General features: G+C 37.9%; 2 protein-coding genes, 1 long non-coding RNA gene and 2 pseudogenes across 3 annotated transcripts in view; 1 reads left to right on the forward strand and 4 right to left on the reverse strand.

Moving 5' to 3' along the window:
• LOC114298932 (uncharacterized) overlaps positions 1-3,227 on the reverse strand; it is a 4,458-nt gene extending 1,231 nt beyond the window's left edge. The window contains exons 1-3 of the mRNA XM_028243586.2: positions 3,007-3,227; positions 2,700-2,899; positions 1-199 (exon numbers count right to left, since the gene is read on the reverse strand). The exon at positions 1-199 is cut by the window's left edge and continues 31 nt beyond it. Coding sequence (XP_028099387.1) covers positions 1-199; positions 2,700-2,899; positions 3,007-3,098 — 491 coding nt within the window. The 5' untranslated portion in view covers positions 3,099-3,227. The remainder of the gene's footprint in view (positions 200-2,699; positions 2,900-3,006) is intronic.
• A 14,907-nt stretch (positions 3,228-18,134) lies between these two features.
• Positions 18,135-18,860, reverse strand: LOC145824465 (protein FAR1-RELATED SEQUENCE 8 pseudogene; annotated as a pseudogene).
• A 14,932-nt stretch (positions 18,861-33,792) lies between these two features.
• On the forward strand, positions 33,793-81,541 carry LOC114260011 (uncharacterized). Its single transcript, XR_014328494.1, has 6 exons — positions 33,793-33,889; positions 34,069-34,109; positions 39,780-39,824; positions 58,262-58,306; positions 80,634-81,138; positions 81,316-81,541. It is a non-coding gene; the product is annotated as an uncharacterized LOC114260011 (long non-coding RNA).
• Positions 72,704-78,968, reverse strand: LOC114260009 (protein LAZY 1). Its single transcript, XM_028200041.2, has 5 exons — positions 78,715-78,968; positions 78,569-78,635; positions 77,443-78,161; positions 73,624-73,894; positions 72,704-72,999 (listed from the first exon to the last, which is right to left on the reverse strand). The coding sequence occupies exons 1-5, from the start codon at positions 78,718-78,720 to the stop codon at positions 72,980-72,982; spliced, it is 1,083 nt and encodes a 360-aa protein (XP_028055842.2). The 5' UTR covers positions 78,721-78,968; the 3' UTR covers positions 72,704-72,979.
• Positions 81,542-88,312: 6,771 nt separating the features above from the next.
• Positions 88,313-89,464, reverse strand: LOC114259999 (protein FAR-RED IMPAIRED RESPONSE 1 pseudogene; annotated as a pseudogene).
• Between the last annotated feature and the right edge of the window lie 54,715 nt (positions 89,465-144,179).

The following is a 144,179-nucleotide window of genomic DNA, read 5'->3' on the forward strand; positions in this document are numbered from 1 at the left end:
GAACCATATGCCGCAGCTCCTTGATATATGCCTCTCTCGGCTCCAATTAATGTGGTCAAAAACACAATGGAACCTCCTGATTTGCAATCGCGCATTCTTTTGCCAACAGCCTTCAACAAATACCACGCAGCCATGAAATTTATTTTAACTATCTTTTTGAACTCATCTTCAGCCAACTGCAAAGGGTCTTGCATCTTTCCTGTTTCAAATAAACAAAAGCAACATACCTGCTTACTTCCATCCATACTACATCCTCAGCAAGAATGCAAACAAACATCAAGAAACTAAAAAGTGAACGAGTGAAAGAAACAAATGTTCAAGGGAAATCGTTTGTATTTGTTTTTATCTTCTCTGATTTCACTTCCATGGGCTTTGCAGCAGTATTATTTGTACTGTTATGTTATCCAAGTTTTCATCAACATAGCAACCAATTCTCTCCCTCGGGCCAAATTATTGCCAATTTGTTGTACTTACTTTGTCTTGGTTAAGTTTCAAGGTGCCATAATAAAAATTTCAAAGATCATATAATGGAAAAATAAGGTATTTTTTAGATTTCACGAATCTGATTGCATCTTCACACTCCAGTCTCCAGATCATTTTAAGAAATAAACATTGCTGACATGATCAATAATTGAAATTCAAATACATCAATTTTCCATAGCGACCAGCCAAGAGATGATTCATAACATTCACCACAATTTGGCAGGACAGAAATTCACAAACCAGAGTTAAATGATAAAATAAAAAAAAAAACATACTGTATTGAGATTGCTAGATGGCACAGTATTGACCAACCTCCTTGATAGTGCTCATCTCCTACTTTTAATTGTCATGACATCAATAAGATGTGTGAAATTATATTTACATTTCACTTATTTATTCCTTTTTTTTTTTTTCTTTTTCAATTTCTTCCCCAAATTCAATGAATTAGACCTATACTTCAATAGTTCCTTTGGTTTAAGTTTTTAAAAATTGATTCCAATATCACATTTCAAAACTCATTTCAGATCATGGTTGGAGGGCAGATAATTTTTTGAATTTTGAGTCTACTTGGCCATCCTCCCGGACGTCTGGCAAGTTGACTGGAACAGTACTTCTTTTTATTTTATTTTTACAATTGCAAATCGTCACCTGTTATTTGGAAAAAAAAATTATATTTGTTTTTTATATTTTTTAAATATATAAATTATTTTTTTGAATTGAATTTTAAAAATAGTTTGGTTATAAGTTTTGAATAGAATTTTCAATAGAGTTTTGAATTGTATGTTTGATTATGAATTATAAGTTTTTCAATTGAGTTTTGAAACTCATAACTAAATAAATTTTTTCATTTCATATATCACATCAAAAATTCAAAACTCATAATTAAATAAATTATCTCTTTTCAAATCATAATTTCACAATTCACGAATTCAAAATATATCTCTATTATTAAATTATAATTTTAAAAATCTACCACATATTACCTTTTAAAAAAGGGCACCGAGTAATGGTTAAAAGTCAAATCTAGGACTGACCAATTAGCCATTTGGGCTCTGCATCAAAGAATGATTGTTGATCAGTTTGTGGAGTAACCACTCCAAAAAGTTGGAACTGTCGTTGGATAACAAGCTGACCGCTTTTGTAGCCATAAAGGGAAATTTCAATATGCACACCCCTTCCTCTCAAAAAAAAAAAAAAAAAAAATGCACACCCTTAAAACAAATGTATTATATACCTTTTGAATTATGTCATTATTTTATTTAGTTATAATTAATTTTTTTTAATTATAACTTATGAAATTTTTAATCATACATCATATTATATTTAATTATAATATTTTATTTTATTTATTTTTAATTAACACAAAAAATATAAAATTATATTATTATTTTTTTAATTTAATTATAAGATATACATAAGACAATTTTTGTGTACCACAGTGCCTCCCTTTCCTCGATACAAAAAAAAAAAAAAAAAAAAAAAAAAAAAAAAAAAAAAAAAAACTCAATAGATATTAATATATAATATGAGGGAAAATGTAAACAACAGCTAAAAAAAAAATTTAAAATATCCAAAACAAATCAAAATATTCAAATGGTTGAGCAGATCTAGAAATTTACATACATGTAATTGTTATTATTATTATATTATATTATATTTTGTGAGAATATATACCACAGATTTACCATTCTGAGAGGTTCAAGACCAAGTGATTCATGAAACTCTCATGTAAGTCCTGCTCGTTTGCCAAGACATTTCCAACTACTCTTCCATTCTTGGCAGAAAATTCTCAGCTCTTTCTTTGAAATTTGAATCCAACATTATTTGATAAACTATGGGGTTTTTGGAAAGAAAATAAAAAGTTAATTTTTAACTTTTTATCCATTTTGATCCCATATTTTTTATTCATAAAAAACAAAATAGACTAAAAAAAGTTAAAAAATTAATTTTTTTATGAATTTCCCAAAACACTCTTACGTTTCACTCAACTAATTTTATCATTTTTTTTTTCTTTTTCACGGCCAACGCATATGTGCAAGTAACACTAAAATAATCTGACTTGTCATTATATTATTATTATTATTATTATTATTATTTTAATATGATGAATCTGTAAATTAACGTAGTAATTTTTTTAAAAAACAATCAATAAAATTCATTCGGTACTCGATTGAAAATTCAGATTGGTTGGAAGAAACAGACACTTTAAATGTTACCTTCGTAAGCATAACAATGGACAATAGCGTCCAAATTCCCCAGAATCTGGCGGGCCTTATCCACCGCTTCATCGAACACCGACTCTTTCTCCTCTTCCATATCCAATCCAACTACTTCCACCGCATCCACACCGTTCGAAGAGGCGCTTATCTTCTCAGCAGCACTCCTAAGACTGCACTCATTCCCCATCAGAACCAACCTAATCGCACAGAGCCAGACAGAGAGAGAGAGAGAGAGAGAGAGAGATAATTAGATTGATAGATACATACATATATATATACAGAGAGAGAGAGAGAGAGATGAGACCTGCAACCGCGTTTAGCTAAATGGTGAGCAATGTTGAGAGAAATTTCATCCCCATTGGAAGTGAGCAACACCTTCTTTCCATGATTTTCCATTGTTGAAATTAAATGAAACCGAGACTAACCGCAGCAATCGACAGACAGAGAGAGAGAGAGAGAATATATATAGGCGGATATACGATAAAAAGGAGAGGTGGAAACGTGATGGGAGGGTTTGCACTGTTCCAATTTGGTTAAGATTTTTATTTTTTATTTATAAAAATAAAAGTATATGAAAAATAAATAAAAAATTATGGGCATAGAATCATAGATCTCAAATAATTTATTAAATATTTTTATCAAATTTTTCGCATAATATAAAAACCATACAAAATATGGATCTCACATTCACTATGAGGCGTTTAATAAAAAATTTAATAAATTATTTAAAATTTCAAATATAAGACATACAAAAGAAATTGATTACAAATGGACTCCTGACATGTTTAAAAAAAACTCCGATTTAATATTCCTTTCATCTCAAAATACAAAAATGGGTGGGTGCTCGAATTTCGTGGGTCGAAATTTGGGTCGAATTCGAAGAGAGGGAGAGAAGAGAGGAGAAGGAGAAGAGAGGGAGACGGGGTGCTGGTTCCCTCGCCGTCCTCGTCGCCTCGCCGTCCTCGCCGCAGCTCTACCTCTGCCTTGCCGCCACACCTCCGCCCCTGCCTCAGCCCCGAGTTTGTTGGCCCCCTCCCCTCCCCTCCCCCTCCTTCTCTTCCTCCCCTCCCCTCCTTCCTCCTCCTCCTTCCTCCTCCTCGCGTCTTCTTCTTCCTTCTGCTGAAAAAAAATAAAATAAAAAAATACAAAGATCAAAACGACGTCGTTTTGATCTTTCGACCCATTCGACCCACGAATTTTCGAGTTACCAACCGGGGTTGCTAAAAATATTAGGGGTTGTTTGAGGTGTCCTAAATAAGTGTACTTTTTATTTTTTTAGACTAAAAAATTGAGGAAAAAAATATGGATGTTTGGGTTAACTTTTTAGTTTTTTATGGAAAATTGTGTATTAAAAAATTGTATAAATTAGTGTATAGGAGAAAATTAAAATTGAGAGTTGTGCAGCCGTAATTTTTGATTTTTGGTGAATAGTGATAACTTTTTAATTTTTTGAGTAATTTTTTGACTTTTTAACTTTTTTGCAATATGCCAAACTTGTCCTTAGTCTCTTATATTTTTCATTATCTCAAAATATTAGTCTCTCTTCAAAAATCAAGTTAAAAAATAATATAAATTTTCTATTTTGCCATTCTTTTAAATTAATAAATAATATAAAAAGTACAATTATGACATTAATATTCTCAAAAATTATTATCAAAAGGGTAATTTTGGAAAATCAATTTTTTTTAAAGTGCAATAATTATACTATCAAAAAAAGTTAAATTTCTCAAAAAGACCATTATTTTGGGACAGAGGGAGTAATAAACATTTAAATAAACGAATAGAAGTGATTGGTGAATTTTTGTACAAATAATATTAGGGATCATGAAAAAAATATTATGAAATGCTTCATAAAGATTTTTCATCTCTTGATTAGTGTGTGGTGTTTTCTTTCATGTGTAATCTAACGATAGAAAATCTTTCATGATCAATTTCATGATATTTTTTTCATGATACGTAGCATTACTCTTATAGATTTGTAATTATCTGAAAATAAATATAAAAAAAAAGGAAGAAGAATTATATAAGGTAAAAGGGGACTTACGTGGAGGTCCTAATAAGTGGAGGCTTTACTTATTGTAAAATACAAATATATTATTTGATATTTGTTTAAATTATAGATTTTTTTTTTGTAGATTTAAAAATTACAAATCCCTTTCTTATTAGAAATTTTTATTTAATAGAATTAATATAAAAAAATTTAAATTTCTAACTAATGTTTCATATAACAATAAAATAATTGGAATTATCAATTAAAATATATTTATTATTTCATTAAAAATTATTAATTAACTAACAGTTGACCCATGTAATGTAGGTGTTTTTTTTTTTTCCAAAAAATATGTAATAGTACAATGTGTGTTATACAAGAAAATTTTTAATTTTAATTTAAAATTAAAATTAAAATTAAAATATGGTTTTAATTATTTATTTTGATAATATTGACGCCATCGTTCTATAAAATTATTATATATATTAATTTTTGTTAAATTATTTATGTATTTAATAATTTTAGTTTATCATATTATAAAAGTATAATTATTATATAATAATTTTATATGATATATATTAAATTATAAAATAATAAAACAAAAATTCATTTTGATATTAAAAATAATACTAGTTAAATTAGAATAATAATTAGTAACATAAAATTAAAAGTAATTCTAACTATTTAATTTTTTTTATATTCATTTGGAAAATAAAAATATGTAGAAATAAATTACATAAATTTATTAAAAAAATTAAATATAAATATGTTGTAGTTGAATTATTATATAATGATTTTATATATATATATATATATATATTAAATTATAAGATTGTAAAATAAACCCTCTTAATTAAGTTAAAATATCAATTATGTAAAATAAAAAAAAATTAACAACAACTAACCAAGAAATAATCACATAATAACATCTAAACCCAAAAAGAAAAAATAGTAAAAACATCCAAACGATAAACATATCTCAGTGTGTACAGTGATTAATAATCTATAATATGATATCAAAACATAAAAGAACTTAGTGTTTAACAATTCAAAAAATAACTCAAGTAGTAAATCTAAACTTTAGAAGTTTCTCGAGGGTATCATTATTGTACAGATTTTTCCTCCTGTAAGTTGTGATAATATAAAATAATGTAAGAAATGAAGTATAATTTTATATATAGAATCACTATAAAATTTAAACGACAAATCAATAACATAGAATAACATAGAATTGGTATTGGGTATTGAATAATGCACCAAAAAATAAGAAGAAAAAAAACAAAAAGGCAATTTAGTATTAAAAAAAATCATAATACCCTTGAAAGAATTAAGAAGAAAGACGTGGAACGCAAAATTGGTATTGGGTTTGTGGATTATGAAAAATATATGGAAAATAAACATTTGTCAAATAGAGTCCAGGTAAAGTCAGTATAATTAAATTAGGTCTGTTTTTGTGTAGAACTCTATCTAATTAAGAAAATGTATACTGATGTAGCTCTCTTAGCCTTCATTTGACATAAGCTAAAATGGAGTTTTTTGGCTAAAATAGTCACAAAAAGACAAAATAATTTTTTTAGCCTAATAAGGTAAAATGTCATATTCAAATCATAATCATTTCATTTTTTCTCTCATAAAAGTCAAAAAGTTTATCCCAAATCAAGCTTTTTAACTCCAAATTAAAAAAACTAAAAAATTAAAAAGCCAACTTACATTCCAAACGAATCCTTAGAAAAAAATAAATGGCCACCTAAGTATGAAAAAAAACACTACTTTTAATATACATATATATATGATATAATAATATATGTTATTTGTTAGATTATTAAAAATTTGAAAAAATAAATATAATTTTCAGAAGTATAAAAATTAATTTGTATTTTAAATAAAGGGTATTTACTAATAAATCAAATCTAATAAATAAGTACTCAAATTTAGTTCTAAATTTTCAAAGTTTCATTCCGTGTGATCTTATTTTTTTTTTTATTTTGGTAGATGATTATACCATTTTATTAATATAACATGTATGATGTGACACTCTAATGTGACAGATATGATGTAAGATTTCAAAAAAATTAAAAACTCCTTAGTATATTTTTTTTAAATGTGATATGTGGCACTCTAAAAAAATTAAAAACTCTTTAATGTATTTTTTACAAATGTAACATATAATACTCCAACGTGATAGGTATGATGTGACATTCCAAAAAAACTAAAAAACTCCGTAATGTATTTCGGTAGTGCTAGAGGCCTCGAATTCGCCTTGAAATCTTTTTTTTTTTTTTGGTGGGGCTGTGTTAGTTATTTTTTTTTGGTTTTTTTTAAGGGTGGTTATGTGTAGAGATGTGTCAAAAAATTAGACATCTCATACAAACTCATCGTACAAAATTAAATGAAATTAACAAAATTTAACCAACAACCTAACTGATCAGTCAATTTTATCACTCAATCAGTCCAACCTAATTGATTGATCAATTAGGCTGCTGGTTAAAATTTATTAACTCTATATAATTTTGTACGATGAGTTGGTGTGAGATGTCTAGTTTTTTTAGCATACCCTACACATAACCATCTTTAAAAAAAAAAAAAAAAAAAAAAAAAAAAAAAAAAAAACCAACACAACTCAACAAATAAAATTAAATTAAATTTAAAAAAAAAAACTAACTAACATAGCCCAACAAATAGAAGGAACAAAAAAAAAAAAAAAAACCTCAGCCTATGTGGTTTGCTAAGGTAAGTGAGTTAGGTTGGACTGATTGGGTGATAAAATTGACTGATTAGTTAGGCAACTAGTTAAAATTTGTTAATTCCATATAATTTTGTACGAATTCCTACTATATTTTTATTTCAAATTAGGAATATTCCGAAGAAATTGAAATGACTTTGATCTCAATTTCCTTCTAGTTTTCCTGATTTGAAATAAAAATATAATATAGACTCGTACAAAATTTTATGAAATTAACAAATTTTAACTTGTAGTCTAACTGATCAGTCAATTTTATTACCTAATTAGTCCAACTCAACTCACTCACCTTATCAAACTACACAGACTGAGTTGATGCAGAATGTCTAATTTTTTAGCACACCTTTACACATAACCACCCTTGCAAAAAGAAAAGAAAAGAAAAGAGAGAGAAAAAAAAAACAAAAAAAAAACAAACTAACACAGTCTTGAAAAAAAAAAAAAAATTGGAATTCGAGGACTCAAGCATTATTCATTGTATTTTTTTTCTAAATATGACAACGTGACAGGTATGATGTAACAGCTAAAAATTCCTTAGTATACTTCTTTCAAATGTGACGATGTGATGGGTATGATATGACACTCCAAAAAAAATTAAATTTTTTTTAGTGTATTTTTTCTGAATGTGATGACGTGGCGAGTATGATGTAATAACTAAAAACTTCTTTGTGTATTTTTTTAAAATGTGAAAATGTCGTGGGTATAGTGTGATACTCTAAAAACAATTATAAACATTTTCGTGTATATTTTACAAATATAACATGTGACGCTCCAACGTGGCGGATATGATGTAACATTTAAAAAAATTAATTTGTGATACTCCAAAAAAAGTAAAAGCTCCTTAGTGTATTTTTTTTCTAAATCTGACAACATGGCAGATGTGATGTAACACTAAAAAAAAATTAAAAACTCATTAGTGTATTTTTCCTAAATGCGACATTTCAACGTAACGGATATGATGTGACATTAAAAAAAATTTTAATATATTTTTTTCTAAATGTGACACTCCATAGTAGCGGACAAATGAATCATTATACATCAAACAAGACTAAATAAATCATACAAAAAAATATATAAAATTATATAAATCACAAATTTAAAGTATGAAACTTACTAATCAATCTCTCTTAAATAAATATATTTATCATTTATGTCGTTATAATAGAGGGCCTGAACGCGGCAAAATTTTAGTGGTTCTATTTATAATTTAGGTCGTTATGATAAAGAGTCTGAACGAAGCAAATTTGGAGTGGTTGGCCAAGTGTATCCGTGTCCACACACATGTTGATGGCTATCGTGGACTCAAACAAAACAGGCCACCACCATTACTGGGTGGTGGTGGTGGTGGTGGGGGAGCAATTCACTGCTGCCAGTGTAGCTTTACCTACCTTAGGAGCTGGCGATTTAATATATTCTCATAACTTCTCGCCACGTGTCAGAATCTTAATGGGGAAAATGGTAATGGTATGTACTATATATATATATATATATAAATCAATTGTAATTAAAAATCTCATCTGTATTATAATTGTTTTCAACTTGTCTCACTCGGGTAATGCTAATGGTATGTACTATATATATATATATAAATGTCTTAATTTAATCTTATGAGAATTGTAATTAAAAAATAAATTATAATCAAACACCACATAATGTATAACTAAATTGATGTTATAATCAACATCACAATCACTTATAACTAAAACAATAATTGATTATAACCAAATACTATAAAATTCATAATTGAAAATACATATAACACAAAAAATTTCCCATATATATAATAAGGTTCAACTTTCATTTTACTATTTTTGGGGATAAAATTGTCATATCAAATGGAGTGTTATTTATCACTTTGACGTACTTTTCCAATTTTTATATGAATCCTCAAGTGATACGCTAAATTTTACTATTATTTCTATATAATTATTTTATACAGATATATAGGGTTTATTATTTAAATTTACGTAAAAAGTAAAAATAAATAAAATGAATACTAAATTTTGAATATTATTTAATGTGTTATCAATGTATTGGTTTAGTGCACATCACTTTTAATGTTTTATGTCAATATTAGTGACATATCGGAGACTATTTAAATTTTTAGTTTTATAAATTTGGTTGTTGTAATATTATTGTATTATTTTTTTCGTATGACATATTAAATGTAATTAACTTGTAGTGAGGACAAAAAGTGAGTGGTTTAAAAATAGTTTAGACACTTCTCATGCCAAGTTGTGCTTATTTTTTTTTTCACATTTGGTAGGTATGGAAGGTATTAAAGACCTTGAAGAAGCTCATTTCAAAATCAATTCAAGGCTTGCTTGTTTTGACCAATAAGAAAAGTTGAGGATTTATTTTATTGAAGTTTCTTAGAGCATCACATTAGCCTTACCAAAATAGCAAAGAGGTAAAATATAGTTAGCAAATCATAATTTGTTTATTTCATCAGTCTCAATAAATTATTTCTAAATTAACTTTTGGTTGAATTTAGGTCAAGTTTGGCATGATTGAAAAAAGACAAAAAGTCAAAAAGTCACTATCTTATATAAGTCACATCATCTTATTTAAGTCACATCACCTCTCTAACACATCACTTCAAACCCAACCCAAACACAACCCATATTTCATAAAAAGTCAAAAAGTATACTTATTTAGTCTTCCCAAACTAAGTACAGTATCTCAACAAATTTGTTAAGGTACTATTCATTAGTTAATATTTTATTATTTTTTTAAGACAGGTTAATATATTTTTTATTATATTTCCTCACCCACCGGACGTCCTCCCGGATGTCCACTCGGATGTCCCTGCAAAGAAGGAAGTTTTGCTGAATTTTGGCCTGTCCTGTCGACTGCCCCTCAGTGGGTTTGCCTCCTTCAACTGCTGCTTTCTACTGCTGCTATGGTGCATTGGAAAAAATATATTTAATAAATTGAAAAAGATAAAAGAACAAAAAATAATATTTTAATGAAATAGAATTTTATAATAGAGAGTTTGATGGAGTGTGTATATAAAAAAGAGGTTTGCTAAAATACAAAAGTGGATTTTGAGTTATAATTTGGCTCAAAATTTGCTGAGGTTGATGCTGCTGCTCTTACATATTACTCTGAATTTGCTCAATTGTTCTTTAACTTTTTTTGTTTTAGAGCACTTTCATCCGATATGTCAAATTTAATATAGCAGTTCAATAATTCTATTTTAGCATATCAAATGAACTGCATTTGGTGTGTCAAAAGCTAACATGGCTTTTGGCATTACTTCTTCATGTTAATTTTGACATGAAAACCACTTTATACTTTTTTTTTCCCCCTTTTTCTTTAAATTTTAACTAATTGAACATTATGGGTAAAAGTACCTATTATAAGCATTGTATAATAATAATTGTGCTACAAAAGCAATAGATTCATCTTTAGAGATATACTTTGTTGTAGAGTGAAAGGTGCACATCATGTTAACCAAAAGCATTCATTAAGATGTAATTAATGACATATTTTAAATTAATATTTAGTGAGTGAAGATCTTCTTTTAATGACAATCTTTAAATGAGTAAGGAAAATGCTATACATCCCAAATAAATTACCAAATTTTCTAACAAATCTCTTACATGGATCCCACACTCATGTAAGAGGTTTGGTAGAAAATTTAATAATTTATTTAAAATCTTTAGCATAACTCAGTGAGTAAATTAATACACGAGAGATTTCATACCCACTTATCTTTCTATCACAATTAGAGTTTATAATATCAAATGGAGAAATATTATTTCTCAGTTGTTGTTTATTACCTTTTGGTGTCAAAATTTTTCATTCTTACCCTTAATTAATTTTTACTCTTATAACATTAATAGGCTAAAAAATAAAGAATTGATTCCACTAATTTAAGTTAATAATCTAAACTATAATATTATACACTAGCTATACATATAAAGGGCCAATTTCAAAAGTTTGCCTCGGGTCCCAATAATTGAGTGTTAGCTCGGAAAAGAAAAATGCTTCGCACCCCTAGCTCTTCCGACCCCTAGTGACCCCCAGCTGATGTGACACGTCATGCGATAGTCACGTGACTATAAGACACAAACACATTTCAAAATACATCTCCTCCCTCAAATAGGAATGGCAACGGGGCGGGGCGGGGCGGGGCCGGGGATCACCCCCCGTCCCCGATCCCTGATGGCAGAACTTCCCCCTGTCCCCGACGGGGAACCCACCCCCACCCCCACCCCCGCCCTCTAACGGGGATCGGGTTTCCCCGACCCCGAAAATCCCTGGCTAAAAAACAACATCAACAAATCTCAACATCTCAGTGAGCTCAAAAAGCAACATTAAGAAGATCAAAAAAAAAAAAAAATCTGTCATAGATATATATATATATATATATAACAATCATAAAAAAAAATTATATATATATAACAATCATAAAAAATCATAGATATATATATACACACAACAATCAGATCTATTCTTCTTCTTCAGATCTGTTTCTGTTCTTCTTCATGAATCACGATCTGACGGACGGAGGGCTTCACGGACGGAGCGCTTCACGGACGGAGGGAAATGGAGGGGGTTCACGATCTGATGGACGGAGGGCTTCACCGTGAAGCCTTCACGGACGGAGGGATCTGACGATGGAACGCTTCATGGACGGAGGGAGATGGAGAGGGAGAGGGGGAGAGGGAGAGGAGAGGGAGGGAGAGAGATGAGACTGAGTCTGAGATTTGAGGGAGAGAGAGATGAGGGCCACGGTCGATGAGAGAGAGAGACACAGGAAATGAGAGAGTTGACATCAAAATTAATATAATACAACTAATATTTAATAATACAACTAATCATCAGTGGCAGGGAGGAATCGGGGAAATTTCGGGGCGGGGTCGGGGCTGACGAGCCTATCCCCGTCCCCGGCCCGAAATTAATCGAGGAGTGATTTTTTAATATCATCCCCATCTCCGTGGAGATATTTTTAAAAAAAAAACCACTTATTTCGGGGTCGGGGATCGGTCCAAGTCGGCCCGGATTTAAATTGCCATCGCTACCCTCAAACACATATCCGTCTTCGCCCCAACGGTAACAGCTGCAGCTACAGCTATTGACCCCCACTCCGACGCCGGCGACAAGTCGTTCCCTTCACTCCGACGCCGACAGCTCGTTCCCTTCACTCGCAAATCTCTGTCTCTCTTTCCCTCTCATCCGACGAAGGATGATTAAGAAGTAAATTTCCCGACTCTGTCTGTGTCTCTTTCCTTCTCATCCCTCTCATCCAACAGGTATATCTGCGTATATATATATATATATATATATATATCTATCTGTATATATCTCCCTATATATATCTGCGTATATATATATCTATCTGTATATATCTCCCTATATATATCTGCGTATATATATATAAAAATTGATACACATATCTGCATATCTGCGTAAACCTGATAAAGGAATTGAATGTTTGGATTTAGCAGTTTTGACAATCTGATAAAGGAATTGAAAAATTAAAGATTGGCCTTTTGATTTGGGACTTGAATTTGGCCTTTTCATTTGGGAATTGTGGCCTTTTCATTTGGAGTCTTACCTTGCCATAAACCTGTTCGATGAAATTCCTCAACGAAATGTTGAAATTATGAAGACCTGCAAAAAGCTTCTTATCCAAATTTTGTGTCTGAAGCAAGTGAAACTCTACTATCCTTGATTTCATAAATCTGTTTGATTTCATATGAAGGTAGTCCAATTCATAGTAAATGTTAAACGTGTTAACAAAATTAGCCACATGCACCTTATGTTTGATTAATAGGTTGCTGAGAAGTTGGACCTGTCTATGAACTTCTTTGAGCAATCAATTTATTTGGATTGCACCCCACTGCTGAGATAGTTTTGAATCATATTTAATGTTCTTCACATTCTCTATTTTCAAGCTATATTCAAGCTATTTTTTTTGAAAATAGCTTGTTGAAGACAGTTCTGAATAAACAAGCTATTTTTACATAGTGTCAATCTAAACAAGCTATTTTTCCATAGTGCCAATCTAAACAAGCTATTTTCAAAGAAGCAATTTTTACATAGCAAGCAATCAAGGAGAGTTGAAGACAGATGTATGTTTGCTTGACTGGAATGTAATCAAGCAATCAAGAAGCTATTTTCAAAGAAGCTATTTTTACATAGCAAGCAATCAAGCAATCAAGAAGCTATTTTTACATAGCAAGCAAGGTTCTAAAAAGCGGTTGCGGTCGCCGTAACGGTGGCGGTGACGCGGTTGCGGTTGCGGGGTGTAAAGGCCGTAGTGTAACGGTTGCGGTAACCGGAACCGTGAATTTTTTTATTTTTCGCACAATTTGAAAAAAACTTACCGATATGCATATTTTTTTTCCATGATCATATTTATTGGGTTAAAAATAAATATTGATCAATTTTTGTAAATTTTTAAATATGATTCAATATATTTCATATTTTTAAATCACTATAAACTGAGTTTTTTACATTTTATTTTAATAATTAATGACTTTATATTATACAAAAAATCAATCACTAACTATTATATATAAGATAAACAATAACAAAAGTAAGAGAATAAATAAGAGTCTAAATATATATATACATATTTTTACCAAGCCAAATAGATAATGACCACACTTATTATTATTATTATTTTCAAACAATACATATATAGACACACACAAACAAAATGGTTTAGTGATAGCAGCTGAATAGAATAGCATAGGTCTTACAGTTTCAACAAATCAATAACATGTTCTTCATCTTCCATTTTCTCTCTCTATCTCTTGCTCCACCATTTTCTCTCTTTATCTTCCCTCTTCTCTCCATCCCTTTTCTCCCATTTTCAGCTTTTTTTTTGTGTGTTTTTTTGAAAGAAACCGTTTGGAACCGTTACGTAACGGTGCATAACAGGCCGTTACGGCTGTTACGGCACCGTTACGACCGCTACGGTAGCCGTTACGGCCGACATACCTGTGAATCTCATTCACACTGCAAAAGTGGCCGTAACGGGTGGCGGTAACTGCCAAAACCGTTACGTAACGGTTGCGGCCGCTTTTTAAAACCTTGATAGCAAGGTATTTTTACGACTCTTAGATAATGTTTGCTTGACTGGAATGTAATGTTCATTCTATTAGAACATTCATTCTCACATTTGGTTCACTAAAAGAACTGGTGAAAATTAAGCATTCCATTCCATTTCACTTCCATTCCAGTGAACCAAACATAACATATATCTCCATCTAGCAACTCTGTTCCTGTATATGTTTTTCATTGGCATTTGTTGTCCAACATTCTGAAAATTTAATAGGTATCATGATCGCTTTTTACAGAGGAGAGGGATTTAGAACAAGGAGGCAGAGGAGATTGGAACATTTTTACTCTCCAATGTCACCCTCCACTTTTTTTTTTTTTTTTTTTTTTTTTTTTTTTGCATATTTGGCTGGAAATTTGAGCAATTATTTCAAATGACTACAAAAACTGATTCATTCACAGAATTATGATAGAAAGAGTGAAATGATGTGTGGGCATGGCTTTTCAGATATATACACTTTCTTATGGACTGTCATTAAGATTACAAGTTTGACCTATGACAAAGTATCAGCATAAAATAACCATCCATAGGATATATCCTAATTTCCATACTTTCATTGGTGCCTTAGTAATCTTCTGCTTTCAAAACCCAGTGCAATTGACATTTTATCTTAGAAGAATTCTCAAATTATGTGGGAGAAACTTATCTTTCAAGAACAATTGATGAAATCAGAACGCATCAGCTTTACTAGCCATGAAAGATAATACAACTTGGTATCATTTCATAATAAAGGAAACCATCTAAAATACACTCTTGTTTCATTTCTGTGAGCAAATTCCATGGCATGCACTATGCACCTATATCCACAAGATTTACTCAAAATTCTCCATATGCCTTACTTCAAATATGAAATATACTAATAAAGAACCTAAATCATTTTTCTTAACTTTAAACATGAAATATACTGTTTTCAATTTCGAAAGATGTGAAAACTGGCATCACAGCGTAATGAACCTAAATCATTTTTCTTAACTTTAATAATAGGTTCAAATTTATTTGATATCAACCCTAGCTTCAATAGTAGGAATGCATAACTTGCTATTTGTCTTAACCTTCATAACTTGCTATTGTCTCTTTTTGCAGATGTCAAGTTCAAGTGTCAGTGGCAGTAACTCAGATCGGTTGACATACGTCAACAGAAATTGTCGTACATGTAATAAAAAGGCCACGATTCAAATTTCTGAGACCGATCGAAACAAAAACAAGTTATTCTACTTTTGTAATGATTGTGGTTTTTATCAGATGGTGTTTACCTACGAATCCAGAATATAGAGGTCATCAAATTCCAAGAGACGAAGTGCCAACTGTCGGCGAACAAGTTATGACCGAACAACTTTGAGCTATGACCGAACAACAAATAGAGATGACAGAACAACTTCGAATTCAAAACGCAAAGATGCAAAAGTTGATATATATATTGTCCGTGTTACTTGTAATTGGTGTCTTTAAACTTATGAAGATGTAATAACATATCTATACATATATGTAAGTTAGAAGTAGAAGTAGATGTCAATGTACAAGTTCAAGTAGACTGAATACTTTTGTGATGTTTTCGAGGAAGTTATGTTTTGTTGTGTATTGAAACCTAATTATTGTACCTCTTTTGTGGTGAGCGGAATGGAAAATGACTTGTTCAAACTTGTACACTTTCTTCAATACTCATTGAATCGACATTGTTGAATACAAGAAACTGTTGAATACAAGGTAACTATTGTTGAATACATGTAAACTACTGAATAGACATGGTTGAATACAGCGAAATTATTTAATATACATTGTTGAATACGGGGAAACCATTGAATATACATTGTGAAACACAGGGAAACTATTGAATACACATGGTTGAATACCTTAAAACTGTTCAATAAACATTGTTCAATACAGAGAACTGCTAAATAAACATTGTTTATTACTAAATATTGCAACACCTTCATTACATAACAAATAATAATAATAACATAACTTCATTAATAATTAGTACACCACATGTTTTACAAATCCATATGCTGAATCTCAATAACAAAGTTGTAACATAAGCTACAATCTCAAAAACAAAGTTTGAAACTCATATTAATAGACTACATAATTTCCAATCTAAAAAATAAACAGTTGGAATACATAGAAACTAGTCAAACAAGTTTGTAATATTCAAGCTTCCCGGTGTGCATGCATGAGAAGCTGATGGGGTTAGAGATGCAGAACCATAAATTTGAGTTGGAGCACTCATCGAACTTCCCTGTGTGCCACTTATGAAGTCCGATAGAGTAAGAGGTGTGCCTCCAATACCATGGGTCACCTGTGACAATTCATTGCAAAAAGTACATGTTAGAAGAATACACTTTGTAAAAGTACATGAAGTCCTCTTTCGAATACACTTGGTAAAAGTACAAGAAGGCCTCTTTCGAACACGTACCGGTACATACATACTATTTTGTGTGCCAACCATATAAGGATAATACGGTGTATATACAGTAGCGTTAGCTTGAGCTTCAAATCGAAGCAACTTAGCAGCCTGTATGTTTTGAAGAATAATTAAAGATTGAAATTTATGAATTGCTTTTACATACTTGAATAGAGTTTGTAAAAACAAAATTTGAATACACATTTTACCTTTGCTATTGTTTGTTTTTTTGCCGTTGTCTTGAACCGATTAACAATTTGATCTACTTTGGCAACCTTTCGTTTCGTAATTGGACGACCTCTTCGCCGAGCAACCAAAGGACTAATCACCTTCCTACTAGTACCTCCTTGTGTAGAACCGGTGTGAATCGGACTTTTTGTGGAACATGGTAAATTACTCCTATCACCGGATTCTTCTTTCATGACTCTCTCCTTGATTTCATCCAACCCAAGGTCTATAATTCTAGTTTTGCCTTCACAGTTACCAGCAAGTTGTACAATGACAATCAATTTTTTGTTCATCCTCTCATAGGTACTTACATTGAAATCATTCCCAAAGCCGGTGTATGTGGTTTTGATGCATGCGTATTCTCTATCTACATCTTTTCTCCATCGGGGCAAAATATATTTACTTGGCACCTCATTTATGCATCTTCTGACAAGCACAGCGAGTGAGTGAGCACACATAATGCCTCTAAACTCAAACAACCGACACATGCATTGAACTTCACATTCAGTTGAATTAAAATAGACAACAAAGTCCACATGCTTCATCTTCTCACAAACTACCATCGCTTCTTGGACATTATATGTAGAAATTGATCCCTCCTCTTTCACAATCACCGCCTGATAGTAAACTAATCTCTTCAACTCTCCTTGAACTTCTTTGAATTTCGCATTGGTGTAGGCTTGCTAAAATTGCTTCTCAAAACCATATATAGTTAGACAACCAAACAATTTGTGTCGAGACTTGAAGTCTGCTTTCTTCTCTTTCTCTACCTTATTTCTCAAGGCAATGTCATATTGTTCAACGAATTGCTTCAATGTAGTTTTTGGATTTACATATCCATCAAAAAACGCATTCATACTTTCACTTCGTTGTGTAGTTGACATTCCAGCCCAAAAAATGTCTTTAACAAAAACAGGTACCCATCGGTGCCGCTCATCATATAGTACCCCCAACCACTCATTATCATAAAGATTGAATGTTGCAAGCATCTCTTCTCATTTACTCTCAAATTCAGCTCTTGTCAAACAGTCATAAACTGCATTTTGCATAGCCAACTTTATGGCTTCATACTGAGCATATCCTTTCAGCTTCTCCGGAATTTTCTTCATGATATGCCATAAGCACCACCGATGTCGAGCTTGTGGAAACACAATTTCTATAGCATTTTGCATAGCTTTACACTGATCAGTTATGATAGCTTTTGGCGGATGATTCGACATGCAACCTAACCATGACTTGAATAGCCAAACAAATGTGTTAGTGTCATCACTAGACAACAATCCACAACCAAGAAAAATGGACTGTCCATGGTGATTAACTCCGACAAATGGAGCAAATGGCATGTCATATTTGTTCGTCAAATAAGTTGTGTCAAATGAAACGACATCTCCAAATGCTTCATAAGTCGCCCGACTCCTTGCATCAGCCCAAAACAAGTTTCTAATGCGAAACTCCTCATCAACATCAATCACATAAAAGAATCTCTCACTATGTGCTTGCATCCTCATAAAATAACTTTGAAGTGATTCGGCATCACCTTCCCTAAGCCTCAACCTTCTAGCTCTCTCAATGTAATTTCTTGCATCTCCCTCGTCAAATGTCAATGACTCGTATCCCCCCGCTTCAACAACCATTGAATGAAAGTTCCTAGACACCCCAATCCCTGCTTGATCATTAATTTCTAATCTTCTCTTCATAGGAGTAAGAATTTTCTTATTCATTGCAAAATGACGTGAGTTGGTGGGAATCAAATCATGATTATGCTCAAGGTTAACTGTGGTTAGTTTATATCTCCCATCCTTTTGTACACTACCTCATACCCTTGGTGTGCAACCAATTTTTGTGGACAAACATGGCTTCAGACGGTTGACTTCTGATTTCTTTTTTCTTTGCCCCGCTCAAGAACATTCAATTGCAAAGTTTAGCAATTGCCCATCATCTCCAAAATGTTGTGCTCTATGAGCTATGGAAAATCCAACATGCTTAGCATATATGCCATAAAATGTGTACACCTTTTCCATTGAGCTAAAACACATACCCTTTTTAGGTTCTTCAACGTCTTCGCCCTCATTTATTAAAGGATTCTCACCAACATTTGAATCAACCTCCATTCTTCCACTTTGCGTACTGAAATAACAAGTAAACAAATATCAGTTCCCTAACAATGCCCAAACAAAAATACTGTTTACAGATTATGGAACTAAACTTCATATTTCAGATTTTATATAAACTCCATTCAAAATGATCACTGTGAACCAAATTTCATATTTCACATTACTTATATATATATATATGGAACTAAACTTCACAAAATGACAAATTACTCATCCTTTCAGATTACAGATTATAAATTACAAAATGATAGATTACAGATTATATAACACTGCCCAAACAGCTACAAATTACTCATATTTTAGATTACAGATTATATAACACTGCCCAAATTCCATATTTCATATTATATAACAATTACTCATATATCAGATTACTCATATATATTTCAGATTTCATAGGTCCAAAATGACAAATTTCAGATTAGGGAAGTTCCATATATATACTCATTTACTTATTTTAAACTAAAAGAGAACTCCATATATGAGAATTAGCATATATACAAACTCCAGAGTTCAGATTTCAGATTAGTCATTTCACTATTCAGATTTCAGATTTCAGAATTAGCATAAAACTAAAAGAGAACTCATTTACTCATTTCACTATTTAGATTTCAAAATTAGCATATAACTGAAAGAGAACTCAAGCTGGATTAGTCATATGAAATTGATTTTTTATCTCATAAACCACCGATCCAGATTACATGTGAGACAAAGACACATCGGAAGAGGGAGACAGACAGAGGACAACCAGATTAATGGATAGAGGACAACTAGATTGATGAGAGCGACGAAGATTGATGATAGATGAGAGCGAGCTATGGAGATATTACCATTCAAAAGTATATTGGAGGCACGGTAATCTGATATTGCTCAAAACTTTTGCCGTCGTCGAAATTCCCGGCGAGCTATGGCCATTGTCCAGAATACACTTTTGTAGAAATTCCTGGCGAGCTATGGCCGTCGTCGATGGCAGAGAGCTACGGTGGAGGAGGAGGAGGATGGCGGCGAGAGGTGAGGATAGACAAGGAAAGATGGTGGAGACAGGTTTGGTTCCCGCTTTTTCCTGATTTTGTTTTGTTTTGTTTTTTTTTTTTTTTTTCCAGCTGTGTTTACACATTAGCTGCCAGCTCATTCACCATGTCACTGGGGGTCACTAGGGGTCTATAGCGGGGTTGTAAATAATTCCTACAAAATGAGTATTGTGGGGACATATTACCAGCACATGGCCAAGGTGACGCCGAAGTGTCAGCCGAGGTGCCACGTGTCTTGGTCATGACACCGAGGTGATCTCGGCTAGGCCGAGGTTATCTCTGAAGATATCGGAGTCTGGGATAAGCGGATAAGGGACAAGAGTCCTAAAATGAGAGAAGACTTCAGTTTGGGTAAAGATAAGACTCTTAGAGAGTTTATCCCAATCCTATTGGGAGTCCAAGATTAGCAATAATCCTAAGTCCACTAGAGCTAGGCTTCTATTGGGACTAGGCTTGTATTGGCTATAAAAGGGAGGCGCCCCCATGGGTCTAAAATACGCAATTTATATTCTGAATAGTGAGTTAAGCACTTTTGCTATCTTTGAGAGATAACTGAGTTGATTATCGGAGTGCCCCCAGGTGGACGAACCACCGCCGTAATCTCTTCTTTCTGTTGTAGGTCATTTGGGACTAATTTATTCTGCTAGTGCTCTCCAGGTAAGTACTAATTTGGCAGTGTGGTCGAAAATTGACACACACAATTTGGCGCCGTATGTGGGAAAGAAAGGAGAATAGATGGCCAACAATGGACAGAAAGAGAGGATTGAGGATGACACTCCTAATGGGAGTGGGAAACTTGTTGACCTTAACGTAGAAGAAGACAACTGCAACGAAGAGACTCGTGATCAGAATCACGGAGGAACGGACGTCGGCCAGGAAGGCGACGTACCAAAGAAAACGGACCAAAACAGGTATTACAACGAGGACGACCTTCAGGTATGGAAGGATAGATGCCTACGGATGGACGATGAGGTAAAGGAAATGGCAAACAAATTGGCTGACCTACAAACGGTCGTTAATTTCATGATGCAGAACAACGTCATGCAGCCACCGTTCCCGTTACAAGATACACTGATTCCAGCGGCCAAGAAAGATGCCTGACAAGATGGGCAGAAAATAGTCCCTATAGTCCCCTAGCACACCAGGAGCGAAAAACACTCTCACCGGCCTTCAAGGGAGGTTTGGCGAGGAGAGTCGAGAAGAGAAGAATCTCGAAGGACACATTGCACTAAGGAAGCAGACTCCAAAGAACATCGGCATGTTCAAAGGTAGGAGTTGTGCTTCGACGCAACTAATGGCGAAAGGTCGAAGAGGGCTCACAACGAAGCTGAGAGTAGTGCACCTAAAAGACTGAAGTCAGGAGATAGCCGAGCTCCTGGTCGGACCAAGGAGGACCTAAGGGATTACCTACAGAGGAGGCGACAAGATGCCGAGGTAACCTCCCCGGTCAAGCCGAGAACTCCATTCTCGGTAGAATTGGACAAATTCGAAGCCCCGAAGAGGTTTAGCATGTTGAGATTCCAGATCTACGACGGGAAGTCGGATCTCAACTTTCACGTCGGTTTGTACTTGAACTCGATGGCGTTATACACCAGGAACGATCTGTTGCTTTGCAAGGTGTTCCCCTCATCCTTCGGAGAAATTTCATCAAACTGGTTTCACAAGTTGTCGAAAGGAACTGTGAAAACCTGGAAAGGCCTAGCCGAGATGTTTGTGGCCAGGTTCGTGACGAACAAACTACAACCATTAACGGTGGATGCCCTGATGGCTCTGAAAATTGACAAGGACGAAAGCCTGAAGGCCTATGCCAAAAGATACTATGAGATATTTAACCGACTACCAGAATGCAACCAAGAGGTGGCGGTCATATCATTTAAGAACGGCCTAAAAGATAATTGTCTGCTTCGAAAATCATTGGCAAAAACACTGCCAAAAAGTATAGAGGAATTAATGGCCAGAATAGAGAAGTACGCCAGGGCCGAGGAAGATACGTCGGGAACAAAGGCACCGAAACCAAAGAAGAAAAATGGCTCGCCGAAGCGAGGCCGAGGTGATGGTGGCTACAACAAACCAGAAATCGGATTAAGGGCTGCTCAGGCAGTCACAACCATATTTCGAATTTCGATTTTCAAAGTCTTGGAGAAAATCCGAACCCAGCCCTATTTCAGAGCACCAGCAAGGGTACTAGAAGAGTTTATGGAAAGAAGCCTTGGTAAGCATTGTGCTTACCACAATGAAGATGGACATCTGACTCAGGGTTGCAGAGCCCTGAAAGCACACCTAGAAGATCTGGTAAGGCAAGGCCATTTAAGGGACCTTGTAGATGAAGCCAGGACAAGGAAAGAGCAGACAAGACTGACTCAAGCACCAGTAGCTCCACCTCTCCCAGCACAGCAACCGCAGGCAGGCAGACCTCGGGTAATTAATGTAATTCACTCGAAGGTCAACGGAAACGAAATACGGGGGGAGACCCAGAAGGTAAAGCACTTACAGCATGTGTACCAGATCCGAGAGAAGACCTTGGGTCGAGGAGTGCTAGGGACCAGTAGTGTCCTTTACTGAAGCCGACCTTGAGATAGTGCAGCATCCACACAACGATGCCTTGGTAGTATCCCTCCAGGTTGGGGAGTGCCAAGTGAAGCGCATCTTAATTGACCAAGGCAGCTCTTGTGACATCATGTATGTCAAGTGTTACAAGGGGCTTGGCCTTCACCCAGACGATATGGAGCAGTCCAACAGCCCAATGGTTGGGTTCAATAAAATGCTGACGTGGCCACTGAGAGCAGCAAGCTTGGAGGTACAGGCTGGAACCAAAAATATAATAACAGAGTTCACCATAATCGACACACCCTCCCCTTATAATGCTATCCTGGGGAGGCCATGGCTGCATGCAATGAGGGCTGTTCCCTCAATACTGCATCAGCTATTGTGGTTCCCAATAGAGCATGGGATAAATGAGGTCAAAGGGGATCAGCTGTAGGCAAAGAACTGCTCCATGGCAGCAATGAAATCCATCTGCAGCATACGAGAACCAGAGATAGTAGAGATCGAAGATGAGGATGTGGAGGTCCTAGATGACGTCAGCAAAGAGCCAGCCGAAAAGAGTGAAGAAGCCCTGAAAAAAATCCTTGTCCAGCAAGGAGATGAGGAACGCTTCTTCCTTCTCCGCTCGGGCTTAGCCGAAGAAGAAGAAAAAGAACTGGAGGTTTTCTTGAGAGCAAGCATTAAGGTGTTTGCCTGGACGCCTTACGAAATGCCTGGCATTGACCCTAAGGTCACTTGCCATAAACTGAACGTAGACAGGTTGGCCAAACCTATAATCCAACGGGCAAGAAGACTGATGTTGATGCATGTTGAGGCAGTGGAAGAGGAAGTAGATAGACTTCTGGAGGCCAGAGCTATTCGAGAGGTAAATTACCCGACATGGCTATCGAATATAGTGGCGGTGAAGAAAAAGAATGGTAAATGAAGGGTCTGCGTGGACTATACCAGCCTAAACAAGGCCTGTCCTAAGGACAATTTTTCTTTACCCAAGATTGACCAATTGGTGGATTCCACTTCAGGGCATGGAAGGATGAGTTTCCTAGATGCCTTCAGGGGGTACCATCAGATAACTATGTACCCGTAAGATGAAGAGATGACTGTATTTACCACTCCAAAAGGGCTGTATTGCTATAGAGTAACGCCTTTTGGGTTAAAAAACGCAGGAGCAACTTACCAGAGATTGGTAACCAAGATGTTCAGACATCTAATTGGCAGAACAGTGGAATTTTACATCGATGACATGGTCGTGAAGACCAAAGAACCCGAAGGTCATCTGGTCGACCTAAAAGTAGTCTTTGATATCCTTAAAACATATCGGCTCCGACTCAATGCATCGAAGTGCACATTTGGAGTGGGATCTGGTAAGTTCTTGGGATACTTGGTGACCAGAAAGGGCATTAAGGCCAGCCCAGATCAGATCAAGGCCATCGTAGAACTGAAAAGCCCAACATTGGCGAAGCAAGTACAGATGTTAACTAGAAGGGTTGTAGCCCTGAATAAGTTCATAAGCAGAAGTTCTGGCAAATGCAAACCTTTTTTCAGCTAAGTGAAGAAGGCCACAGACTTTTTATGGACAGAAGAGTGCGAAATCGCCTTGGCCGACTTGAAGAAGTATTTGACCACGGCTCCAGTTCTCTCAAATCTAGAACCTGAAGAGGAGCTATTCATGTACTTAGCAGATTCAGAACATGCAGTAAGTGCAGTGGTAATCCGAGAAGAAAAAAGGGAACAAAAGGCTGTTTATTACGTAAGCAAAACTTTGGCTGATGCAGAAACCATGTATTTACCCTTGGGAAAGTTAACGCTGGCTTTAGTAATGGCTTCAAAGAAGCTGAACCATTACTTTCAAGCCCACAAAATTGTGGTGCTAACTAAACATCCTTTGAAGTCCCTATTGCAGTAGGGAGATCTGATAGGTAGAATATCCAGATGGGCAGTGGCCTTGGGCCAGTATGACCTGGAATATAGGCCTAGAACAACAATCAAAGGCTAAGTTTTGGCCGACTTCGTGGCCGAGTTCACACCAGGAGCCATCATACATCGGGCTTCGTTGAGCTGAGGTGAACGATGCCCAAGCGAACAAAGAGGAGCCCAGCCGAGGGTAACGGAACAAAGAAAGGAAGAAAAACTCAGGCCCTGCAGCATTTACATCGGTGACTCCTTTCGACTATTTGTTGATGGGAGTTCAAACCAACAAGGAGTGGGGGCAAGAGTAGTACTGGTATCTCCAGATGGACAGATACTAGAACAATCCATACGTTTGGGGTTCAAGGCCTCAAACAATGAAGTAGAGTATGAAGCACTAATTTCAGGACTGAAACTGGTAGTAGCAGTAGAAGCAGATGAGGTGATAGTCTTCTGTGACTCTCAGCTTATAGTCAACTAGACAACAAGCGAGTTTGCAGCCCGAGACGAAAGGATGTCGGCCTATGTAAAGGAGGTCAGCAGATTGGTGGACTTGTTTCAGAATTGCTGACTACAGCAAGTTAGCCGAGATGATAATAGTCGCGTTGATGCCCTGGCCAACCTGGCTAGTGCAATACAACCTGAAAAGGCAAGGACGATAATGGTTGATTAGTTGCCCGGTCCAAGCATAAAACCACTGAACACAGAGCACGAAGCAATGTGTGTGGAGATGGGACCAAGTTGGATAGATGCAATAATAGCATTCCTTAAAGACGGGAAGCTGCCCGATGACCGAAAAGAAGCGCACAAGATCAGACTGAAGTCGGCAAGATTCAGTTTGACCCTAGAATGACACCTCTACAGAAGATCATTTACTAGACCCTTTCTGAGGTGTGTGCATCCTGCACAGGTTGAAGATTTTCTGTACGAGATACATGAAGGAATATGTGGAAGCCACGCTGGGGATAGGTCACTTGCCCACAAGGCCATTACTCAGGGGTACTGGTGGCCCTATATGCAGAAAGATGCCGAAGCTTACATGAAGAAGTGTGAGAAGTGCCAAAGGTTTGCACCTTTAATACATCAACCAGCAGCCGACTTGAACCCAGTATCCAGTCCTTGGCCATTTGCCCAATGGGGCATGGAACTTGTCGGAAAACTACCTCAAGCAACTGGACAAAGGAAGTACTTACTAGTGGCAACAGATTATTTCACCAAGTGGGTAGAAGCTGAACCCCTTGCCAAGATTCGAGACATTGATGTGAAAAACTTAATCTGGAAGAACATCATTACCAGGTTTGGGATTCTAAGAGCAATAGTTGCAGACAATGGAACACAATTTGACAGTAAGCTAATCAAAAGCTTCTGTGCAAAGTTCAAAATCAAGAATTATTTTTCGACCCCAAGTTTTCCTCAAAGCAATGGACAAGCAGAAGCGTCCAACAAAGTTATCTTGAATGGGATAAAGAAGAGGCTGCAAGGAGCACAGGGAAAGTGGGTAGATGAATTGCCTAGTGTACTCTGGGCATATCGGACTACGCTGAGAAGATCAATGGGGGAATCCCCGTTTGCCATGGCTTATGGCACAGAAGCAGTCATTCCGCTGGAGGTTGGCATCCCAGGGATCAGAACCCAGGCAGTGGAGAATGGAACTAATGATGTATTTTTAGCCCGAGATCTGGATCTTCTAGAAGAGAGAAGGGAGAAAGCAGCAATTCAGCTGGGGACATACCAGTAGTAGCTTGCCAGGGCTTACAATAAAAAGGTGAACCCACGAGAGTTCCAAGTTGGTGACCTCGTCCTGAGAAAGGTCGTCGGTAATAAGAAGGATCCCAGAGAAGGCAAGTTTCGCCCAAATTGGGAAGGACCCTATAGAATCATCTCGGTCTTGGGCAACGGGGCATATCGACTTGAGGATTGTGAAGGCAAAGAGCTACCAAGACCCTAGAATACTTGCAATTTGAAATTTTTTTATTATTAGACTTTCTTGTTCTTTGTTATTAGCCGAAGTAATAATAAAATTCTAGCTTGATTTTTTACACTTATGACTGATAAGATACTTCACGATGTCTCTGGAATATATGCATAATGAGAACCCAAGTGGAACTTAAGTTCACATTAGGGGGTAGAGAGTTGGGAAATGGTTCCTGGAAAGGTAGAATTTACAAACGAAAATTAGTTTAACGCTTGTTGAAACTGAAGTTTACAAGTTGAAGTTAAACCGAGGTTATGTTTAACGCTTGTTGAAATTTTAAGTTTACAAGTTGAAGTTAAACCGAGGTCATGTTTAACGCTTTTTGAAACTTAAGTTTACAAGTTGAAGTTAAACCGAGGTTATGTTTAATGCTTGTTAAAATTTTAAGTTTACAAGTTGAAGTTAAACTGAGGTCATGTTTAACGCTTGCTGAAATCTTAAGTTTACAAGTTGAAGTTAAACTGAGGTTATGTTTAGCACTTGTTAAAATTTGTGAAAAATTTATAAGTTGAAGTTAAACTGCGATTATATTTAGCACTCGTTGAAATTTGTGAAAAAATTTACAAGTTGAAGTTATAAGTTAAAGTTAAACTGAGGTTATGACTAAAAGAAAATTGGTCTAAACACTTGTTGAAATTTTTTAGAAAAATTTACAAATTAAGACCAAGGTTGTATTAAAAGAAGTACTTATGTACTTGCCAAGGTAAACCATTGGTTTGTATAACCGAGGTGTATCACCTCGAGGAAATTACACAGATAAGGTGTATGCTTGAAAGCATGCAAAATTATTCTAAGTACAGAATCATACAAGAGTCATACAAAGGAAATTGTACTTATATTCAGAAGAATCAGTTCAAAAAGAAGAGGGCACTTCGGTCTACCAAAAGAGTAGTTGTTCAGAAATTACAAAAGTGGCACTTGGGCCAGATCTAAGCTTACATTGATTCAAAAAGTAAGACAAAATACTAAGTACAAAGCAAAAAACTAAGACTCTTTGGCGTCTATGACTGGTTGGGTTTGGAGTTCAGAAGACAGCTGAGAAGACATCTCGGCGGCCCTCTCAGCCGCGAGCTCGGCATCAATTTCTTGAAGAGTTTGGTCGAGGCTCTTGTCGGCAATGGGCACGTCCGATGTTGTCTTCTCAGGAGTGTCATTTGTGAGGACCTCACCCTCCTCGTCTTGAGTCAAGTCTAGGACTTGCTCATGAGCAGTAGGGGACTTGGCCCCAGCAGCATCCTTTTTTTTCCTCACCAAAGCTTCATTCTCAGACTCAGAATCGTCTTCAGATTGGCTTGGAGTAGGGGGGATTGGAAGGGGGAGGACGTCGGCATTCTTGAGGGGGGAGTCCTCGGGGACATCAAGCTTTTTGAGGGCAGCCATCCAACCAAGGGTGAAACCCTTGTTGCATGCCTGCCTCACTTGCTTCTTGTAGTCCTCCTTGACGTCGGCCGCCCCCTCAGCGTATGTCTTTTCATCAGCAGCCTTGATCTCGGCCTCTTTGGTGGCCAAGACAGCTTGAAGCTCCTTTTGGGCCTCGATCATCTTTTCTTCGGCCTCGATCTTTTCGGCTGTAAGGACCTTGGCAATGGCCTCGGCAACATCAACCTTTTCTTCGGCCTGATCCTTAGCTTTAATGGCTGCCACAACCTGGTCAGATAAAGTTTTCATCTTGGCCTCAGTCTTTTTGATGGTCTTTTGCAAACCAGAGACCTCCCTAATCTTGTCGGCCAACTCCTTCCTCATTTTAAAAGATTGCATTGAGGAGTGGGCGTGCTGGATCGCCTAAAACAAAATGGACAAAACAAAAGTTAGTAGAAGATCTAAAAGTATGAAAGAATAGAGAAAGAAAAATACCAAGTGTAAGTGACTTACTTGAACAAAATGCTGGAGCATCAGAGCGAAGTTTTCATACTCGCTTATCTCGGCGTTTTGGTTAAGATCGTTTGGAAGGAGCAAAGCCGTAGAAAGGGCGACGTTGACTTTGAGATCAGTCGCACTGTTGCTAGCTCTGACCGGCTTGTCATCGATGGTGATCGGAGGGGCCCAGGGGGCATCTGGCTTCATTGGCCCCAAGGTTGGGGCCGACTCGGACCTCGGTCTTTTCGACCGAGTAGATTGGGATGGTTCGGCCTCGGCGGCAGAAGGTGTCTTTTCACTCTCAGCCAACTTTGAAATTGGCAAGGTGTCCTCAATATCAATCTGAGTCACCGTTGCCTTTGGTTGAGTCTTCTTCAGCCTTTTTTGTTTCGGCTTTGGTTGAGGCTGAGATGATGCTGGTTGAGCGTTGATGGTGGATGGGATGTCGACCAAGAGGTCATCAGCGACTGCTTTCTTGCGACCCATCTCAGCAGCAAAAACAGTTCAGCCTCGTCGTCGACGTTGAGACGGTGGGATCAGTTACGGAGCTGAGGTAGATGGCTGCTCTGTTGGGCCAGAGGTTGACCCCTGATCTGGCCGAGATGACGAAGTTGCTAGAGGAGTAGTGGTGGACGGAGGAGACTGGCTCTTCTTCTTCTTCTTTGGAACGTCGGGAAGAACCGACTTATAGGTGGGAATGGAGTTGAGTAGCAAAGGAGCTCTCCGCCTCAGAATGGGTAGATCCAATAACTTCTTCAAGCCCTTGCTAGGGAAAAGGACTTGCGGAAGTCTTTTGCTGGTTGGGGAAGAGCTGCAAGAAAAACAGACATTAGAACAAACGAGTATTGAAGACTTTAAAAACAAGTAAGTATAAACACTGGGCTCTTACCATTACCCTCTACAAAAAATGTTCGAGGAAGAGGGTAGATGTGGAGGTCCTCAACTGGAGCGAACTCCCAGTTCCCTGAGATAATGAAGTAATCATCCCCGGCCCCCTTGTTGGAGTTTGGGAGGTCGGTAACAATTTTATACTCTATGGACCTCGATTTGAGATAGTAAATATAGTTTTTCTCTAATTTGAGGCCACACATGGTGTAGTAGTATTGAATGTCGGCTAAGATAACCCTAGCATTGTCTTGTTTGGCTAAGGCTATTATACCATTGATGACTCGGTAGGAATTGATGGCGAGCTGCATTGGGTTCAATTTATAGTAATGGAGTATCTCACGGAAGAGGATGTCGAGTGGGAGCCTAAGTCCACACTCAATAAAAGCTACAACGGGAAAGGGTATAGAATCAGTTGTGGGCATGATGGAGTCATCCTCCCCAACCAACCTCAGATGGACATCGGTGGGGATGGAAAACTTCTGCCTAAAATATCCTAACTTGGTTGGGGTATCTACCCGATGTTTCCACATACCCATGACGTCGGCTTAGGGGGAAGGTGTATAATTTGGAAATAAAGTGTTCTGTAAAGGCTCAGAAGACCTCGGCAAAACCTAAACAAATGTTGGGGTAAAGATTTTTTGCGATGTAAAGTGAAGTTTGTTTCAATTTTTCCCTAAGATTCGGGCGTTCTATGGCAAATCTCAAACCTAAGTCTAGGCAAATCTCAAACCTAAGTCTAAACAAATGGAGATTAAAGGCAAGAATCTCGAGAAAATACAGAAAACACAAAAAAGAGCAATGATTCATAATCAAGAATAGTGGTGAATCATCAAGAACACTGTGACAGAGTGTGTACAAGGGTGCAAGGCCAAGAACAGTGGCATAATGAACAAGTATGTCGGTATTTTGTGTATATTAAAGAACGGTTTGGGCAAAAAGCAAAATCATGAGATAAATATGCTCAGAATACATGGTTGGATTCAAAAACACAAATGTGAATGACGTTGCAATTGCCGTATACAGATGTAACAGTTTGAGGAAAAACAAAAATTGAAACGAAGGAATAGTGACTTACAAGGGAAGATTAGGGTCGCCGAGATCAGACGGTGGCAGCAACCGGAGAAGTGCGGCAAAATCCTCGTCGGAGGGGGAGAGCGAAGTTGGTTGCAGAAAGCCTCGCAAGAGCGACAATGACAGATTTGGGAGAAAAAGTTAGAAAGAGAAAAAGCTTCAGAAGCGATGGTGTAAAGTGAAAGGACGGAGAGAGGAAGGAAGTTTTGTTGAAACACAAAAATGGCGGCAAAAAGGCAATTAATGTGCCTAAAACGACGTATGTGTCAGACGGCGCACGCGAGAGCAATTCGACTTAGTGGCGTGTGTCGGGTATGGCCCAAAGAGAGAGAGACGCGTGGCAAGAACGGTTGAGTAGTCATGCGTGACAGCTCATATGCGTGTTGAAGCTCTTAGAATTCTCAATTTAACGAAGTAGAACCTCGGCTTGGAGGATGATCTCAGCTGAGAAACTTGAACAAACTTGGTTAATGATTTTGAGGCATTAGTGAAAGCAGACTGTAAGTTTTTGGTCATATTGAGCCGGCGTATTATGACCTCGATAATGAACGAATGGAGTGATCTTAGCCGACGTGATAAATAAAAGAAACGATATAGGTTTCATCACCTCAGGATGCCGATGTAATAGAACCTAGGGGGCAGTTGTGGGGACATATTTTCTGAGTACCGACACGTGGCCGAGGTGACGTTGAAGTGTCAACTGAGGTGCCACATGTCCTGGTCATGACACCGAGGTGATCTCGGCTAGGCTGAGGTTATCTCCGAAGATATCGGAGTTCGGGATAAACGGATAAGGGACAAGAGTCCTAAAATGAGAGAAGACTTCAGTTTGGGTAAAGATAAGACACTTAGAGAGTTTATCCCAATCCTATTGATAGTCCAAGATTAGCAATAATCCTAAGTCCACTAGAGTTAGGCTTCTATTGGGACTAGGATTGTATTGGCTATAAAAGGGAGGCGCCCCAATAGGTTTAAGGTACGCAATTTATATTCTGAATAGTTAGTTAAGCACTTTTGCTATCTTTGAAAGATAACTGACTTGATCATCGGAGTGTCCTCGGGTGGACGAACCACCGTCGGAATCTTTTCTTTCTGTTGCAGGTCGTTCGGGACTAATTTATTCTGCCAGTGCTCTCCAGCTAAGTACTAATTTGGCAGTGTGATCGGAAATTGACACACACAAGTATTATAAAAAAAATAAAGAAAATAGTTTTTAGAAATATTTTTTCAAATAGTTTTCCTTGTTTGCTTTTGTTATTACTATTTATGAAAACAAAAATAGAAAATGAAGATGATACTTAAAACAGACAAATCCGGTTAATTATGCAAATTCTGTACTGAACATATAAAATCAATAACATAAAACAAATCAACAATTTGTGTGGGGGGGGGGGGGCGCTAAATCCAATGAGCAATGAATTGTCATTTTTTTTAAAGCATTGGATGGGGTTTAAACCACTATTTTAGTGGTGACTACGACAATAATTTTTTATTTCTTTGTAATAATAAAGAATTTTAGTTGACTTTGTTGATTGAGTCGTCTCTGATGATATAGTTACAAAAATATATCCTCTTAATTAAAGGTTGACGTGCATAGAACAAGATTTTTATTAAATTAAATTAATTATTCAATAATATGCTCTTGTTGAGTGTTTTATTTTATTATTATTATTTTCTTGTTTTTATTTTTAACTATGGTTGCATTATTATCTAATTAAGATTCTATTTAGGACGTTTTCAGGGGGAAAAAAAAAATTGAACAATGAAAAAGATGGCAAATTATGTTACTTTAGCAGGATAAAGTAGGCAAATCCCATTTGCTTTTGTTGAATACATTCTTATGGCCATGAAAATTAGATGAGTACAATCATATAAACAAAACTATTTGATTTGTTGATCGTGAACAAAGTATCTTAGAGTTTTAGTTGTGTTAAGTTGATAAAACTTGTTAACCGAATTATTTCTGAAAACAATTTTTTTTTTCTTTTTTTAAAATCGTAACAAATCCCAACCTCGATGTATACAATTGGGAAGTTAAAGATGTATCATTATTAATTTGATGATTTTAGAACATTCATCGTCATTTTGGTAAATTATGGGTCTAATTGGGGAAGTTAATATAGATTTTTAAAAAATCTAGTAACACATAAAAGGATATGAGAGCTGAATATGTGCTCGATTTTGGGATTTAAATGGTTTGGTTTGTTTAATGTTTAGAAAAAGCTTGACATCGAATTGAACCTTTCAATTTTAGTAATTGAAAAACTGGCAAAGATCATATGATATGATTTAATATTGACAATTTTATTAGAATTTACATGAGTTTGAATTTTTTTTATAAAAGTTTATAGAATTTTACATTAGGTGTCTCTCTCCCTAATTTTATCACCAAAGAATATTATATTATATTATATATTTATTTCTAATATACTAAAAAAAAGTTTAAAAAATGATACTTTGATTAGTTTATCTGATAATTCAAATATGACGTGGCACTCCAACCGTCATATTTTCACTCGATGTGTCAAAAGCTGATGTAAATTTTGACATCATCCCTTCATGCAACAAATTTTGACATGGAAAAACTTTTTTTTTTTTTTTTTGAGTTCAAACTTTGAAAGTAATGTAATAGTAGATTTAACATATTGGGTAGAAAATTTATATGTCTAATTTAGGGCCGCAAATGAATCGAATTGTTCATGAACAAGTTCGGCTTGACTCGTTAAGGGTTCGGCTTAGCTCGGTTTGTTTAGTAAACGAGCCGAGTTCGAGCTCGCATAAGTTCGGCTCATCAAGCTCGACTCATTTATCTTTATTTAAATTATATAATAAATAATATATAAATAATATTAAAAAAATTTAATCGAGCCGGGTCAAGCTAAGCCGAGTTTGAGTTCTATTAATGTTAACGAACCGAGCCGAGCCTATTTTCTTATCGAACTGAGCTTGTTTAAAAAACGAGCTCGATAAGTAAACGAGCCGAGTTCGAGCTCAGCAAAATTCGACTCGGCTCGATTCGTTTGAAACCCTAACCAAATTGATATGTCAATTTGCTATCCAAATTTTCAAAAAAATTAACCTACCGAAATTTAAAAAATTTGAGTGGAGATGCTTTTCATGAATATAAAAATTTTCAAAAATTAAAAATAAAAATTTTGGTGTACTGGGATTTTCGTAGGGACCACGCACCACCACCCCACTGAGTAAGGTCCACAATAGTGACGTGGCAGTAAATGACGAGTTCGTTGGACTTGCACCTACTCACATCCTATTCCTATTCTTCATCGTTTGCATTCAAGTTTGGTTGCAGAAAAATCACGCTCCTAAGTCCCAATGGTGGACCTCTGAGATCAACCACCTTTCAGGCAAGTCTTCCATTTTCATTTTCTTCGTCTCTCTCTCTCTCTCTCGTGTTTCCGTTTTTCTCAATTCAATTTTCTTATTATTTGTGTGTTTTTTCCCCTAAAATTGTTTGACTGAACGAGAACGACTTTGAATCAATTCTCATGCATTCGTTCAATTCTCTGCATTCTTTGAATCTCAGAACTAATCGAGCGCTCCCTCTGCCACCGTTCCTGCTTCCAAGTAATTTCCCTCCCTCTTTCCTTTTCTTTCTTACAAGTTTGGTGGTTGTTTTTAAACTCAAATTTTTGAAAATTTTAAAGTATTTGTTTGGTTATTCCGAAAATTGTGTTCACTTTTCAAAATGATATGTTAAAGATTTTAAGGAGAGACACAATTTTGAAAATGATATGTTGAGAATTTTTCAAATTAAAGTTTCCCTTCAACTTAAAAAGAGAGACAATTTTGAAAAAAAAAAAAATTTGTCACATGAAAAAGTACTCTCATATATATGTACTAGTGCATGCTCGTGCCTGAAGGTACGGTGTAAATAAAATAAGTGAGCAAAAAAAGAAAAAAAATAAAATAAATAGGAAGGAAAATAAGAAAAGGGGAAAAACAAAGAGGAAGGAAGGTGGGCAGGAGAGAGAGAGATTGCATGAGTGAACAAAAAAAGGGGAAAAGAAGGTGGGTGAGTGAGAATTAAAGAAATCGTGACCCTTAATGAATTTGAGAATTAATCTCAACCCTTAAAATAAAATGTATCTGTAAGACATTTTAATATATTTTCAAAAATCCTCATGCTTTATTATATAAATAAAAACAAAATTTGGTATGTAGTCATTTATGGGTATTGTAGAGGATAAAAATTCAAGTCCAAAGCCCAAGCAAGTTAAGACGCGGCCCAATGCATTCTTACTCAGAAAAGGCATAGTCCAGGCCCAAGTCCTTAAAAAGTATAGTTGTAAAGAAAACAAGGTCACGTGATAGGAGATTTAAATAGGATCGCTTCTAGAAAATATATCCTTAAACATGAAGGAAAACCCTTGGATCAGATAGAAATCAACGATGGAGATCAAAACCAATAGAAGAAAGGATATAAAATCAACCAACTCTGACAACCCGAGCATCCGATAAGATAAATCCAACGATCAAGAGTGAATCCTCAAACCCGAACTAAATCTAGGCTATCTATAATACAGTAACTCTGATAATGGCAGATCAAAATCACTTGTCCACTTGCCTTACCAATGCCTGCATGCATAAGACACCATTAGATCGGTACAGCTATCCAATGGTCACGATACCAGGTATCCACACTATAAAAGAAATAAAGAAGATCGTTTTATGGCAAGCAAAAAAAAACAAAAAGAAAAGATATTTTCCTTTAGAAAACCGATATGTTCACACAAGATTCTAATTTGATCGTCGAAGGGTTCTCCTGACCAACCATGGTCGAGAGAGATCACTAATGTTTTAGTGTTTGTCTTTTCTACAAAGTGAAGGAAGGAGTAGCTCATCTCGCTTTCCCTATCGAGAATAAATTTCACCCTTCTACAATTGGCGCCGTCTGTAAGAAACTCGAGAAAAGATGAATGTCTATTTCGCTCTGAACGAAATACCAATTCACTTCACCAAAATTCAACTTGTATGATGGCAAAGGGGACCCGACCAGCCACATTCAACATTATACGCAGGCCATGACATAGTGAAGCAACAATAGCTCGATCATGTGTCGAATGTTTTCCTCATGTTTAGAAGGAATGGTGTTGCGATGGTACTACAAATTAGAAGCCCGATTCATCAGTGATTGGGCACAGCTGCAGCAAGCATTCATCTCACGCTTTATCACCAATAGCTGGCCGCCGAAAGAAGTAGATGTACTCCTCACGATGAAGAAGGAAGATACAGAGAGGCTACGAGAATATTCCAGTAGATATTGGGCAACTTACAACAAAATCGATAACTGTAATGAACAACTGGCAGTAGCCTCATTCAAGTTAGGATTGCTACTCGAGAGCAAGCTTCTGCAGTCTCTAACGAAAAAGCCACTGACCGATGTGGGAAGTCTAATAAGGTGAGTTGAACAATACTATAAGATTGAAGATGACATAAGAGGCACTGAAGAATCAAAACCTGTTCGGATCCCACCTAAGGCTCCACGAAAAGATGAGAAAAAGTCTCCAGACAAAAAAAAAAAAAAAAAAGAGTCCAACGCAATCGCCGATCAGCCAAAAATACGAAAGGAGGCCTTCTAAGTAGTTATCACCACCTTTACTGAGCTGATATATCGCTTGATGTCAAAAATCCAGAACGAACCTTACTTTTCTTGGCCTACCTGGATGCTCGGCGATCTATCACTTCGCAATCGAAGACTATGTTGTTCTTACCATAAGGACCACGAACATCTCACAGAGGACTGCAAAGCGATAAAGAAATTCTTGGAGGAGTTGATGCAAAGCGGACATCTACGATCTTATGTTAACTCATCCACAGATCGAAAGGATAATACCAGGGACAAAGCTGGGGAAACACAACTCACTACAACTATCAATATGATCTATTCAGTTCCAACAAAAAGGTGCATAATTCGGGAAGCAGCGCCAACACTCCGGAGAGAAACTATGTCCCTATCAGAGGTGGCTGCAAAAAAGGTTTGTTCATCAACAAAGATTTCTTTCTCTAATGAGGATCTGACATGGGTTCTTTATCCCCATAATGACACGTTGGTAGTAACACTACAGATTGGGAAATTCGATGTCAAAAGAATATTGATCGACCAAGGCAGTTCGGCCAAAATCATATACTACGGACTCTTCAAAAAACTGGGGTTGTCTCATGAAGCCCTTCTCAATGTGGAATCCACACTCTATGGCTTCAACTTGAGCCTAGTATTCCCTTTAGGACGCATCTTCCTGCCAGTCAAGGTTGGAGAAACAGTCCACCAAGTTGAGTTTCAGGTAGTCAACTTGCCATCTCCTTATATGGCCATAATGGGAAGAACTTGGCTCCACCAAATGGAAGCTGTTCCATCTACCTTCCACTAGGTCCTATGCTTCCCAGAAGCTAACACTGTCAGGACCATTCCAGGGGACTAGACAATGGCAAAAACGATCTATGGCAGTATCTTCAACTCGGCCACCGGAAGTTCGGACATGTGATTCAAGAGAGGAAGCTGAACGTCAGATTGGAGCTAAGAGTGTCGACGAACTCGAAAAAATACTAATCAATCCCCGAAGATGAAGACAGGTTCTTCTTCATAGGTAAAAATCTCGCTCCAGAAGAGAAAAGTCAACTAGTGGATTACCTACTCCAATACAGGGATATATTCGCCTGGACACCTTATGAAATGGAAGGCATCGACCCAAGAGTGACAAGCCACAAATTACACGTGAATTTAAACTCCCGACCGGTAATACAGAAGAATCGGAGGTCCACGCCTCAACACTTCGACGCTGTCAAGGAAGAGGTAGCTAAGTTACTCGAGGCAAATGCTATTCGGAAAGTTCAATATCCGGAATGGTTGTCCAACATTGTGGTTGTTAAGAAAAAGAACGGTAAATGAAGAGGGTGTGCGTAGATTTCATCGATCTTAACAAAGCATGCTCCAAGGATAGCTTTCGTATACTAAAAATTGACCAACTCATGGATGTGACCTCCATACACAAAAGAATGAGTTTTCTGGATGCGTATCGGGGATATCATCAGATTACGATGCATCTGGATGATCAGGAAAAAAAACTCATTCATCACACCTATTGGGTTATTCTGCTACAAAGTGATGCCTTTCGAACTTAAAAATGCTGGAGCAGTATACTAACGGCTGGTTATGAAAATGTTCCGTAGTCAAATCGGATGGAACCTTGAAGTATACATCAACAACATGGTGATCAAGTCAAAGGAAGCTAGACTTCATCCCGATGACCTTTGTGAAACCTTTGAGGTACTCCGCAAGTACAAGATGAAGCTTAATGCAGCAAAATGTGCGTTTGGAGTTGGATCGGGAAAGTTCTTAGGGTATATTGTCACTAATCGAGGAATAGAAGCTAATCCTGATCAAATCCTGGCATTGATCAGCCTAACCCCGCCCTTAATTGTTAAAGGAAGCCAAATGCTCACTGGGATGACAGCAACCCTCCATAGGTTCATCAGCTGATCCTCTAATTGATGCCGATCGTTCTTCCAACTAACCAAGAAAAAGAACTGATTCGAATGGACCCCAAAATGCGACCATGCTCTACAAGAACTAAAGAGTTATCTAGCCAAACCTGTAATGACCCCAAAATGTGTATCATAAATTATCTTTATGTAATTATGGGTTAATGTGTCTTAATTTAATTATATCTGTTTGAATTGAAGAATTATCTGTTGAGTTACGATCTTGGAATTGAAATTGCCGACTTTTAAGAGATTAGAAACCGCAATTGAGTACATGGTTATGCTAATGGGAATTTTTAGAGCTATTTGGGAAAATCAATTGAAAATTTATTTTGTCTGATTTGTTAAGGTATGTTTGGGTGGTTAACTTTGTACTGCAAATTGAAGGCCTTAGAGGCTTCAAAAACCAAAACGGAGTACATTATTTTGATCAGCATGATTTTTAAAGTCATTTGGGAAGTTTAATTGGAATTTGATTTCGTATGATTCGTAACGGTGTGTTTGGCTCCCTAATTGTGATAACCTTATATTTATATATATATATATGATATGAGTTGAACTCATCACTTTGAGTCCAAAAATATCTAAGGGAGAGGGAGAGAACCGAGAGAGAGAGAGAGGGCACAAGAGAGAGAAAGCTTTACTAAGAAAGAGAGCTCAACATTCATGGGATTTGAACACAAATTGAAGATATTTAAGAGAAAGGAAGATGATCAACCATGGACGCTTGGGAAATTGAAGAAAGTTAAGGGAAAAGCAAAGATTGAACTAAGGTATGGAAATTTATCTTGAATCTTTATGATTAATTCTTCAATTTCATGAAATCATAATGAGAGTAGAAGATTTGGAATCCATTTGGGTTAGGGTTTTGTGTTATGTATTTAATTGAGTTAAATTTAAGAAATTAGAACTTGGGTCCTTTGATTTTGTTTATGATTGGAACTCAATCTTATGAATGTTATATGAAATGAACTCTAGATTGTCCATAGAACAAGATCTATGCAAGGATCAAGTGTGTTTGTGGGTTGTGTTTTTGGGGAACTTTCAAGATTATGAAAGATGAAACATTGATCTTGAACTTGAGGCAAAGATTGATTAGTTTGAGATGAAATTACACTTGAATAATGTTAGTTTATCATGTTGTGAGGTAATTTTACATGTTTTTGGGTGATTAGAGTTGAAACCAAGCTTAGAAAATGGAAAAAAACAAGTGTTAGACCCAACAAGGATTTCGGACAACAGATTTTGCCCTGAACTGTATGTGCGGCGGGGCTTCCCACACGTGCGGCAGTCCATTTCCAGCACCCAAAATGATTTTGAAATAAAAGCACCTTATCCCGCACGTGCGGCTCAATTCCCGCAAGTGAGGCCCTGTTTCCCACAAGTGCAGGATAGTCCTGTTTTAGCCAACTTCAAATAAGCATATCTCTTGCGTTCGGACTCCGTTTTAAGTGATTCTTAGGCTTAAATTCAAGTCCCGAAAGTCTAGTTTCCAATGGTTGTGGTCTTACTCCCAAATTCAAAGTATACAAATAGATATGCTCAAATTAGTGAGGGTTGTTCACATTCTGTTCAACCGTTTCATGCCATTTTCTCTCCTAACCCAGTTTCCTTTCATTTCTTCCTGTTTTCCTTGATATGAATTATGACCCATTGGAGACCTATGAGTTTAGAACCAACATAACTAATTGGTTGAAGAGTAAAGGAAGGAATCGATTATATTCATATATTGCGCTACGTGCATTGTGTTTGTAGGTCAAGACGAGGATATCGTCCCACTACTACCAGGAGCCTATCATTGTGAGTATTAGTATAGTAAAGATATATTTTTCATTATCTCTCTTAATTTATGTATGACATGATTCTCTAAATGTTAGATTTTCTCTAAATGCACAAGTTTCTAAGAAATGCAAAATGAATTATGAACAAGAAACGTGAATTATTTGTAATATGATATGGTGGGCCCAAGGCCGTTCTGTTTATCTGTCCCGTTTATGCTATGGCATGATATGAATTGTTCGGTCTTTAAGACCTAATCATTTTGGGTATGGAACAAAGTGCTGTACGGAACTAAATGCTACAGTGTGAGTCACCTCTAGAGTCTGTACGAGACACCTCTTGAGTCCATACATACATGAATTGAGCCCAAGGAGAGGTGGAGACATGTCGATGTTCCATCTACTCCATGATTAGATACAATGATACGATATGATACGTTTGGACCGAAGGTCGTTTTGATATATGATTGGGCCCGAGGCCGTTTTGTTATACATGGACCCGAGGTCGTTCAGAACATATGATATGAATACAAAGGTTTTGACATCGCTATATGACTCATGTTATGATGTGTTATTTTATATGCATGAATGGATGTCCTATTTTAAAATGTGTTTCTAACCTTTTGTATAAGTGGCCGTACCACGTACCACGTAAAATGTTTTGTAATAATTCAATTATATATTCCATTCGAAAAGGTATGGATTATGATACGATAAATGTTTGTTTTGAAAAGATTTATGATATGTTTCTAAATTGTGAAATACGTTTACCTAATGTTAAGGACATCATTCATTAACCTCTTTACTTTAATATTACTCACTGGGCGTTAGTTCACCCCTTTATTTTATATATATGTAGGTGAGCCATCAGGGACCAACACTAGAGTTGTATTGGGGTCCGTCTCTTTGTCAAGCCACCCGGGTTACACCTTTGTGTCGAGGCTTTAACTTTGTATTGGAAAATTGTGTATTTTATTAAGTCTTATGTATTTGTGTGTGAGATCTATATAAGTTCTGTGATTATATGTATATATGGAAAGTGTATTTAAATGCTTAAATTAATTTAAGTGTTTATATATGCACAAGCTCAATCGGCATTATCTTTATGTTGGTATTTGCTTCTGCTTAAGGCCCCGTATTTGAATAAATATTCATGAAATTTTGTTTTGAGGCCGATGTACAGGCCGGTCATGGACCAAACTTTTGGGGGCAGGTTTGGGTCATGACAGTTGGTATCAGAGCACGAGTTGTGATCTCACACATGTGTCCATTGACCATTAGAGTGTCTAGAATCGATCTAAGTTGTATGCATTCGGTAATAAAGTGATATGTTATGTATTCTGAAGAATGTATGGAAGCTTGAAAGTATCATGAAATTTTAACGATAAGAAGAGATCAAGATGCGTTTGGTTTATAGTGTAAGTCTTGAGCCTAGAAAAGTGATTTTGCTAAACGATATGTATAAGGAAATAGAAGGCTAAGGTTTATGAAATTGTGGTGTTTTGACTAGAATAATGGGGAGTGCAAGCATGTTGAGTTGTGGAAACATGAAATGATAAGAGATTTAGATCTTCGCTTGAAGCCATGGAAAGAATATTTGAGAGAGGGAGACAATAGAATTATGGTGGCTAACAAATTGTGGAATTATTGCGATTGAGATATTTGGTGATCAATAACAAGTATGGAATTATAGTGATTAAGAGTTGGGGCATTAGAATTGCTGCCTAGAATGTTAATCAGTACAAGTATCGTGATTTGTGATCATATAGTATTAGGTGAAATTTTTATGGAAGTTTAGTGGTACAAGGGAATCGAAATCTTTGACTAGAACGTTGGTGGTTTTGAGTATATTGATTTGTAGAAATATAGTGTATGTTGAGGGAATTGAGGTATGTCTGGGGACGGAGGAAAATATTATATGAAATCTTGAACCATAGAGCTTAAATGATTTGGTATGATATTATGTACTAAGCTAATTTGTATCTAATGTCTTGGGGGAAGGGTGGTGAGAATGGTGAAAAGTAAGAATGAGATGTTGCTTATGTTGTCCTACAATGTGTAAGGATATGAATGGATATTGTTATCGCAATGAGATGTTGTGCTTGTTAATCAAATTACATGGGTCACTGAAATGGATCATTGGTGAAGAGGAAGTCATGTTTTGAATCTTCCTACGAAGGATCGGCTAGGGAATTGAGGGATATGTTTTATAAGATGATAGACTTATGATAGTGAATGTTTTGATGTGAATGTTCATTTTAACTCAATAGGTTGTGAAAAAAAAAAAAAGAATAGGTAAGGAGTAAATAGTGACTTAGACGATGATTAGAAATGGGGTGATAAGTGAAGTTTTGTTCCTCATTTCAATTAGGACATATACTCTTGTGAATGGATGTGAATAAAAGGAAAATTGTACTCCTTTTGTAGACTACCATTTGTTTGAAAGACAGAATTTTGCCCTGATATGTTTTTGTTCTGAACTTAACATATTGTTATCATAAACTTACCATCACTAATTAAGGATGAAATGTTTATATGAGGATTAATTCAAGGCTTGTTCCTTTATTGCGATCTAAATATGAGAGATCATTGGAATAAAACTTATGTGGTCTATGTTATTTAGAGATGTCATACCATCAATTAAATTCGGTGTTTCCAACATGGATGATTAATATGTGATCTTGCGTGTGAGGGGTAAATATTGACCATACACCTAAGCGAGTTGTTTACGACCTCCAGAATTACGTGCTCTTTGTATGGAACTAATGGCGTCGATACCCATCTTAGAGTCTGTTATTGATAATTTATGACTTGTACATGAATGTCTGGATAACTACTGTAAGGAAATTGGTAGACCAAAATTGACCTTGTTATTGAGGCTGTATCAACACTTATTGGCCCTGTTTGGTAGAGCTGTGGGAAAGTGATTATAGATGATAGCTTAACAGATTATAACTTATAGCTGTGAACATAAGCTGGTAACCTGTTTGGTGCAGCTGTGGGATTATGGATTTAAGCAGCAGAGTAGTGTTTGGTAAATAAGCTGTAAAATAGTTTTTTTCTGTGTAATTGTCATTTTTGCCCTTATAAAGATATAAAATTTGTGATTTCATTTATAATACATTTTTTTTATTTTTCTTTTTCATTTTATTTTATTTTATTTTCTTTTTCACCTTATTTTCTTTTCTTTTTAATTTTTTTTTCTTCTCTTCTTTCTTTGTTAATTTTTTTTAACTTATTAATTCATTAAAATTAATATTCAGGTTCTAATTTATATTAATGTTGTGATTTCATTACATATTATCTTTCATATATTCATTATCAAAATTATTAATTTTTTCCGTATCTTCTTTCTCTGTGTTTCTTTTCTTTGTTAATATAAAAAGTAAATATCAATTGAAATAAATTGTGTTAAATATTAAAATTAGTATCATTTTGTCCATCAATTATTATTATTATTATTATTTTTCATATTATTATTATTCTTTATTATTATTCATTTTTATTATTTTTAGTCATATTTCATTTTTAGTAAATATTAATTGAAATAAATTGTGTTAAATATTAAAATTAGTATCATTTTGTCCATCAATTATTATTATTATTATTATTCTTTATTATTATTCATTTTAATTATTTTTAGTAATATTTCATTTTTAGTAAATATTAATTATGAAAAGTAAATATTAATTGAAATAAATTGTGTTAAATATTAAAATTAGTATCATTTTGTCCATCAATTATTATTATTATTACTTTTCATTTTATTATTATTCTTTATTATTATTCATTTTAATTATTTTTAGAAATATTTCATTTTTAGTAAATATTAATTCTCAAAAGTAATTTTTTTAATTATGAAAAGTAACTATTAATTGAAATAAATTGTGTTAAATATTAATTATGAAAAGTAATTTTTTCTTTTTTAATTAATATTAATATTGATATTTTTCTCTTTTTTTTTAGTTTATTTTCAAATTTTTTTCTAGGGTTTGAAAAGCACAAGGGCGACGACCGGCGACGGTTCAGATCGCGACGGCGTTCGTTCAGATCGACGATGGTGTTGGTTCAGATCGTGACGGCGTTGGTTCAAATCGACGATGGAGCTTGGTTCAGATTGATCGACGACAGCGTGGGTTCAGACAGACAGAGCTTCGCGATTGCGATGGCGACGAACCCGAGATCAACCGACGCCATAGATGTAGCGCACAGAGAGAGAGAGAGAGAGAGAGAGAGAGAGAAAGAGAGAGAGAGCGAGGGAGAGAGAGAGTAGAGAGAGATCTCTGTTTCATCGCCGGAGTGAGGGACACGTTGCCGAAAATCGCCAGACATCGCCGGAAATCACATGCATCTCTCTCTGGTTTGTGAACAGTGTTGAGATGTGGTGATATATATAGTGGCATTTTCGTAAATAATGGAGATTAGGAGGGGCATCTAAGTCATTTTAGCACCCTGTATAATAGCTGCGCGCTTAAGCTATCTCCTTAAGCATCTCTAGACCCACTTGGAAAATAAGCTGAGAATTAGCTTTATTTAAGCTATAAGTTGGTGAAATAATTTTTACCAAACACTCTAAAATAACTTATTTTAAGCTATAAGTGGCTTTAAGCTACAAATTTGTTTTACCAAACGGGGCTATTGATGTGAAAGGTTTCATATGAAAGGTGACCAAAAAAAAAAAAAAAAATCATGAATATTGTTTATGGTATGTGTGAGGTACTAGGTGGTATGTGATTAATTCAATAAAATATCTAAGTGTCACGACACAAACCCCCCCCATGGGTTAAGTATCGTAACTGGCCAGTAATCCTTGGATTACCAAGGCCTCTTGACTGATTAACATAAAGTTAGGGGCTGCGGAAGCAAATATACAATATATATAGTCCATTGAGCCGTGAACACGTACATGATACACATCATTTAAAACTTTTGTAAACATATGAGTGATGTTGAGAAACATAACCTTTACATATCACTTCTAGTAGTGTATTAATAGACATCTTGTCCAAAACTTAACAACAAACAAAGTCTAACATGATTATACAAAAACAACCACAAATCTTGACTTCATTCGGAACCTCCTTGGAAGGCACAAAGGTTGGTTGACAAAAAGGGAACATAGGCCGTCAACTCGGGGCCTGGTCACATGCCTGCTCACCTACATACATAATATAAATAGTGAGCTACAGCCCAGTAAATAATAATAGAGTAAAGACTTTAATGAATGATGCCCAACATAACTCAAATCTCATAGCAAACAGAATCATAATCAGCTAACAAAACTGAATCATAATCTTGTCCATATTCAAATCATGTGTGGTACATCCATTAGCACAAACATGTCTCTTGGGTCAAGCTTATAACATCCGGTATTGGGTAACATATCTTATACATTGGCCACGGTATTGTTACCCCCGGGTGAGGGCCTAGGCCATGGTATTCTTTCCCCCGGGCGAGGGCCTGGGCTACGGTATTAACTCACGGGCGAGGGCCTCATGACCATAAGCCACAGTATTATGTCCTCTGGGCGAGGGCCTCTGCTAAGGATACCACAATTACGTTTCACATAAAATTGGACAATCATTCATTCACATAAAACATAACATTTCAGAAACTTATCATCTCGTATCATCAGAAAATAATTAAAGTTAAACATAACTTTACGGAGTTATTACTTACAGATAATTGGTGGACAATTAGATGGCAAGGTGGGCAGTTCACTTGTCTTAAGGCGTGTGACCTACATAGCATGATAAATACATACGTTGAATACACATGCCTGGATTGAACGCAACTTATTTCGTTGTTCGTAGTGTGTTTCTAACCTTTAACCTCATTATGGAGTCTTAATCACAGCCTAGGAATGCCTCGGATGGAATGAGGATGCAAAAATGTACTTAAAAAAAAACTTAGCCAATTTTTGCTGAAACAGGGGTCTCGCCCGAGCGTGGCTTTCTTCGTTCGGGCGGACATACCAAATGTGAGTGGTCGCTCGAGGGTAGACTCCTTCGCTAGAGCGTTCTGTAAAATGTGAAAAAGTTCTGGTTGCACGAAATCTCCGCTCGACGCTCGCTCGAATGTGATACGCAGGGTTCTCGCTCGAGCGTGCTTCTACAGACGCAAATTTCTGAGAGCTTTCAATTTACGCTCGAGCCAGCCCTTTGTCGCTAGAGCGGAAGCATGAAAATAAGGACGGTCGCTTGAGCGTAGGATCCTTCGCTCGAGCATGGAAGCAAAATTCTGAGTTTTCCAGATTTGCTCCCAAGCTTCAAAACATGAATTCAACACCCCAAAACTCATCCTCTTGGGCCAAAATTCTGGAAAACGTTTAGAAACTCACAAAACATCATGGTTTAAAGATCATTTCATGAAATCAAGGCCCAAAAGTTTGCCAATTGTACAAAATTCCAACATAAACTTTATGAATGTTTCAAGAGCACAACATGCATGAATTTTCTTAAACCCAACCTCTTTAAAACATGATCAAACTTGGCAACTTGATAGAAAACATGATGAATTTCCAAAATATAAGTGAGATGAACACATGCATAAAAGAATTCTTTGAAATCATGCTCAATTTGTGAAGAAATGAACATGCATGCATGGTATGGCCTAATTCTTCTCAATTCTAATGTAATTCCCTCATGAATTCACTTAATCCACTAGTGATCTTGTAGAATCTAATTCAATTACTCAATTAAGAGTTTAGTCCCTTACCTGGAGGCTTGAATCTACAATAGTTGAAGTTGAGATCCTCAAATCCTCTTCAAGTGACAACAATTCCTAGCACTTCTTTTGGTTTGAGCTCAAATTCTCACGTCTTAGACCAAATCCCCCTACTCTCTTTCCCTCCCACATTTTGTGGAAGAAGATGGAAATTGATGGTGTCAAAACATATATAAGTTGTAACATGGTCTTGTAAAAGCCCACTCAATGGCATACATGCAAATAACATAAGCTAAATTAATTAGCATTATTTATTCTAATTTAATCGTTCCAAATCGACTTTTAATTAAACTTACCATAAAATCCTATAAATCCTAATTAACACATAAATCAAGTCAATTTCTGAGTCGGATGCCGATAAGGCTTTCAATTCGCAAATCAAAACTAAAACATGAATAGATCTTTCTACGTCAAACAGATATAAGCACAAAATAATGCAATGCACATATAATTGACTCAAGATTTCTTCTTAATTACTTATTTGGCATGCTTAAACATGAATTAGTGTTAATCATGGGTCGGGGTTGTTACAGTCTTCCCCCCGTAAAAGAGTTTGGTCCTCCAAACTCGAATTACCTTCATTTTGGAAGAACACTGGATTCAAATGGAACAACTCGGGATATCTTTTCATCATGTCTTCTTCTGTTTCCCAGGTTGCATAGGTTCCCCCATGATTCTGCCAATCAACTTTCACTAATGGGATTTATTTGTTTCTTAGTCTTTTGATTTTTCGGTTGGCAATTTGAATTGGTCGCTCTTCGTAGGTATAGTCATCTTTTAAAAGCACGTAAGTTGGCTCGATTATATGTAGCGGATCCCTGAAATACTCCTGAAGCATAGAGACATAAAAAACATTGTGCATATGCTCCATTACCGGAGGTAAGGCTGCTCAATACGTCACTGGGTTGATCTTTTCAAGGATCTCATATGGCCCAACATATCTCGGTGCTAATTTTCCCTTAACACCAAACCGCTTTTGTTCTTTCATAGGAGTCACTTTTATGAATACGTGATCCCCAACTTCATATTCTCTGTCCTTTATTTGAACATCAACATAACTCTTTTGCTGGCTTTGAGCAGTTTTCAGCCTTTGCTGAATCAACTTCACATTTTCAGTGGTTTCTTGCACAAGTTTCGGTCCCAACAATGGTCTGTCGCCTACTTCGGCCCAACATATCGGAGATCGGCATTTTATTCCATACAAAGCTTCATAAGGAGCCATTTCAATACTTGAATGGTAACTGTTGTTATACACAAACTCAGCCAATGGAAAGTAAGTTTCCCAATTTCCTTGGAAATCTAACACACACATTCTAAGCATATCTTTTAAGGTTTGGTTGGTTCGTTCAGTTTGACCATCTGTTTGTAGGTGATAGGCGCTACTTAATCTCAGTTATGTCCCCAAAGCCTGTTGTAAACTTTTCCAAAATCTCGTTATAAACTTCGAATCTCTGTCAGATACAATAGATACTGGTACACCATGCAATCTCACAATTTCGTTCACATACATGTTAGCCAACTTGTCCGCATTATAAATAGTTTTGACAGGCAGAAAATGAGCAGACTTAGTCAAACGATCAACTATAACCCAGATAGAATCCATAACTCGAGAAGAGCGAGGCAATCCCACAATGAAATCCACGGTAATGTGCTCCCATTTCCATTCCGGTATTGGAAGTGACTGTAGCAAACTAGCGGGTCGTTGATATTCGGCTTTAACTTGTTGACAATGTAAACATCTAGCCACAAAATCTACAATACACTTTTTCATTCCAGGCCACCAGAAATTTTGTTTCAAGTCGTGGTACATCTTTGTATTCCTTGGGTGCATAGTAAATTTAGTATTGTGGGCTTCAGACATAACACGTTTTCTCAAGTCATAACAATTAGGCACACAAAGACGATTCTAAAATTTTAGCACATTTTTCTCAAATACAAACCTTGGTCTCGGTTTTGAATCAAATTCTTCTGCAACCTTTTTCAAGTATTCATTTTCAAGTTGCTTCTCTTTGATCTCTTCAACGATTGCAGGTTGAGAGGAAATAGCGGCTAGTATTCCGCCCTGTTCACGTATCACAATCTCAATCTCATTCTTTTCCAAGTCATACAACAATTTTTTCTGGCTGGTAAGTAAACATGACATATTTCCCATTGATTTTCGGCTCAAAGCATCTGCTACGGTATTAGCTTTCCCTAGATGATACAAAATCTGCAAATCATAATCTTTGATTAGCTCTAACCATCGCCTCTTTCTCATGTTCAATTCTTTTTGGGTGAAGAAATATTTCAAGCTTTTATGATCAGTATATACTTCACAAGTTACCCCATATAAGTAGTGACGCCAGATTTTCAAGGCAAACACCACAGCTGCCAATTCAAGATCATGGGTCGGGTAATTCTTTTTATGAGGACGGAGCTGTCAAGAAACAGAGGCAATTACCTTCTCATTTTGCATCAGTACACAGTCCAACCTTTTATACGAAGCATCACTGTAAATTTGGAACCCATCAGTACCATTAGGTAAAGTTAGGATTGGCGTAGTCACCAGTATGGTTTTCAATTCTTAAAAGCCCGATTCACGCTGACCATTCCAATCAAATTGTACATTCTTCTGTGTCAATTGTGTCAATGGCATTGCAAGCTTTGAGAAGTCTTTCACAAATCTTCTGTAATAACCGACCAGTCCCAGAAAACTTCTAACTTTTGTTACATTGGTCGGTCTAGGCCAATCCACAATAGCTTCAATTTTCTGAGGGTCAACAGAGACATCATCCTTATTGATTACATGCCCTAAAAATGCTACACTGTCAAGTCAGAATTCATATTTGGACAATTTAGTATACAATTTCTTTTCTCTCAAAATTTGAAAGGTAGTTCTTAGATGGTTCCTATGTTCTTTCCTGTCTTTAGAAGAAATCAAAATATCATCAATAAACATAACAATAAATTCATCGAGATATTGTTTGAAAACCCTATTCATTAGGTCCATAAAAGCTACAGGTACATTTGTTACCCCAAAAGGCATTACCAAGAATTCATACTGTCCATATTTAGTCCTGAATGCAGTTTTTCTCTACATCTTCTGCCTTAACCTTTAACTAATGATATCCGGGCCTAAGATCAATTTTAGAGAACACTTGGGCCCCTTGAAGTTGTTCGAAAAAATCATCTATTCGGGGTAATGGATATTTATTCTTAACGATCACTTTGTTCAATTCCCGATAGTCAATACATAGCCTCAAAGATCCGTTTTTCTTTTTGACAAATAACACTGGAGCATCCCAAGGTGAAGTACTCGGGCGAATGAATTTCTTGTCTAAGAGTTCTTGAAGTTGGACTTTTAATTCTTTTAGTTCAGAAGTCGACACCCTATATGGAGTCTTGGAGATGGGTTGTGTTCCAGGTATTACATCAATGGTAAATTCAATTTCCCTATCAATTAAATCCCCGGGTAGATCATTGGGAAACACATTAGGAAAATCACAAACCACAGGAATAGTTTCTACACTGGCACTATTCGGAGACACAGTCAACAAGCTACACAAATAGCCCCGACACCCCTTTCTTAATAGCCTTTTAGCTTTCATAAATGAAATCAAGTATGGCGGAGGGACTACTCCATTTCCAATGAAAGTAAACTCAGGCATACAAGGTGGACGAAATACAACAGATTTATTCACACAATCAATAGTGGCACAATACTTAGTCAACCAATCCATACCCAGAATACAATCAAAATAATCGATGTTCAAGGGCAATAAATCAACATACAATGTCATTTCGCCAATCATAAGATCACATGCTGGATAAACATAAGCACACACCATAGAATCCCTAGACAGTGTAGATACAGATAGCAAACAGTTCATAGGTTCTAACGGTCTAGTTAATTTCCGAGAAAATGCATGCGATATGAATGAATGTGTGGAACCAGAATCAATAAGCACATATGTATTCTGAGCACAGACAGAAATGATACCTGACACTACTGATTCATTGTTTTGTACATCGCCAGGCACCAAGGCGAACACTCTCCCTTGTCTCAATGCTTCATTCACGTTGTTGCCCCTGGCATTAGTTCTGATGTTTGATTTGGCCACTGAAGTAGACCCAGCTGAACTCGCTGCAGGGTTTGGCATTCCCGGATCCCACTGGACAATCCTTTATCATATGGCCAACTTTGCCACATCGGTAAAAGGCACCAGATGCACGATGACATACTCCTCTATGCCTCCTGCCACAATCTGGATAGTTTGGTATGGATCCATTACTTTGACTAGAACTACTAGAGGATCCTGTATTTTGCTTCTTCAAAAATGACCGAGCCCTCTTGCCTTGCCATTTAGTTGGTGGAATTGTAGTTTGTTTCTTTGCTGCTAGAATAGCCTCTGCCATCAGTGCTCTATCCAAAACATTCACATACGTGGGTAGGTTGAGAACTCCCACCCGATCCAATATATCTAAATCTAGCCCACCCTCAAATTTGTGGGTCTTCTTGTAGTCCGTGTCCACGATATGAGGAGCAAACCTGGCTAACTCAGTAAACTTAGCCTCATACTCAGCTACAAACATTCTATCTTGTTTGAGTTCTTGGAATTCTGAAACCTTCTGGTCTCGGAAGCACTGGGGAAAGTACTTGTCATAGAAAATTGTATTAAAGTGAGCCCATGTCATGTTCTCATTGCCATCCCAAACTAGTAACCACCATCTCCGAGCTTCATTCTTCAGAGTGTAGGTGGCCAATAAGACTTTTTGAACCTCAGAACAGGGAAACACTTCAAATAATTTTTCTATCTGCACTAGCCAAGTTTCTGCCTTTAGTGGTTCAATGTCACCCAAGAAAGTTGGCGGCTTCATCTTTATAAATTTCTGAGTCATGTTAATTATGTCGTTATTGCCCACTTCGACTTGAGCCGGCGGGGTGGAGGTGGTAAGGTTATTGCCTTTGTTGTTGCATTATCACTTCAGTTAAAGCTGTAAGCATTTGTTCCATTCTGTTCATTCGGGCATCTGAGGACCCTGCTGTATCATCACTTCTTGCATTGTCCATTTGCTATAGGTAAATAGAACTTTATAAACATAGGCAAATAGTCCTTGTTACTTTATTCAAATTCATATGATCATAATTGGATTTATGCTTTCACTTTCAAACAATTACACTTAGACATGCAGATGGGATGCCCCTACTTCTTACCAGGACATCCTAAACTCATATGGACTTGTGTGTGCGGTATAACTTGTGCTCTGACACTACTCTGTCACGACCCAAACCCTCCCCCATAGGTTTAGTATCGTAACCGGCCAGTAATCCTTGGATTACCAAAGGCCTCTTAACTGATTAACATAAAGTTAGGGGCTGCGGAAGCAAATATACAATATATATATACAGTCCATTGAGCTGTGAAGACGTACATGATACGCATCATTTAAAACTTTTATAAACATAGGAGTGATGTTGAGAAACATAACCTTTACATATCACTTCTAGTAGTGTATTAATAGACATCTTGTCCAAAACTTAACAACAAACAAAGTCTAACATGATTATACAAAAACAACCACAAATCTTAACTTCATTCGGAACCTACTCGGGAGGCACAAAGGTTGGCTAACAAAAAAGGAACATAGGCCGTCAACTCGGGGCCTGGTCACGTGCCTGCTCACATACATACATACTATAAATAGTGAGCTACAGCCTAGTGAATAATAACAGAGTAAAGACTTTAATGAATGATGCCCAACATAACTCAAATCTCATAGCAAACAGAATCATAATCAGATAACGGAATTGAATCATAGTATTGTCCATATTCAAATCATGTGTGGTACATCCATTAGCACAAACATGTCTCTTGGGTCAAGCTTATTAAGTTCCATGAAGGAACCTCCGGTACTGGGTAACATATCTTATACATTGGCCACAGTATTGTTTCCTCTAGGCAAGGGCCTGGGCCAAGATATTAACCCCCAGGCTAGGGCCTCATGACCATAAGCCACAGTATTATGTCCCCTGGGCAAGGGCCTCTGCTAAGGATACCACAATTACGTTTTAAAGAAAATTGGACAATCATTCATTCACACAAAACCAGTGTTATCAGAGGCGAGCCTAAGCGCTCGCCTAAGCGCTAAGCGAGGCGAGGCGAGGCTTTAGCGCTTCAAGCACACTGAGGTGAGCCGAAATGATGAGGCGATGGAGAAGCACCTGAAGCGAGGCTTAGGCGATGAAGCGGGAGGCGAAACGAAGTGACGCTTCACCAGATTTTTGCCTGATTTCAGTTCGAATCATCTGGGCCCTGCATCTGGATGACTTTTATGCAATTTACGGGCATGCGTTGCACTTGATAATTGCTTTCTACTAAATAAGAAGTCAAAACCCTAGATCAACTTCGTTCGTCGACATTGAAAGGCATACCGAAGTCGACTTCACCTGGGTCTTCTTCTTCCTTTTTCGGACGTCGTTCCAGTCGATTTTACGAGGTGAGTTCCTTCTTCTTCCTTTCTCATTTCTTTCCTTCGACTTCACCTGGGTCTTCTTTGTTAACTGTCGGACCCCACCTTTCTTCCCCCTATTCTTCCTTTGTTTATTTTTTTCTTCGACTTGAAGAAGAAAACTGTCAGACCCCCCTTTTTTCTTGTGTTAAAATTAATTTTTAATTCGCAAAAATTAATTTTTAAAATTAATTCAATTATTTTTTTTGTGTGTTAAAATTTCAATTAATTCAATTAATTTCCTAGTTATTTTAATTTCCTGGTTATTCAATTAATTATTGTAATTCAATTAATTTGTTTATTTTAATTCAATTAATTTCCTGGTTATTTTAATTTCCTGGTTATTCAATTAATTCAATTAATTTCAACTATTTAAATTTCTTTATGTTCTTTAATGTTGTTAAAATATGTTCTTTAATTTCTTTATGCTGATGGTTCTTGAAAATATTTATATTTTTGTCTATACCATTTATTTTAAAAAAATATCCTTTTGGTCGCCTCAAATCGATGAAGCCCTCGCCTCGCCTCGCCTCGCCTTATCGCCTCACGCTTAGGCATTAGGAGACCTTGTCACCTCGGTTCGCTTTTCGCCTTAAAAAACATTGCACAAAACATAACATTTCAGAAACTTATCATCTCGTATCATCAGAAAATAATTAAAGTTAAACATAACTTTACGGAGTTATTACTCACAAATAATTGATAGCTCCAATTAGATGGCAAGGTGGGCAGTTCACTTGTCTTAAGACGCGTGACCTACATAGCATACGATTGGATTGAACACAACTTATTTTGTTGTTCTTAGTGTGTTTCTAACCTTTAACCTCATTATGGTGTCTTAATCATAGCCTAGGAATGCCTAGGATGGAATGAGGATGCAAAAATATACCTAAAAAAACTTAGCCAAATTTTTGCTGAAACAGGGGTCTCGCTCGAGCGTGGCTTTCTTCGCTCGAGCGGACATGCCAAATGTGAGTAGTCGCTCGAGCGTAGACTCCTTCGCTCGAGCGGTCTGCAAAATGTGAAAAAGTTTTGGTTGCATGAAATCTTCGCTCGACGCTCGTTCGAGCGTAAGACACAGGTCCTCGCTCGAGCCCAAGTGTTGTCGCTCGAGCGTGCTTTTACACACGCAAATTTCTAAGAGCTTGCAATTTATGCTCAAGCCAACCCTTTGTCGCTCAAACGAAAGAATGAAAATAAGGATGGTCAATCGAGCGTAGGATCCTTCGCTCGAGCGTGGAAGCAAAATTCTGGGTTTTCCAGATTTGCTCCTAAGCTTCAAAACATGAATTCAACACACCAAAACTCATCCTCTTGGGCCAAAATTCTGGAAAACGTTTAGAAACTCACAAAACATCATGGTTTAAAGATCATTTTATGAAATCAAGGCTCAAAAGTCTGCAAATTGTACAAAATTTCAACATAAACTTTATGAATGTTTCAAGAACACAACATGCATGAATTTTCTTAAACCCAACCTCTTCAAAACATGATCAAACTTGGCAACTTGATAGAAAACATGATGAATTCCCAAAATATAAGTAAGATGAACACATGCATGAAAGAATTGTTTGAAATCATGCTCAATTTGTGAAGAAACGAACATATATGCATGGTATGGCCTAATTCTTCTCAATTCTAATGCAATTCCCTCATGAATTCACTTAATCCACTAGTGATCTTGTAGAATCTAATTCAATTACTCAATTAAAAGTTTAGTCCCTTACCTAGAGGCTTGAATCTACAATAGTTGAAGTTGAGATCCTCAAATCTTCTTCAATTGACAATAATTCCTAGCACTTCTTTTGGTTTGAGCTCAAATTCTCAAGTCTTGGACCAAATCCCCCTACTCTCTTTCCCTCTCACGTTTTGTGCAAAAAGATGGAAATTGATGGTGTCAAAACATGTATAAGGTGTAAAATGGTCTTGTAAAAGCTCACTCAATGGCATACATGTAAATAACTTATGCTAAATTAATTAACATTATTTATTCTAATTTAATCGTTCCAAATCGAATTTTAATTAAACTTACCATAAAATCCTATAAATCCTAATTAACACATAAATCAAGTCAATTTCTGAGTCGGATGCCGATAAGGCTTTCAATTCGCAAATCAAAACTAAAACATGAAGAGATCTTTTTACGTCAAACAGATATAAGCACAAAATAATGCAATGCACATATAATTGACTCAAGATTTCTTCTTAATTACTTATTTGGCATGCTTAAACATGGATTAGTGTTAATCATGGGTCGGGGTTGTTACACTAAGTAATGTGATAGATGAAAGTAGTACATTGTGGTTGATATGATTTGTGACTCAACTATTGGAGAGTTTAGAAACTTGAGCTGAAATGCTGACATATTTAGATTGAGGAGATTTCGATGTATGAAGACCATTATTTTAAGTGCTTAAACTAAATGTAAGCAAATTGTTTATATGATTAATTTGGGCCCTATCCTTTTGTTTGAATTGTTTAGGTCTACGAGGAATTGATTTTTTTGAGGCTAATATTATGTATTAAGAATTTTTATGGGTCTAATTTAATGTTCTTTGTGTAGAGTATTAGAATATATAATAAGTCAATATTGTTAACATGCCTAAGCAAGTTAGTTGTGACTTACAATGAATGAAACCAATATTCGGATTAAATGCGATGCTCAGTCTACTTTGAAGTTATTGGAACAAGAACATAGGAGTTTTATGGACAATGCGTTTTATGCTTGATGTCATGAAGTTGACTTTAAGACCCTCTAAGAAGACTTTGATTTTAAGTGGTTGTTATTTTAATGTAATTTGGGAGTTATGACAATTGGGGTTTGATCCATATTTGATTTTACTAATAATTTATTTTGGAAAAAGAAATCATGGTGTCCAATCTGAACAGGTAATTTCTTGTTACGGGATTTGGGTTTGCTCTTTGGAGTTTGTGAGAAATCTGATTCGAACTGATAAGTTTAATTTTGATTACTTGGGCCTCCATTGAAGTTGAGGACTTGAATCTAAATTTGGTTATTTAAAAATTTAGGCCTCATTTATTAAGACCACTATTGTGAGCATTTAAATCATTAGTGAGCAAAAGATCCAGGATTCATATGTTTATTTGGTTCAATGGGTGTAAAATGAAAATATCATTGGAAACAAAATTGAGAAGTGAATATTTCTTCCTCTTTAAAGAACTATATATTTAGGAATATTGTGGAATCAATGGAGAGTTGCATAATACTGTAGATTTATGGACTAACCTAAATTGAGGATTTCAAATGACAATCAACATTAGACCAATTTGAAACTTAAAGGGAAAGAGTTAGCTCATGAACATCCTTGGGATTATGGTTTTACCATTTGTGGTATATAACTTGTGGATCAATAAATTGAAATGTACGAGGGTTGTGACTAATAAAATGATGTTTTGATGTTATTGAGTATTATTATATATTGGGTTACCAATTAGCCAGTGAATGATGAATTACTTTTGATTCTTGGAACAACTTCATTGAGATTGACTGTATAGGATTGTGAACTATTAAATAATTGAAGGGTGTTGTGTATCCAAGACGAAACTGGACTTGTGACAGGGTAAATCAAGTTTGGAGGACCAAACTTCTTAAGGTGGGGAGAATGTAACGACCCTAAAATGTGTATCTGAAATTATCTTTATGTAATTATGGGTTAATGTGCCTTAATTTAATTACATCTGTTTGAATTGAAGAATTATCTATTGAGTTACGACCTTGGATCTGAAATTGCCGACTTTTAAGAGTTCAGCAACCGCAATTGAGTATATGGTTATGCTAATGGGAATTTTTAGAGCTATTTGGAAAAATTAATTGAAAATTTATTTTGTCTGATTTGTTAAGGTATGTTTGGGTGGTTAACTTTGTATTACAAATTGAAGGCCTTAGAGGCTTCAGAAACCAGAATGGAGTACATAATTTTGATCAATATGATTTTTAGAGTCATCTGGGAAGTTTAATTGAAATTTGATTTCGTACGATTCGTAAGGGTGTGTTTGGCTCCCTAATTGTGATAACCTTATATATATATATATATATATGATATGAGTTGAACTCATCACTTTGAGTCCAAAAATATCTAAAGGAGAGAGAGAGAGATAGGGCACAAGAGAGAGAAAGCTTTACTAAGAGAGAGAGCTCAACATTCATGGGATTTGAACACAAATTGAAGAGATTTAAGAGAAAGGAAGATGATCAACCATGGAAGCTTGGGAAATTGAAGAAAGTTAAGGGAAAAGCAAAGATTGAACTAAGGTATGGAAATTTATCTTGAATCCTTATGATTAATTCTTTAATTTCATGAAATCATAATGAGAGTAGATGATTTGGAATCCATTTGGGTTAGGGTTTTGTGTTATGTATTTAATTGAGTAAAATTTAAGAAATTAGAACTTTGGTCCTTTGATTTTGTTTATGATTGGAACTCAATCTTATGAATACTATATGAAATGAACTCTAGATTGTCCATAGAACAAGATTTATGCAAGGATCAAGTGTGTTTGTGGGTTGTGTTTGTGGGGAACTTTCAAGATTATGAAAGATGAAACATTGATCTTGAACTTGAGGCAAAGATTGATTAGTTTGAGATGAAATTACACTTGAATAATGTTAGTTTATCATGTTGTGAGGTAATTTTACATGTTTTTGGGTGATTAGAGTTGAAACCAAGCTTACAAAATAGAAAAAACAAGTGTTAGACCCAACAAGGATTTCGGACGGCCCAGAGCCGCACGTGCGGCGGGGCTTCCTGCACGTGCGACAGTCCATTTCCAGCACCCAAAATGATTCTGAAATAAAAGCACCTTGTCCCGCACGTGCGGCTTAATTCCTGCACGTGCCGCCCTGTTTCCCACAAGTGCAGGACAACCCTGTTTTAGCCAACTTCAAATAAGCATATCTCTTGCATCCGGACTCCGTTTTAAGTGATTCTTAGGCTTAAATTCAAGCCCCGAAAGTCTAGTTTCTAATGGTTATGGTCTTACTCCCAAATTCAAAGTATACAAATAGATATGCCCAAATTAGTGAGGGTTGTTCACTTTTTGTCCAATCGTTTCATGCCATTTTCTCTCCTAACCCAATTTCCTTTCATTTTTTCTTGTTTTCCTTGATATGAATTATGACCCATTGGAGACCTATGAGTTTAGAACCAACAAACTAATTGGTTGAAGAGTAAAGTAAGGAATCAGTTGTATTCATATATTGCGCTACGTGCATTGTGTTTGTAGGTCAAGACGAGGACATCGTCCCACTGCTACCAGGAGCCCATCACTGTGAGTATTAGTATAGTAAAGATATGTTTTTCATTATCTCTCTTAATTTATGTATGACATGATTCTCTAAATGTTAGATTTTCTCTAAATGCACAAGTTTCCAAGAAATGCAAAATGAATTATGAACAAGAAACGCGAATTATTTATAATATGATATGGTGGGCCCAAGGCTGTTCTGTTTATCTGTCCCGCTTATGCTATGGCATGATATGAATTGTTCGGTCTTTAAGACCTAATCATTTTGGGCATGGAACAAAGTGTTGTACGGAACTAAGTGCTACAGTGTGAGTCACCTCTAGAGTCTGTACGAGACACCTCTTGAGTCCATACATACATAAATTGAGCCCAAGGAGTGGTGAAGACATGTCGATGTTCCATATACTCCATGATTAGATACAATGATACGATATGATACGTTTGGATCGAAGGTCATTTTGATATATGATTGGGCCTGAGGTCGTTTTGTTATACATGGACCCGAGGTCGTTCAGAATATATGATATGAATACAAAGGTTTTGACATCGCTATATGACTCATGTTATGATGTGTTATTTTATATGCATGAATGGATGTCCTATTTTAAAATGTGCTTCTAACCTTTTGTATAAGTGGGCGTACCACGTACCACGTAAAATGTTTTGTAATAATTCAATTATATATTCCATTCGAAAAGGTATGGATTATGATACGATAAATGTTTGTTTTGAAAAGATTTATGACATGTTTCTAAATTGTGAAATATGTTTTCCTAATATTAAGGACATCATTCATTAACCTCTTTACTTTAATATTACTCATTAGGCATTAGTTCGCCCCTTTATTTTATATATGTGTAGGTGAGCCATCAGGGACCAACACTAGAGTTGTATCAAGGTCCGTCTCTTTGTCAAGCCGCCCGGGTTACGCCCCTGTGTCGAGGCTTTAACTTTGTATTAGAGAATTGTGTATTTTATTGAGTCTTATGTATTTGTGTGTGAGATCTATATAAGTTCTGTGATTATATGTATATATGGAAAGTGTTTTTAAATACTTAAATTAATTGAAGTGTTCATGTATGCACAAGCTCAGTGGACATTATCTTTATGTTGGTATTTGCTTTCGCTTAAGACCCCGTATTTGAATAAATATTCATGAAATTTTGTTTTGAGGCCGATGTACAGGCCGGTCATGGACCAAACTTTTTGGGGCAGGTTTGGGTCGTGACCCTCTACTTACCAGCCCTATCGATGGGGAAAGGTTGTACTTTTATTTAACGGTTTTCGATCATGTCGTAAGTTTGGCACTCATAAAAGAATCTTTAAATAAGCAAATACTAGTCTTTAACGTGAGCAAAACGTTGCTCGACATAGAAACTAGGTACCTACCCCTAGACAAGTTACTCCTGGCATTAGTCGTTTCATCCCACAAATTGCGCCATTACTTCTTGGACCATCCTGTCATCATTTATTCAATTTTTCCATTTAAACAGGTCCTGCACCAATCTGACTCTTCAGGATATATTTCTAAGTGGGCTGTCGAGCTCGGATAGTATGATATTCAGTTTCGACCAAGGATTTCAATCAAAATGTTGGTTTTGGCCGATTTCCTAGTCGAATTTTCACCCAAGACGAGCACCGTAGAGGGCAAAACAGGAATCACATCCTCCACCGACACTATATGGGTAATGGATTGCGATAGGGCTAACAACACTAAGGGTACAGGGATTGGATTCGTGCTGATTACGCTCACCAAAAGACAATTGAAATATTCGCTCGCCTAGGTTTTCTGCTTACTAATAATGAATGCGAATATGAAGCTCTCATCAATGGCCTCACAACTATAATAATGTTAGGCACTAAATCCATAAGAGTTCAGTTTGATTCACAATTGGTTGTCAAATAGATGAATGACGAGTACGCGGGATGAACGAATGATAAAATATCTGGTAATAGAAAAAGCCGCAGCCGAGCTATTTCTTTCCTTCGAAATTCACCAGGTTGGGCGAGACTGAAATAGCCATGCTGATGCACTAGCCACTTTGGCCACGACAATTGTGCAGGCAAAATGACGCACAATCGAGATAGGGGCCATTTCCACCTTTAACATTCCCAGCGAAGTTGTATGCCTCATCCATTATGAGGAAAATTAGATGACCCTTCTCATCCGATAGTTGTTTGATGGTACCATGCCCTCTGATAGCAAGGAGGCCCATCGGATCAAACTGCGAGCTATGCATTTTTGGCTAAGCGATTCGAAGCAGCTGTTCAGGAAATCCTATTTGGGACCCTATCTCAAATGCTTACATCCTAACGAAGTCACAAATATGTTGGATGAGATGCACACCGGATCATGCGGGGCACATGTAGAGGGTATATCATTGGCTCATCGGGCGCTCACGCATGGATATTGGTGGCCCCGAATGCAACGTGACGCACAACAACTCGTACACAAATGTTCGGCATGCCAAAAGTTTTCACCAATCATCCGACAACCCTCTGAAGAGCTCAATCCCATTTCAAGTCCTTGGCCATTCGTACAATGGGGATTGGACCTCATCAGACCATTGCTTTGCGCACTAAGAAATCTAAAGTGGTTAATCATAGCAATAGATTATTTTACAAAGTGGATTGAGGCCGACCCATTGGCCACTATCCGTGGTGCTGATATCCGACGATTTTTATGGCGAAACCTTATCACCAGGTTTGGGATACCAAGAGCACTTATATCCGATAATGGCACACAGGTCGATTACTGAATGTACAGAGAACTATGCATCTAATACAGAATTAAGGCCTGTTATTCCACCCCAGTTTATCCCTAGAGTAATGGGCAAGGCGAAGCTTCAAACAAAACCATTCTTAATTGTATCAAAAAGCGGTTGGAGGCATTGAAAGAGAGATGGGCCGAAGAGCTCCCAACAGTACTCTGGTCATACCGAACAACGCCCCGACATGCCATAAGCGAGACACCTTTCTCTCTGGCCTTCGAGGTAGAAGCCGTCATTCCATTAGAAATCAACTTCCAAACAAGAAAATCTTATTTAGTTAAAAGTGGAGCGAACAACGAACTACTCCGAAGTGAACTTGATCTCATCGAAGAAAGACACGAGAAGGTAATGCTACAACTGGCAGCATACTAGCAAGATATAGCCAAGGCCTACAATAAGCGAGTAAAGCATCAGCGGTATATAATAGGAGAATTAGTTCTGAAAAAAGTCCTCCCAAAGGAGTGAAAAGCTGTCGATGGCAAACTTGGGCCAAATTGGGAAGGACTATACTAGATCACTAATCTGGCCGGAGAAGGGGCATACAAAGTGGCCGATCAACATGGGAATGCTCTCCCAAGGCCTTCGAATGCAATGCACCTAAGGAAGTATTATCATTAAAACCTTGTAACTATGATGTAATAACACTCAATTATGAAGCATAATGAATAAACACGAAGTAGCATCATAAAAACTTCGTCTTATAAAAGCCAAACTCATTATATTACGTCCTCAATTTCATAAAAATATGGAATAGAAAAAATTATGAGATCATGGAACTTATTCCAATAAGACATGATGAATAAATATTCTTTTTGCAACCTATCCTCTATCCTATCCAACTGAGGTTTTTTTCCAGCTGTTGGGCTCTTATACGAAGAAAGAGTTATTCGACTTTCATTTCAAACTCTATTTGTTTCAGAGCCATCTTAACTTCATCCATTTGAACGTCATCCTAATAAGCCGAGTCCTTATCCTTAAAGTCTGCATAATCCTTAAGAAGATTTTCTGCTTCATATTGAGTATGGTTATGAGTAGCAAAGATCTTGTCCACGGCTTGGCAAGTTATCACATTGTTCTTGTTCCAATAAAGCAAGAGTGGGAGCTGGTCCAGGAAGGTATAAAGTTCTGCTTGAGCAATTGGACCAAGAGTATGGCTTTGCGAAATAATATCGCAAGCCCATTGAAGATTCTTCAAAGGAATATCATCATGAAGAACTTCAAAGCATAAATGGGAAAAAGCTGCAAGAATGGATTGGGCCTTAAACCTTTGATAATCCAAAGAGGGAATAGGTGCATGGTAGGCAGGAAAGTGTTGTCTTTCAAAAAGCGTGAGCTTCAATTCCTCAATCTAGTTCGGATTTGGAGGGAGAACAGGTGCAGCGAGGTCCAAACCAAATGATGGAGGGAAATGTGGTTCATTTACAAATTTATGAAAATCCGATGAGGAGAGCTTTGCCTTTTTTGCCAAATGTGATGGGCTAAGTCCCACACCCTCAATTGGGTTAGGGACCATCCGCACTATTTTGGTCGGAAGAGTCAAGATATACCACGTCGAAAGGAGATTGTCTTCCAAACAATGAATCCGATCAAAAGGTACATAAGGATACACCATCAAGCTGCGACGAGATGGACAAACCAAGATTGGATCATCAAACTCCACAAATCTGTGATAAATTCGCTCCTCCGATTGGGGACGAGATGGTTCTGGCCAGGTATCCCAGCCAGTGGCAACAGAAACAGGGACTACTGTATCCCACGATGACGTCCCAGAAAAAGGAGCACTTCCGAGATCCATACAGGCAAGTTGTTGTTCGAGGTCCACATAAGTAGATTGTGGCTACGTAAGGTTTAAATTTTGGAATGACTTCCATAATTTGTTCTACAAATTATATAAATGAAGGAAAACAAAGACAGCTAATTAGTGCGGGGAAATTTCAAGATTGGCTATCCATTCCCCCCATCCCTTCATATGCGTAAAAAGGTCAAAAAGGTAAAACATTCAACCCTTTGTCTACTTAGGTAGAATAACCAACAGTTCAACAAACGTAAAAGCGAGAACGATATCATATATGCCCCTCACGTGTCAACAGTACTTTACAAGATATACAAATATACAGGTTGCAAAAATTTAAAAAAAAAAAAAAAGCTCGGATATAAACACAACAGGAAGTAGAAGAACAACAAAAGGGGTAAAATAGGATATAAACAACATAGCCCCAAGTACCATGTTTACAAATGATCCAACTCGGGTGGCATAGGAATCTCGAGATTCTGCAAGGGAACTCAGGAAAAGAGCTCGGATGACTCCTCAACACCCATGCGTTTTATTGCCGATCTCCAGCCCTCTTTGGAAAAAAGAATTCTCCAGTTTGTTTATCTAGTCGGCATACACAGCGTTTGTTTCGTCCCAGGTGGCATCAACACTTGCCTTTAGCTCGATCTCATGTTGGCCCTTCATTGTCTCCATGGCAACCCTCAAAGCCTCATACTCCGACCTTAATTTATCAAGCTGACGTATGGCCGCTTCAACATTCTCTTCTGCTGATATCTGGCTTAGTTCAGCTGTTGCGATTCTATTCTCAGATCGTGCCAATTCCTCTTTAGAATGTTCCTTCTCCGCCAATAGTTGTTTCTTCTCATCGACAATGAGTCTTCTTTTTTCCTCGATCTTACATTTCTCTTCATCATGCTAATCCTTCTCCGGGTTAGCCGAACCTCTGCCTCCATAAATTGGTTAACGACCTGTATCATCATGCTCGTTAGAATTATAGAAGGCAACCAAAACCCAAAATACCATTACTAGATTCTGGATTCCTTGACCCAGAATTTGCTAGTTCCACTGTCCTTCCAGACGTCGGATGTCCTCTGGAATACGCATTCCTTGTGCCATGGAAAAAACAACCCCAGCCTCCGAAAATACCGAGTCAAGTGTATTTAAAGATCGACTTTCAACCATGGGTTGGAAAATATATTCAATTGGGTCCTCTGTAACGTTCTTCGCATGCTCTTCACCTACCAGAATACGTTGGCGACTTGATGATGGTCCTAACCCTCCGAGTGGCTGATCAGCCGATCTGCGTAAACCGCGATCGCCAGCACCTTGACTGGCTCTCCCCGTAGCCTCGGATTGCCTGGTCATTTGTCATCGAGTAGACATATTAGGAGCTAAAGACTCTAACAAACCCGTCGATAACATAATTCCTTCGGCAAACGGTTGACTTGATCAGCTTCTCCTAATAACAAAGTAGGCAACAATCCAACATCTTGAGCTTCGGTAGAGGCCTCAGGAGCAAGGTCGGACAAGGGGGCACGACTACTCATGGAAGAAATTGATCAATCAACACCTTAGCTGATCATGAGGCAGTAGCGGAACACCTCCAAACTATTTGTAGCACTTGTAAATTTACACCCCAAGACTCATTTTGCCGATCGATGTTGATCACGCGATGATCTGTAGAAAACAACAAAAACAAACGCCAAAAACAAAAAACAATTATAAAGGCAAGGGTATGAAGATCCATCAAAATGAACATATGAATGACAACTATACAGTTATGAGAATTATCGCGGCTCACCAGTACCTAACCTTTGGGGTACAGTCGCGGCACCCTTAACAAAAAGAGGGGAGGCAAATTCCCAACTCTCAGAAACCATTACCACATCTTTCGATTCTACATCAAAGGTCTCTGGGAGTACCCGAACCAGTGAACTGTCTCGATCACAACACTTTGACGCAAAATAAAATTCCCCCGAGGGAGCTTGATATAGATTATAGAAATACTGTAATTCCTTCAAACCCAAATCCAAACCCAACATGTTGTTCAGCGTAAGCATTGCATCTATAATCTTAAAAGCATTTGTTGTCAACAAAAAGGGCGGGACTCCATAATGGGAAAGGATTTCACGAAGTCGGGGGTGCAGAGGAAACTTAACTCCACCATCGACTATCGAAGACACCAACCATGGAACCCTCTCATCATTGGGAAATAGGAAATTATCATCCGGATGAGGTAGTTCTATATTCACACTAACGGGAATGTCGCAAGTAGATCGAAAATGAGATACACCCTTAGAGTTACTAAGTAGATATGCATACTTCCCCATCTCGATAAGAAACCCTGATCAAACTAAAACAGTATAAAAAAGGAGAATACATAAGCACTTACAATTTGAACGATGATTCGAGTAGCAGGAAGGGGGGACAAGTGTCACCACTAGAAAAATCTTAGATTGATATAGTTGTGGAGACGCAAAATCCCGACTATCAATGCTAATGATTTAAGAAAAGAAAAGTAAACAATGCTCCCCTCCGACGCAAATATCATCTCCTTTAGATAAATGTGCCCTCGAATTTAATGTGGAATACTGATGGACATGTCGGACTGTCGACACATATTTGTGTGATGTCAGCACATAAGGAACCTAAGCACAAAAAAGCCCTAAAAACCCTAACCCTTGTTGTCTTTGGCTATTTTTCTTTCCGATCTCTTTCATTGCTCAAGGATGGGGTCCATGAGGATCCTATCTTAAAACCTATCCGAGGGATAGTACGTCGGCTCTAATATATGCCGATCTCTTGCCTTGCGTAAGGAAAGGGTCCATGAGGATCCTACCTTAAAACCTATCCAAGGGATAGTACGTCGGCTCTAATATTTGCCGATCTTTTGCATTGCGATAGCACGCCGGCTCTAATATCTGCTGATCTCTTGCGTTGTGCAAGGAAAGAGTCCATGAGGATCCTACCTTAAAACCTATCCAAGGGGTAATACATCGACTCTAACATATGCCGATCTCTTTCCTTGTGCAAGGAAATGGTCCATGAGGATCCTACTTTAAAACCTATCCGAGGGACAGTACATCGGCTCTAATATCTACCGATCTCTTGCATTGCGCAAGGAAAGGGTCCATGAGGATCCTACTTTAAAATCTATCCGAAGGATAGTATGTCGGCTCTAATATCTGCCAATCTCTTGCGTTGCGCAATGAAAGGGTCCATGAGGATCCTACCTTAAAACCTATCCGAGGGGTAGTGTGTCGGCTCTAATATTTGCCGATCTCTTGCGTTGTGCAAGGAAAGGGTCCATGAGGATCTTACCTTAAAACCTATCTGAGGGACAGTACGTCAGCTCTAATATATGCCGATCTCTTACATTGCGCAAGGAAAGGGTCCATGAGGATCCTATCTTAAAACCTATCAGAGGGATAGTACGTCGGCTCTAATATATGTCGATCTCTTGGATTATGCAAGGAAAGGTTCCACGAGGATCCTATCTTAAAACCTATCGAGGGGACAGTACATTGGCCATAAGCTATGCCGATTTCTTGCGTTGCTCAAGGAAATGATCCATGAGGGTCCTATCTTAAACCTATCGTAGGGATAGTACATCAGTTATCGGTTACGTCAAGCTTATGGAGCCTACCCAAAGAATAATACGTTGGCATATATGTTAAAAATATTTTAGCACAACTTTGAAATTAAAATATCCTAGATAACATGATCATTTCATACAGATCTTTTAAGTCAAAACAGTCAAATTCTATTACAAAAAAGAAAAAAAAAAAAAAAAAAACAACAACAAACAAAATGTTTCTTCTCGTCCCATCCTAGGTACTACCAGTCTCTACTCCCTCACCAACGGTCTGATCAGTAGGTTCAAGGCATGGGCAAGGTACATTTTTCCTCAGCTCGGAGTCAGTTGGAACATTTGCGGCCTCCAGTACCAATATCCAGCCATCCTCAAACAACATATTCTCGAGCTTGGCAACCTGCACCTTATATACGGCGGTAGCCTTACTACAACCCTCGCATTTCGCTACCTTTATCGCATTAACTAGATCATCCTTCGACACAGTAAGTGCTTCAGAGAGTTGTTTATTCTCCATTTTCAATGCACTAATCTCTTGTTCCATGGACGTCAACTTTGAGTCCATGGCTTGAAGCTTTGAAACGAGCTCTGCAACTTTGCCCTCCGCAATCGTTGCTCACAGCTCAAGCTCTTTGGTCGTCTCAACCAATTGGTCATTTGATGACTTCAACTTGTCTGCCGCCTTGGACCAGTCTGTTATGACACACCATGGTTTCATAAGTGGAAAACACACCTTACAATTCAAACGAAGCAGAATCAATCAACCAATCAAATATCGGTGCATAAGTTGGGAAATAAAGAGGCAATACAACCACTTACTATCAAGGAAGAATACAGCGCTTGAGAAAAAACAACAATGTCTGACTGTTCGGCTAGGCGTGCAGTGTCAACCGGTAAAATCGAGCTACGAACAATTGCAGAAGTAACTTCAGTGCTGCCCATGGTTGAATCTGTATTTGTCAACTGTCGATCCTTTAGGAAAGACACTAAAGTGATTGGAGAAACAACAGCCACTGGTTCCAAAGCAGAGGTTAGAGATGATGTCATGGCATTCACAGAAGGATTAGTACAGCTTTTCTTCCGAACCTCGGTCGATTGAATAGACGGTCGTTTGCGCGATTTTTGGATAGAAGGAATAGGCCCATCAGAAACCACAACAAGATTAGGGGGAGAATCATATACTATGACAACTGATGAATACTAGGGCTGATCATTAATTGCAGGGTTAGAAGAAGTCTGCGAAGCTGACGTTGCCATCGCAACGCTTTCACGCTTTCGGGTCACTGTGATCTCTAAGAAATTCTTCAACTGCATGATATCGGATATGGTGGCCTCCGAACTAGATGACTATTCTTGGGATTCTTCTTCCGAAACAACGTCCTCAACGTCTTCTCATAGATACTGTCGGGACCTAGATCTATGCCATCAGTGGCTATTATGGTTCAGTAATGAGGAACGTATGCGACCAAGACATGAGCCGCCCGACCTTGCCTTTGTTGCTCTAGTAGTCCTCTGTACGACCAAGCTTGGTGCAAGAGAGGGAGGTTTACTTGATCTTCCCACTCACTGGGGTGAGTAAATACTTCGGGAGTTGTGGCAAATAAACGCAATCGTTAGTAAAATTAGATGACAAGACAAATACAAAGACAAAGCAAACAAATGTAACTTATAACCTGGACGTCCAATGACCTTAGGGACAGGTCGGATCCGATCAACTCTAGGAGGAAATTACCAATAAGTTGGGAAGCATTTGAATAAACACATAATTTACACCTTTACCAGAATTGGGAAGCATTTGAATAAGTTGGGCTTCACCGACCTGGGTTTGAAGTAAAACTTCGTTCTTTCTTTGGTAGTTGGAACAAAATTACAGCAGTACCTAATCTCAGACAAACCTAAATTGATTCCAAGGAGATCATTCAGGGCCACTACACCCATCACTATCCTAAAGAAATTAGGGAACAATTGGGAATGGGGTACCCCATAAAGGTGAAGCACCTCTCGAAGGAGAGGATGTAGAGGAAATCTAACTTCTTCCTCTATTATATCTATCAAGGAAAGAGGAATTTGTTCTTCAGAACCCTCTGACAAACTATCATCGAAGGTAGGAAGGCGAACAACGACATCCTCAGACATATTATACGAAGCCCTGAACTCAGCAATGCTCTCTTCGGATTTGAAGAATGACCTCAATCGATTCATTTTAGTCAAACAAAAGCTAACAAAATTGAGAAATCACAAGAGAAAAATAGATAAACTTACAAAGAACTTCCATTGAAGGGAGAGGACATGAATATAAGAGTTGAGGACATGATGCGATAAGCAATGAAAAAGGAGGGGCCAAACCTTCAATTAAATACGTCAGAGGCGAAACGACACATTGAAGAAGGAAATGACGGGCGCCATTATTTAAATAAGAATACTCAATGGACGCGTGTCACAGATGGCACTATTTTCCTAGGGACCTGCAATAGTCGGCTAGGGCACCTTCAGCAAATCATTAAAATGAACTGCCGAAGGGGGGCCAATTATAGAGGATAAAAATTTAAGCCCAAGGCCCAAGCAAGTTAAGACGCAACCCAAACCATTCTTACTCAGCTAAGGTAAAGTTCAGGCCCAAGTCCTTAGAAAGTACAGTTGTAAAGAAAACAAGATCACGTGATATGAGATTTAAACAGGATCACTTCCAGAAAAGAGATCCTTAAACATGAAGGAAAACCCTTGGATCAGATAGAAATCAATGATGGAGATCAAAACCAACAGAAGAAAGGATACAAAATCAACCAACTTTGACAACCCGAGCATCCGATAAGATAAATCCAAAGATCAAGAATGAGTGCCCAAACCCGAACTAAATCTAGGCCATCTATAACACAATAACTCCGACAATGGCAGATCAAGATCACTTGTCCACTTGCTCGACCAGTGCCTGCACGCAATAAACACCATTGGATCGATACAACCATCTAACGGTCACGATACCTGGTATCCACACTATAAAAGGAAGAAAGAAGATTGTTTAATGGCAAGCAAAAACAGAAAGAAGAAAAGATATTTTCCTGAAGAAAACTGATATGTTCACACAAGATTCTAATTTGATCGTCGGAGCGTCCTCCTGACCAACCATGGTCGAGAGAGATCACTGACGTTTTAGTGTTTGTCTTTTCTACAGAGTGAAGGAATGAGTAGCTCATCTCGCTTTTCCTGTCGAGAATAAATTTCACCCTTCCACAGGTACATATTCTACCGTTAAATATGTGATTTTATCATAAAATTTTCGCTCATTTCAACCATAGAAAACGTAACAAAAAATTCCAAATTGGCATTAAAAAATTTATTTCGTAGAATTAATTTTCATAAATGTTATGTAAAAATTTTTGTAAATCGTCAATTTAAATATAAATCTACGATTTTGTAAATAAATTTAAACATAAATTTACAATTTTTTAATGCCAATTTGTAAAAAAAATTATGTTTTCCAAAAAATTTGTAAATAAATTTCCAAAAATTACAATATTTTTAATGCGAATTTGTAAATAAATTTTCTGCATAACATTTATGAAGATTTAATTCTACGAAAGAAATTTTTTAATGCCAATTTGGAAAAAAATGTACGTTTTCTGTGGTTGAAATAAGTGGAAATTTTATGATAAAGTAGGTGTTTGGAAAGTTACTATTTTAGTAGGCTATTTTAGTTTTTGGTTATTTTAGGAGGCTAAAATTTTTGTGTTTGGGAAGATAGTTGGATTTTTTTGTAGTTGGATGTGATGTTTGTGAGAGAAAAAGTGAAATGATTATGGGTTTGATGTGATATTTTGTTTTATTGACTATTTTAACATATTTTGTCTTTTGGTGTTATTTTAGCCAAAAAAAACTAAAACAAGCTCTTCCCAAATACCCCCAAGGTCACACAGTTAATGATAGGATGGTAAATACTATGTTTTCATACATATATAGCATGTACATATATATATATATATAACACTAAGATGAGGGTATTTTTTGATGTGACAATTTTTTTTTTTAAATTGTCTCTCTCCTTAAATTGGAGGGAAACTTGAAATTGCAATGATGCATTTTTTTGAAAACCAAACAAATATTCTTCTTCAAAATAGAGTTTTCAAATCACTTTAAAAAAAAAAAAAATTCAAAAAAATGGAACCAAAAATAGTGATTATTATTATTATTATTATTATTATTATTATTATATGTATATACAGACACCTACATTGTGTATTCAACTACAGTTTTTGTTTTGTAGTTGAGTTTGACATGAATTCCATTATTGTTACTGGAAATGAGAGTGTATGTGTATTTATAGGAAGTTTCAAAGCAAGTAACCTATTTGATTAAATCTGAGGTAATGTTTGATTCACTGAAATGAAACGATTATTTCATTAGAATGTTCATTCCTATGTTTTGTTGACTAAAAAAATAATGATAAAATGCATTCCATTCCAGTGAACCAGTTACCGCATAAGCTATTCAACTAAAGGCTCGCATGACATATACATGTATTTGCTTGTGAGAGAGAGATTCATAATTTGGCTTTGGGCCGTGGTAGAGTCCGGGCAGAAAGAGGTCCAAGCGTGTTTGGGCCGAGCTAACTTGGGCTTGTCTAGAGCTGATTTGCTCGGTTGAGGTCCAGGGCCCATTCAGTCGAGTTGATCGTCTGTCACCCCGGGTTTTATTGTTCGCATATTTAGCTCAGCGGGAAAGGTCTTCTGCAGACCGACCTAACTTGTCTGAAGCTCAGTCGTACCAGAATGCTACTAAGCTCGGTTGTGATGGAGCTCGGTGAGTGGCATTGTTGGACTCGTTAAGTAGCACAATCGTATGAGGCCGGAGTGATGCCGCCGGGCTGCCCGTTCCCGCTAATACCGTGTGATGGCTTGATTAGGTGGTGTTTAGCTGAATTTGCCCTGACAGGTGGGAGAGCATGATAGGAGAGCAGCTCCACGTGTCAATAGGCGAATGGATGCAGAGGTGAGCGCAAGAAGTATATAAAAATGACTGCGCCCCCCATGCTGGGGATAGAACATAGTTGGTGAGAAAAACTTTAACATTCATCTAGCTCCTCTATCTTTCTGAGTGTGTGCTAACTTGACCGTCGGAGGGGTTTTCCGGCAACACACCGCCGGGTAGCTCACCGCCGCTGTGTTTGCAGGTTAATCGGATAGAAGCGGAGCTTGGACACAAGGAGTACGGGCGTTATCAAATATTTATCCCCCGCACAGCTTGTATATGTAGAATCTTCGGAGAAATTGATGTGTTCATTTATATTGAATATGTACTTACACTCGCTATGGGTTCCTTAGTTGGAGTTGAGATGGACTCTTTCTTTTGCTTATTTCATTATAAAAAAAAAAAAAAAACAAACAAACAAACAAACAAAAGAAAAGAAACAAAAAAAAAAAAAAAAAAAGAAGAAGAAACAAATTCTACTTTACCTACTTGTAGTTTACTCCATGCGCGTTTCATTCCTCTTACATGTGGAAATAACCATGTAACACTCTTATGATTTGTGGATTGGAGTGTACCATTAATAACTACTTAAGCAAAAAGGCTGAAATATCTTTAATAGATGGGTGGCTAACCATCCATAGGAATGTTTAGTCATTTGGCATCAATAGGTAGGCTTTTAGCCTGTTTTGAAAAGCATCACTACAATCAATTTCGTAATAGCTGGTTCACATTCATTTGGTTGTTCAACTTATCCACCAAAAAAAAAAGAAAAAGAAAAAAAGATTCATTTAGTTGTTCAGTGGCTGCACAAGATCAGTCACATTTGTCAAGGTCCCTTATACTTGAAGATTATGAATTCTTTTGGGGCTAATATTACTTAATAGATACAAAAATCTAAATTTTTGTCTAGGATGTAGACCCCTTGTTAATTTTTCACTACACAAGCCCAAATGCCACTGGGCCAAAACTGTTAGTCTACTTTGTTTTGTGCGTATTTTACATGCTAAGAAGTACGAACACTTATAATAACGTGAGATGTTGGGAGACACAGGTATTTATCACTTAGACATACAGCGAAACACATCACAACCAATGAATAAAATCCAAACAAACTACTGCTTAGTTGGTATGTGTAGTACTGCTCTGGAGATGCATTGGACTACATTATATGAATTCTTCTTATAAACAGTTGTTTAGTGCTCCCATAGCCACTCTAGCTTGTATTCCTGGGCATGACCTTGTTATATGGAAATTTAGTAAACCCTATAATGATATATGTGTCTAATGGAATACTGGTTCATTTGACAGCAACAACAAGATGATTCTTAATAGTTCAAATGAAATTTTCATCAATTGAAATATTGATACTAATTAGGACAAGCACTGCAACTTAATCCTGAAAACCACAATATTGATATCACACTGAGTGAGGTGAGAGGGATGCCTCTTTTATTCTTCTCTTTTTACTTGAGGTCACCATCACTCAAAACTAGCTAAGTAGTCAACTGCATACAATATCTTATCAAACACCACATTAACACTTCTTACTCGGAAAGGATGACAGCTAATTGCCACTTCTTTCAGCTTCCGCTGCTCTACAGCTCTAACACCAAGTCTACAATGCAAACAATACAAAAGGGTCAGGAATTTAGCAAACTATGTTCTGATTCCCCGTGCAAGTTACAGTGACTGCATATATTGAATTATTATTACATATACACATGGATATAGTTAAATGTAGGAGCTGCGCTGCACCTAACTTAATTATTTAGATAGTCACAACTATGAATTACAATCCTTTAAGCATGGTTCTAAATCGCGGTATCGGGTAACGTAACGGTACCGATTATCGGTATCAGTAGTATCGATCGGTACGTATCGGCAATCGGGTGTCGCAGCGGTGAAATTTTAAAAATCATTTCATAGGTTTTTAAGCTTTTTCTTTCCCGTACTGGTCTGAACCGGTGAGTATTGACCCGTCGCGGCTTGTGTAATGGTTACAGACCGATACGTACCGGGACTCGGCCGATACACTTGCGATTTTCAATCTCAGCGGTATACCAGCTTGTATCCGTCGCGGTGCCCTATTTCTCCGATATGTATCAGCCGATACGTAGCGTATCGGCTGATACCTAGCGTATCGGCCGGTTTTTAGAACTATGCCTTTAAGACGCTCTTGATTTCTGGGAACTGGAATGGTTTACTAAGTATATAGTAAAGGTGGTGCATATATACTTACAGTCTGCATCTGTTTTGATCCAGTGCTCCCTCTTCTGCGTCAGACCATTGCTGCTGAGCCTCTTATAGGTTAGGTTCGAGTTGGTGATTTCCTTCTTTAACATAGTTCTTAGAGGAGACCCATTGTTGTCTTTGTTCTGGAGGGCCGGGCCTCCCTTATTATAGCCAGCATCAGTGGAATTTTTCATGATCTCACATTTATGTGACTTAGTGAACTCTTCCCCTGTTGTCGATCTTTCAGGATGGACTTTTTTGTGGAACATTTTTAGAACCTGCATGTCACACATTAGAAAACTAAAAAACTCAGAGAGTAATAATGTTAAGTTGTATTGAATTCTGAGCTTTCCAACCTCCATAAAATAGTTATATATGGCGGTGGTATTTTATAAAACTATTGTCTAGGCGGGCCATCTGTTAAAAACTGCTGACATGTCATTGACAAAAGCTCTTTTGGTTGGTTGCTTGGATTCTCATCAAGTATCTTTATCATGAGATTTTGTATACAGGACTCTTATATGTTTGCTTACCTTGACAATTCTCATATCATGCTTATTATGGTCCAAAGTTTTGAAAAGTCAATGTGTATCATGATGTGTTTTATTCCTCGTGAGGCAAGGCGTAAGCCTCAAGACATTAACATTTTAAATTTTGAATTTTTATTCATTGTTAATAAATAATTTTTTTTAATTGTTTTTAAATAGGCATAAATATTTTTTTACTCAAGGCGTCAAATATTTCACTACAAAGAAGAAAGCTTGCCCTCAACGAAGGCAAAATTGACATTCTAAGCTTTCTGTTATTGAGTTCTTACTTAAAGCCTTGACTTTCTGATTTTTCTTAGTCAGTCATTTACTTGATAAAAGAGGTTCTTTTTTATATTCAAAGAGAAAAGTTAGGGATCATGAAAATTTTTTCATAAAAATGATCATGAAAGATTTATGATCCTTGGATTACCTTGATTAGTGTGTAATCTAAGGGTCAAAAAGTTTTCATGATTATTTTCATGAAAGATTTTTCATGATACCTAGCATTGCTGATATTCAAATCATGTATTTGACTAAGGGCTCGTTTTGGAAATAGTTATTTTAATTGATTTTTTACGAAAAGATGTACAGAAAAATAGAGAGAGTGATGTGATAACTTATAGTGATTTTTTCTTGTCTATATTAGCCAAATGCCAAACAAGGCCTAAGTTTAATAATAGCTTAAGACAAGCTCTCCAAATGAGTAATCCTCATGTGTGTAGGCACAAAGGGGTACTTGGAATGGCAATGGGGGGCAATGGGGTGGATATTAATTCCCCATCCCCATTCCCCTATAATAAATTTTCCCCATTCCCCATTCCCCATTCCCCATGGGTACCACCCTCCCCATTTTTTAATGGGTATGGATTTTCCCCAACCCACTTTAATCCCCATTTTTATTTTTTATATTTAATGTTAACAACCACTTTTTTTTTTTTTTTTTTTTTTTTTTTTTTTTTTTTTTTTAAGGTTCACAACAAAAACTAAATATACCTTCAATCTTTTTTCTTTCTTTTTAAATATATTTAATGTTAACAATTTTTTTTTTTATTTTTTTATTTTTTTATTTTTTTATTTTTTAAGGTTCACAACAAAAGTTAAATATACCTTCAATCTTTTTTCTTTCTTTTTTAATATATTTAATGTTAACATTTTTTATTTATTTATTTATTTATTTATTATTTATTTATTTATTTTTTTAAGGTTCACAACAAAAGTTAAATATACCTTCAATCTTTTTTCTTTCTTTTTTAATATATTTAATGTTAACAATTTTTTTTTTTTTTTTTATTTAAGGTTCACAACAAAAGTTAAATATACCTTCAATCTTTTTTCTTTCTTTTTTAATATATTTAATGTTAACAACCTTCTTGTTTTTCTTTTGTCTTTTTTTTATAAAGGTTTTACCTAAATATACCTTCAATCTTTTTTCTTTCTTTTTTAATATATTTAATGTTAACAACCTTCTTGTTTTTCTTTTGCCTTTTTTTTATAAAGGTTTTAGCTAAATATACCTTCAATCTTTTTTCTTTCTTTTTTAATATATTTAATGTTAACATTTTTTATTTATTTATTTATTTATTTATTATTTATTTATTTATTTTTTTAAGGTTCACAACAAAAGTTAAATATACCTTCAATCTTTTTTCTTTCTTTTTTAATATATTTAATGTTAACAATTTTTTTTTTTTTTTATTTAAGGTTCACAACAAAAGTTAAATATACCTTCAATCTTTTTTCTTTCTTTTTTAATATATTTAATGTTAACAACCTTCTTGTTTTTCTTTTGTCTTTTTTTTATAAAGGTTTTAGCTAAATATACCTTCAATCTTTTTTCTTTCTTTTTTAATATATTTAATGTTAACAACTTATTTTTTTATTTTATTTTTTATTTTTTTAAGATTCACAACAAAAGCTAAATATACATTCAATCTTATTTTATTTTATTTGGTTCAACAACAAAATCAAATGCACATTAATTAATTAATTAAAAAGTTTGTTTTATAATAATCAAATATATAATTTTGAGAAAATCAAAAAGTTTGTTTGAAGAAAGTGTTATAAGACTCATATTAAATTGCATTAAGGCATAAACAAGGAATTGTTAGCCACAGACAATTTAGACATTAAACCATCTTTCTCTTAGCAAATTTGAACAATTCATTTTAATTTATCCAAAATCTAATTATACCTTTAACAAATCTGAACCACTCATTTTAAGATATCTATGCATTACCACACCCAATCCATCCTCCATCTTTTTCCTTTAGTCCCCCACGAATTTTGTTGTGAATCTTAAAAATTAAAAAAAAAATGGTTGTGAACCTTAAAAATAAAATAAAAAAAGATTAGAGGTATATTTAGCTTTGGTTGTGGATCTAAAAAAAAAAAAAAAAAATGGTTGTGAACCTGAAAAAATAAATAAATAAAAAAAAGAAAAAAGATTGAATGTATATTTAGTTTTAGTTGTGAATCTTAAAAAAAAAAAAAAATGGTTGTGAACCTGAAAAAATAAATAAATAATAAAAAAAAAAGATTGAATGTATATTTAGTTTTAGTTGTGAATCTTAAAAAAAAAAAAAAATGGTTGTGAACCTGAAAAAATAAATAAATAAAAAAAAGAAAAAAGATTGAATGTATATTTAGTTTTAGTTGTGAATCTTAAAAAAAAAAAAAAAAAAAAAAAAAAAAAACATATGGGGAAATTAGTGGGTACCCATCCCCAACCCATCCCCTGTGGGTATTTAAAGAATATCACCTACCCTACCCAATGGATAAGAAAAAGAGGGGAAAACCCATGTATTTGGGTTGGGTCTCCATGGATACCCACAGGGTAGGTTATCCATTGCCATCCCTAAGGGGTACAAGGCACACATCTCAAATTGTGATGTGCAAGTCTTGGGGGCTAAAACGTTAACCTTTTCTCAAGGTGAGCCTTAATAATGCCTTTTAAAACTTTATTACAGACTTACAGTCCACCTTGATAGGACCATCCAAAATGGGACATCTTTAGTGATTGCACAAAGTGGGCAACCACCATAAAACCCCCAATATAGAGTTTCTTTTGGTCAAGAGCAACAGAATCAGACAGCCTATACCATCTGATTCGTTCAATGATTTCGATAGTCCTGCAGTCATTGTTCTGCGTTCAAGAGCGTTATATTTAACATTTCAACTTAATTAGACTGTTAGTCATCGCATAATGATGATATTTTTTCAAAGATATAAACGACCACACTTATGAGACCACTATTTGATGAGTCATTCATAGAATACCTAGTTTTGGGGTGACCAACCTTGGGGATTTTCCTCTTGGTTGCAACAGAATCAGCTGCTGCACCACCACCAGCAGAAGTTGCAGAGCTTCTTGGAGAAGAATGGAGCTTTTTTAGAATCTTCCTGACTAAACGCATGGCATATGTTCCCTTGGCATGGTTCTTCACTTCCTCACATATATTTGTAGAATGGTCATATACTATGTTATTAGTCTTGATGAGCTGCTCCAGTGATGTCCTTTCTTTCTTTACCTGTATGCTTGTTTCAGGCAGTTCAATTGACGAGCCAAAAAGGTATCCCCGGAGTGGACACACCACAGTATCTCCATACTCTTCGGTGTCCACACCTTCAATTTGCTTTCCACAGATTGTAACTATGCTAACATAGCTGCTTCTCCCTGATAACTCATCACCCTCCTCTTTTGCTTCGGCCTCAAGGAACTTCTCTAGCTCATCATTAATAAGTTTCAATTCATTCTCTGTTACCTCTGTTTCTTTCGCAGTTATCTTATCGAAAGGCGTGGGAAATGTTGGTGTTGAGGGCACTGTCATGATTGGTTCTGATCCAAAGGTTCCAATCGTGAGAAAGCCGTCAAAAGGCGCATTGATCATAATAGACGAGTCTTCTTCATAAACCCCTTCCACTCTCTTGATTTTGAGTTCACTAGCAGATTTCTGGCCGTAATAGCATTGTTGTTCGTAAAGCGATGGCTGTGTTGAGAAACAGCCACATGAGTTCCCTGAAACCAGACATCGAAAGAAGTCAACCAGACTTACAGCTGGTGTTTACTATCGTTCTTCTTTGCATTAAATTGGGATAGGAATCAATCAAGTGGCTGCAGTGCTCCATAATATATGGACTTTTTTGTAAGGAGGGTGGTAAAGTTGTGTAATGACATATCAATAATGTTATCATACAGTGGCCATATCACACAGTGGCCATATCACAGGTTGGTATCCATCTTTTAGGACCATTTTTGCAGAGGTGGGAACTTTATGGACTTCCTTTTGAGCTAGAAAAAACTTGCTACATTAGATTGTAGTCCTTAAAAGTGTTCTTAGAAATTCATCAGGCTATGTTTTTGAGAGAAGGATGACATTGAAAACACACACACACACACACACACACAGAGGACAGTGGGAGTACCAGTTGTGAATTCTTTGAATGGCTCGTCGCTATTTTGCCTTAGTTTACGGTGCATCCAGTTTAGTAACTGCAACATTGAAAGGAAAATGATGAAGTTAAAAATAGTTCATTATGTTCATTCTAAATTTTGAAGAGTTTGGACTCACCTTCATCTCAAACTTTCTTTTAGAGGGCTTGATGATGGATTGCTTTGATTGTCAAAGGAGACACGGATGGAGATAGGTTGGGGAAAGGGAATTTAAAAAGGAGAGATTTGGGACTGGTGAAAGTAGGAAAGAAAGTAGGACCGTTTCATCATAATTGTTGATGAATAGAAACCAGCGGTTGCCAGAAGGGTCTGAGATAAAGGTAAGCAGAGAAATACATAAAGAAAGATACAAGATTTTGGTTGGCCATTTCTGTCAAGATCAAATCATGTGGGCAAATTGAGCAGTGGGTTTAAGACCCACAAGTTGGTGAACATCTCTGCCTTTGTGTACGTGCATGCTTGACGTTGGCTGCACAAAACATGGATGCATGTGCAGTTGGCCATTCATCAAGACAGGTGTACAAATTTAATATATTTTATATATTAAATATATAAATATATTCTAACATTTTTTTCCTGCTTAGTTATAATATATTTGTTCCCCCATCCAAAAAAATAAAATAAAATTAAGAGTTATAATATATTTGTTAAAATATGATTAAATATTAGAGATTAATATCAACTACTACAAAGTATAAATAAATTTTATGTAAATAGCAACTATTAGAATAAGTTTGAGTTATTTTTCTTTTGTTTCTGTGAGATTTGTACATTTGAGAGGTTCTGTCTTATGTCTTAGTTGAGAGTGAGTTTCTAACTTGGGAACAAGGAATTGTGTAAGAAACATCACTCAAGTAGGAATTCCCTGCTACTAGGGTCTGCCATGTAGTTATACACATGATGAGTTTGTGCATCAGGGTGCAACAGATCTATTCAACTGCTGAAGGATACACATGATGAGCGAGCAGATATATGAGCATTATAAGATCTATATGCACCTTTATTTTCTTCATGCAAAAGTGATAGAACACGTGATGTATCATGAATTATTTTACGAGGTATTTGGTGAAGAGAAAGCCCATCATGACGTGTAGGATTACAAAATATTTTTTGTCGAATCCTGTTGGGTGCAAAGATATTTTATTGGTCCGGGTCACCAAGGGTATGTTTGATTGGGTGGATTAGAGCATGGGATTAGGATTATTAATCCGTGGGCCCAATTATCTCATGTTTGTTTTAACATTTTGGTTTAGGATTATTAATCCAATGGATAATTAATCCAACAAATTTGTAGGATTATTAGTAATGGGGTAGGGGTGGGATTATTAATCCAATGGATATTAATCCAATTGGATAGTGAATCCTACACTAATTTAATAGGATTATTAATACTTCACTATTAATCTTTTGAATCAAACATGACCAAAGGGAACTGAAAAATAAAAAGCTTTGAAGGTTTTGGTAGGTCAAGCTTTGGGTGAGATTATCATTGAAAATCCTTATCTGTCTCACCAGCGTCACTGTAACCACCTCTAAATGATATTGCTTAAAGTGATGTGTAAAAATGGAGTGGGTCATTGCAAGTATTGATGTCAGAAACCAACTTTAGCTTTTTAAATTTAACACTTGTCTTGCTTTTTTCAAGCAGTTTATAATTTTCCAATATTTCCAGAATTATCATGGGCTGTTATACTATTTTGAGGATAAAACTTCAATTAACAACTACTAGGCAATATTTTTTTTTTTGGTAATATCTTGTAATTATGTGATTGTTTGAGAGTGATTGTTGATATCATTGTTAAGCTGATATAAAGTTGAAATTATGAAAGCTGTACACTGCACGTGAACTCTGCAAAATTCTGTTTGCTAAGGGGAAGACAATTGTATCTCTGCATCTACATCTATTATGATTTGTGTGACCTGTGATTCAAGGCGATAAAATTTTGCTAAATTTGACCAAGCATATTCATTCATCACATATACATTATATTTTTAACGCATTGAGTATATAGTTCTTTCTTCAATATTCTTCTGCAGAGATAGTCATGAAGCTTCTGCTAATTGATATGAAAAGTGTTTTTCCATAGAGGAGCCCACCAAGATGGAGTTGTCGGCATGGAAGAAACTTATGCCTCGTTTGGGAATATGTTATTTTAGTAACTTTTTGACTTTTTACGAAAATAGTGCAGAAAACTAGAGAGAGTTACGAAAATATGTGCAGAAAGTAGAGGGAGTAATTTGACAATTTATAGTGATTTTTTGACTAAAATATGTAGTGCCCAAACGAAGCCTAGTGTTCCCCATTAGCATCTTGCAATATTAAAGCAAAACAATTATGACAGAAAGCGATGCAGCCACGCTTGATTTGATTTTATTGTTTTCGCAAGGTTGTTTCATAGTTTATGGAAGACAACAACCAATGAACCATGATTTATGTGGACTAATCTAAAGTGATAGACAGATTTGATCTGAGGACAAACTATAGTACCTATATATGAGATGTTTACCAAGAAGAAAAAGAGAGCTCAAACATTCATCACCTGTAAGTAGCTTCTTTGATTTTGTCTTTTGGTTTGTGATGGCAATTTTAATTTTAATTTTTCTCTAATTTTTATGAGTATTTTAACAGCAATTTAACATTGTAGGACTGTTTTGATGATTCAACAGTAAAATCATTTGCATAACTTGAAATTGATGTTGGTGAAGTTTCTGCTTGCAGGTAAGCAATCCTATGGAAAACTTTTTATCGACAAGAATATCATGCGGATGTTTGTGGAATATTATATGTTTAACCAGAAATGACTGGAATAATATTTATGCAACAATACAAATGTCTGGATGTTAAGAAGTTCATTCACTCATATCTTGTATTAATTTAATGTAAATGAAAGCTTGGACTGATATATTTGGAGCTACTAATCAATACGGACATTTATCGAAACAAACCTTTCTTAAATGGTACTGGTGATGGTCCAATTATGCTGATCTGACCACAAAAATAAATAAAAAAAACAGCAATGTTACGTCTGTTAATTTATTACCTTTAAATGATTTCTAATGACGTGACATTGAGATTAGATTCCACATGATAGAATATTTGACAAATCAAAGTTTGACACTGGTTCGACACATTATTAGGGATGATTTTTAAGGGTGATAAATTAAGTGTCTCAAATATTTTTCTTAAAAAAAAAAAAAAAAAGAAGGAAAAGGAAAGATGGTATTGATATTAATAAATTGTAGAACAATATTTGGTTTTAGTTTTCTGAAAATTAAGTTTTTTGTTTTTCGTATTTTTTTTGTTTTTAGTGAATTTTTTTAAAAAATATATTTTAAACAATTTTTTAACTTTTTGTCGATGCATCTTACTTGGATTGGATGTATTTAAATAGTAGAATATTTGTGAAAAATATTTTAAAAAATTAATAAATACATAAAAATACAAAAAAAAGTACTGAATTTTCAATTTTTTTTTTGTATTTTTTGGTATTTATTGTATTTTTTAAATATTTTTTCATAAATATTATACTTTTTAAGTGTATTTATGTTAGGTGTGTTTAAATGTTTTTTAAAAAAAAATTCTTAAAATATGGGAAAAAATTCAATGAAAATATTAAAATACAAAACATAAAAAAGTAGAATTTTTTGAAAATTGTTTTCTGAAAACCAGAACCAAACAAAGTGATTCAGCTTGCTTCTTTTTAGTTTTCCAAAAACACTTTTCAGAAAATTGTACTTTCTTATTTTTTCGTATTTTTTTTTGTTTTTATTGATTTTTTTAAATATTTTAACAAATTTTTTTTTTTAATTTTTAGATACACCTAATATAAATATACAAAAATTATAACTTTAGTGAAAAAAATCTTATAAAAATTCACTAAATACCAAAAATATAACAAAAAAAAAAAGAAAATACGAGAATTAGTATATTTTTTGTATTTTTATGTAGTTAAAATATTTTTTCACAAATTTTTTACGTTTTAGATACATCTAAATAAAGTACATCTAAAAAGTAAAAGAAAAATGGTTAAAATTTTAAAAATATTCACTAAAAACAAAAAAAAACACAAAAAATAAAAAACTTAATTCAAAAAACTCAAACCAAACACATTTATTTTGCCGACCAAAAAAAAGGTATATGCTGCTTATTTTTGTGATATGAAAATGTCCGGACTTTTTTCCCTTTTTTTTATTTTTTTATTTTTAAGCTAATTAGCGGGGGAGTGTGAAGTGGACAGGGAAGTGCCGATGACATTGAGGAGTTCAACGCGGATAGATCTAATCTGAGCAACTCAAAGCTTAGCCCATAAAATCTTAAACTTGGGCATGCCAAAATTCAAGTTGGATTTGGATAGAGGTTTTGGGCAACCCGAGCAACTCGAGGGATACATATAAATATATTAAATTTTATGTGTAAGAAACAACATACTCTCCTCTCACTGCAACCATTGGTGCTCATCTTCTCTTGCTATGACTGTTGGATTAAATTCAATTACAATATATACAGGTTCAAACTGCAGTCAGATTCAAATCTTTAAAAAAAAAAAAAAAAACTCCAGTCGGATTACCCTTTTTCTCCCCCTTTTTTCTCAGTTTCGTGGCAGAAGAGTTTTGTTGGTTATTGGATTAATGTCACAAGTTATATGACACTTTTTTTTCTTTTTTCTTTTTCTCCTTGAAATCCATCATCAGAAGAACTTCATCACTTAACCCAATATATGCTCAAAATTCTAGCCTAATCTTTTGTGGGAAACTCAAACCTAACCTGAGTTAAGTTTATTGTGAAAGCATTACTCGGGTTTGAATTTGGGTTTGGGTTTAAGCGAGCTTAATCCAATTTGGCTAACCTTTTTTTTTTTTTTTTTTTTTTTTTAACTGAAAACCCCAAAGACCGGGCCCATTTGGCCTACTTGCACTACTTCCAAAAGCTCTTACGTGTGAAGGGGTGGTGGTATCTTTCGCACACTCATGTGACATTTCTAATCCACTTTCAATTGTCGACATGAGACAGCCTATTCCCTCCTTTGGAGAAAAAAAAATTATATATTATTCTCACATAATTGCTATACATATTTATTACATGAATGATGCTGGTATTTTTGTCATATTATTATTTAATTTACAAAAATGCTTTCCACTTCCACTTTTTTCGACCCCTAGTGAGGTGGTACTCGATGATTGTCACGTGACTGAAAAATCTATGTATCTGTTAATAGACCCAAACACACAGGTTCACATTTCATTTTGAAATTTTCCCCCCTCCCCCCTCAAACACCTATATGTCTTCGCTCCAACGGTAAAAGCTACTGACCTCCCACTCTGACGCCTGACTCCCACTCCGATGTCGCCGACTACTCCTCCCCTTCACTCCGACACTGACAGCTTGTTCCCTAATCTGTCTGTCTCTCTTTCCCTCTCATCCGACGAGAAGAAAGACGAGATTAAGAGGTAAATTTAAACGAAACTGAATGTTATAATTTATCTGCGTATATATAACAGGTATATCTGTGTAAATTTTACTCTCTCTTTCCCTCTCTGTATATATATCTATCTGTGAAGCCCCGACTGTCTGTATGTATATCTGTGTATATATATATATATATATATCTGTCTATCTATCTATTTCCTGTTCGATGAAAACCTTGATTTGAAATTCCTTTTCATAAATTTTCTTTTCATTTGGGAATTGTGGCATTTTCATTTACGAATTGCAGCCTTTTCATTTGGAGTCTTACATTGCCTTAAACGTGTTCGATGAAATTCCCCAATGAAATGTTTAATCTAATCATTTACCTTTTTGAATTGGTTCAATTTCTCCAGTGCATAATTTCTTGATTAAACATATATAATCAAGAGTGAAAACCTATTTAATCAATTTCAGGTTTAAAGCACTCTTGATTATAAGCAATTGCAATTGCTTATAATCAATTATGAAAACCAAGATAAATACAGGTCAACAGGTTTGTAATTGCTTATAAGCAATTATGAAAACCTGAAAATTATAAGCAATTGGTTATAATGAAGAGTGAAAACCAATTCAAATAATTGCACCTCATCACCATGTGTTTGACCTGTAGCAATTTAGCAAACCTGTTGACCTGTATTAGCAATTTAGCAAACCTGTTGGAATTTTATCTATCTAGCAAACCTGTTGACCTGTATCTACCTATCTATCTATCTATTTATCTATCTATCTATCAAACCTAAAAACCTAAAAAAGCAAGGAACCAAAAAAATATCTATGTATCTATCAACAAGTAATTTACCTGAAAAATCATTAATTTTTCAGATTTTTCTAGCAGCTGGACCTATGTGTGCATGCTGCAGGTGGAGATGTATGCCTGTGTATACTTGCAGCTGGACCTGTGTGTGCATGCTGCAAGTGGATTTGATCAGTAATTTACCTAAAAAACACAACTCTTGTTTCTGGAGCATGCACACACAAGGATGAAACCATCAAGGGGAAAATGAAGGATTATATAAGAACTTTTACTTGGATAATGGATCAGCTACAGGACTCCTCTATCACTTTCATCCTTGTGAAGCTGAAGTAGAGGAGTTGTGAAGCTGAATCAGATTTGTCGACTTCATACCATTTTCCTAATTATTTTTCATCAGAAATACTTTTAAGGCAATAATTCCAACATTCTCCCTTAACTTAACTTATTAACTTTACTTAACTTGCTATTTGTCCCTCGTTGCAGATGTCAAGTTCAAGTGTCAGTGGCAGTAGCTCAGGTTGGTTGACATTAGGGGTGAGCAGCGGATATACCGATCCGCCAAAATCGACTGAACAGAACCAATCCGCCGCATTTTGGACGAATGCGTGGTGACGAGTGAACGGTTGAGAATTGATTTTCTCCAATCCGCCAATCTTGCAGACAGATGGCGGATTGGAAATTCTTTTGGCCGCAACCGAACTGTAAAACCGCGAGCACCCCTAGTAATTTATAAGACTTTATGTTCTCAGTTTGTTTAAATATTCTATTTGTGTTTTCAATTAAAAAAGAGTTTAAATATTCTGTTGAAAAAAGTTTTCAACTTGAATATCTTTTTTGAATTGAAAAAAAAATAAACGTATTATTTATCTATATTTTTTGGTTTTTAAATCTATCTCTAAAAATAATAAATAGAAAATATGATATATATTGGTTGGTTTTTGTTTTCAAAAACAGATATAGATGTAACAATACAGAGACATACAATCTCTACTACTACTCTGTTCATGGTTTTGGTAGTTTGAATTGTTTTTATATTTTAAAAACCACAGATTGTAATACTTTATGTGGATGAAGCATGTTGTGATTGTAGTATTTGGATGAGACATGTAGTGATTGTGATATTCTAAAGTTTCAAACTTCTTATTTTGGATGAGACATGCAGTGATTGTAATATTTTTTTAAGTCATTGACTGTAATACTTTCTTCTTCTTCTTTTTTAGGCAGTACACAAGTTGAATTATGTTGAAAATTTATAAAATTTTAAATCGCCAAACCGATTCGCATCCATCCGCCAAACTGCCAATCCGCTCAATCCACATCCGCCGGATTGGCAGACGGATGCAGATTGATTTTCTCCAATCCGCCAATCTAGCGGACGGATGGCGGATTAGAGGTTCCGTGGCCGCAACCGACCCGCGCTCACCCTTAGTTGACATACGTCAACAGAAATTGTCATACATGTAATAAAAAGGCCACCATCAAAATATCACAAACCGATCAAAACAAGAATAAGTTATTCTACTATTGTAATGTTTGTGGTTTTATCGGATGGTGTTTACCTACGAATCTAGAATATGGAGGTCATCAAATTCAAAGAGACGAAGTCCCAAGTGTCGGCGAACAAGTTATGACCGAACAACTTCGAGCTATGACCGAACAACAAATACAGATGACGGAACAACTTCGGATTCAAAACGCAAAGATGCAAAAGTTGATATATATGTTGTCCGTGTTGTTTGTAATTGGTGCCTTTAAACTTATGAATATGTAAAAAGTAGAAGTAGATGTCAATGTACAAGTTCAAGTAGACTTAATACTTTCGTGATGTTTTGGAGGAAGTTATGTTTTGTTATTGTACCTCTTTTGTGGTTAGTGGAATGGAAAATGGCTTGTTCAAATTTGTACACTTTCTTCAATACTCATTGAATGGACATTGTTAAATACATGAAACTGTTGAAGACAAGGTAACTATTGTTGAATACAGGTAAACTATTGAACATGGTAAATTGAATATAGCGAAACTATTTAATATACATTGTTGAATACAGGAAAACCATTGAATATACATTGTTAAAGACAGGGAAACTATTGAATACACATGGTTGAATACATGAAAACAGTTCAATAAACATTGTTTAATACAAAGAACTGCTAAATAAACATTGTATGTTAAATAACAAAGTTTGAATCTCAATAACAAAGTTGTAACATAACCTACAATCTCAAAAATAAAGTTTGAAACTCAAAATAATAGGCTACATAATTTCCAATCTTCTCAACATCAAAGTTTGAAACTCATAATAGTAGACTACATAATATCCAATCTTCTCAACATCAAAGTTTGAAAGTCATGATAATAGACTACATAATTTCCAATCTTCTCAACATCAAAGTAAACAACTCAGATTAGTAGACTACATAATTTCCAATCTCAAAAACAAACAGTTGGAATACATAGAAACTAGTCAAACAAGTCTGTAATATCCAAGCTTCCCGATGCAGAACCATAAATCTGAGTTGGAGCACTCATCAAACTTCCCTGTGTGCCACTTATGAAGTCCAATGGAGTAAGAGATGTGCCTCCAATACCATGGGCCACCTATGACAATTCATTGCAAAAAGTACATGTTAGAACAATACACTTTGCAAAAGTACATGAAGTACTCTTTCGAATACACTTTGTAAAAGTACATGAAGGCCTCTTTGGAACACGTACCGGTACATACATACTATTTTCTGTGCCAACCATATAAGGATAATACGGTGTTTGAGCTTGAGCTTGAGCTTGAGCTTCATGTTCAAATCGGAGCAACTTAGCAGCCTGTATGTTTTGAAGAATAATTACAGATTGAAATTTATGAATTGCTTTTACATACTTCAATAGACTTTGTCAAAAAAAACATTTGAATACACATTTTACCTTTGCTTTTGTTTGTTTTTTTGCCGTTGCCTTGAACAGATTAACAATTTGATCTACTTTGGCAACCTTCCATTTCGTAACTGGACGACCTCTTCGCCGAGCAACCAAAGGACTAATCACCTTCCTACTAGTACCTCCTTGTGTAGAACCGGTGTGAATCGGACTTCTTGTTGAACATGGTAAATTACTCCCATCACCGGATTCTTCTTTCATGACTCTCTCATTGATTTTATCCAACCCAAGGTCTACAATTCTAGTTTTGCCTTTAGAGTTACCAGCAAGTTGTACAATGGCAATCAATTTTTTGTTCATCATCTCATAGGTACTTGCATTGAAATCATTCCCAAAGTCGGTGTATATGGTTTTGATGCATGCGTATTCTCTATCCACATCTTTTCTTCACCGGGGCAAAATATATTTACTTGGCACCTCATTTATGCATCTTCTGACAAGCACAGCGAGTGAGTGAGCACACATAATGCCTCTAAACTCAAACAACCGACATATGCATTGAACTTCACATTCAGTTGAATTAAAATAGACAACAAAGTCCACATGCTTCATCTTCTCAGAAACTACCATCTATATGTAGAAATTGATCCCTCCTCTTTTACAATCACCGCCTGACAGTAAACTAATCTCTTCAACTCTCCTTGAACTTCTTTGAATTTCACATTGGTGTAGGCTTGCTGAAATTGCTTCTCAAACTCGTATATAGTTAGGCAATCAAACAATTTGTGTCGAGACTTGAAGTCTGCTTTTTTCTCTTTCTCTACCTTATTTCTCAAGGCATTGTCATATTGTTCAACGAATTGCTTCAATGTAGTTTTTGGACTTACATATCCATCAAACAACGCATTCATACTTTCACTTCGTTGTGTAGTTGATATGCCAGCCCAAAAAATGTCTTTAACATAGACAGGTACCCATCGATTTCGCTCATTATATAGTACCCCCAACCACTCATTATCATAAAGATTGAATGTTGCAAGCATCTCTTCCCATTTACTCTCAAATTCAGCTCTTGTCAGACAGTCATAAACTGCATTTTGCATAGCCAACTTTATGGCTTCATACCGAGCATAACATTTCAACTTCTCTGGAATTTTCTTCATGATATGCCATAAGAACCACCGATGTCGATCTTGTGGAAACACAATTTCTATAGCATTTTGCATAGCTATACACTGATCAGTTATGATAGCTTTTGGTGGATGATTTGACATGCAACTTAACCATGACTTGAATAGCCAAACAAATGTGTTAGTGTCTTCACTAGACAACAATCCACAACCAAGCAAAATGGACTGTCCATGGTGATTAACTCCAACAAATAGAGCAAATGGCATGTCATATTTGTTCGTCAAATAAGTTGTGTCAAATGAAACGACATCTCCAAATGCTTCATAAGTTGCCCGACTCCTTGCATCAGCCCAAAACAAGTTTCTAATGTGAAACTCCTCATCAACATCAATCACATAAAAGAATCTCTCACTATGTGCTTGCATCCTCATAAAATAACTTTGAAGTGATTCGGCATCACCTTCCCCAAGCCTCAACCTTCTAGCTCTCTCAATGTAATTTCTTGCATCTCGCTCGTCAAATGTCAATGACTCGTATCCCCCTGCTTCAACAACCATTGAATGAAAGTTCATAGACACGCCAATCCCTTCTTGATCATTAATTTCTAATCTTCTCTTCACAGGAGTAAGAATTTTCTTATTCATTGCAAAATGACATGAGTCGGTGGGAATCAAATCATGATTATGCTCAAGGTTAACTGTGGTTAGTTTATATCTCCCATCCTTTTGTACACTACCTCGTACCCTTGTTGTGCAACCAATTTTTGTGGACAAACATGGCTTCAGATGGGTTGACTTCTGATGTCTTTTTTCTCTGCCCCGCTCGAGAACATTCAATTGCAAAGTTTAGCAATTTCCCATTATCTCCAAAATGTTGTGCTCTATGAGCTATAGAAAATCCAATATGCTTAGCATATTTGCCATAAAATGTGTACACCTCTTCCCTTGAGCTAAAACACATACCCTTTTTAGATTCTTCAACGTGTTCGCCCTCATTTATTAAAGGATTCTCACCAACATTTGAATCAACCTCCATTTTTCCACTTTGCGTACTGAAATAACAATTAAACAAGTATCATTTCCATAACAATGCCCAAACAAAAATATTGTTTACAGATTATGGAACTAAACTTCATATTTCAGATTTTATATAAACTCTTTACAGATTATGGAACTACACAGTTTACATATTATGGAACTATTCATAATTGTGAACCAAATTTCATATCTCACATTACTTATCTCACAAAATTACTTATCTCACATTACTTTTCTCACCAACTTTCATATAAACTGTTTACAGATTAAGGAACTACACTGTTTACTTATCTCACAAAAATGTCTACAAATTACTCATATTCAGGTTACAGATTATATAACACTGCCCAACTTTCATATTTCATATTATATAACAATAACTCATAAAAAAACCACATTTAATCATAGGTCCAAAATGACAGATTATATTTCATATTTCATAGGTCCAAAATGACAAATTGATTAGAATTAATTTCAGATTTCTGTAGACACCCCATTTTTGACCGCCCTTAAGACTTGGACGCGACTGATGGTTTACATGGTGGAGAAAAGTGTTCAGGGGAAAGGTTCAGTTTCTTCGGCAAGGAGACAGTCAAATCTCAACTTCATACCCCTTTTTGGACCAAAACAATCTTGATCAAAAGATTTTAGACCTTAACACCCTCTCTTTCAAAACGTTTTTGAAATAAAGTTTTTACGATGTTCCGAGACTCGCATTTTGTCAAATGTTGCGCTTTTCGGTAAACTGAGCAAGGGCAAAGTAGAAATGAATGAAAGAGAGATGAAATCTTTGAAAAATATTTCAAAACACTTTGTTTAGGGGTTTGGAGTTGAAGAAAAGAGGAAAGGAGAGAAGAAAACTAGTTTGAAAGAAAGTTCGGCATGAATCCGGTTGAACCGAATTTGCGCGGCTTCACCAAAATAGGCATAACGTTTTTCACAAGAGTAATTTTGATACAAGGTTGGCTCCATTGGAAAGATAACTTCTGGGGATTCAAATTGGACACCAGAATGACCTAAAAAGGAGTTCAGAAGGAGGATTTATGGCCATTTGAAGTTGGACTTGGAAAGCAAAATTTTCCTAAAGTAGCAGGCCGACCAGAAAAGGTGGCTGGCCGACCACCCTCTCCTAAAAAAGTGGTCGGCCGACCAGGAAAAGTAGCAGGCCGACCAGGGAAGGTGGCCGGCCGACCACTTATGCCCAGAAAGCTCAGAATTGATAGATATTTTCCCTCCAGCTGTCTTCCACAACCTCCAGCTGTCCTGTAATCAGATATTTTCGAGCCAACTCTCATTTTGGCTATATATGAGTTATATCTCTCATTTTCAAGGGGGATCTTGGCTAAGGAAGCTTTGGGAGCTTCTCACTCTAAAAAAAATCCCTCTCTCTCTAGAAATTCCAGAGCCAAATCTCTGTCTCTCTCTCCTTCTCTTGCCTTTGTGTGCATAGCAAGAGATATACCTCTTCTTTGCCTAGGCACCCTTGATCAAACTCAACTACCATTGGGCTGAGGTTCTTTGAGGATCATTTTGAGCTCCAAAATCTGGTTTTAGCTCAGAATTTGGACCCCTTTTGCTGCTGTCTTCTTGAGCTTCAAGGGTAAGACACTAGTTCCCTCTTTTGGTCATTGTTGTGCTTTATGTTTTAGCTCAATTTGCAAGAATTTATGGACTTTGTTATAAACTGAAAAGTGTCATATTTTGACCTCCTCTTGAAGATTGTATAAGGACACTTTTCTGTTTGAGACCTCCTACACCCTTGCATGCTTTATCCCTCTTTATAGGTCTATTTTGCATCATATCTTAGTCCTACTTGTGAGCACTTTCGAGATTTGATATAAAATTTAAAGTGACTTATTTTGAGCCCCTCTTCAAATTTGTTTAAGGGAACTTTACTTTTTGAAGTCATTTACTTCCCCTTATCCTCTATCTCTCTTTTAGGACTATTTTTGCATCATATTTTAGCTTTACTTGTGAGCATTTTCGAGATTTTTTATAAACTGGAAAAAGTCTTGTTTTAATATCCTCTTCAAGTTTTTTTAAGGTCCCATTTCTGTTTGGGGTCATCTTCCCCCTATGCATGCTTCATCTCTTCATGATTAAGGCTATGCATTAGAGCACTTGCATTGGCCATGGTTTGGCCTCTTAGCCACTGAAATCCAGTGGATTTTCAGTGACTTAGATGCATTTTTGAGGATCAAAATTAGAGGGGGGTGACCCCCTCTCTCCTTGTATTGTTTGGTGGTCTTTTGGGCCTTCCAAAGGGACCCTATTTTGCATGCATCGAAGTCATGTTTCAGGCCTCATTCGGTGAGTCTTGGGGTCTGCCTTGACTCTGTCCAAGGCCTTTTTGGCCATATTTTATGTCTACAATGCATGTGTAGAGTAATCCTATCCAAGGCCTTTCAAAGGAGCCTTTCTTTGCATGTTTCCTAGACCCATTTCAGAGCCAATTTGGTGAGTTTTAGGGCTGTCATATTTGATTTCCATAGTTGGTTTTGCCATGCTAAGTGTCTATCTTGTATGTGCTTAACAACCCCTTGCAAGGCCCTCCAAAGAAGCCCCTCATTTTTGCATGCATTGGCTGCATTTCAATGATTATTTAGGCATATTTTGACATGTTTTATTCACTGTTTTTGGATGGTTTGATGAGTTCTCATTTTCTTCATATACATGCCATGTAAACCATGCTTTCTAGCCAAGGTTGCATGCTATTTTAGTCCATCATGTTAGCATCTTTTGGCCATGATCTAAACTAGAAATGTGCATGTTTCGGGACTGCCTTGGCTCTGCCTTTTGACTTCATGATCAAATAATGCTTGCTTTGTATATTTATGGTTCAATACATGTGCCTAGTTTTGAGTTTCGGGGCTTATTCCATGCATCGGGTGCCATATTTTCATGTTTCGGGACCATTTAGCATCATGTTTCAGTGCTGAAATTTACATGTTTGAATGCCATCTTGCATCTCTTGTCATGCCTTGGTAGAGTGATATTTTATGCCTTAGGTTCGGTCCTCAATTTGCGTGCATGTGTGCACACATTTCGGTTGTCTCATTTTCATCTAATGGCCACTGATGTGAGTGTGGCTGAGGTCCACTCATTTTGGCGTAAGTCCATTGTGCATTGTTGTAGACACCCCATTTTTGACCGTCCTCAAGACTTGGACGTCACCGTTTGAACACTCGGCGATCATCCATGTTTGTGTTCGTTTGGAGTTCCCGGAGGCCTCGGCTCGCGTGCCTTGCCTCAGGGTCTCCGAACTCGACCGTTTAGTGTCTGGTTTTGCACCAAACACTTGTGTTTTGCCTTGGAAGGGCAGGGTAGGGCTTGTGGACCATCCCCACCCATCACCGGCAGTGGCTAGAGGCCATCGGCTGGTTTTTGCTGCCACCGGCAATGTATATTGCCGGCCGGCACTCATTTTGGCCAAGATGGCATTTTTGGCCGGCCGATTACTGTGCATCTGCTTTTGCAGATATTTTAAGACAGCTGTCTTGCTTTTGCTCCCCTCCATACACGTGTATGGAGGGATCTCCCTCTTATGAAGCTTGTCTTGTAAGCTTTACAAGACAAGAAGTGCCATATAGAGAGAGAGAGGTCTCTTGGCTGGGGAGGGGAGGCATTTTGCGATATTTTCAAAGCTTAGACAGCCATTGTTAGGGTTTGAGATCTAGGGTTAGGGTTTGTTACACCTTATCCCTCTCTTTTTCCCTCTTGTGTGTGTTTTAGTGTGTTTAGTCCATACTATTGCACACAAACACATAGTGTTTCACCTTCCTTTGGCTCTTGAGGTTCTAAGGGACTGGTTTTGAAGTTTTGGTGTTGGATTCAAGCTAAAGGAGGCCATTGGAGCACCATTTGTGAAGGAGTCTTCAAGGGTGAGAACCTAGTCTCCTTTTTTCCCAATTTTGCATTGATTTTCTACCTGTCTTAGAGCTGTTTTTGTGCTTATTGTATAACATAAAAAAGTTCTGTTTTTTAGTCCTCTTGATTATTTGTTAAGAGTGTTTTGTGGTTTGGGTGAGTTTGAACACCCTTAGGCCTTGAAAGGCCTCATTTTGAGCCATTTTGTGCTAGCTCCAGGATTTTGGTGTTGGGGTCTCTTCACCACTGAAATCTTGAGGGATTTCAGTGGTGAAGATGATGCCTTGAAGTCCCAAGAAGAAGAGGGCCACCCCCTCTCCTTGTTGTCCTTGAAAAGGGCATGTTTTGGCCTCTTGAGAGAGCATTATGCTTGAGTGTGTGTTGAGCATGTTTAGGCTGTTTTTCATGCTTATATATCTAATATAACATGATTTTAAGTTAGTTTTGGTACTCCATGCATGCTTAGCATAGTTGCCTTGTAATGCCTTGTTATGCCTTAACATGTCTTAGGTTGTTAGCCTTTGTCGGAGCATGTTTTAGGCTTAGTCTTGTGAAGATTTTGTGCATGTTTTGCCATGTTCTAGGTCTGTCCTAGGTTGTTTGGGTCGAATTTGGCATGCATCATATAGCTCCTTTGTATTTAGGCTTGTTGGCCTTGAGCATATGAATGTATAGCATGGCATCTTTGCATTGTTTTGGTGATTTGGGGCCACCCTATAAACTATTTCAGTCCCATTTTCATGCTTGCTTGATTGCCTTGCATGCCCCTTTGATGCTTTGGAAGCATGTGTTGCATGCTCCTTGTTTTGGCACTTGTGCATGCCTCTAAATTCGAGCCACTTAGATGCCATCTAAGTAGTCCTTTAGCCTTGTTTTAACATGCTAAAAAACCTGTTTTTAGTTGCTTAATGCATGCCATGTTTGTTGTGATAAACATGCTTCAAAGCTTCATGACTTGCCTCAAGTATTTGGACCATGCTTGCATGCATTTGCTTGTTTTGTTTAAACATGATTTGGCATCATTTTATGACATTATTTCAATGCTTATGTTACATGCTAATTAGTCCATGATTCCCCCTTTCAAATGTGTTTGAGGGTTGTTCAATTTGTGCTTAAGTGTTGACCTTCAATTAGGTGCATGTGTGCATGTATTTGGTCCCTCATATTGTAGCATTTTGGCTACTGTTTTAGGCCTATTTAGAGCCGCCTAATTCATGCATAAGTCCATCTTTGCATCCATTTACATGCCCCTATGTTTGCTTGTATGCTTGCATAAGTTAGTTGCCATGCCATGTTGCATCCTTAGCTTGCATGCTTAGGTTGCATTGCATCTTGCATGCATGCCTTGTTCCTTGACTTAGTGATAGGAATTGGGCCCTGTTTGGTTTGATTGGTTTGCATTGCATTTGAAATCAAAGTTGCATACTTGGTTCTTTGGGCCATCATGCATGGAAATGTGTGATTGGTGGTCCGAGAATCGAGGTACATGCCCCTTTGAGTCATTATCATGATAAGGGACATGGTTGGTGCATATATGCCTTGAATTGTGCTGCCATGCTTTGCCTTGCCCTCTGTTGCTGTCATTTGCAGATTCTGCAGGAACACTCTGCCGACCGGCAGTGTAACGTGCCGACCGGCAACAATTCCTCTGCCGACAGCTTCATTTTGTTCCGATGGCCACACACCACTGCCGGTGGTAATTCCACTCAGCCAATGGCACTCCCCAGTGTCCAGGGATGCAGTCCTGAGGTTTTGACAGCCTCCAGAGGAGTGAAGGAAGGAAAACAGAGGCAGCCTATGCATGGCGGCGCGTTTCCCGAGGCGGTTTATCTGTTTTCTTCAGTTTAGTTAATTTGTTAATTAATTAAGCAATTTGTAATATTTAATTAGCTTGCGTAGTTAATTAATTTGTATTATTATTTTGGTCCCTCCGAGCGAGGGCAAATCTGTAATAAGTGTGCGTGTGTGTGATGCATGTCTTCCAATCCCCACTTCTTTCTTCCCTTTTATTTACCTGCTTATGATGGTATATTAGGGCATCTTTAAAATTAGCATACCTTATATGTGTGCATTCATGCATTTGTACTGCATGCATTAGGCTCGGTACATCACGCTAACTGCATCTGTATTTCAATTCACAAATTGAATATGTGGTAGTTGACCGCATTTCACATGCCATGCTTAGGTTAGCCGAGCCTATCTAATTGCATCCTGCATGTGTTGCATTAGGCAATTTAACATGAACTAGGACATGCATGTTTGCTGATTAGTTTATTGTTTTGGCACGGAGTACGATGTAAGTATTTATGCTTTAGCATTCCACATGTGTGTGAGTGTTGCCATGACAGTATGCCTACCATGCGGCTAAGTGCTTATATGAGATAAACTGTTTTGAATGCCTGTGGGTGAAGGTTGGATTGTTTGAGTTGGAAAAACTCATTGAAATCCGTGTTTTAGCCTACTTGCGAGTAGCAAATTCCAAAGCATTTTCAAAACAAACGGATATGCAATGTTCCTTTCCAAATTAGGCAATCTAGTCTATACTTGTTTGTTGCGTGCATAACATAGTAATTCTAGGCTAATAAATGGAATAAGAACACATATTGTTTTCAAAATCGGGTATCATGGTTAGTAGAGGCCGGTCTTCGGACCGGGCGAAAGGGGGTGCTCATAGCTGACCTTCCCCGATCGTACCCAAGCTCCCGAGCCGAGACAACTCCGGTGATGACGGACATGTGGCCTTCGGCACCGAGTCAGGGTTTCCTAAATTTCCCCATTTTAAAAATATTTAGGTGGCGACTCTGTATCTGGCGAAGCAGTCCATGTTTGGCACTACTTTTTCAAAAATCTGTTTCTCAAAACGATTTGCCAGATTTGGACTCTTTGGTTCAGATTAAGAACCGCGACAAACAGAAAATCGCGAGTCCGAACTGTAGCAGCATAAGGTCCCCCCTCCGCGGGACGCGTCTACAGTTTCTGGCGACTCTGCTGGGGAGTATTTAGAGAGCTTGACTCGAACTCGTGATATCCTGTTTTGATTTCACTTATGTGTTTCTTTGCATTGCATGTGCATTGGTGCACCTAGGAACACAGTGTTTGCCGTCTGCCATTCCTAAACGGTTTGCCGGAGGCTTGTCTTGTCAAGGCATGTCCATAAGGCTGACCGGCTATGGGATCTGACAGCATGGGAACACAAACCCCGGTTTACCGGGGCACCCCTTTTGACCATTCGACCTAGTACATGTTCGGATCCATAGTGACCATTCCAAGTTAGGACAGGTTGCTTACCCGATGTTAGGTTGTTTGAAAATCGCTGCGTGCGTAGTGAAACCCTAGTTCCTGACAAAATAGGACAGGGAAACCCTACCCCAACATAGGGGTGTTTTGGCTCTCTCTTACTTGTTATGTGCTTTTAGAGTGTATCTCTACAGGAACGCATATACCAGTTTGCGAGTTTGAGTATCGGGCCCGAGGGCACCAGAATCAGTATTGTTGAGAATCAGTTATCAGGAATCAGTTATCCGCAGGTATCAGATTCAGTATTTTGGGAACAGAAATCTGGGAACAGTGATCAGCAGTAGGGTACAGTTGTTTGGCAACGCCCGTGTTTGATCAGTTTGGACTGAAATGCTGCTTGTTTTTCCTTTCAGTTTAGAGAGTGGCAGAGTTGATACAGAATAGCCAGTGTCTCCCCTTGCTGAGGCAGGATTTATGGCGGCACAAAATTCAGAAGAAGTTGTGGTTATGACAGCTGCATTGGAGCAGGGGACCACTTCGCAGAGTGAGGCCAGCATCAGTATGTCATACCCACCCAGGTCGCCCGTTGTGCACCCGGTTTGGGCTCCCCAGTTATATCAGGCTCGAGAGCCCACCACCTTTGAATTGATGGGAATGATAGGTGACCTCCAGAGGTCCGTGGCCGATCTAGCCTATGGAATGTCGGCTTCACCGCCAGCGGCGCCGTATGCCGGGAGTTTCGTACCACAGGAGCCCCCGCTACTGGGGCGGATTGTGATAGAGCTCAGCCAGCCAGAGGTGGCTTCCAGCTACAGCCGCGACATACCAGCACCGACCCAGACCCCTGATCAGGCTGAGGCCAGAGGAAAAGACAAGGCAAAGGTAGACGCCGACCCTGTTGAACAACTGCTGTGGGCAGTCGAGGCTCTGAAAGTCAGAGGGATGAACAAGCAACAAACATCTGCGATCGTGATCAAAGCTGTGGATGATGCTTTCCCCGGTCCGAGTAAAGGCAGTTCAAGCCAGGTAGAAAATCGGGATGGGCCCCGTCATGCCCAGACAATTCCTGTAGTTCCCAACCCTGCACCGGGAAAGGTTCAAAAAGCCAAGGCAGCGCCAGCCGATCCTTTCGCTAGCGCATCTGGCAAGAATCCTCAAACTTCAAAGTACCTGCCCCGGGGGCGCAGGGTCTTTCACGACCTCCACATGCCTTTGTCTAGGGCATTGCTAATATTGGCGAAGAATGGGCATCTTAAGCCTTTGGAGCCTCGGCCACTCCCGAAGAATCTCCCTCCCACGCATGATGCTACCTTGTACTGCGCGTACCACCAACAATCCGATCACAGTACCGATGGATGTTCCCGCCTTCGTCATGAAGTGCAGGATTTGATCGATAACAAGGTTATCCTCCCACCCACCTTGACCAAGTCCGTCACCACCCAGTTGTTGGATTTCGAGGGTTCAGATACTGCAAGTATGTGAAGTGGACCGCCTGCGGGCGACATTTGGTATATTTTGGATGAAGCGTCTGGCACGCATTTTTGAGCATCGGTGAAACCGAGTTTTGTAAATCCTGGCTTGGATATCGAGTCAGTCTTTTGTTTTGAGTCTGTCTCTTTGTCTTGAGTCAGTCTTTTGCTTAAGGGTCTGTCTTGTTGTATCGAGTCAGTCCCCTTTGTATAAAATACTAGGTGATTCTGGGGTTGTTGTCCCGAATGCCGTTTTGTTATTATCTGTTTTTGTTTTGAGTCTGTTCCTGCCGAGGGGCCAGTTGCACCAACAAACCCGAGCGAAACAGCTGATGCTATCTCAACTTCATGCTTGCTTTCAGCATAAGTGCCAGAGAATTTGATTGGGCTGACAGTACATCTCGCCTGCTCCCCTGCCTGCCAAACTCATTGCATTAACCTAAGTTTTCCAAAAAACAAACCTTTTGAACACTGCGGTGATAAAAACGAAGAGGAAGGAATTCCTCGGGTTTTGCAAAATTTTGATCATTTTGAGAGAAAGAGAAGCGTGCTAAGCCTTTTAATGAGTGAAATCATGCTTGTCGGCGTGAGTACTGAGAAGGATCCTGGCCTGATCCAGATTGGTTCCACACTATCTTCGGCGCGAGCGATTTGTCGCTTTCTTAAAAACATTCAAAAGCAAATGTTTTGCGCGGCCCTGTGAAGACTTGTGTGGAATCCCTCTTGAGATTGCGCAGCCTAGGATCGCTCTCAGCCTCAAGATTCAGCCCATTTGTTTTCCGACTTTGAACCCGTTCAGAATGTTCAGAAAGTTCAACGGACAAACGCCATGAAAGGTCTGTATGGCCAGTTTCGAAACAGCCCTCGAGCAAGAGGCACCAAAGCCGAATCGGAAGGAGTAGATCTCGCCGGAAGAAGCTCGTGGAGCGGCCATGATGGATTCTCCTATAAATCATTGCAACAGCCGTTTTCCTAGACACAGAGAGGCTTCAATTCAAAAAACCATTTGGCATGGACTTGTTACACTTTTACCCTTTGAGAGGCTCGATGGGCCGAAAACCCGGAAGGGCGACCCAAGCAAAAGTTAGAGCAAGAGAAAAATACAAAAAAGCAAAAAATACAAAAAAGAAAGAAGAAAAATGAATGAAAAGAAAAAAGAAAAAAAAAGCAGAAAGAAGAAAAAGAAATGAAAAAGAGAAAAAATAGAAAATGAAAAAAAGCTCGCAAGGTCGAAAACCCGCATTGGGCGCCTTGGCAAAAGTGAGAGCCTAAAAAAGTGAAGGTTAAAATACCCGAGTGTACCTTAACCGGAACTACGTAAGGCTTGATTCCCATGTTGGGATACGTAGGCAACTTCATCGTGAAGTCCAGCCCCCAACGCTTTCATAGCATCTCAGTCCATGCAATGGTTTTGATTTCATCCCAAAGTCCAGCCGCCAACACCCTCCAAAGGTGATTGTGTCCATATATGCGTTGTGACCGTCTTCGTCATCTCTGTGTCTGAGAGTTCGACCATCGCCAATGAAGACTGTTTACAGATTGTTGCGGCACCATCCCAAACAAGGGGCAACTTTCCGTTGCCACGAGCCGTCGTGAGACGCCATTCAAACCAGGGGCAACTTTCCGTTGCCTCCCACTCCCTTCAAACCAGGGGCAATTTTCCATTGCCTCCGATCCGAGGTTGTGCATCTCAAAGAGTAAGTTCCGCGCTTGTTAAGCATCGGCCGTTTGCAAAAATAGTTTTTGAAAATTTTTACTGAGGTTGACTATTTTCTCGAAAACTATTCCATTTTCCAAAACTGGACCATTTGTCTTGGACCCAAAAAAGGAAAATTTTCAGTGCTTGCAGCCTGACTTGCATGGTTTTCAAATCAACAATTGAACAAGTACGTTAATCCGACTCTCATTTTGATCAAAATTTTTTTAGTAGAAAGCAAAAACAAAGAATGGTTAAAATGATGAACTAGGGGCACAGTTGAGCCAGGCGTTCTGTCTTTCCCCCGTCATCGACGTACTTGCCAGAAGAGCTCTCTACCCGTCAGAAGAAATAGCCGTGAGCTAACGATGTTGAGCATGAACCCACACCTTTCTATTTATCCATCAATCACCCCGGGGAGGGATGAAAAATGAGAGAATGAAGAATAGAGAGGTGTAAGTTGAGAGAAAAGTGAGGAAAAGGGTTTTTGAGAAAAAAATTCGAGCTCGAGAGCCGAGTGATGTGAGAATCACAAATCAGAAAGGGTGGGAAACAATACCCAGAGAAACTGGCTCCTCGTGATCTGAGGTCCCCGGTCGTTGTTAATGCGTCTGTGCGTCGTGTCGTTTATTGTGTTTGCCTCAACCCTTGTTTTAGGGCTCTTCTGAGCGCGTCTGGTTGTGTTTAGGTTGTGTACCTTTTTGTTTGAGTCCTCCCCGCTGTGTTCAGTTGCAGGCTCGATATCCCGGTTTGAAAAACCCTTATCCAATTACAAAAATCGTTTATGCTCAAAATGTTGTGCCATTCTCTATATTCGATTGTATTTCAACCCTAGCCGGTTTCACCCTTGAAGGCCGTCTTATCAAATTGGGCTGTTTTGTTTGAAGTTTGCCGTGTGCAGAATGAAACGAATGCTGTGTTACGGGCTGTATGTAGATTAATCCCCCAACAGAGTAAGGGCTGTGTGTCCAGAATCAGGCGGTGGGTTGCTTGGGTTATTTTGCTGTTGGCTGTTTAGTTATCTGATTATTACAGTGCGAGTGTTCAATTTTCAGACAACCAATCAATTTCATTTACATTGAGGTGTAACATGATGAGATGCGATGCAATGCATGAGATGTGTAAATGTAAACACTTTTTCAGATAAAAAGTCCGTTTCATTTCATTATCCTTTCAAATGTACAAGTTTTGGAAACAAAAATCTGCCTGCGGCAGTACAAGGTAATCTAACTACCAACAAAAGGAAAAGTACAAAGAAGAAAAGATAGCAAAAATCTGCATCCATGTCGAGCACTCCGGGGGGCCGTCAGTCCGTCCTAGTCCTCTTCCTGGATGAGGGTCCAGGAGCATCATCAGCATCGTCATCAGAGCCCGAGCTAGTGCCTCCTCCGGTCTCCTCCTCTGATGACTCTGACTCCGCCTCTGACTCCTCGTCATCATCATCTTCCGGGACTGGAGCTCGCGAGCTACTCCCAACATGAGTACGCCCTCCCCTGGTATGGGGAAATATCCGGCCCTCCTCATCTCTCCCCCGGGCAGGGACAGAAGGCCCAGCTGGAGCACCTCCTGCCATGGGAATCTGGAAAGGAGGCTGAAAAAGTACACAAAAGAGAAATGCATCAGTATACTGTAGAGAGTTTATCAGTGCAGAATACAGTGTATGAGTACAGTGTGAGAATACTGCAGACAGTTTATCAGTGCAAAATACAGTGTATGAGTACAGTGTGAGAATACTGCAGACAGTTTATCAGTGCAGAATACAGTGTATGAGTACAGTGTGAGAATGCCGTGAGCAGTTTATCAGTGCAGAATGCAGTGTGTGAGTACAGTGTATGAATGCCGTGGGCAGTTTAACAGTGCAGAATGCAGTGTATGCAGTGTTCAGATACTGTGAGATCAGTGTATCAGGTGTCATGCCGTGCATCAGATTATGTGAATCAGTGTATGAATGGTTTGAGGCCAGTGTCAGAAGGACATACCGGTATGCTGTAGAGGGCTAGGAGATCAAATGTCTGCTGGAGCATCCCCATCATCGAGGCATTCATCGCCAACGACTGACGGGTGTACCCAGAAGAAGCCTGCAAAAGTATCAGATGCATCAATATTCTGTGGAATATCAAATAGACTGAAAATGAAATGACTATACAAAAATGCAGTAATACATACCGGTGGTAAGTCGGGGACATCGATGAACTCGTGACCAGCTGGTGGAGGGGCGAAGGGGATCTGGTAAGTTGCCCCACCCTGCCCCTGGAAAGTCAGTACAGCGGGCAGGGCAGGCCAGCCAGTCCCCCGTCCTCCCTGAGCTCCGCCCCTGCCACGAACCCGGGCCCTCCTCGCAACCCCTACTCCAACTCCCGCTCCGGCCCCAGCCGCCGATGCCACAGGCCTGGCCCCCTCTGCTCGACGGCCGCTCAAAGGTCGCATCAGGTACGTCCGTATGTACTCCTGATAGTCTCCGGTACCTCTGAAGCCGGCCTCCTCCCAACCAATGGTGTAGTCGTCCATCTGCTCGCTGGTGAGCCTCTCGGTCTCCCTCATATCTGCGGGGGGGTGAATCGGGACTATCTGCTCAGGTAACCCCAAGGTCTGGCGTAGGAAACGCTCCCCTAGGTACCAAGCCCGACAGACCGGGCCCTCAAGCAAGATCCGGAAACGCGAGGTCTCCTCCGCACCAGCGAACCGATCCCGCATCGCCGCTGGCAAGGGAGCCCACGGCCGCCATGTGATCTGAAAGTGACAGACAGTTTGTTATCTACTGTTACTGAAATATACAGTGGGAAAGCGAAGCTTAAATGAACTGCAAGTAAAACATACCTCGGCCGAGGTAATGGTGTCGAAGTATCAGCGGAAAAAGCCGAATGTCTCCCGTGGTCGCCGGGTGCATCTCCCGTCGAAGCGACTCGAAAACGGGACGGCCAGAGGAGTCTCCGCAACTGGCACAGGAGCGAGCCTAGGGAAGTAGGCGTAAACCCACAACTGCAAGATAAATACCAGTGCATTTATCAGTTGAAGCAGAATGCAGAATAAAGCAGAAATGGCAGAGCCGTGTGTTGTGTAGTGTATTGTGTGCAGTGTACAGTGTGAGCCGTGTGCAGTCAGCGTAAAGCATAAATGTATGTGTGTGCCGTGTGTACAGTATACAGCAATTGTAAAGCAGACTATAGTGTGTGCAGTGTACAGAGTACAGAAAGTATGAGACAGAAATAAAAAAGCGGAGAAGAAGTGTACCTCCCAAGCCCGCCAGTAGCCTCCGAGTAGCTGGCCACTGCCGCGAGAAGCCGAGCTCATGTACCCGTAGAGAGTGGACAGAGCGGCGCCGCCCCAATCATAATGCAAGATGTCCCGGACATCCACCAGTGCGCTGAGAAGACAGAGAGGCACGGTGTTCGCCCGATCGGCGAAGATGGTAGTCCCGAACAGGAACATAAGGAAGCCGCGAGCATACCTCTCCACGTCCTCCGGTGTCATCTGCGCCTCCTCCTCCAACACGGGCTGGACTCGAAACTGGACCTCGAACCAGGAGTATCGAACGAAACCAGGGCGAGCTAGGGGTGGCGCCTCCCCCAGTAAATGGACCTGAGTGGCGGTCCACTCATCCATGTCAATGTCGAAAGGGATCGGATCACCCCCCATCCCGATGCCGGTGAGCATCGAGAAATCGTAAGGGGTCATCGTCATGTCCCCTGCAGTGGAAAAATGAAAAGAATCGGTGGTGTCCCACCATCTCTCCGCCAGAGCGGCAACGAGAGGCCTGCAAGTGGAGAGCCTAGAGAGTCCTCGACAGAAGGCGCCGAAACCCGCTCGATCCACGATTCGCCGGACTGCATCAGGGAGCTCACCGTACCACTCCCGAGCACCAGTATTCCCATACCCGCGAATGGTATGGGAACCCTCCTGTAAACAGAAAATAACAATTGCAAGACAACATTCAAAATGTGTAACAACCCTCATACTGTTTACTAATTAAGGACTGATTGATTACCGATAATCACCGATTACTGTTAAACGAAACGGATAATGACTGATAACTGACTGATAATTGAACTGAGTAAAGTACTGAACTAACTGATTGAAATTGGAATCTGAATTAACTGAGTATATGATGGTTAATTGCATTCTATCTGTTTGATTGTCTGATTATCTGTTCATGTTTATATGTTTAAACTGCTAATTGAAGGCCTTATCGGCGGCCGAATTAGAAACCGATTGATGTTCCGTGACCCTCATAATTAATGTGATTTTATGGTATATTTATCTGAAAATTGATTAGGTATGATTAAATTAGATTAAATAAGCTAATTAAAGAGTTCGGTTTATTTACCATATTGCCACCCTTAGTGGCACACTACCTAGTGATGCTAGAGCCTTGCACATTGAATCAAAACATTTCATCAGCCATTTCCCCTCCTTATTGCCGACCATAGAGAGAGTTAGGGAGGGAGAGAAGTGTTCTTGTTGATTTAGCTTGTGAATCTTGAAGAATTGAAAGTGTTTGCATGTTTGAGCTCCCTCACCTCTAATTCTACACCCAAGGTAGGACATCCATCTTCTTGTTGCTGTTCTTGAGTTCATTCTTGCACAATTCATGCCTCATTTGTAGAGCTAAGCCATGATTTGGTCCATTAATGATGGATTGAAGATCATTTCTTGCATGCATGTTGGTATTGTTGCAATTTGAGGTTGATTACATAGACATTAGTGCATGCATGCTCATATTGTTGTTATAGACCATGTTTCCATCTGATTTGAAAAGAAATGAGCTCATTTGAACAAGCTTTGAAGCTTTGATTTGGTTTAAATCCTTGCATGTTTGCATGTTCTTCATATTCTTGAAAATGGGTTTGAATATGGTTTTAATTGACTCACCTTTGGGGCTTGAATTCATGAATTGAGCTTTGAATCTTGTTATACATTGAATTTAGTGGTGTTTTCCAGAATTTGAGCCCAAGAGGTCGAGTTTGGAGTGGTTGAATGCTTGGTTTGAGCTTGGGAAGCAAATCTGGAAATTCCAGATTTGGCTTCCTCGCTCGAGCGAAGGATTCCCCGCTCGAGCGAGCACCTTTGTCCAGGGCTCCGCTCGAGCGACCATCGAGCGACGATCGCGCGTAAAATTTCAGCATCCAGTACTTTTACTGTTTTGCAGACCGCTCGAGCGAAGGATTCCTCGCTCGAGCGAAGCCTTTGATTTTGGACTTACGCTCGAGCGTATAAGGTCTCGCTCGAGCGAGGCTCCTATTTTCAGCAAACTTTGCAAAATGTTTTCTAAGTGTATTTTTGCATCCTCATTCCATCCTAGGCATTCTTAGGCCTAGTTTAAGGCATCTTGATGAGGATATCATTGTAGAACACACCAAGGCAAATTAGGGATTAAGTTATGAGATTTCCCAACTGTGTAGCTTAGTGTGTGTTCAATCTGTTAACTGTGTAGGGTTGGCGACTAGGGAGGCACGCTCTAGCATACTGTAGCCCAGAACTCTGTGAGTAACAATTGTGTAAAGATATGTTCAACTGATTATCTTCTGAATACTGAACTGAACTGTTTACTGAACTGGTATTATTTACTGAATGAATGTATGTCCTTTATTTCTGAACTGTACTGTGGCATCCTTAGTATCTACGGTTTACTGTTACTGTTACTGTCACAGAGATCTCTGTCGGTTCCCTCGTGGAACCACTACTGTTTACTGACTGATGGCCATCATTACTGTTCGGTCTTTTAAGACCTACTGTTACTGTTATGCTAATGGATGTACCACATATGACTGTTTACTGTACTGAGCAACTGAATTACTGATTGAAATGAACTGTTTTCATTACTGTAAGGACATTCATTCTAAACCCCTTTACGCTTTATGTTATTCACTGGGCTTTAGCTCACTGCTCATATATATATGTAGGTGTACAGGCACCAGACCGCAGCTAGAGGCGTCAGGGTTACTCCAGTTTTGTCAAGCCAGCCTTTGTGCCTCACTGTGAGGTTCCGAGTTGCCATGCTATGGCTTGGGGGTGTTTTGTCTGTTTTTCCCCCTTCTGTACTGTTTTACTGTTTTGTGTAGACCGTACTGTTTGTACAGACGGAATGTTTTCTGTACTGTTCTGTAGGGTTGAGTCCCTAGTTGAATGGATGTGAATATTGTGTATACTGTTCTGTACTGTTTATGTATAAATGTGTGAACAGCCTTTTTGCATACAGACTGTCACAGCTCAATGGACACTATTTATTTACTGTATTGGCTTCCGCCAGGCCCTGTACTCTGTTTTACTGTATTACTGTTCTGCAGGCCTTCGGTAATCTCGGATTACTGGCCGGTTACGGTACTAAACCCATAGGGCCGGGTTTGGGTCGTGACAGAGTGGTATCAGAGCGATACTTAACCACGAGTTATACCGCACACACGTGTCCAAATGAGCTATAGGGTGTCCTAGAAAGTGATTAGGGCATCTCATGAGCATGTTAAGTGTGTGATTACGTTATGACTGAATATCTGCTAATGTGTTAAACTGGTAAGCAAATGACTGCTTATGTTTAAAACTGTTATAACTGCTTATAGTGAAATGGACAATGCAAATGAACCCGAATCCTCGTCTACCGAGGCAAGAATGGAAAGAATGGAAAGAATGATAGAACTGATAACTGCTAGACTTGAACAATAGAACCAACCTCCTCCTCCTCCGGTACAGCCGGAACCTAATGTTAACGTGGATGATGGGGATATTATTGCTCTCACCCATAAATTCAGCAAGATGAAACCGCCATCCTTTCAGGGAGGCCTTGAACCGTTAAAAGCTGAAGCTTGGGTTCTGGAAACGGAAAAATTGTTCGAAGTGTTTCCGTGCTCAGAAGCAAACAAAGTATTGTTAGCTACCTTCACCCTACAAGAAGAGGCTAGAAGGTGGTGGATGTTGATTCGCGAAACAAATACTGTTATGACTTGGGCTCAGTTCAAGGAGTCCTTCTTTGAAAAGTACTTCCCTCAGTGTGTTAGGGATAGGAAAGTAACTGAGTTTGAACAACTGAAGCAGGGCACAATGTCCGTTGCAGAATATGAAACCAAATTTACTGAACTTGCCCGTTATGCACCGCATATGGTGGATACTGAGTATAAGAAGGCCAGAAAATTTGAAGGTGGCCTTAATGTGGCAATACTTGACCGGATAAATGTTTTGAAGTTACCGACTTTTGTGGGTGTTCTCGACCGGGCATTGATGGCCGAGTCGAACATTGCAGCAGTGAAACAATCTGAAACACCAACGACTGAATGGCATGGAAAAAGGCAGGGTTTCAAATTCAAGAAAGGCAAGCACAACCCAGCCAACAAGAAACAGAATACGGGGACAACAACTAGCCCCAGTCAAGGGAGTGGATTCATACCACCCTGTCCTGAGTGTGGCAAGAAGCACAAGGGAGTCTGTTACAGAATATCTGGAGCTTGTTACAGGTGTGGCAAGATGGGCCACATGGTTAAAGACTGCCCCTCTGCTCCACAAGCCAGTGGTAAAGCTGCACCAAGCGCAGCAGCATCAAATGCTCCATCAAAGCCTAACCCTAAAGCTACCGGGAAAGAGCCTATGAGGCAAGGCCGAGTGTTCGCACTAGTACCGGGAGATGTGCAGAATACCGAGACCGTTGTGTCAGGTATTCTCTCTATCTGTACTCAAAATGCATATGTACTGATTGATTCGGGGTCTACGCATTCTTATGTATCATATGCTTTTTCACGGAAATTGGATAGACCCTTAGAACCTATGAACTATCTGCTAGCCGTATCATCACCCGTAGGGGGATCCATGACATGTGCTTATGTGTACCCCGCATGTGAAATTATTGTTGGGGATATGCATCTGTTTATTGATTTACTGCCATTGAACATTGATCATTTTGACGTAATATTGGGGATGGATTGGTTACAAAAATATCATGCCACTATTGACTGTGTGACCAAGCAAGTTGTTTTCCGTCCACCTGGTTTGCCTGAATTTGTGTTTAATGGGAGTGGAGTAGTACCTCCTCCGTATTTGATTTCGTCAGTAAAAGCTGTTAAATTAATTAGAAAGGGGTGTAAAGGATATCTGTGTTCTGTACTGACTGTGTCTACTGATGATAGTGTTAAAACTGATGTGAATTGTATTCCTATAGTCAGGGAATTTCCAGATGTTTTCCCAGATAATCTTCCAGGAGATTTGACTGACAGGGAGATTGAATTTACCGTTGATGTGATTCCCGGAACACAACCAGTTTCTAAAGCTCCCTACCGAATGGCTCCAACTGAACTGAAAGAACTGAAAGTGCAACTGCAAGAACTGTTAGACAAAAAGTTTATCAGACCTAGCACTTCGCCATGGGGTGCTCCTGTTTTGTTTGTCAAGAAGAAAGATGGCTCACTGAGACTGTGCATCGACTACCGTGAACTGAATAAGGTAACTGTAAAGAACAAATACCCATTGCCACGCATTGATGATTTATTTGATCAGTTACAGGGTGCACAAGTGTTTTCTAAGATTGATCTCAGATCGGGGTATCATCAACTGAAGGTTAAACCAGAAGACATTGATAAAACTGCTTTTAGAACAAGGTATGGACATTATGAATTTCTAGTTATGCCTTTTGGAGTCACGAACGCACCAGCTGCTTTTATGGACCTCATGAACAGAATTTTTAAACCGTACCTTGATGACTTTATTGTTGTATTTATCGATGACATATTGATTTACTCCAAAAGCATAGAACAGCATGAACATCATCTGAGACTTGCCCTACAAACCTTAAGAGAACAGAAACTGTATGCTAAGCTGTCTAAATGTGAATTTTGGCTTGACCATGTTATGTTTTTGGGGCATGTTGTTAGCAAAGATGGGATTTCTGTTGATCCGCAGAAAATTGAAGCTGTAGTGAACTGGCCTAGACCAACAAATGTGACTGAAGTCCGAAGCTTTTTGGGACTGGCTGGATATTACAGAAGATTTGTCAAAGATTTCTCCAAAATTGCTCTACCGTTGACTCAGTTAACTCAGAAGGGGACATCATTTGACTGGACTGACCAAAGGGAATCTGCCTTCCAGGAGTTGAAAACTCGATTAGTGACTGCACCAGTTCTTACCCTACCTTCAGGTACGGATGGTTATACTGTATTTAGTGATGCTTCTCATAAGGGTCTGGGGTGTGTTTTAATGCAGAATGGGAGAGTTATTGCTTATGCTTCCCGACAACTGAGACCACATGAAAAGAACTACCCGACCCATGATCTGGAACTTGCTGCAGTAGTATTTGCCCTGAAAATCTGGCGTCACTATCTCTACGGGGTGACATGTGAAGTATACACCGACCACAAGAGTTTAAAGTATTTCTTCACACAGAAGGAACTGAATATGAGACAGCGGAGATGGCTAGAACTGATTAAAGACTATGACCTACAGATATTGTACCACCCGGGAAAAGCCAATACCGTTGCCGATGCATTGAGCCGGAAATCGATTGGAAACTTAGCCTGTTTGCTTACAGGACAGAAAGAGTTGCTTTGTGACCTTGAAAAATCTGAAGTTGAAATTGTTTTGAGAGAACAAGGTGGAACCTTAGCTGCTATTTCTGCTCAACCGGCACTGATCGAGGAGATTAAAGAGAAACAGCAACTGGATGACTTCTTGAAGAAGATCATCGAAGAAAGAGAATCTAAACCGAGACCGGGATTCAAATTTGAGAATAATGTACTGAAATTTCAAGAAAGACTGTGTGTACCGAATGATACTGAACTGAAAAGAAGAGTTCTGCAAGAAGGCCACAATTCGAAATTGTCTATCCATCCGGGGAATACGAAAATGTATCAAGATCTGAAACAGAATTTCTGGTGGCCGGGAATGAAGAAAGAAATTGCTGATTTTGTATCCAAATGTCTTCATTGCCAACAGGTCAAAGCTGAACATCAACGACCTGTCGGATTACTGCAACCCTTACCCATACCGGAATGGAAATGGGAGCACATCACGATGGATTTTATCGTTGGGTTACCTCGCTCCAGAAAAGGTATGGATTCAATTTGGGTTATTGTTGATAGACTAACCAAATCTGCTCACTTCTTACCTGTCAAGACGATTTATAATGCGGACAAGTTGGCTGTTATCTATATTGATGAAATCGTTAGACTGCATGGAGTGCCTGTGTCTATTGTTTCTGACAGGGATTCGAAGTTTACATCGAGGTTTTGGCAAAGCCTACAGACTGCATTGGGCACTGAATTGAGGCTGAGTAGTGCCTATCATCCTCAGACAGATGGCCAATCTGAAAGGACCATCCAAACTCTAGAGGATCTACTGAGAATGTGCGTCCTTGATTTTCAAGGAAACTGGGAAAGCCATTTGCCCTTAGCTGAATTTGCGTATAACAACAGCTACCATTCGAGTATTGGCATAGCGCCTTTCGAGGCATTGTATGGCAGAAAATGTAGATCTCCGATTTGCTGGGCAGAAGTTGGAGATGGGCCGTTGCTTGGGCCCGAGATCGTGTATGAAACAACTGAAAAAGTGAAACTGATACAGCAAAGACTGAAAACTGCACAGAGTAGACAGAAAAGTTATGCAGATGTCAGAAGACGGGACAGAGAGTATGAAGTGGGTGATCACGTGTTTGTGAAAGTGACACCAATGAAAGGCCAGACTCGTTTTGGAGTCAAAGGCAAGTTAGCGCCGAGGTATGTCGGACCGTATGAGATTATCGAGAAAATCAATCCGGTGGCGTATCAAGTTGCGCTCCCTCCTGAAATGGAGCATATGCATAACGTCTTCCACATTTCTATGTTGAGAGACTATCTCCGGGATCCCTTCCATGTAATAGAGCCTACCCACGTAGTGTTGAGTGATGACTACACTTACGAGGAACGGCCTATACAGATTGTAAACCGACGGATCAAGAAACTGAGGAACAAAGAGATCCCGTTAGTGAAAGTTGACTGGCAGAACCATGGTGGCGTGTATGCCACTTGGGAAAGGGAAGATGACATGGCTAAAAGATATCCTGAACTGTTTCCACTGAATCCTGTTTTCTTCCAGAATGAAGGTAACTCGAGTTTAGAGGACTAAACTCTTTATAAGGAGGGGAGACTGTAACAACCCTCATACTGTTTACTGATTAAGGACTGATTGATTACCGATAATCACCGATTACTGTTAAACGAAACGGATAATGACTGATAACTGACTGATAATTGAACTGAGTAAAGTACTGAACTAACTGATTGAAATTGGAATCTGAATTAACTGAGTATATGATGGTTAATTGCATTCTATCTGTTTGATTGTCTGATTATCTGTTCATGTTTATATGTTTAAACTGCTAATTGAAGGCCTTATCGGCGGCCGAATTAGAAACCGATTGATGTTCCGTGACCCTCATAATTAATGTGATTTTATGGTATATTTATCTGAAAATTGATTAGGTATGATTAAATTAGATTAAATAAGCTAATTAAAGAGTTCGGTTTATTTACCATATTGCCACCCTTAGTGGCACACTACCTAGTGATGCTAGAGCCTTGCACATTGAATCAAAACATTTCATCAGCCATTTCCCCTCCTTATTGCCGACCATAGAGAGAGTTAGGGAGGGAGAGAAGTGTTCTTGTTGATTTAGCTTGTGAATCTTGAAGAATTGAAAGTGTTTGCATGTTTGAGCTCCCTCACCTCTAATTCTACACCCAAGGTAGGACATCCATCTTCTTGTTGCTGTTCTTGAGTTCATTCTTGCACAATTCATGCCTCATTTGTAGAGCTAAGCCATGATTTGGTCCATTAATGATGGATTGAAGATCATTTCTTGCATGCATGTTGGTATTGTTGCAATTTGAGGTTGATTACATAGACATTAGTGCATGCATGCTCATATTGTTGTTATAGACCATGTTTCCATCTGATTTGAAAAGAAATGAGCTCATTTGAACAATCTTTGAAGCTTTGATTTGGTTTAAATCCTTGCATGTTTGCATGTTCTTCATATTCTTGAAAATGGGTTTGAATATGGTTTTAATTGACTCACCTTTGGGGCTTGAATTCATGAATTGAGCTTTGAATCTTGTTATACATTGAATTTAGTGGTGTTTTCCAGAATTTGAGCCCAAGAGGTCGAGTTTGGAGTGGTTGAATGCTTGGTTTGAGCTTGGGAAGCAAATCTGGAAATTCCAGATTTGGCTTCCTCGCTCGAGCGAAGGATTCCCCGCTCGAGCGAGCACCTTTGTCCAGGGCTCCGCTCGAGCGACCATCGAGCGACGATCGCGCGTAAAATTTCAGCATCCAGTACTTTTACTGTTTTGCAGACCGCTCGAGCGAAGGATTCCTCGCTCGAGCGAAGCCTTTGATTTTGGACTTACGCTCGAGCGTATAAGGTCTCGCTCGAGCGAGGCTCCTATTTTCAGCAAACTTTGCAAAATGTTTTCTAAGTGTATTTTTGCATCCTCATTCCATCCTAGGCATTCTTAGGCCTAGTTTAAGGCATCTTGATGAGGATATCATTGTAGAACACACCAAGGCAAATTAGGAATTAAGTTATGAGATTTCCCAACTGTGTAGCTTAGTGTGTGTTCAATCTGTTAACTGTGTAGGGTTGGCGACTAGGGAGGCACGCTCTAGCATACTGTAGCCCAGAACTCTGTGAGTAACAATTGTGTAAAGATATGTTCAACTGGTTATCTTCTGAATACTGAACTGAACTGTTTACTGAACTGGTATTATTTACTGAATGAATGTATGTCCTTTATTTCTGAACTGTACTGTGGCATCCTTAGTATCTACGGTTTACTGTTACTGTTACTGTCACAGAGATCTCTGTCGGTTCCCTCGTGGAACCACTACTGTTTACTGACTGATGGCCATCATTACTGTTCGGTCTTTTAAGACCTACTGTTACTGTTATGCTAATGGATGTACCACATATGACTGTTTACTGTACTGAGCAACTGAATTACTGATTGAAATGAACTGTTTTCATTACTGTAAGGACATTCATTCTAAACCCCTTTACGCTTTATGTTATTCACTGGGCTTTAGCTCACTGCTCATATATATATGTAGGTGTACAGGCACCAGACCGCAGCTAGAGGCGTCAGGGTTACTCCAGTTTTGTCAAGCCAGCCTTTGTGCCTCACTGTGAGGTTCCGAGTTGCCATGCTATGGCTTGGGGGTGTTTTGTCTGTTTTTCCCCCTTCTGTACTGTTTTACTGTTTTGTGTAGACCGTACTGTTTGTACAGACGGAATGTTTTCTGTACTGTTCTGTAGGGTTGAGTCCCTAGTTGAATGGATGTGAATATTGTGTATACTGTTCTGTACTGTTTATGTATAAATGTGTGAACAGCCTTTTTGCATACAGACTGTCACAGCTCAATGGACACTATTTATTTACTGTATTGGCTTCCGCCAGGCCCTGTACTCTGTTTTACTGTATTACTGTTCTGCAGGCCTTCGGTAATCTCGGATTACTGGCCGGTTACGGTACTAAACCCATAGGGCCGGGTTTGGGTCGTGACAAAATGCAGTTTTGAAAAAGCAGATAAAGCATGTGTGCAAGTTTGACAAGATTCAGGCAAATACCGGGTGCCGGTGTGCTTGCAGTGAAATACGTGTGATGTGTCAGCATGTTTGGGTGTTTCCGAACAGATATAGCATTGTGTGCAAATTTAACAGATTCAGACAAATACTGGGTGCCAGTGTGTATGCAGTAGAATACAGTGAGTGCAGTGTGTTTGAGTGATTCAGGGCTAGTGCAGTGTGTGTGCATGTGTCAGTCTCAAGCAGATATCAGTTGTATGTATGTTTACAGTCAGCTACAGTCTATGGCATATCAGTTTTCAGCAGTTAAAGAATACAACTAGCTATGACAGTTTTTGTATCCTACATTGCGAAAAGTAAAGCAGAAGACAAAGAGTTACCTCGGAAGTGCCGAATGAAAGGTGGGAGGTAGGCTCACACAGTAGTAGCTCAGGCGCCACGTGCCTCTCGAAGCTCCGGAACTGACGCAGGCCGTCGGGGGGCAGAACATGGATCACCGGTCGGTAGGTCGCCGGGTCGAACGGGCACTCGCTCAGTGGTAGGAGCTCGACCCCGGGATCCATCTCGTGGTCCGGGGGAGTCCCGCCACGTGGAATATCGTCCACCATATCAGAAATGATGAGAAAATGGCCGGAGGAAGGAAAACCGGGCCGGAATACGAAGAGTCAACCGAAAAGTCGACTCCCGAGAGGGTCGGGAATGGCCGGAAAGGCCGAAATGTGAAAAGGCACGGAAATGAAGACGAAAACAAGGGGAACAAACCCCGAAAAGGCGGGAATGCCAAACGAGGCACCGAAACAAAAATGTGATCGGTTGAAAATGTCCGAAACGCGAAGGAAATCGCGAATCCGACGACAAAATGGGCGTAGAACGCGAAGAAATGGACGAAAAATGAAAGAAAAACACTCTAGAGAGAGAGGCAAAAGTTTTCGGCGGTGGAGAAGTGAGGAATAGGGTTTTGAAACCCTATTTTAAAACACCCGAAGTGAAAAGTCGAAACTGCCCCGATTCAGCAACTGTTTGCCGGTCGGCAATGTTTTGTGCCGGCCGGCACTTTTTTGTGCCGATGGAATTATTCCTCAGCCGGTGGACAGCCGGTAGCCTCCCCTTCCAGCCGGTGGTGTTCCCACAGCCTTGTTTAGGCCATGTGAGAAGTTTTTGGTCTTCATAGCTCAAGAAAGTGCAAGAAAGAGCATCTCTGTTGCTCAGCCGGCCTCCGTTTTGACTTCGGACTGCATCTGCCGTGCGTAGCACTTCAACCCATGCAAGGTGTATCCTTTTCGTATCCTTTTGACTTTTACAAGTTGCCCCATGTATATCGCATATCAGTCGCACTGTTTTGTGCATTTCAAATTGTCGCACTGTTTTGTGCATTTCGAACCGTCGCACTGTTTTGTGCATTTCAAATCGTCGCACTGTTTTGTGCATTTCGAATCGTCGCACTGTTTTGTGCATTTCAAATTTTCGCACTGTTTTGTGCATTGTATTTCAATCGCGCTGTTTCGCGCATCACACTGTTTTGTGCACCTCACTTGCATCTTGCATGTATCCATTCGCGCTATCTTGCGCATCTCACTTGTACTTGTTAGTACATTGCATTGTTTTGAACACAAACCGGCTTCGCGTAGCGTATAAGTCCAATTGTCAAAATCTTCTTTCATATCATTCTCGCATCTTATGAGGCATACGTGTCTCATTTGTATCATCTTACATTCCGTATGGCACGCGTGTCGCACTTGCATCATGTGCATCTCAAAAAAAAGAAAAAACAAAAAAAAAGCAATCATAGTGCGTTGTCATGCATTTCCATTGTAGATTGCATGCATTCATTGCATCACCTTCCGCCTATGGCTTGCGCCTTTCCAGGTTGAGCATGGTCTGGTATGTGCCCTTACTTTTCATGTTAAAACACAGTTCTGCATGTGTATCGCGCCGATTCCACGCTGATATGTTGGTTGAGGGTTGCGGCACCTTTTCAGTGTTACACAAGGCTCGTACGTGTACATGCCTTTCCTAGGCAAGATTTGGTTTGGCTTGCGTGCCATATCCATTGTATCCATATCCATTCCATTGCATATTTGTAGATATTGCATTGTAGATTGCATGCATTCATTGCATCGCCTTCCGCCTATGGCTTGTGCCTTTCCAGGTTGAGCTTGGTCCGGTATGTGCCCTTACTTTTCATGTTAAAACACAGTTCTGCATGTGTATCGTGCCGATTCCACGCTGATATGTTGGTTGAGGGTTGCGGCACCTTTTCTGTGTTACACATGGCCTGTATGCATACATACCTTTCCTAGGCAAAATTTGGTTTGGCCTGCGTGCCATATCCATTGCCATCTTCCTAGCATATCCATATATATTACATTGTAGTGTAATTTTTGCATCCGGCATTAGGATCGTAGTCCTTTCTCCAGCGGGTCGTTTCCCCACTTATGTCGATTCCACCCAATACTTGTTCTTGCGTCTGTCTACAATGCTCATAGTTCAGTTGACCGTTCTATGGTAGACAGACTTGTTATCTCCATCAATCTATTTGACATAGGTGTGGTTTCGAACCGCTCATGATTGGATCATGATTCAAATGCTTTGCATGTAGCTTGCATTGTTTCAATTACATTGCATCTTCATTTGCATTGTTTATACATTGTTTTGTATATATTGCATTTCGTTTTGCATCCACATTTGCATTGTCATGCATGTTGCTAACAATATTGTACCTGTTAAGTTTGTTTTCTTTTCAGGCACGATATTGTATGTACGGTTCATTTGAGGTTGGTGCCACCAGACGAGCCGCACAGGTATTGTATCCTCCGAGTGAGACGTATCGAGAATTGCATAATTCTCTTACATCCTTTCTGCATTGTAGTGTAGTTCAGTGTATGCTAGCTTAAAACTGTCGCATGTTTGCTTCGTTACAGCTTTCTTTGCATGATCATAAGTTATGCTCGGCTTCGTGCATTGTCTTGCATTTTGCCCCTGCCTTCGGGCGCATATCTTGATTGTCTTGCATGTTTGTCTAAGTCTTCGGCCTCGTCAAAAATGGGTCGTCTCTGGGCTTTGACATTCACTCCCGTCATTGTTATGACTTTCGAGTTCTGTCAAAGAGGGGCAACTGTAGACACCCCATTTTTGACCGTCCTCAAGACTTGGACGTCACCGTTTGAACACTCGGTGATCATCCATGTTTGTGTTCGTTTGGAGTTCCCGGAGGCCTCGGCTCGCGTGCCTTGCCTCAGGATCTCCGAACTCGACCGTTTAGTGTCTGGTTTTGCACCAAACACTTGTGTTTTGCCTTGGAAGGGCAGGGTAGGGCTTGTGGACCATCCCCACCCATCACCGGCAGTGGCTAGAGGCCACCGGCTGGTTTTTGCTGCCACCGGCAATGTATATTGCCGGCCGGCACTATTTGTTGCCGGTCAGCACTTTTTAGTGCCGGCCGGCACTCTTTTTGGCCAAGATGGCATTTTTGGTCGGCCGATTACTATGCATCTGCTTTTGCAGATATTTTAAGACAGCTGTCTTGCTTTTGCTCCCCTCCATACACGTGTATGGAGGGATCTCCCTCTTATGAAGCTTGTCTTGTAAGCTTTACAAGACAAGAAGTGCCATATAGAGAGAGAGAGGTCTCTTGGCTGGGGAGGGGAGACATTTTGCGATATTTTCAGAGCTTAGACAGCCATTGTTAGGGTTTGAGATCTAGGGTTAGGGTTTGTTACACCTTATCTCTCTCTTTTTCCCTCTTGTGTGTGTTTTAGTGTGTTTAGTCCATACTATTGCACACAAACACATAGTGTTTCACCTTCCTTTGGCTTTTGAGGTTCTAAGGGACTGGTTTTGAAGTTTTGGTGTTGGATTCAAGCTAAAGGAGGCCATTGGAGCACCATTTGTGAAGGAGTCTTCAAGGGTGAGAACCTAGTCTCATTTTTTCCCAATTTTGCATTGATTTTCTACCTATCTTAGAGCTGTTTTTGTGCTTATTGTATAACATAAAAAAGTTCTGTTTTTTAGTCCTCTTGATTATTTGTTAAGAGTGTTTTGTGGTTTGGGTGAGTTTGAACACCCTTAGGCCTTGAAAGGCCTCATTTTGAGCCATTTTGTGCTAGCTCCAGGATTTTGGTGTTGGGGTCTCTTCACCACTGAAATCTTGAGGGATTTCAGTGGTGAAGATGATGCCTTGAAGTCCCAAGAAGGAGAGGGCCACCCCCTCTCCTTGTTGTCCTTGAAAAGGGCATGTTTTGGCCTCTTAAGAGAGCATTATGCTTAAGTGTGTGTTGGGCATGTTTAGGCTGTTTTTCATGCTTATATATCCATAATATAACATGATTTTAAGTTGGTTTTGGTACTCCATGCATGCTTAGCATAGTTGCCTTGTAATGCCTTGTTATGCCTTAACATGTCTTAGGTTGTTAGCCTTTGTCGGAGCATGTTTTAGGCTTAGTCTTGTGAAGATTTTGTGCATGTTTTGCCATGTTCTAGGTCTATCCTAGGTTGTTTAGGTCGAATTTGGCATGCATCATATAGCTCCTTTATATTTAGGCTTGTTGGCCTTGAGCATATGAATGTATAGCATGGCATCTTTGCATTGTTTTGGTGATTTGGGGCCATCCTATAAACTATTTCAGTCCCATTTTCATGCTTGCTTGATTGCCTTGCATGCCCCTTTGATGCTTTGGAAGCATGTGTTGCATGCTCCTTGTTTTGGCACTTGTGCATGCCTCTAAATTCGAGCCACTTAGATGCCATCTAAGTAGTCCTTTAGCCTTGTTTTAACATGCTAAAAAACCTGTTTTTAGTTGCTTAATCAATGCCATGTTTGTTGTGATAAACATGCTTCAAAGCTTCATGACTTGCCTCAAGTATTTGGACCATGCTTGCATGTATTTGCTTGTCTTGTTTAAACATGATTTGGCATCATTTTATGACATGATTTCAATGCTTATGTTACATGCTAATTAGTCCATGATTCCCCCTTTCAAATGTGTTTGAGGGTTGTTCAATTTGTGCTTAAGTGTTGACCTTCAATTAGGTGCATGTGTGCATGTATTTGGTCCCTCATATTGTAGCATTTTGGCTACTGTTTTAGGCCTATTTAGAGCCGCCTAATTCATGCATAAGTCCATCTTTGCATCCATTTACATGCCCCTATGTTTGCTTGTATGCTTGCATAAGTTAGTTGCCATGCCATGTTGCATCCGTAGCTTGCATGCTTAGGTTGCATTGCATCTTGCATGCATGCCTTGTTCCTTGACTTAGTGATAGGAATTGGGCCCTGTTTGGTTTGATTGGTTTGCATTGCATTTGAAATCAAAGTTGCATACTTGGTTCTTTGGGCCATCATGCATAAAAATGCGTGATTGGTGGTCTGAGAATCGAGGTACATGCCCCTTTGAGTCATTATCATGATAAGGGACATGGTTGGTGCATATATGCCTTGAATTGTGCTGCCATGCTTTGCCTTGCCCTCTGTTGCTGTCATTTGTAGATTCTGCAGGAACACTCTGCCGACCGGCAGTGTAACGTGCCGACCGGCAACAATTCCTCTGCCGACAGCTTCATTTTGTGCCGATGGCCACACACCACTGCCGGTGGTAATTCCACTCAGCCGATGACACTCCCCAATGTCCAGGGATGCAGTCCTGAGGTTTTGACAGCCTCCAGAGGAGTGAAGGAAGGAAAACAGAGGCAGCCTATGCATGGCGGTGCGTTTCCCGAGGCAGTTTATCTGTTTTCTTCAGTTTAGTTAATTTGTTAATTAATTAAGCAATTTGTAATATTTAATTAGCTTGCGTAGTTAATTAATTTGTATTATTATTTTGGTCCCTCCGAGCGAGGGCAAATCTGTAATAAGTGTGTGTGTGTGTGATGCATGTCTTCCAATCCCCACTTCTTTCTTCCCTTTTATTTACCTGCTTATGATGGTAGATTAGGGCATCTTTAAAATTAGCATACCTTATGCCATGCATGTGTGCATTCATGCATTTGTACTGCATGCATTAGGCTCGGTACATCACGCTAACTGCATCTGTATTTCAATTCACAAATTGAATATGTGGTAGTTGACCGCATTTCACATGCCATGCTTAGGTTAGCCGAGCCTATCTAATTGCATCCTGTATGTGTTGCATTAGGCAATTTAACATGAACTAGGACATTCTTGTTTGCTGATTAGTTTATTGTTTTGGCACGGAGTACGATGTAAGTATTTATGCTTTAGCATCCCACATGTGTGTGAGTGTTGCCATGACAGTATGCCTGCCATGCGGCTAAGTGCTTATATGAGATAAACTGTTTTGAATGCCTGTGGGTGAAGGTTGGATTGTTTGAGTTGGAAAAACTCATTGAAATCCGTGTTTTAGCCTACTTGCGAGTAGCAAATCCCAAAGCATTTTCAAAACAAACGGATATGCAATGTTCCTTTCCAAATTAGGCAATCTAGTCTATACTTGTTTGCTGCGCGCATAACATAGTAATTCTAGGCTAATAAATGGAATAAGAACACATATTGTTTTCAAAATCGGGTATCATGGTTAGTAGAGGCCGGTCTTCGGACCGGGCGAAAGGGGGTGCTCATAGCTGACCTTCCCCGATCGTACCCAAGCTCCCGAGCCGAGACAACTCCGGTGATGACGGACATGTGGCCTTCGGCACCGAGTCAGGGTTTCCTAAATTTCCCCATTTTAAAAATATTTAGGTGGCGACTCTGTATCTGGCAAAGCAGTCCATGTTTGGCACTACTTTTTCAAAAATCTGTTTCTCAAAATGATTTGCCAGATTTGGACTCTTTGGTTCAGATTAAGAACCGCGACAAACAGAAAATTGTGAGTCCGAACTGTAGCAGCATAAGGTCTCCCCTCCGCGGGACGCGTCTACAATTGTGTATGCCATTTCGGTCTATAGCATTGCGTATGCTAGGTTACATGTTAGAGCGTTGTGTATGCCATTTCATAGCATTGCGTATGCTAGGTTGTATGTTAGTCGCATTGTATATGCCATTTCATTTGCATCATGTTTGGGATAGGAGTTAGCCCAAGCACGGGAAACGAGAGACGTTTTGTACTCTGAGTGACGGAACGTGTCTCAATTCCCGGTCGCCGACACTCCGGATTACCCATGATGGAGTTTAGGTCTCGTTGTGTTTTCATATGCATTCATTTCACATTGAGTCGTGCAATTCGACTCCTCGGCCATCATGCATCGATATGCGTGATTGGTGGCACGAGGATGGAGGACTACACTCCCTGAAGAGTAGTCATGCATACATATGTGAAAATACTTTGATATGCCCCTTTCTTGCTCTCTGTTGCAGCAAATCAGAAATCAGCAGCTTGCTAAAGCCTTGCACAGCATTCTGGCATTAATTGCAAACAGAGGCGAATCGAGGCATCGCAATGGATTTCCGCACAAGGCAACTCGAACATGCATCATTCACCATTTGGAACAGAGCTGAGGCGGTCCATAGCTTGCATGCTGATTTACTTGCTTTCCTAGTTAAATTGTTAATTAATTAGGGTTTTGTAATATTTAATTATTTATTCGGACTGTATTATTCTTTCGGACCCTCCGAGCGAGGGCACAATTGTAATAAGTGTGCGTGCGTGTGATGTATGTCTTCCAACCCCATGTCTTTCTCCCTTTTATTTACCTGCTTATGATGGTTAGATTAGGGCATGTTTTAATTAGCATACTTATGCTTGCATGTTTGCATCATTCATCTGTCTTACATGCACCGGGCTCGGCGCATCATACTAACTGCATTTGTATTTTAATTCCAAGTTGAATACTTGTTAGTTGTAGCATTTCACATGCCATCCTTAGAATAGCCGAGCCTACTATAGTTGCATTTTGCATGTGTTGTATTAGGCATTTCTGTATAGTTAGGATCATGCATGGATTTCTAACATAGCTTCTGTTTTGGCTTGGAGTACTCGGTAAGTGTTTATGCTTTAGCATCCTTGCATGTGCGTGAGTGACTGCCATGATAGCATGCTTACCATGAGGCTAATTGCTTATGTGATATAATTGCCTGAATGCCTGTGGGTGAAGGTTGGGTTATTTGAACTGGAACAATTCATTAATTGTGAGTTTTAAGCCCACTAGATAGTGGCAAAATCATGTTTTCTAAGCCCATCCGAGGGTGGCAAATCCACGTCTTAGCCTACTTGCGGGTAGCACCACCAAACCATTTTTAAATAAACAAACATGAAATGTTTTTGTTCCAATTCAGGCGACCCAGTCTATACTTGTATGCTGTGCGCATCACATAGTAAATCTAGGCTAATAACCAGAATAAGAACGCATAATGTTTTTAAAACCAGATATCATGGTTAGTAGAGGCCGATCTTTGATCGGGCGAGCGGGGGTGCCCACGAAGTGACCTTCCCCAATCGTACCCAAGTTCCCGAGCCGAGACAACTTTGGCGATGACGGACACGTGGCCTTAGGCAACGAGTCAGGGTTTCCTAAATTTTTCAAATTAAAATATTTAAGTGGCGACTCTATATCTGGCAAAGTAGTCCATGTTTGGCACTTCTTTCAAAAAATCTGTTTTCAAAAACGATTTGCCAGATTTGGACTCTTTGATGATTCATCGGTCTTGCATTGCACTCTGCGAGATTAGATACAGGACCGTGACTTTGAGTCCTGAACTGTAGTGAGCCTCAAATGAACAAAACGGGATTTCCCTCCCAGGACGTTCGGGGACGTCTACAATTTCCTTCTTTGTACCGAATTTACAATTACAAGTAACTGTGTGCATAATATGTTTACACACAAGGAATGACAAATTGATTAGAATTAATTTCAGTAATTTACCTAAAAAACACAACTCTTGTCCAAAATGACAAATTGATTAGAGTTTACAGATTATATTTCAGATTTCAGAATTAGCATATAACTGAAAGAGAACTCAAGTTGGATTAGCATATGAAATTGATTTTTTACCTCATAAACCAGATTGATGGACAGAGACAGAGCAGAGCAAAACCAGACAGAGCAAAATTACAAGAATTCTGAGGATAGATGAGAGCGAGTAATCTGATATTGCTCAAAACAATGGCCATTGTCCAAAATACACTTTTGCAGAAATTCCCGGCGAGCTATGGTGGAGGAGGAGGATGGCGGCGAGAGGTGAGGATAGGCGAGGAAAGACAGATGAGGATAGACGAGGATGGCGGCGAGAGTTGAGGACAAACGAAGGAAGACGAGGGAAGACAGAAATTCTCGCTTTTTCCTTCTTTTTTTTTTTCCAGCTGTGTTTACACATCAGCTGCCACCTTATCACCATGTCACTGGGGGTCGCCATGTCACTGGGGGTCTGTAGTGGGATTGTTTAATTTATCACCGTTTTTAGGAATAATAAGTTGTACTAAAGTCATATTATTTTATAATTTTTATTTATTTATATATTATTTATTTGGAAAGCTTACGTATAAATTTTTGAGAGATTTATTTATAAGTCATTTTTCAGACACTTATAGTAGGTTAAGTCCTGTATAATTTCTTATAGAGTCTCAAGTTCTATTTAGATAGGAATGTATTCCACAAGATCCTACATAAACGTAACATGACGTGACACTTACATAAATGTAACGTAACGTGACACCTACATAAACGTAACATAACGTAACACCTATATAAACGTAACGTGACACCTACATAAACGTAACGTAACGTGTCACGTTACGTTTCACAAACTTAATGAGTTTTTTTTTTTAAATTGAATGTGAAAATGTTGCTGGTTTATGTTGGTGTCACGTTACGTTTCATTTCATATAAATATGATCTATGGTAACATTCAATTACCTATATAGGAAATTGAATGTTGCTATAGATCATAGGTGTCACGTTACGTTTATGTGGGTGTCACGTTACGTTACGTTTATGTAGATATGATCTATGGCAACATTCAATTTCCTATATAGGAAATTGAATGTTGCCATAGATCATAGGTGTCACGTTACGTTTATGTAGATATGATCTATTGCATGCTACCATAGATCTTAGGTGTCACGTTATATTTATGTAGGTGTCACATTACGTTACGTTTATATAGATATGATCTATGGTAACATTCAATTTCCTATATATGATTTTACTATTATTTATGATATTAACAACTAATATTGAGGGTAAATGTGTCAACAAACTTCCCACAAGACTTATAGGAACATAAGTTTTTTAGTAGGACCATATGTAGCATAAGTTTCCCTAATAGGACTTATAAATAATTTTCCCTAAATTTTAATGGGACAGTTTTTTATAAATTCTTTTTCACCTACTTTTGTTTCATTTAGTCCACATTATCTTTTGATATTCCTAAGTCCTATAGGTAACATAGTTACTAAAATTACCCTAATAATATTTACATTTATAGTGCGAATGTTCTGTGATGTGAATGTTCATATCGTCAATTTGAATGTTAACATGTCAATGTAAATATTCATATTATCAATGAAAATATTCACATGTCAATGTGAATATTCACATTGTAAAATATGAATGTTCAAATTGATAAGGAGCCTAGCCATGATAGCTACCTTAGCCATAGTCAAGCTTCAGCTCACAGTCCAGTTCCAGCTAAGCTACAGTCCAGCTCCAGCTACCATAGTCCCACAGCTAAGTTCCATCAGTCGACAGCTTCAACAGCAGCTTCAATAGCTGAGCCACTAAATCAGTTAGACAGTTAGGCAATCACAGAGTAAACTACAGTTAGCTGGTTTTTTATGAATGGTCAACTTGAACCAGAGTTACTTAGAGCCATTTAGTGGTTTATAAATATCTCAGTCTCTGTAATTGAATATTCATTGAATCAATAGATAAGATTTGATCTTCTTTTATGGTATCAGAGCCGTAAGCTCTTGTGAGCACTGGTTCTTGAAGTTTCATCAATGGCGTCTTCAATGCCATTTTTGAATCTGTCATCGTCTTCTGTTTCATCTACTCCATCTTCCATACCTCCAAATCTTGCGCTACTCATTTCAAGTCTGAATTCGTTTGTGAATGTCAAACCTGATTCCACAAACTTCATTATCTGGAAGAACCAAGTTCAGAATATTCTGAAAGCTATACAGCTTCTCGATTTTGTTGATGGCACACAGCTATGTCCATCATCCACCATCATTGATGAACACAATCATGAGATTCTGAATTCAGAGTATACACATTGAACGATAATTGATTCTCATCTTCTCAGTTGTTTGACTGCAAATCTCTCGCCATCTATCTTCACTTCTGCATTTCATTGTTCCACAAGTTATGAAGTGTGGAGTGTTTTTCTCAAACGATTTACATCTTTGTCAAGATTACATATTCACTAGTTGAAAAACAAGCTTAATCATATTGTTAAAAAAAGGCCATACAATGGATGACTACTTGACTCAGATCAAGTCAATTGTTGATCTATTAACTTTAGCTGCATCACTTGTTGATGATGAGGATCTGGTTTGACTAATCCTTAATGGTTTACCTGATGAATATAATGCATTCAAAACTGCAATCAAAACTAGAGTTGAAACCATTTCTATTGGCGAGCTATGTTCTCTGTTAAATTCTGAATCAATTCATGTTGAATCCTTATCTAAGCAAGCTCATGCTTCCTAAATTCCTTTTGCTTATCATGTTTCAAGCACTTCTTATCGAGGTGGCCATAGAGAAGGTTCTTATAGAGGTCGATGAGGAAGAATTGGCAGCAGGTTCTTTAAAGAAAATTCTAGCAATTCTAATTTTTGAGGCAAAGGAAGATCTCCTAATCATCAAGGCCAAGGTCAAACAGGATATTAGTCAAGTTCTGCTACGCACTCTGCTGCATCTAATTCTTCGCAAGTGATTTGTCAGATCTATGGGAAACCAAATCACTCAGCATTAGAGCGTTGGTATAGATTGGACACCTCTCTTCAATCTCCAAGAGCTTAAGCTCATCAAGTCTATGTTACCAATACTAACACATCTCATTACAGGAAATATCTATTTTGGAGGCGTATTTTTAATGGCGTTTTTTAAAACGTCGTTGTTTCTAATATTTAATGATGTTTTATAAACGTCGCCTTTTTCTTTAAATTTAAATGGCGCCGTTTCATGAATGGAAGATGTTTCTAAACACCTTCAAATGGGTTATGTCCCACACACTCCTTCTGTCCCTCTTTTTCACCTTTATTTTGAATCTGATAAGCGAAAACGAAAATCTCGAGCTCTCTCTCTGTCTCTCTCTCTCTCTCTGCATTGTCTAAGTTCTTTCAAAATCGAAGTTAGAGCCATTTCGAAGATCTCACATCAGTGATTCATCAAAGCCATTTCAAAGTTCTTTCTCAAAATCAATTCAGATCGATGAGCTCTACTGCTGTCTAAACCCTAATTATCTCAGAGATTCAGATTGGTGAATCGATTCAAATCAGTGAGCTCTACTACTGTCCAAACCCTAATTATCTTAAAGATTCAGCTCGGTGATGTAGAGATTCAGCTCGGTCTCAGCGAAACAAAATGGTGATTCATTAAAGCCATTTCAAAGTTCTCTCTCGAAATCAAAATCAAAGTTTATCTCAGCGATTTAGATCGGTGAGCTCCACTGTCTCTGTCTCTATCTCTCTCTCTCTCTCAAGCTGAACTGATGGTGCAATGTCGATTTGGTTATTGAAATCAATCTTGTGAAATTCTATGAATGGTTTTGATATTTGAATGTTGATGCCCTATTATTTCTTCTCAGTGAACGTGCTGATTGTTTGTTGGTTCATATTTTGTTTCTAAAAATATTTCATTTTATGCTGCTTTTGAATGGTTTTGATATCCTTTATGCTTGTTCAACATGGCTATTATTCTCTAGTTGGGGCTGGATTGTTTGTGGCTTCATTTACATTACTCTGTTCTGATAAATCTTATTGTTCTTTTATATGCAAATGTCGTATATGTGTGGATCTTGTTCATCTATTGGTACATCAGTTGTTGTCATGGGTATGATAAAATAATAACATTATAAAACACTTGAATTATTTATATTGTAATGTTTTGGGTGTCATCAGTTTTAAGTTTTAACCAGTTTAGATCTGTGACAGTTTCTAATTGTTATTTCTCTTTACTGATAGGGCTAAAGCAGAACTAGGGAGGTGGATAGTGAAGAACTACTGGAGCAGTTGCCTGCTTTGCAGCAGCTGCTATATCGTCTCATTGGATGCCGGGTACTCTTCTGAAACCTCAGGATTTAGATGAATATATATAAGTTTTTATTTTTTAGATGATCTTTATCTGGGGATTCAGACTGTAGTAAGACATGTGCACCGTGATATTTTTTAGATGATCTCTATCTAGGGATTCAGACTGGAATCACATTGATATTTTACTAGCAGCCATTATATTGGTGATTGTCATAAAGACTCTTATGGCTGCAGCAGTAGTTAAAGGATTTCAATACAATAACAAGACCTCACTACTTGTAAGGATTTACCAACTACTTGATTGACTACTCTTTTGAACACCTTGATCTTTGACATCTCTGTTGATAGGGGGACCTTAGTTGTTCGATATTTGTAGGTTGGAATGTGTTTGGTAGAAATTGGGGAATTTGCTTTTGTTCTCTTAAGTCTTGCTTCCAATGTTCATCTAGTTGAGGTAAATTTTCCATTTTTAATTTGTTAGCACGGTTTTGAATGGTTGTGTCTACTTAAACTGAAGTCTTTTTTTTTTTCAAACAGAAGTTTGTAATGTTAATATGTGTATTTCAAAGCTGTTAAACTGATAAAAAATACTATTATCTTACATGAATTACAATTCTGATAATGCTATTGCATCAACCTTTTTCCATCTATGAACCTACAAGCCTCAATCATAGTTTTGGTGTGTGGTTTCATCCTGTGTAATTTTAATTAGAGAATGTAACTTGAATTTGAAACCATTGCAGGGTAAGTTGTATTTGCTGCTGCTGGGCACAATAGTTCTCAGCCTGGTCAGTAAGCCATTTTTAATTGTGTTGCAAGTGATGCCATTTTAGTTCATAGTTCCCATTCATAATTCTTTTGTGATATATATATATATATATATATGTATATTCATTTTTTATGTGAATGACTAGTCGACACCACATGGTAATAGTTAGAATTTGATCAATACCATTCTCTTGGACACCAATGATAATTTTGGGAGCAATTTATAAACAATTTCATGATTTGCCTAGGATTCTGAGCCCATGTTTACTCTTAGACTACTTGACTACATGAATTGTGCATTTGGATGTATTAGTAGGAACTCCAACAATTTCTTTTACACTAGCTTCTGTTCAACTGAGTTATTTAAAATTACCATATTTTCTTCTTAATGTCACGCTAATGATGAAAGTTTATCCTAGACAACAAGTTGGTGGTGTTGAGGCTGATATGATGGCTGCAAATGAGCTAAATGTTCACACATTCCTTCAAGTAAGGTATCATACTTTCAATAAAAGATCTTAAAAGTACTTGAAAATTTCATTCTGTTATTATAATTTCTTCATGCATACTAGGAAACAAGTGGTCATCTACTAAGTGGATGCATGTTGTGGAATACATAGCCTAAGCCATATTTTTCAAGGTAGCTGTAATACATGAAGTTATTCTATGACATTTCCATTGATTTGGCATGTGTGTAACTACTCTCATAACTCCAGTTATCTTATGGAGAACGTTCTGTAACTTTCAGGATTTGACAATGAAGCCGAAATACTTGGTAACATTCACAATTGGTTTGGATCAAAGGAACAACATTGATGTAGCAGTTAAAAAGGTTACACAAATGGACCATTCCATTATATGTATTATTTTTATGATGTTGCAAGTAGAGGTTTGTAATCTTATTTTATTTTTTGATAGTTTTCTGAGGATTTTCAAATTATGCTTTTTCATTATGATGCTGGACAAGTGGTCAAAGAGGGCCATCCATGTCAGTGTAAGAAAGCAAACAAAATGGTAAGGTGCTTTAGTATTTTACATATTTTTGGTGTTATACCACATTTTCTACTATACCATGTTTGAAAAGAGAACTCATAAAATGGTAAGGCTAGCTATATTCTTTAAGACAAGTTATGATAATATTATACTAATATTAACAAAATTCTTTAAGACTAGTTATGATAATATTATACTAATATTATCATATTATCATAATCCTTTTAAGGCTAGCTACATTTTAGCCCACACATACAGTGGATTGCACTTGGATAAAAGACAGATCTTTACATGATTGATTTCGTGCAATGGAAGCATTAGTGAAATTTTGTACATGTTGTGGTAAATGATGATTTTTATGTGAACATATTTCCTTCCATTTCCCATGTTTTTCTTTCTTGTATTATCATCACTTAAAAGAAGAAATATCAGTTGGGTGCCTTTTCCATGACTATTTGTTTTCTATGCATTTTGAGTAATATAAATGGATTAAATATTATCTTGTTGTTCAAACTACTTAATGCTAGTTTAGAATCACTTCATGTATTACATTGGATAGCATCATGTTATTGTTATTGACATATTGTTCCTTTATGCTTGTTTATTTATTTATTTGTTTGGTTAAGAGATAAAAGAAGAATAAAAGTGCATAATATCGGACACATTATTGACACTTCTTGAATCCTTCATGTCTTGTGTTTTGAATCTTTTCATAATAACAATGTTTTACATTCTTCATAATACTACTTATATACTTTAAATATGTTTTGAAACTTTTATTAGATAAATACATCATGTGTGCTCCCTTGATTTGCACACACAATTTTGATTTGCTAATTGAAAGAAGGTGCAAGGGATATAATGGACAGAACTTGTGCTGACTTACCATGGCAAGTTTAGCTTGAAGTTGATGGGAAAGACATCCCAATCCCAAAGGTACTTCAACTCAAATAACCTAAGATCTTTATTGTTATTGTTGTTTTAAATTATTATTACTATTGTTATTTCATATTTTTAATTTTTTTCCTTTTAACTTTTCCTCCAGGATGCTGAGGGTTTAATTGTGCTCAACATAGGCAGCTATATGGGTGGAGTTGATCTTTGGCAAAATGATTATGAGCATGATGATGATTTTAATCTTCAGTCCGTGCAGGACAAAATGCTTGAGGTGGTGTGCATTTCTGGAGCATGGCACCTTGGCAAACTTCAGGTACAAAATCTTGGTTTTAGCTAATCCTCCAAATCACTGTAATGAGTGACTGAAATGGGTTCACTCAGCTACCAAAATGTATGTTTCACAGTAAGTTTATTTGTATATGCTACCACAATGAGTTCTGTGTGTATACCTATGTTTTGGTTTCATGGTACTGTCACAACTACTAGAATTTTGGCTCTAGTATCCCCTAATTGGTTTGTACTACTTCATTTGTATTATGTTAATCTGAAATCTAAATTTGATTGCTTTTTAAATACACATAAAGGACTCTTTTTATTTGTCTTCTTCTTCCTTTTGACTAGCCTCTTTGTCTCTACATCTGCTTCCTCTTTCATTTCAGGTATGCAAAATCCAATACTTATCTTTCTATATATGTATATCTATTGTAATAATAGTAATTTTTACATGTGGGTTTGTATAATGCAGATGATATATTTGAGGGTAATTATGTGATCGATATTTCTGTATTTCTAAATTTTTATACATTAAATTGTGAAGGTATTGTATTTTTACTTGAAGACTTTATGATAACCAATTAAAATAACAAACAAACTATAAGTAACGCAAAATATGCCATGTATTATACTTCTATTTGGGCAGATCATATAAGGATTGACTTGCACATGCTGTGTGCACACATACACATACACTAAAAAATGGAAGTTTATAAGTTTTGTTGTACTATACTAACTACATTGTGCTCATAAAGATAATTCCCTGAATTATAATTTCACACATTATTGTATAAAAAAATCTAAGAATACAAAAATCGATTATAGAATCAAACACAATCTTATATAATTGATTTCTATACAAGTAAAAGAACTGTTATTGTATATAATGTCTAGTAGTGATGGAAAAGTTCATGATCAGGTTAGTTTTCCTTTCAAAGTTATAATTTTACAATAATTACTTGTGGAAAATAGTCATTGCCTTTGTTTACCTTGGATTTCCTTTTCTTGTGTTGTTCAATTGTGGTCCTCTCACTGTGGTATCAAATAGGTAACTTTTAGTGGTGCCAAATCATTTTAGTTATCGATTGTTAACAAGAAAATGATATCAAATAGGTAACTTTGAGTTGTGCCAAATCATTTTAGTTATCTATTGTTAGCAAGAAAATGAATACTTTCATTTATAAACAACCTGTTTGGAAATGCACCTTACTCTCTATCTCTATCATCAAATCACTGTATTAGAACATAATATTTTGGGTTAATTTCATGGATATCTTTTCGGTTATCATTGAATATCTCTTAAATTTGTCTCTCAATTAAAAAAATTGTTAGACTTGGACATTGTAGCACTTTTGTTACTGCCTTGTGAGGGAGATGGTGAATTGTTTGGTGGATAGACAATAGTACTGTGCATAAGAATAGTATCAGGAAAGGAAGCATTATTAGAAATGGTTGATATATATATACGCAGATTTGAGTCTTGAATTTGACATACTTGGAATTAAGTGGGTGCAAAATTGGAATAAGATATGTTGTTGCAAACTTGCTAGCTTTATGTCCTATTGGGTGATGTTGAACTTTATGATTACTGATATCAATATAGATCGATGATTGTTTTTCTTTTGTTGAGAATTAGTCTTTGTAGCTTATATTTCCATTTCACTGTTATAATTACCTGTTGAGAATTAGTCTTTTGTTGAGAATTAACTGTTTATGGATAATTGTTTTCTATTGTTTATGATTACTTATATCAACTTCCCTCTCTCTCTCTCTCTCTCTCTCCCCCCCCCCCCAATTGTATACATGTTTTTAAGTTCAAGGAACAACAGAGATAAATGGAAAAAGTGCATTGGAGACAAAAATGGAGAGGCTGGATTATAAGTCAACAAAACTCAGATTCCTAATGTAATTGTAGAGACCCATGACACTGCGTAAAGGGGCATCCTATTTTGGTGAACTAGGTTGATATGGTTGGAAAAGGATTTGTGTGTGAATATGGTTATTGTGAATGAGAATATGAATATCAAGTTGGCTCAAATGTCCAGATTCCTATTTTGGCTCAAACAGAGTGACATCCTATTTTGGTGACTCCTTAATGTTGTTCAAATGATTTGTGTGTGAATGTTTTTTTTTTTGCACAATGATTGTGGACTATCATTTGATAAGATTTTACTATGTGAATGGAAGTTATTATTTCATACTAGTGTAATTTTTCAGTTTTATTATAGGTATTTTTTTAGTTCAATAACATAAAATTAGTACAATTTAAAAATTAAAAAAAAAGGGCTATCACAGCGTTTCTAAAAACGTCGCTAAATTGCATAACGGTTGGATTTTTCTTTGGGAAAAAGAGATAAGACGGCATTTTTAAAACGTCACTAAATAGAACTTTTAGGAAAAACGCCGCCTATAGTAATATAGCGACGTTTTTAAAGCGCCATAGAGTTATAGCGATGGACGCATCTTCGGCATTTGGTGCTAAACGTCGTAAAAGGATTTGACAGCGTTTTTAGGACCTATAGCAGCATTTTTTAAACGCCTCTAAAACCTTGATTTCTAGCATTGTCTTCTCAGTTTGGTACTGGTTCTCCTGGTGATAGTTCTCCCAACAACACCAACTGGTTTTTAGATTCTGCAGCCACCAGTCATATCACCAATGATTTGAACAATCTCTTTTCTTATCAACCATATCATGGGCATGATCAGGTTACTGTTGGTAATGGAACAACCTTACCTATTAATCACACTTGTCAAGGTCTCCTTCATACTCCCTTCTTTCCTTTTCATCTCTCAAACATGCTTCATGTACCTTTCATTTTTTCCAACTTAATTTCAGTCCATCAGCTTACTTTTGATAACCATTGCACTATTACTTTGATAAAGATATGTTTATTATACAGGACAAGAGTACCAAGAGGGTGCTATATAAAGACTTTCATTCCCATGGTCTCTATCATCTTCCTAGTGCTGCTCCATCTATTGCATCTACATCTTCTTCACCAACTTGTTTTCAATCCACTGTTAATTCTTCTTATTAGCATTTTAGATTAGGCCATCCTTCTTCAAGGAAATTTCAGCACATTGTTACTCATCATTTGTTACCTTCTTCATCTGTTAATGTTTCATCTGTTGTTGATAAAAAAATGTACTCACATTGTTGTGTTTCCAAAAGTCATAGACTTCCTTTTAGCTTGTCTAATTCTACAGTTAATAAACCCCTTGGCCCTTATTCGCTCTGATGTATGGGGGCCATTCACTTCATCTGTTTCTTCATACAAATATTATGTGCTGTTCATTAATGATTATAGCAAGTTTACATGGTTGTTTCCTTTTCATTATAAAAGTGAAGTTTTTACTAAGTTTTTGGAATTCAAACTGTTTGTTGAAACTCAATTTTCTACTCAATTGCAAGTGTTAAGAAATGACAATGGTAATGAATATCTCAGCACCAAGTTTCATGATATCTTAAAGAGTCAAGGCATCCAACATCAGTTGAGTTGTCCTCACACACTTGCTCAAAATTGAGTAGCAGAGAGGAAGCATTGACATCTCATAGAGACCACCATTGCTTACCAAATTACTAACCGTTCAAAAAATATTTATAAGGGTAGAAATATCCATAAAATACCTTAAATATGATAATTATGATTTGGTAAGGGTTGTTTGGGATGTGCTATATAAGTGTACTTTTTGAATTTTTGACTAAAAAAGTAGAGAAAAAAAAAAGATGTATGTTTGGGATAACTTTTTGACTTTTTATAAAAAATTAAGTGATAAAATATTATAGATGCAGAGTACACTGACCAAATTATTGACTTTTGGGGTGTGCATGAATTTTATTTTTTAATAGGAATTCTTGGGATGTATGTCTCCTCACTTTGCCAAATGTATGTTCAAAGTACACTGACTAAACCTTTCGGATATTAAAAATAAAAATAAAAAAGAAGCTTCCCCCACACGCTTATAGTATGGACTTTTTGGTTTTTCTAGTAACTTTTTAACTTTTTAGCTTTTATAGTAGATCCCAAACAAGTACTAAATGTTCAAATAATAGGATTTATTGGAATACAATAATATCTTATGAACTAATTAGGATATAAACACTTGAAAATTAATTTTCTAATAAATCTCACAATCTTAATAGGTAGACGTATTGTTCAATAGGTTTTATGATAATTAATGACGTTTTCATCAAACACTATTAAAAAATGTCACTAATTGTTAATTTTCAGAGACAATTTGAAAATTTTATCACAAAAAATGTCACTAATTATAAGTTTTAGCGATAATTTTAAAAAATCATCAAAAAAAGTAATTAATTTTTAAGTTTGAAAAATTCATTACAAAAAAAGTCGCTAATTTATAAAAATCGTGACAAAAAAAAGTGACTAATTATTAATTTTTAATGATATATATAAAAAACTGTCATAAAAAATTATTTTTAGTAATAATTTTATTAGAATTTATTTTTAATAAAATTTAATAAAAAATAAATTTAACTATTAGAAATAATTAATAATTTATTTTATTTATTATTTCTTTTTTAAGCCCATAATTACAAGAGAGGAAGGCAAGTCGGCAAGACAGCTGACTGACTTTTTTTTTTTTTTAGTGGTGCTATTAGTACCTCATGAATTATTTTGGATCTCCTATTTCTTTGAACCCCCACTTATAAATTTTGAAACCCTTAAAATTTCTTTTCTCCCCCCAAATAATACCAAAATTATCCTTAAACATTCCACCAATTGAATGCACACCCTCACTATTACGACCCAAACCTGCCTCTATGGGTTTAACATTGTAACCGGCCAATAATTCTTGGATTACCAAAGGCTTCTGAACAAAACGACTTATAATTAGGGGGCTGCAGAAGCAAATATAGAAACATATATAGTCCATTGAGCTGTGGAGACATATATGGGACAGAAACCCTTTTTTTAAAAAAAAAAAAAAAAAAAAACTTATGCATATATATACATGACATCATAATGCAGATCTTACGTCACAATTAATATAGATGTAGCCAAAAAAGGACTTAGCCCAGTATATACATAATAGAAAAATTGTTCATAATTCAAAGAAGACAAGGTCGTAAACACAAGCCATTTAAACTCGACTCGCTCACAAGAGGGAACCTCCTCGGAGGCACAATGGCTGGCTGACAAAACCAGTACGCCAGGTCCTCAATTCTGAGCCTGGTCACGCACTTGGTCACCTACATACATAATAATAAATAGTGAGTGGAAGCCTAGTGAATAATAACAGAGTAAAGAGTTTAAATGAATGATGTCCATCACAAGTATAACTTCGATTCTCTTATTGAACAGAAGCATAACCATATTCATATCAGAAATAGAATCATAAACATATTCATATCATGAGTGATATATCTGTTAGCATTAAACATATCTCTTTGGTTAAGCTTATTAAGTTCCACTTTGGAACCTCCGGTATCGGGTTACATATCTCATACATGAGCCACGATATTGTTTCCCCCGAGCGAGGGCCTCATGACTAAGCCACAGTATTATGTCCTCTAGGCGAGGGCCTCTGCTAAGGATACCACATAAACATTTCAAAGAAGTGGATCATCATTCATATAATCACAAAATAACCTTTTGTATCATTCAAAAATAGTTCATATCATATCATAATGTTCGAAAAATATTTCATATCGAATATGGCTTTACTAAGTTATTACTCACAGATAGCTTCACAGATAGTTAGTAGCAAACCAATGGATTAACCGCTCACGGCGCGTGACCTACACTAATCATAACAGATACACACACTGAAACACACACTCGGATTGAACATAACTCATTTCATTTTGTTCTTAGTGTGTTTTTAGGCTTCGCTCTCATTATTGAGTCTTAATCTTGGTCTAGGAATGCCTAAGATGCAATGAGGATGTAAAAATTTATTTGAAAATACTTGGTCAAAAATGCTGGAAATTGGGGTCCTGCTTGAGTGCAACTTCCTGTGCTCGAGTGGACATGCAAAGTGTAAAGGGCCACTTGAGCGCAACTTCCTTTGCTCGAGCGGTCTGCAAACTTTGAAAAAGTACTGGTTTAGTGATTTTCACGCTTGATTAGGTCCTCGCTCGAGCGCAAATCTTGTCGCTCGAGCAGTCTGCAAAAACATGAAACTTCTAGGAGCTTGCATTTCACGCTCGAGCGGACTTCTAGTCGCTCGAGCGGAGAGGTCAAATTTTGGAATTTCCAGATTCGCCTCTAAGCTTCCAAACTTAACTTCAAAGCTACAAAACTCATCATTTTAGACCAAACACTTGAGAAAACACATTTAAACTTGGAAAACATTAAAAATTCAAGATCATCTCATGAAATCAAGGCCCAAAAGCATGCCCAATTGACCAAAATCCCAACTTAAAATATACAAAACATGCCATGTATGCAATGGTTTGACTCAAAAGCTTCCAAAACATAATCAAGTGACATAAATTGATGCAACACAAGATGAATTCTCAAAACACATGTAGGATGAGTACATGCAAGTTGAAATTCTTTGAGATCAACCTCCAAACTTCATGAATTACACATGCATGTGGAAATTCTATGATTTCAAACTCAAGATGCTATGATATTATTGGCTTTTTGGCTTTCGAAGGTTATTTTTGTAATAATGAGCGTGCAAGCAAGGGTCAATTAGCCCTTACAGAATTGTATTTGCCAACCAATTATTCAGACGATTGTGTTATAGTTCTTTCAGCCTCAATAAAGAGGACTTTTACTGGTGGCTTACTGGTGGCTTGATTTAGGAGAATTTAAGCATAAGAACAGTTAAATAAATTGAAGCATTTCATTAGTATGAAAAACTTACATTGATCTCAGCCTCGTAGAGATTTACAGCGACAATATACTCGAAAACTACTCCTACGAATGAAGTGTAGTGCAAGAATTTAAAGTACAGAAATGTAAAGAACAGGAAATATAAAAACTGGAATGAAATATGTAAAGTAAGACTGGTTTTCTTTAGATCTGAGCCCCCATTTTTCTCTGTGGTCTTCCCTGCTATTTATACTCCCCAAAGATAACCATCGAACTGCACTTTAAACTGTCGAACTGCTCCTTTGTAATCGCTGATCATGCTGCCTTATGAATAGTTCCACTACGCTTTCACTTGCAGTTAGGCTTCCCTCCTATATTTTAATTTGAATGTGAGTAACCGTTGAAGCCACGTCACTTTGCATCTCTTTGTTGATCCATTGTTACTCAGATCTTATAACAACCAATTTTAACTACCACGTGTATGATCAGGATCGGAGACTTGACTGGTTTCCCCATATTACCCTTACTTTGCCACACGTCGAATTGTCACTGGCTTGTACAAAATATGTAGCCAACATTACCCCCCGCACTAATATACCCAAGACTTGGTGATATTAGTGGATCAGGGTCTCTTCCCCACGTCTTAGAACGTGCATGGGTTTTGCATCTACCCAGAAATGCAACTATCACTCACCATCTGTATTAAACTCTCGTTTAATCCTTTAAGCACTTCCACTGTCTTAGCATTCGAATAGACTGATACATTTCATGGCCAAATTAATTTTTTCCTCCAGTGATCGAGCACACGAAGAGTCATATGTCGATGCTGTTCCTCCTCGAAAGAACGTCCATGCATTTATTAGCCACCTTTACCCACCTTTCTATATTCAAGTCATGGATGCCTTTGCAAATTACCAACCTTTGGACTACGAACACATTGCTCTTAATCCTTCGATTCAGAAAGTTGTAGGTATAGACATAAGAAGTTCTTTCTCTAACTCACCCTTACAATTCGAACAAACTGCTCTCAAACCTTTGATTCGAAAAGTTGCAAATATGGACTTAAAAAACTCTTCTTCATAAGTCTCTGTATGGGATAAAGCTGCAACTTCTTCCTCTTCTGAGGGTTCTGACTGGACAAGCTGGTCAACACCTGAGACCTGTGATTTGAAGGAGCGAATCAACCACCATTTTGTTGAGTTCACTGACCCTTTAGAGTTTCCTTCCTATGCTCGAAGTTCAGTGGTCTATCCCTACGTGCCCATTGACCATCGACGTAGTCTGGAGGAGAATCTGCTTATAGCATGGTATACATCCTCCATGCCTACAAAGATAGTGCACGCTGCCCGCCGCCTAGAAGAAGCACAAGGGTACAACCCATCATTCTTAGCCCAGAAGGCGAAGATTTGTTCTTCTGACTGGCTTGATTATATTAATGCCTTTGTTCCTTCTGCTCCCGTGTCATCTCCAAAAATAGAAGCGTCCACACCTTCTTCTTCATCTCCCGAAATTGAAGTATTCATACATTCTCCTCCACCAACTCTTTGCTGGACAGAGAGACTGAAGCTTGCCCTATCCATGAATAACGTCTTTCCACCTTATAAACCTCTACTTTTTCCTACTCCAGCTGAGCGGAAACAAGCTCAACTTCTGCTTGCAGCTTTCTCTCACTTGCCTTTTAATGTTCTTGAGGACGAAGTCCCTCTTAAGAACCTTCGATGGGCTTGTGATATTCTGACTAGGGGCCATGTCCTTAATCCCCTTGCCCAGGCAGAACTTCATATGTTTCTGGACCAACTTCCATTGCTTCTCCACTGGCATCGAAATTCTGTGGCTACTATACAATTTTTAGACCAATTTTCGTTTCTTCGAATTCATGCTCAGTACGAAGCAGAGAACTTCATTGAAGAATTCAGTGATTTCAAGAATAAAGATTCTGCGTATTAGGATGACTTAGACATTGACGAATTGGAACAAGGATTGAGAGAGGTGGCTTTCGAAATAAATGCTGAAGAGCTCTACTATGAAGTGAGAACACATCAACTTATGCAACCAATGCTAGAAGACATAGAAGATAGAATAAGGAGAGAACAAAAGTTTATTGATTATTGTTGGACTAAATTTCATGATCTTGTTATTTATTCCATTCCTTATTTTTATGAGCTCGAGTTTATACCGAGATAGGGTCATCTGATGTAATCAAAATTCTTGTTCATTTGGCATTGTTTGACCCTACTTCCACTTGTCTTTTAAAAGTCAATTCAGAGCTTCGAATTGAACAATTTCATCATTTGAATCTGGACTTAATTGTTTTAAATGAAACACTAAAAGAGCCAATTATGAACTTTTCCAATTTGTGGAATAAGGTTGACAGCTTTGGCTGATTTTCAATTAGAAACAGTGCTTCGGATCTAGCAATCTTATACTTAAAGTCTGTTTTGACCATAATCAACATCTAGTCATTGTCATTATGATCGATTTGCTTTTGATGTTTCGAACACCAAATCCCATCCTTAAAGAATCTCAAGTTTTGCCCCGAAGGACATTACCTTTGCTAAAAACAGGTCTTTAAATCCTTTGAAGTAAAATAAACACTCGAGTATTCTTATATTTTTTGGGTATGGAAACCTGCTTCGAAGCCGACTTCTCTGTTTCGAAGCCGTTGTTTTTTGGCTTTTGGCGCTAAAACTTGGCTTCGAAGCCAAATATCTTACTTCGAAGCTAGCCTCAACATCTAGGCTTTGTTTTTCCCTCCAAAAGTATCAACATTGAAGGAAACTCTTTGTATTCGTACTTCTAATACTTAACAACTTATGCAATATATTTTCAGATGCAAAAGCTTTAAAAACCCTTTTGTTTCGTGCTCTGAAACCACTTGCTCTTTTAACGCACAAACCCCTCTTTCTACCGATCTTCGGCTTCTCTCTACTTTCTTTCTCGGTTTCACTTTCACGAAAAGCATACTGTCAATGGCTTCTTCTTCAGTACCGGTCGTGGAGTGTACGAGCCCCTCTGTGGCCCTGAAGAGGATCATTGATGCAGAATGTGAGAAGTACAAAGCTGGGGAGAAAAGCGCTATTGATGGACGCATCTTCGTCCCTTGTCGCCATGTGCAGCAGGACTACGTATATTTAAAGAAATCCTTACTGAGCTCCCATCCCTATATCCTCGTCTAGAAAACCAATGTCTTCTTTACGAAGGTGGTCTTGACTGGAGGAACTGGAGGATAAATTGCCCCCACCGATGCTGGCCCACGGTGAGACCAGAGTGGCAAGAATGGTATAATCGGGTTGTTCCTGCTAGGACCCTAGACCTTCAAGAACTCTGCCTTCTCGATGCTCTCAGATTATCCAGGGTAACTATCTCAGAGGACCCTTTCCTTATTCCTGCTGCCTTGTGTTTTTGGAATCCTATCTTTAACTTCTTTCAATTTAGATGCGAGATGATGGCCCCTACTGTTCTTGATATTTGCCATTTACTAGGATTATCCCCCATTGGTATTCCATTTGGACCGGATTACCCTGATTTAGCAGTCCCTTTTCTCTCTCCCCTCCCTTAACTCATCTTATAATGATTTCGCTAGGGCTGAGAATAAAAGAGAGGGCCCTGTAACTGATAGGGAATTCTTTTCTTTCTTATTGTATTGGCTTTGCAAATTTCTCTTCTGCACCTCCTCTCAGAGAATCATGCCTGAATTTGCCCCTCTTGCCAAAGCCTTTGTTTTACAGAAAAAGGTGGCCTTAGCCCCACATGTTCTAGGTCACGTATATAGAGTCTGCTCCCTTTTCTATGAGAAACCCTTAGATGCTAATCAAGGGGGGCCATTCTGGATTCTTCAGTTTTGGCTTTTCGCCTATTTTACTGAGTTACAATCCAAGTGCCTTAAATTTTCTAAGCCAAACCCTCTTACTCATGGTATAAGGCTGGCCAATGCTTTACTTTATCCCTCTACCTTTGCTTTTTACTTCTCTTTCTTCCACCAACTTCCAGCTTCCCTTCCTACTTACCGTTTCTGTCCTTTTGAACCCACCATTGGTCCATCTTGGTTGAGGAATTTCCTAAATGACCAGTCCTGTATTTCACCTATTCACAAAGATATATGGGCCTCCATTCTGACTCCCAGAGAGTTGTTTATCGGGACTCTGAACCCGAAAGCCTACAAATGCATTGCTGAACCTTACTGTCCTGCTCAATTTGCTAGACAATTTGGCCTCACACAAGGGGTCCCAATACCTCTCTGCAGCAACACAAATCTCAGCCTTACTAGAAGGGATCTGAGAGTCCGGAAGTCCAGGCTAGAAGAGGCAATTTTCAAATTTATAGACGACTTGGTCAATTTCGAGTATACCCCTTTCATTCCTCAAGGTACCGTATTGAAGAGATACCAAAACTGGTGGGTGACTAACATGGAAATCTACTTGGCCATTTCACCTCAAAACCTACTAACGGTGTTAGATGTGGCCAAGCCCAAAGGAGCTGGAATTGTCACTTTTTCCACTGTTTCAGTTGCAGCACATGCAACAACATAATCTGCTCCTGCTGCTTTAATTCCTCCTAGAGTTACTCGGGCTGCCTCGAAGAAAGGTATATACCCTTGTCCCTTCTCCTTTTGTCTTTTTATAATGCATTTAGCCTTATCTTTAATTCTTCTTTTATGGAGGTGGCCAACAACAAAAGAAAAGGAGGCTCCTTGAGCTTGAGAAGGAAACATCCGATATTCAAGGAGAAGAAAAAGAAGAAGCAGATCAAGAGGAAGAGTTACCCTTGAAAAGAAAGAAGAGAGTGATCATCTCTTCCTCTGACTTGGTTAGAGATGAGACAATTGTCAGAGAGATGGAAGATGAACTCATTTCTTTGGAATCCAGAACTCAGTTTAAAGAAGTTGAGAAGGAAATTGAGAGGGAGCAGACCCTGCCAATACAGAGAAAAAAGAAAAAAAAAGGTGACTGTCTCTCCTTCTGATATGGTCGAAGACTCTGATTCCGAGACAATTGCCAAAACAATGAAAAAGAGAAAAAAAGTGTCTGCTTCTGCTACTATCTTGGTTGAAGATACCATCCATGAAGCAGCCGTCAAGGCAGTAGAACAAGAACATTCTAAGGCCATGATTGTCTTCGAGAGAGTTGAGAAGAGACGGCAGCAACAATTTATGAGAGATGAAGCTGCTGCTGCTGATACACTACGAAGGGAAACTGCAAGAAGTCAACAAACTGCCAGACATTACTCCCTTCGTAGTTCTCCTATCATCGCCGACACTTCTGGAGCAGGTAATCTTTTTCATACTTCTGTTGTTTTTCCTTTGTCAGCCTTTGGTATTGAAGTTTAACATTGCTTTACATTTCTTCCTCTTGCATCGGCAACTTCTGAGTTCATCTTTCCAATGAGACCTCTCTCAGTTCCACTTGAGGTTGATCAGATGCAGAATGTAAGGGCTATTCAGACTATACTTCCTCTTCCAAGGTCTACACTTCCTACACTTTTCCTGAGGCCAAGCATTCCTGCACTTCTTTCTCTTGGTTTGACTCCACGTCTTTCCCACTTGACCCTCGACTTTCCTCAATTTACTTCTCTATCGAGTCTTGCTCCTCTTCCTCCTTCCAAAGAAATTCCAACTGCTACCTCATCTCTGATGGCAGTTGATTCCCCTATTGAAGGTGCTGGCAGCTCTCCAACTCGTGATTTATCACCTTTACCTAGCTCCAGCCCTCCTTCACTTGATTCATTGGTGGCTAGGACCATGGAGACTGTTAAAGATACTCCACCCATTTCTCCTATCCCTATGTAGTCTTTGTGTCTTCCACGACAACTCTCTCTGCGCCCCTTATGTCTAATGATGAGGTTGATGTCTTCAAAGTAAGATTAGCTAGTCTCTTTGACGTCCCCTCTATTTCTCCAACATTCGATGAGGAAGCTGAGCCATTAGTTTTGGCTGACTCTTTGCTAGAAATTTTTGAGAGCTTTTCTTCCTCCAGCAGCAAGCCTTCTATACCTTTGATAGATTTAGACACCTGCCTGGACCTGTTAATTTCCTTTTTGAGGATTCCCTTCGAGGCTCTACAAAGGCCTATAATTAAAAATGGGTTTCTTCAGTGCTGCAAACTTGCTGAGCAGTCTGGTATGGATGTCTCAAGTCACCTATCCCAGGCAGCAGCTACTATCGACTTCTACATCAGCATCTGTCATGCTGCCAAGGCTGCGGATGAGAAATTGGTTAAAGACCAAAGTTTTGTTTCTCAAGTGCATACTGAAGTGTCGAAGCTTAAGGAACAACACTCCTCTGCCTCTCACTTTCGAACTCAACTACTGGAGAGGAAAGCTCAACTTGAAGAGGAGCTTTCTGCAGTGAATTAGGCCTTAGTTCGAACTGACATCAAACTGCAAATCACCAATCAAAGACTAGCCGATCAAAAGAGAGACATGGCTGCAGCTATTCAACTATTTTCATCATTTACCAATAGGAAATCTGTTGTACAAAAACAACTAAAACATTGTAATGATTTTTGGGCCAATTTGTGGCACGATGTTCTTGACTCTTTATGAAAAACAAGTTCTTGTTTATCATCTTATGTTCTTGTATTCAGTGTTTATTTTATTCCTTGTGTTTCCCAAATAGTTGGAAAATAAGGCTTTAAATATCTGCCATTAATCTTTTTGGGATGCACATAACCATTCAAAATTTTCAAATGGTATGCTCCAAAAGGCAAAACTCTATGAATTTGATATGGTCCTTCCCAGTTAGGTGATCACTTGCCAAACCTATGGCTTTTAATTCCTATTGGAAGTATTGTCTTCCACACCAAATCACCTTCATCAAAGCCAACGTGTTTGACTTTCTTATTATAATTTTTGGCTGCCTTCTTCTTCTGAAAGAGAATGCTATTTAATGCCAGAATTCTAGCTTCATCTATATCTTCTAACTCTAAGCACACTCTGATAGTACTGCTCAGGATCCAACTGGTCTTGGCATCTTACCCTCAAGGATTTAACATTGATCTCCACAGGTAATACTACATCATGCCCATAAACTAAGGCATAAGGAGTGACTCCTGTGCTTGACCTTGGGGAAGTTCTGTAAGCCCACAATACATCCAACAATAAGTTATGCCAATCCTTGGGATTATCTTCCATAACCTTTTGTATTCCTTTTTTCAAGGACTTATTGGATGATTCAGCTTGACCATTGGCTTGTGCATAATATGGGATGGAATTAACAAGGCTAATTCCAAACTCAGACACAAAAGACTTTACCATTTCCCTATCAAAAACAGTCCCATTATCAACCGTTATCGTTTGTGGGATGCCAAATCTATGGATCAAGTCTTTAATGAACCCAATAACCTCCGTCTGATCTACTGCTTTGTATGGCTTAGCTTCGACCCATTTGGTGAAATAATCAGTAGCTACCAAAATGAAACAATGATGCTTCGAAGAGGGTGGGTGTGTTTTCCCCATCATATCCATGGCCCATCCTCTGAACGGCCAAAGCTTTACTACTGTATGCAGATCAGTTATGGGCACATGCCTTATTGTACCATGCTTTTGACATGCCTGACAGCCCTTTGCATATTCTATACAGTCTTTAAGGATAGTTGGCCAATAGTAGGAATGTCTTCGAAGCAGCCATCTCATTTTTACACCAGGCTGATGTGCACCACAAA

Source organism: Camellia sinensis, chromosome 4, assembly GCF_055761805.1.
Source record: "Camellia sinensis isolate YWXY chromosome 4, ASM5576180v1, whole genome shotgun sequence".
NCBI classification, from domain to species: domain Eukaryota; kingdom Viridiplantae; phylum Streptophyta; class Magnoliopsida; order Ericales; family Theaceae; genus Camellia; species Camellia sinensis.

What these genes read in the sequence shown, in the direction of transcription:
- LOC114260009 (XM_028200041.2), bottom strand. An exon ending in ATTCAAAGAATTCACAACTG is followed by an intron (nt 78,162 to 78,568) that starts GTACTCCCACTG and finishes GTCTGGTTTCAG; the next exon opens with GGAACTCATGTGGCTGTTTC. An exon ending in GATCAAAACAGATGCAGACT is followed by an intron (nt 73,000 to 73,623) that starts GTAAGTATATAT and finishes TTTGCATTGTAG; the next exon opens with ACTTGGTGTTAGAGCTGTAG.